This window comes from Cololabis saira, chromosome 12, assembly GCF_033807715.1.
Source record: "Cololabis saira isolate AMF1-May2022 chromosome 12, fColSai1.1, whole genome shotgun sequence".
Taxonomy (NCBI): Eukaryota; Metazoa; Chordata; class Actinopteri; order Beloniformes; family Belonidae; genus Cololabis; species Cololabis saira.
Window position 1 is genome coordinate 14,481,844 of NC_084598.1, and position 143,305 is coordinate 14,625,148.

Consider the following 143,305-nt stretch of genomic DNA (forward strand, 5'->3'; position numbering starts at 1 on the left):
GTTTACTAGGAGGAGATGCATGTACAAACACCCCCGTTAATACACTCATAGAAAGTGTACTTGAAGTTAACACTATTGTGGTTTGTCTGTAGGTACCCTGTAGGCTTAAAATAGCAGCTTATTTTGATGTGGGTTAAAAAAAATAGTCGTCATTTTGTTGACATAATCTCCTCTCCCTCGAGCCTACTTCCCTTTTTTAGTGTTAGTTTCAGTTGTTACTAAAATGTTCATTGTGGGATTGTAGGATGTCATTTTGCAGAATTGTAATGTTGATCATTTGTGCTAATATTTTATTTCATTTGATGTGTAGTGATGTAACTTCTGTTGTCGTACACATTATTGTGTAGTCCTAATAGAAAGCCAGGTATTTCAGTCGCCATTGGTACTTCCTTTTACTACTTTTTAGGATCACATACATATACAAACACCCATGTACAGACACATCATCATCAATGTATCTTGAAATACAGAAGCTAGGAACCTGCTAGTTTCCAACCTGCTAGATTTGTGGTTCCTCATCTAGGACCGCTATGTTTTTTCAGGTATTTTAGTCAATGGTCAAATCATTGGAGACAAGAAGATTCTTCCTAATGGAGTAATCAACACCTACTTTGGGCGTTTCGGCATCATCCACCAGATTTTGGGGTTCAGGATGGAGGTGAGCACTCAGGAAATTTCAGTGTTCCAGGACGACAAACAGGTCAAACTGTTATGGACCGACACGGCCTCTCTCAAGGGACCCAAGTGAGTCGCCCCATCAGCTTTCTTTCCACTGCAGGAACTACAGTGAGCTGCTCACAGGAACTTTAATCATGCCTTGAGCCTTTTTTCAATAATTGTGGGGGATACACTGTCGTCATAGGATGAAGTAATACTGTATCAGCCTCAACTGTCATGTTCTAAACGCAGAACAGCAACGTAGAAAAGGCTAACTATGGATTTGTGATCATAAAAAACTGATAACAATGGAGGGAACCAAATAACATTTCTCAAGCTTAAAGTAGGGAACAGTGGGGCCAATGCAGATGACATATTAACTTCTCAGTCTGATGATTTATTGTCATTTTCCACATTGAAACCAGCAATACACCACGTTTGGTGCAAATCCATGCAGCAGTTTGAAACACATTAAATAGACAGATGGGGTCCAGCTGTCAATCACAGCAGCTGGGTAAGGCAGCATGCTGCTCTGGAAGCTCTTAAACATATACAGAAGGGAAAAAGAGTGTGTATTCAGCTGAAGAAAGGAGAGAAACAATAAAATGTGATGTGAAGGATGAAGTTACAATTGGTAAATAAAATCAATACCACCTTAAATATCACATACTTTGTCCCATAAATAACAAATTTACGTTTTGATATTGATGTTTTAGGAAGCAACAGTTAGCTTGTTTCTTTTTTTAATATATTGTTTAATTGCCTTTTTTTTTTAGAGAGAGATTGCACCATCTGAGTTTTACCAATGACATTCGAACCTGGAATTTTGTTTTCCCCTCAAAAGTTTCTTCACCAACATAAAACAACACAAAGCCGCTCTGTAATTCCTGCAGTGGACAACAGCCTTTTACATGAGTGTTGTGAAAGTTCTAGATAAAAGTCAATGATTAACATGGTTGTTCCCTCCTTTCCGCTGTAGAGTAGATCTTCTGGTCACTAAGGATCGCAGCCTCACAGTAACACTGAAGGACTCAGTTAAGTTTGTGATCCTGCTACACAAAGTCTGGGCGAAGCACCCGTACCACCAGGACTACCTGGGTTTCTATACGCTGGACAGCCACCTCTTGTCACCGTCTGTTCACGGATTGCTGGGTAAAATAAAACACTCTCTGAAACAGCCTTTTAGTTTTCATATCTAAACTTATATAGGTTCCTCTCTGATGATTTTTTTAATTAAAATTGCCTTGATGGTGATTTTCAGTTTCAGTTTCTTTCATTATTGTAGCTTTATTCACAAAATGTAATTTACACATACCTAACAAAGTAAGGGTAATTTATCTCTCTGTTTTACTATTAATATCAATTTATTTTTAATGGATTTACTAACTGTATTTCAGGTCAGTTCTATCATGGTATTGCATATGAGGTGACAGACTTGCGTCCAGGCGAGACACCAGAGAAACCTGATGCCACCATGCATGTGAAAGGACATGACCTCAACGTAACCAGGTACATTAAAAGGCTCAGATATGCATGTCTACTCATAATAAACGTTTAGCTAGTTTATGTATGCACTTACAGTTTCATTCAGTCACCATGAAATGTCTCTCTTTGAACACAGAGGCTGGCAACGAGACTTCAGGACCAACGTGAAGGAAGGAGAACATGTTCCCTGCTGGTTCATTCACAACAATGGAACAGGCCTCATTGATGGAGACGTATCAGACTATGTTGTGTCAGGCCTTTTTAAGACTGTTTAAAAGCATCTGAAAGCACTGAAATCATCAGTTAAAAAAGATAAGTGAATTAAAGCTGCAAGCAGCGTCGGCCGGGCCCTCGCACCTATGCCCCCCCTGCTAACTTCAGTGAATGCTTTTTTCATTCAATAAAAAAAAAGTTCAATAAAACCAGTAACTTTGATCAATTATATTCCATTTTTGTAATAGTTTTAAACATTTTGTGTGTCCCTGAAACTGCTGTCTACCATGTTGTTATGGGGTAATTGACCATTAAACAGATCAACACCAATTTTGTCATCAATGTTTCCATGATGGTGGATACGCCTACATTTTTTTCAACATTGTGATATATTTACATATACTAGAACAGTTTTACAGATTTATAACATATTACAGAAAGTGTTTAACTAATCTGTAGCAGAAGTTTGCAATATCAACTTTTTAGGCGACTGAATAATGATGATGAACTGTATTTATATAGCACTTTTGTTACAAAGCACTTAACATAGTAGCAGAGATATAAAGCCAATAAACAACTTAAAACAGCTGGAGAAACATTGTAAAAGAAATAAATTCTACAGTGAAATTCTCTTCAAAGAATGTTTTGTCTATATAATACCCATCCCTGCAAGTTAAAAATTTGAGGGGGGGGGGGTCATTGATCACACACAGAAGGTTTCTGGGACAATGTAAAATGTAATACAAAGTATCTTTCCTGTTGCCAACAGGTGGCGCTACAGGTTTTCCTGAATATTACACTGCTGGTGTGTTCAGAGTTGGACTGAAAACATATGCACCAAATTTTTTCAATGTATGACTGAGTTACAGCCTTTGACAGTCTGGGCCCCAAAAATGCTATGTCCCCCCCATGTTTTTCTCTACTGATTGCAAACAGCAAATATACAACAGATATACAGCTATATCTCTACAAAGTTTGGTGACACTGACTAAAATATAACTATGTGTACAGGTTGACTGATGTGAATGAAACTTAAAGGGGACCTATTATGAAAAACACGTTTTTTCTTGCTTTAACATATATAAATTGGTCTCTCCTCAGCCTGCTAACTCAGAGAAGGAGGAAAGCAACCAAATTCTGCAGTGTCTGTACAGCCGCCCGGATGAGCCATCCAGTGTGATGTGGCTTCTACGAGCCGTTCAGATTCTCCTCCCGTCGTTACGTAACGAAAATGCGATTTACATAAGTTGGCCTCCGATGCGTGAAACCATGTCCACAACTAACTCCGCCGGCCGGAGCTTCCGCCATTTTTTCGTAGCGGTGTATCGCGTCATTCAGGCAGCCAATCAGCACAGAGCCTCATTATCATAGTCCCGCCTACTCAGAATCCCACATAGAGAAGGAGGTTAGAGAATGGGAAGCTGCAGACATGGCTCAGAGGCTGAATTTCTAATTTATTTAGCAAAAACAATCAGAAGCTTGTTTTTAAGACATTCAAGGTCTGTTTAAAATAGGTAATAGATGCCATAATAGGTCCCCTTTAATTTAATGAAATCTGCGTCAACAGTGAGAGTTTGAAGAGTTTGAAGTTGATCAGACAAAGTATGGCAGAGGTATGATCATCGGTTATGATTTCATATTTTCAAAAATATAGAGTGATGAAGTTCTTATTAGACCCTATGTTGCTATGTATGAAAAGCCTTCCTTTGTGAAAGGGATCTGATCCTTGAATCTCCCCTCTGAAAGACAAAGGGGTGATTTTCAACAATTTTTTTATACATGTGTGGCAAAACCATCAACTTCCTGTTTCATGGTGAATGACAAAGGTGCCGTTAGACATAAATCCATGAAACTTTGTGTTGCTTGAGGATGGTTTTGGGTACATTCGTTCCAAATCTCAGGCTGCTCTGATAAAGCACGGCGTAACTACAGGACTTAATGTGACAAAAACCATGTTCTTTGCATCAGAAGGTGGCGCTATGGAGTTCATCCAAGATTGTCATACCCTCTTGTTCAGCATGGAAGCTTTTTCAAAGTTACAACAAGTTTTCCACTCATGGCGAAGCATCAACATTTACTGCGTCGACATAGGAAGGTCCTCTGATGAAAACTCAATTTTATCTCATGATTTGCTTCATCAACCTCTTAAGCATGGATTTGACCAGGTTTGACATCTCTTTGACCATCACGCCAGAACGGTTAGATCTAAATGTTGAGTGAGTCAGTTCCTGTTGCCACTAGGGAGCGCTTTGAGTATGATTATATACTGTATGACCATATGGACCTGTTCGAAGCTGGACTCTGATCATACGCAGAACATCTGAGGCATCTGGTACAATGCAGGATTGAGTAAGAGCAATTCGAATTTTTATGGCGAAATGTCAAATTTCGCTGCAACGTCACGAACAAGTCCAGGGACGAAAACTCAAAAGCTTCGCAAATTTTCATGCATGTAGGCCAAACTTAGACAAGGGACTCAAGGTGGCGCTAGTGAACCATTTTTTCATGCCCATTTAGGGCATCCTTAAAATATCAAATTTTCCATCAGACCTTATGGGTGTACAAACTTTTTGGAGTATGGCAAAGCTCAGAAAAAAGCCAGTATTGTTGCGGAAAAAGAATAATAATAACTAGAAAATGAAGGGGCAATGTTGATATGTGCATACACGATTGCCGGACATTTGTTTCTTGCTGCTGCTAAATTAACTTAATGCTTGCTGCTGCTTGAAATGCGGGCGCGTCTGGTTGTATTTGGGGTGGTTCTGGTTCCGTCTGAGGCAGTTCTGGTTGTGTTCAGGGTGGTGAATGGTGGTCAATGAACAACACCCCCTGCTTTCTTTGGCTTTTCTTTGGCTTATGCATTTCAATGTGTGCTGCCACTGCCTTGCACATGCGCATAATAAACAGCACGATTTCAGTAGGGTCCTCGCATCCTCATGCTCAGGCCTAATAGAAAGTCTAATAGAAAAGTACAGAAAAGCGTGACATTTTCCTCAATATTAATAATAAATGGATAATCAAAGACTTTTCTTGCAAATACCACGAATTACGACTAGACCTTGTGGTATGTTGCACTGGAGCTGAAGCAACTGCTCACACTAGAGGGCGCTTTAACAACCAAACCAAGAGCGGTGATCAGCTGCTGCACATGGGGGTGTTTGTGTTTCATGAGAGGACACAGTCAAGCTGCAGTAGAGCTGCAGGACAGCACTGCTGAACAACACTCTGCATTTGCCTAACAAACACATGCACGCACACGCACACACGCACACGCACACGCACACGCACACACGCACACACGCACACACGCACAGATGATCTGCATCAGGGACCACTGGCAGAGTAAAGGGAAAAAATGAACAGATCAACAACAACAAGGGTAAGACAGAAGGATGATGGAGTAAGAAAAACCCCTGAATGGACGTTTCAACTAACTATGCCTTTCCACCAATCAGAGCCTCTGCCTCCCCTCCTCCTGCATCTGGGCTCTGTGATTGGCTGGTGGGAGCAAAGATGCAGACCAACACAGGGGAATAAAGAAGGAGAAGAAACTGTCTGATGAAGACGGCTGATCTTCACACCTCTGTCGCTCTCTCTCTCTGTCTCTCACTCTCTCTCTCCCCTCCAGTTTGCCAGTTGTTCCTCTGCATCGCTCACCCCTCTCTGTGTGCTCGTCTGCCCGTGTCCCTTCCTGAGGAGAGAGAGAGATGGGTTTCTGTAATGCGAAGGACCTGCAGCCCACCGACCGCAGCTGCTGTTTACCTCCCGGCATCATGGGAGCTGGAGTCTCTTAGGTGGTGCAGGAGGACAGCTGGACAGATGAGGATTGTGGGTCGGCAGAGTTCAGAGATGTAAGCTGGTGGGCGGATGAGGTTCAATTCAAACTCGCTCTCTTTCCTCTGCAGTTTCCTCCATTTGATCTCTCCTTCTTTGTTTTCCTCTCAGTCTCACGTTTCCCCCCCCTCCATCTCTCTGTTCCTCTGCTCCATCTCCCTCCTGGCTCGTACCTGTCTGAGGAAAAGCCAGCATGGGTTGTCGTCTCACCCGAACCAAGGTGAGTGAGTTTCTGCTGGTGTGTTTGTGATGGAATGAGAGGGTGAAAGAGTAGAGGAAGAGGAAGAGGAGAGGATGCATGGATGGGCTGTGATGCTTGCTTATATGACCTGCTTCTGCCGAAGCGTTACATGAGCCCAGACGTGTCCAGGCTGAGAAACACGCTCCGAGCTGAATGGGTTTGTGTTCGGGAAGAAAATCAGGAGACAGAAAGTATTCAGAAAGCTTTTTTGTCTCAGAAACGGCTTACAGCTGGTTTTCTGATGTATGGGGTATCAGGTCCTGTACAACTCTGGTTTGGGCTCATATTGGTGGCAGTAAGTCCAATCCAATAACTGTGGTTGTTGGACTCTTGTAGTGACTGCTCGGTACAGAATTTATTTTTGTTCACCCAGTAGGTAGAAGTTCTTATTTTCAGTTGGCTTTGGAGTCCATCTTTGCTTTATGCAGATGATGCGGCCCTCTTGGCTTTTTCTTGTCCACCTCCAGCGGCCACTTGAGCAGTTACAGCCAAGTGTAAAGCAGCTTGGGTGAGACTCAGGACCTTCACATCTAAGTCCAGGGTCCTTAGCTGGAAGAGGATGGATCGTCCACTCTGGATCGGGAATGACTCCTCAAATTTAGGAGTTCAAGATTTGGTTGAGGAGTGGAGGTGGAACAGGGTATGGGATTGGTGGGTGGATTGGTGCCGTGTAGACAGCACGCTTGTTGTTGGCATTTTGGCTGCTGAATCATTGTTTCACAAGTGAATATTTGTAGTTTGGAAAGGCTGATTGGGGTTTACCTCTACAAATACAATGCAAGACATATAGACAACGTGTACGATAGCTTACCTAGAAACTGCAAGAGGATGAGGAAATAAGTGCAGTCACGTCACAAAAATGATGACTGTGTATTTGGCTGCTGACATGTCTACCAAGTTAGCACGCAAAATAACTAGCTTTGGTCCGTCCAATCTCATATTACTAGGTTCTGCCATGTGTGGCGGTAGCGAGCAACATAGCAGCCTCAGTACAACATGATGACATGAACAAGTTTGTGGGCATACTTAAACTTGTCAGTCATGTAGGTACCGCGACCAATACCCCCAAGAAGTGAACTGCTGCATCAGTAACTGAAAATGTCTGAAGTTGAATGTGAGAATGCTTTCGGGTTGTAGCAGGTGATGTCGGTCGCAAAATGTGAATAAATTTGTTTCTGAGCAAAATATTGAAGGTAGAGAGTACTTTAACTTAATATACTACTCTTCATAAATACTTGTATTTCTATTTAATTTTATAATTTTATCAAATTATTGCATCAGTGGAGACCAGTAGAGACCAGTAAAGGCCAGTAGAGACCAGTGGAGAGCAGTGTAAGGTCAAATATCCACATTTGTTTGACTAGCCATAACAACACCTAGAGATATTTAGTTTCTTTGACCTCATCTTTCATCCAGATGTAGCATTAACTCCACCAGTCATCTGTTTAATCATCACTCAACAGCCACTCCGGGGACTTCCCGTCGTCCCGGGACCCCTCGGACTGTCTTCTTTTCCAGGGGGGTCTCAGCAGTTTGTTGTGGGTTGTTGTGCTGCTGAGAAGGTGAATCTTCCTAATCTTTGCAAAGATATCTGCACTTTGAGCACCTTGTCTTCAAGACCCTAACCTCGTGCTTGACCAGTCTGTATTTATGTACTACTGAGATATTTAAACCCTGTATCATGATGCTGCCTCTGCCGTGCTTCACTGCACATTTAGCACTTCCGAGTGGGAAACAAATTGTTTGGAGTTGTGTTGAAATAATTTTTTTGTGTCATTGCATTCTAAAAGCCCATTTAAGCCCCCTTACATACGTCAATAGGCACACCCATTCAAGTGTTGTAATTCGTCACTGCCCTCACACTTACAGGCGTCTTTTACGTTGCCTTGGTTTTTAGGTCGGTTCATCTACTAGTGGGCAATGCTGAGTCCAGATGCAGATTGTTCTGAGATTGCCTCAAACGGCTGAAAAAAACAGCTCAGTGCACTGCAAATATCTGCACGGACTGATTATTTTCCAAACCGATTGCAGTTATTGTCTTATTTTTCTGTTGTTTTTTAATATTTTGGTTCAATAAAATTCAACTCAGAAACATCAAATGTCTCGGTTGTCCTCCATTCACAGTGCAGAAAGTCAGCATTTAAGTAATCAGGGACTTTGGTCCACTGAGACCACAACCATAAATGTTCAAATCTGTTCATTTAATTTTATCCAAATTGATGACAAAACGTCTCGCTATTTTTGGATGTCCCACAGAACAACTGACATTCAGCTTCTTGTGAACCATCCCCTCAGTTGGAGAACACCTGCCAGTGAGGCTGACCAGCTTCATTTTCTTCTGTTTCTTTTCTTATGCTCAATACTGCCCCCAAAACCTCTGATGGCTCTGTTTAATCCGTAATATTAAGCATCGAGGCTCCGTACCGAAAGACGGATTAAATCAACGCAGGAAAAGGACGGAAGTCCGTCCGTCTCTGTATCTGAGTATAAATGGACCGTAAGTCTGAAGGATGACACGCTGCTGAAGCGGTCGTCTTTCAGACCTCTGTTAGAGGTACTCTCAGGCTTTCAGCTCAGTTACTGTTTTAGATCTACACCAGGAGAGGTGAATGAAGTAACTGATCTGAATCCGTGTTAGTTGTGTCCTTTAGCTGAAAGCATTAACCCTTTCCAACTATTGTTGGGTCTCAGAGGGTTTACAGCAAGTACAACTGCCCAGAGCTGCTCTCATCGTACTGATGTGAATAATTGAAATGACTTTGTTCTCATCATCTTTCTTGAACTTCCTTGGCAGCAGTCAAACACACTGTTAATGACAGATCAGACTGATTAGAAAGCGGCTGGCAGCGATCCGTTTTCACAAGCCGTCATGACCAAAGACCGCCTCGCGGAGGTGCTCGGTATGGTTTCCATCAATGTTCTTCACATCATGAAGCACTCATGGGCAAATGTACAATTTGTGATTTCAAGCAAGATAATATCTTTTTTGACTTTCAATTTCAGAGCAGCTCTTTGTTTCCAGCTGAAAACAAAACCAGAGATAACTGATTTACAGCAGAATGTCTCAAGTTTTTTCGGCTCAGCATGAGCAATGATGGGAAGTCGCTGAGTCAAGTCTGATCATAGCAGCCCATAAATATGCCCTCACATTTCAAACCACTGCACTCCAACTGTTAAGTAAGACTCGTAACCTTTGAATGATTGACACATGTCAATCAGACTCTTGTGTGGTCCTTTTAATCACGGCTGTCCCACTGCAGTCTTTGACTGTTTTTTTCTTCTTTTTCTTTGGAAAAAGAAGAAACTAGATCAACCTGGTCTAGTATAATGTCTTTTAGATGTTGCCCTGCTTCATCACACCTGGCTCCAATTAGAGGAGCACTCACAGCCCTGTGAAGACGTTGATGACAAGCTGATGGTGGTCCAATCAGGAGCGTTAGAGCAGGGCCGTGTGCCCTGAGGAACAGGCCTGGGAAACGCTGTACGAGATCACGAGGATGTACTGCATTTGCTGAAATGTTGTATGCAAACATTCATATAATCTGCAGTATGTAAAAAACATGGATACATCACTACTGTACGATATAATGTGCAACCCCACAAGAGTCACAAAACTGACAGTTAGCCACGAAAGTAGTAATTTTTGCAGCATCCCATCTGACCACTGTAGTACATACTGCCGACTCAGTGGTACCCACAAGGAAGGGCCGTTGGAGGAAATTAGCCGATTCAGCTACTTGGTACCCCTCCCATTCACAGTCATGTACCAAACTAAAAACACAAGCATGTACATTGTTGTCATTTGCAGGGTCAATGACTACAGATCCATCTCTTGCGCCACCTACAGGTGTCTAGATAAAAAAAATTCAGAGGGCATTAGGACAATGAAAATTAAACATAAAAACAGCTGCTTATTCATCATTTCAAACTTAGTTATGCAACTAACATTTAAAATGTTCATTCTTTTGATACTACAAAGGAGACATATTAGTTTTTATTCAGTCTGATGAAATATTTTATGACTTTTATGAAGCATCATCTAGCTCAGGCAGTCTCTGATCCCTGTTACAAGAAAGAACTGATCTTTGGCTGCAAAACAACCCCAAACCATCAACCCTCCGCCACCGTGCCCGACAGTAGATATGAGGTGCGTCTGCTTAAATGCTGCGTTTGGTTTTTCTCCAAACTTGGTGGCGGGCATTATGACCAAATCCCTCCACTCTGGTCTCATCTGTCCTCAGGACATTGTTCCAGAAGTGATTTGTTCAGATGTAGTTTTGTGAACTCATTTTGGTAACTTTTTCTTTTTCTTGCACCCCTTCCAGACAAATGGTACATGTTCAGTCGTGTTCTGATTATTTGGTCATGGACCTTTATACGTATTTAAAATGCTTGGCGAAGTCTGTAGAGATCTTAGGGTAAACTTGCTATAATGTCTACTCCTGGGAATGACGGTTGTGAATTGTGAATAATATTTAAAACTGCAGTTGTTTGTACTTGGTATTAGAATCCTCTCCAGAATGATTTGCAGTAATGCTTGTTTCTCTAAGACCATTGCTTATGTCTTTCCTTCTTGGCACAGTGTTAACACACACCTCAGAGGTCCAGATGAGGAAACTGCCAAAATGAGGATCAGTTCATCAAGTTGGGCTAATTAGCAACTCTCTTAAATCCTACAGAACCAGCAACGAGACTACTTATTATTGTCCACATGATCTTTTTTATTTTCTGGCTTCCTGTTGGTTAGAAAAATAATGACATGATGAAAAAAGTAATATGCTGCTCGTCTGAGGTTGTATTTGCTTGATACGTGTATCCAGCAGGATGAAGTGGTTTTTATTATGTTTACATTAAAAAACAACAACACTCAATAGAAAGAAGAGGTTCTAACTTTTGCACATGACTGTATTGATTCTGCAGAAGGTTCTTCAGATATTTTTAAACAAAATGCTGCCAGTACATTGTTTTTACAGCGGTGACTCATGCGGGTGGAGGGAGCAGGCCACGCTTATGAAAGCTTGCTTTAATGCTCAGCTGCTCCATTAAGTGGATGAAGAGCGCTCTGTCCATCACCAGGAGTTCTTCTTGGAAAGTGGTTGCTTGCTGCTCGTTTGTCCGTGCACTCCTGCTGCCTCCCTGCGCTTGTTGCAGCACGAAGCCACATCTCAGTAATTGCTGTCAGCCCTGTCTCGTTTTCATTTCATGCCACGTCTCCTGCCACGTCTCTGGGGGGGGGGGTTGCTGAGGCTTTCAAACATCAACAAACCTCAGTTACACCTCGTTCTTTAGCCTCGCAGAGCTGAAACGGTCTAAGGACGAGCAATTTCTGAAACATCATCGTCTCCAAACGTAGGCTGGTCCAGCGCGATGGTTTTTTCCTCAGCACATCAATGCTGTTAACGGGTGAAACACAGAGTTCAGGAGGCCAGTGAGTCTCTCAGAGAGCAAAGGGATGGAGGCTCATCCCTCCATCAGATGGCTGCTGAGCTATGTAAGACAACACAGAACAACTCACTTGGTTACAATTGTTTGTTTTTATTCTAATGTTTTAGGTGCAGCATACGTGTTGCTGACCTTACCTCGCACTTCAGATACTCATAAATGAGATGGGAACAAATCTAACATAGAAGATAAGATAGAAATGTCCACTTTAAATCATGTTGCCACACGTGAAAGGCGTTACGACGCTGTTCACATCCGGACCAGGACTGCCCTGTGATGCGAGTTTCTTGGCCAATGTTCAGGAATTTTCTCTTGCAGCTGCTAAAGCTGGGAGCAACTGTTTGATTCGTCTGGACGACAGCGCTGCTCTTCGATTCTTCAGCTAAGACGCGAAGAGCAGCGCGTTTTGTGAGGCTGTATGAAGATGGACAGTTTGACATAAATGTGTGCTGGTGCATGTTAATGGCTCCGCCGCGAGTGGTTGTGCAGCGCACCTCAATTATGTAAAGCTCTTGAGCACCGTTGCCACTGGAAACGGCAGAAACACTGAGACTTTTTCTTGTGATTGTTTGGTTCGCTCCCCGTAATCAAACTCAAGCGAACATTAACAGGCCGGGAGATTTCAGGGTTTCTTTCGTCCAATTATTTCACATAAGCTGACACTCTTTGTGCGCTCGGTACAAAAGAGAGTGTGACTCACTCTCACACAGCTCACAGTCTATTTTCCTCCTGAATCCATCAGGCTGAACAGTCAGAGTAAGAACGTCGTTTCAGCTGAAGATGAGATGTTGCTGACAGTCCGGACGAGCCCCTCACTTCGGCTGCAACAAGAAATGTGCTAACCTTTTCCTTCGAGCGAATGAGTTAACACTGACATCCATATGTATGTAACCATGTACTTCCAGTTGCGTGTTGCTGAGACGCTGAAATATACATCCTCTCCTGATTTGGTTGTCTGAATGTTTGGCAGAGCTGTGGTTTATGTGAAGTGAATCAGAATTCATCCCCACTGTCATTCGGGTTGGTCGTGTCAGTTCAGCTCCAAGAAGTCCTGATGGCTACACCCACCAGTGATGTCATAGCGTCCAGGAGAATGCTTGTATCACCGCAGACAGGCAGTCAGTATCTGGGAGTTACATAAGAGGCGGGATGTTAGAGGGAGTGAATGGTTCAATGTTGCTATGGTTTTGAGGAGGACGACAACAACAACAGTCCTGAAGTCACCCCCGGCTCCAGTTCCTGGTTAGGTTTAGCAGAAGACATCTGGACCAACCTTTCTGTGTTGTCCTGCCGTGGTTTTGAAGCCTGATTATGGGAACTCTGGTTGATACCATCTTGGAGGAGCTGGCCCCTCCCTAACCCCACCTAAGACCATGTCCACCTTGCATGATCACGCTGATCACATCTGTCCATCCTGAAATAAGACCCTAAGACCTAGCAGAGTCCAGATTAGGCGTCCCATTCACCGGATGTGCTAAGTTGTGCTAGGTTGTGCTAAAGTAGCAGTTAGCTGTTTGACGCCACAGACAGCCACTCAAAAAGCAAACAATGTTCTCAGTCCAATGATGTAATCATCGTTTTTCTTCTAGAGGTTGGTGTAGACGTCCGATAAACTTCAGCATCTAGACTTCCATCCTCCCCACGACACACATCACAGTCCAAAAATGGCAGCTTGTTGTTTTCTGCATCCTCGCTGATGAAATTGATGTTGCTGTCCAGAGTTGATGTGTTCAGTGACCTCTGCTTCTCCTACCCAGGCGTCGTCCACGCACCTGTATGTGGTGTCGTCCACACACCTGAACCAGGGCCTTGGATGCCTTGGAGGCATTGGAGGCCTTTGAGGCGTTCAGAGCTCTGCTTTCCACTTCCTCCGTGGAGATGTTGGCAACAACAGATGGCACTGGAGAACCCATGGCACATCCATGTTTTACAGATCCTGTCTGGACTGCAGGCAGAGGTTCAGCGGGGTACAGATCTGGTCTGGGCTCCAGGGTATAGATCTGCTCTGGTCTTGTCAGGTCCTGTTTTGAACCGGTCCTTTGCTGGTGGTCTTCTCTGCCTCAGATGTAATGAAATCAAATGGCTGAATGGAGCCAGTGTCAGATGTTAGATTGTGGGTTTTGTAAATGATATGCACCTTCCAACCAGAGGGGTTAGACGGTGGTGAGCTGTTGTATTCAAGATTCAAGATTCTTTATTGTCATTGTTTATACCAGCTGTTGGCATAACGATACTCTGTGCTGTGTTGAACACACATTCACATGCATATATTGTGGTTTGAATGAGCTTCTTCCGTTCTGCCTCAGTGCAGTGGGAGAACCACACCGGGATGGAGTAGATCAGAATGCTCTTAAAAGATGATCGGTAGAAGGTTGAACTGGTAGAAGGTTGCAGCGTTAATACTGCTAATGGGTCCGTGAGGTTCTCCTGCCTTATGTGTCTTTGGGAGTCAATGTATGCATGGACTGGCCTCCTCTGAGTAAAGTCTGTGGTAAAACTTTGGTTAAATAAAGAGTCTTGAATCTTAAATTCTTCTTCCTCTTCCAGTTTTTGTAGGTAGTCTGTGTCACTTATGGTTGTTCCTAACTGAGCCGTGTACTGTATGTCTCGTAGGTGATCCTAGCTCATTCTTCCATGACTAAAATGTTCCAGTTCACTCCAAGGCCTCTGGCCTTCAACTTCAAGCTACAGATTCTCCACAGGAGACTCCATCACTGGAAGACCCAGCAGTGACCCAAAGCTTGACTGGCAGCAGATTTCTTTACATTATTCCTCAGAGTAACAACATAATCCTCTTTTTTCATGTTCCCCCGAACCAAAACAAGGTTCTCTAAGCCTGAAGCGGCAAAACAAATCCACAGCACAGATCACAGCCTCTATGGGCGTCGTAACATTGAGGACTGTTTTACTATGTAAACTTCACAAGTAAAGCTCTCATTGGTCAGTATTTCAGGGAATTGTTCCATAGTTCCTCAGGGACCAGAAACCTTGACATGCATGCATGTTCATCAGATCACATTCGACCTCCTAACAAACTTCTTGCATTTCACCCTTTTTGCACGCTGAATGTGATTTGTGCTGAGGACGAAAAGTGTCACATTCTGTGGGTTTTGCAATTTGGGACTCAGTGAAAACTGAGTCAAAGCATCATAAACAACAGCGAGAGGGAGATGGAGACGGATGAAGAGGGGCGAGGCGGAGACATCAGTCCGCGTTAGCGTCAAAGTGCAGCCGAGCGCGACGCGCTTCTGCGGGCTGCAGCACATCCCTCTCCGCTCCGTGTGTATGCGCATACTCGCATGCTCGTGTCTCTGCATCTGTGCGTTGTGTGGGGCGAGCGTCCACGTGCGGGGGTGCACTTCTTTGTGCGTCCCTCTGTGCTTGTGTTCCAGAATGTGCATGTGCTTGTGCCCCCTCGGCCGTCCACTGGGTGGAAAGACTCCAGTGTGGTTTCCGGGGTTACGTAGGGGTGAATGCTGACCTACATCTCTGTAACTTGCATCCTAACTTTCACGTGTGATGCTCTGATACAAGCGGCCACCATTACACTGTGGACTCAGCAGACGTAGCGACTGACGGGCCTTCAGGGTGCGGGCTGTCCTTTTGTGTTCTCAGATGACAGAATGGAGACACGCTCGCTTGTTGGACTTGTCGTCCCTTTTTTTCTCCTGAATATGAAAGGATGCGCCAACATTTGTGCATCAGTTTATTGGCTGTCAAGAGGATAAATGCTCATCTCTCGTGGAGACGGCCATCTGACAGTGACGTCCACTTCACCAACTGCTCCTCTTCTCACACCTTCCACCTGACTATCTCCACGTCAGACGTAGTCTGTTCTCAGATTTACCTAAAAACAAACGCTACTTTCCCTTTCCTTCCCTTGTTCTGGTCTAATGCTTGGATAACGTCACAAAACTAAATGACTACTAAGTTCATGAAAGACATGATAGGAGTTCTTTAGGATGCAGTGAGAAGTGGGACGCTGAACATGCTGGAGGTTCAGAAGTGTCTTGACGAGTCATTTCTATCGCAGGTATTTGGGGTCAAATGTTGAAACGTGAACATGCTTCTGCTTTACAGCATTTCAGTGGGTGGATTATCTCACCAGAATGCCCTCTACCCACAAAACAATGACTTTTTCTTCTTTTTTGACTGCAAAGCTGCCCCTCAGTACTACTTTTCATCCGTCTGAGTGTGTAAGGGTTACAGCTCGCCAACACTTTTAAAATGGAGCTCAGGATGAGTCTCACAGCATCATCAAGGGTCTTTTAAGGGGAGACACAACAGCAGCTGTTTGCACTAATTAACCCACCAACAACCAGAGGAGGCGGTCGCTGGAGTCAGCCACCATTCAACCAGAACACAAATCGGCTTTCCTCTTTACCTCTTTCCTGGTGTCCAACCTGTGCTAAATGACTCAGTTTTTACCTCTTTACATAAAGGCCGTGTGAATCATACACCACATTATGTAACTCAAAAGTTGACGGGCGAGCCGAATGTGAGATCAAAAGAGCTGACTGACCTTGTATCATAGGCCAAACTCCTACTGTGAATTTATGCTGTTTTTATTTTTATCTGCATCACTGAAAATACGAGGCGGTTTCACAGCATCAACACTGGATACGACGTTCCCATTAAACCGACCTGTCACATTACTAAGAATAAACCAATGAACGTATGAAAACACACATCTGTCCATATCTGCAACATCTGCAGTAAAGCAGCTGTTAAGCCTTCCCTGTCCCCTGTCCTTAGGCCAAGACTCGTGAACCTGCTCGTCACCGACACCGGGAGCAGCTGCACTTCGTGGACGAGTATGGCCAGCCAATCACTGTGCAGGTGGAGGATAAACGGGGGCGGGGCCACAGGAGGCGGCGGCCTCGCTGTGCAATCGAGTGCAGCACCCCAACAGAAAGACACTGGGAGGCGCTGAGGGCCATGGGGCTGATGGAGGGAGAGGAAGGCCAGGGAGACGGCTACGGTGCAGGGTAGGTACTGCAGGGGTCGTGGGGTGGAGGGTAGTGCATGTAGGCCATGGATACAGAGACATGCATGCCACATTTTATGTGTCTGCAGGTGTGCGTCCTGTTTGGTCCAGCTGGAACGTACATTCACACCGCTGATGTTTTTCTTCCTGCATTTAAACTTATAAATGAGCCAAACAACAGACCCAGAATTCAGTTCTGCAACACCCGACCTCGCCCCATTTCAAATAGAAAAGAGGTGAGACACGTACAATGGGAATGAATCCTTCCCATCTTGGCTAAACTCACCAAAATTATGAGTCCCTCACACTCAACATACGCACCCCAGAGCTGGCCTCGAGCTCAAGTGTCTCCTCGCTTCCCTCACTCAAATCACTTCATCATGGCTGACGTCTTAGAAGCCAGAGTGTGTGCTATCTGTGGAGATGAGAGTTTACACTTCTTGATTAAAAAGTTACAGTCGAGCATTTACCTGTGGATTCATCACTGCGAGGTCTCGCGGACGCTCCCCTAGGTGACGGGCACATATGCACCTTCTCGGGGCTTCGTCCGTGACGCCGCTACAGCCCAGTGAGTAGAAGCACTAAAAAAGCAGAAAGTTGACACAGTGAGAAAATCAGTAGGATTAAAGGTTTGGTAAAAAGGTGAAATTCCCGGGCTGGACAAATCTTTTTTAAAATCTGATATAAATTAGATTTTGAGATCAGGATAGAAATTTGGAGCTTTATTCCTGGTTCAATAATACAGGACTGCTTGTATCATTTCCATAAAACAAGTCAAAAGCAAGCACTTGCCAAGGAGCTAGAACAGTCTCAATATTCACAAATGCACAGGCCAATTCACAAATGCACAGGGCAAGATTTACAAATGCACAGGACTATTCACACGTGCGTAGATACACAAATGTATTTCTGCTGCATACACAAATATACTACCTAATCCCCTTGTTTGCTATAAAAAATTTTTATTAATCTCAATCGCTTCAATACAAGCCACATATTATTGTAGTGGCAGCTATCCATGCTGAAGCACTGTCAGGGATGGCACAGAGACTCATGGGATGCCATATTCCTTTGGAGGTTTCCTTCACTAACTGGGGTTTTATGTGTTTTTTATATGTGTCGTTTTATCACGTTATGTTTTTATTATTGTTTGGTCTCCCAGTTGCGATAGTTTTCACAGGTGATTTTCTGGTTGCACCATGAGTGAGATGAGTGTAGCAGCTAATAATACCTCTCTGTGTTGCTGTTGTTTTAATTGTTAATAAAATCTGACTTGCAGAATTTTAATAAACAAGGAAGATATCTGATTGGTTGCAGATCATTCCATGTTTTAAAAAAGACATTTGTGGATTGAGGCAAGTCAGGGGAGTCTCAAAATTCACACACAAATGCAGGGAAGTCCACAGACCACAAACCGTTTGTAAATCAGGTTATATTTGTTTGTGCATCAGAAATACATTTGTGTATCTTGTCCTTCGCACATGTGAATAGTCCTGTGCATTTGCGAATCATCCCGTGCATTTGTGATTCGACCTGTACATTTGTGATTATTGAGACTGTTCCAGCTCCATACTTGGCAACTGTGGGCATACATATTTGTCTTATTATTTTCCAGAACACATGTTCTGACCTCCCCTTATCCTTGAATGCTGCAGCGCTCATCATTGTCCTATCCCACAGCCATGATCTTCAGTCTTTATTTGACAATTTTTGAGGTTTTTACAACGACTGTTTTGCCTCATGGCCAACATACATTCTGGTACCAGGTGCCGTACCAGACGTTGGTACGGTAGCTGTAGAAATATGCCAAATCTCTGGATAATCATGTTCAGGGTCTTTGGAGAAAAGCCTAGAGAAAACTTATGTTGTAACAGACGCTATATAACAAAATTGAATTGAATTAAATTGAATTTAAATAGACCAGTTCTCTTCATTACCTGGCAAAAGTAAGTCTGAGAGAGATAGAAAAGGTTTAATTCCTGTGAATTAGTTCTCATATCAAATGTGCAGTGACTGGAAACATGCCAGGCAGAAAACACAATCTATCTTATTTTGTAAAAACAGACATGCATGGATTCCCAGAATACGTGCTCACACGTCCTGGAAATCTGTCCAGGGAGGAAAAGGTTAAATGGTGTGTGATGGGAAAATGCTTCTGCCTGCAGTCAAAAAGTAAAAGAATAGAAATAAAAATACCCCAGTCAAGATTTGGGAATGGCCGGATAGATTATAAATAGTGTTCCATAGATGTAGAGACATTATAACAAGGGTTCATCTTTAGTACCATGGTGAAAGTTTGGGTCAAAGGTTAACAATCTGAAAAAGGCAAGAATGTTAGATCAGAGTCGAAGTCGTGTAGTGAAAATTAGCAAGTATGGGTAACTGCAGGCAGGGAGGGGGGGCGTGGTGCAGGGAAGGGGGCGTGGTGCGAGGGGAGTGGGGGCGTGGTGAGAACTGCAGTGGGTGTGCTGCGATCCAAGCCAATCAGTGGGTTTACAATGACATCTCAATTTTGTATTATATTTATCTAATTTATTATAACTATTTCCATTAGATAATTGCGGATTCATCCAAGTATGTGTTTATCTATAATATATAGGCTACTGCTAAATGCCTAAATTGTAAATTGTGTATATATATATATATATATATATATATATATATATATATATATATATATATATGTATACATATATATACATATATATATATATATATATATATATATATATATATATATATATATATATATATATATATATATATATATATATATATATATATATATATTTAGACGTTTAATTCAGAGCGATTTAGGCCTACTAAGCAAGAACAAAAAATACATCAGATATGCTAAGTAGTATAACAGTGTCAAATATTAATTATACGTAAGGGTTAGTGTATCACAAAGATCTGTAATGATACTAAGCATATAGTAAATAGTGCTGTGCCTATATAAAAGATAAAAGTTTACGTGAACTGTGTGTGTGTGTGTGTGTGTGTGTGTGTGTGTGTGTGTGTGTGTGTGTGTGTGTGTGTGTGTGTGTGTGTGTGTGTGTGTGTGTGTGTGTGTGTGTGTGTGTGTGTGTGTGTGTGTGTGTGTGTGTGTGTGTGTGTGTATTTGCCTACCATCACATATTCATGCATTATTAATAGTTCCATGCATTTTTAGTGGTGGTGTATATACATGGTTATTAAAAATGAGCTTATAAGAGGTGACCTTAAAGTAAAGTGTTACCCTTCTTTCTTTCTTTCTTTCTTTCTTTCTTTCTTTCTTTCTTTCTTTCTTTCTTTCTTTCTTTCTTTCTTTCTTTCTTTCTTTCTTTCTTTCTTTCTTTCTTTCTTTCTTTCTTTCTTCAACCAGAGTTTATACATTTGCGACATACTGGACATTCACTCGAGAGCAAATATATAATATATATATATAGGGATATATATATATAGGGAAATATATATATATAGGGAAATATATGTTCCCCGCGTTTGAATTTCATTGGGCGGCTTGGTTTGCGGTACGCCCAGTGCTTAGTTCGCAGCATGCCCCCCTGTGATGTCACTCGCTACTCCCTGCCTGCAGTTACTCATGACTCAAAATTAGACTTCTAAGGCCCCGTTTACACGTAGCAAAAACTTTGGTGTTTTTGTGCGTTTTGGCCGTTCGTTTACACGAAAACGAAGATCAAAGTCACCAAAAACGATCATTCCTGAAAACTCCGGCCAAAGTGGAGATTTGCAAAACCTCCGGCTTCACGTTTGCTTGTAAACGGAGGGAAACTGACACTTAGGCTTCAGAACATCACAGAAACGTCACCAGCTGGTGAAACGTCACCAGCGTCATGTGTGCGACCTGTGTTTACAATTTGTTTGGCCACCGTCAATATTTTCTTGTATTTTACCTGTTTTATATTCTAAAGTCACACTTAAAAGTAACTCCACTTCTCTGTCACTCCAAACGAAAGACCCGTTCCATCTTGGAAGTAACTGGAAGTTACAAGTGTCATTTGTTGACGTTTTTTTCCAGGATTCTGATTGGCTGGCATGACTTTATGCTTCTCGTTACACTGCCCCCTGTAGGTTTGGCATGCTCATAGTGCCCTTAACAGCGTATTTATGTGGGTTTGTGTAAATGATGGTATTTTTCCAAATGTAGAGTGGGAATTATCCGTTTTTGTGAATACCCGGCTATGTGTAAACGTGGCCTAAGAGTTACGACAAATCAAGAAACAATATCTTATGACACACTGAAGAGCCAGGATGCTTTATTGTGGAGGCTGGAAGCACGGCAGATTACAAGAGGAGACCCCTGACATGCTTGTTAACTCTAACGAGCAGAAGGTTGCTCCTCTGAAGCAGCTGTCAGGATAAACTGCTGTGATTATAAATGAAGATGAAGACTGTAACTATATATAGACACATTTCAATCAGTTACTGTAGATAGCGGCTTTATCGTGTCAGTTTCCATCTATGAATTATACATGACCTTCGAGATCTGAAGGCTGATGTCCTCGAGACAGGAAATTCTCTTGACAGAACCTCCTGATGTAGCCTGATGTCTCCCACCACCCAGGCCTTATTATGGACACATGACGGTGTCACCTGACCTGTACCCTGCAAGCAGTCACATGATGATGTCACCTGACGTCTATCCACCTAATGGGTATCTACCCACGTCATCAGGCGACCAACACCTAGGTAACAACTACCTGCCCAGTGTCTCCTACAGCCTGGACCACCTGGACCGACTGGAGTACCAGGTGATTTGTTTTTCTGTTCAGATCTTCTGATGTATTTTTTATGTACAAAAGAAAATTCTACATAGTCAAAAGATGTAGAGTTACTAACTGTGATTTCAAATCATGGACATTGCTTGTAGGAGAGTCCAGTTTACCGGAGTGAAAGGAACTGGTCAACTGGTCAGGAGTACTGCAGAGCTGTAGTCTTCGAGTCCAACTCGAGCCCTAATTTTAAGGACTTCAGCACTGTTGACTCAGACTTGGACTGGACTTGTGCATTAACTGCACTTAAACTTGTAAATCAGCAATGATTTACTATAAGATTGAATTTAAGATAATGTTTCCTATAAGTTCAATATTAGTTTCATGTGCACTTAGACTTGACTCAGATAGATAATGGACTTTACTCAGACTTGACTCAGATAGATTTGTTTTATGTCTTGTACGTCTGTATTGTAATGTTGTATGTTTTATGGGACCCCTTGAAAATGAGATGTTACATCTCAAGGGGCTATCCTTTAATAAATTCTACATAATAGATGATGATTTTGACTCAGACCTTAGTCAGATCAGTAATGGACTTGACTCGGATGGATAATGGACTTGACTCAGGGTGCTTTCACACCTGTGGCCCGTTTGTTTTGTTCCGTTTCAGGGGCTGAATCGATACAGTTGTTCCGTTTCTCGTTCGTGGAATTTGTGTTCACAAGGCAAACGTCTGTACCGTTTCAAAGCTGTTAACAAATTCCATGTGCTAACCAGCTGCTCTCTGATTGGTCAAATGAACGCGGAAGGAGTTTCCTCTTCTGTACGCCGGGAAAAACAACACGCCCCTTTCAGCGCAGCGCAGACTGCAGCCGTTGGCTTTAGGTTGATTTATGGTTCTGCGTTACACCAACGCAGAGCCTACGGCATAGAGTACGGCGTATGCTCTGTGTCGATTTAACGCGGAACCATAAATCAGGCTTTACCCATTCATATATGTGCTACCGGCGCAGAGCGGAGCCCGGGCAGCGGGCGAGAGGCCGCCTGCTGCAGCCGGGTTTGGGCTGCGCAAACCCTGCCCGAATTGAACATTGTTTAATTTCAAACAATGTTTAATTTGTGCCGTGCTGGGAAGACATCTCGCACGTCCAATAGGAGAGAAGGTGGTGGAGGCTGCACCGACTCTTCTCCTTGCGCCGCGGCAGCACACACACAATGAATGAATGGAGTTGTATCGGTTGCTGTGTGGATTATGTTCTCACTCCAAATAAAAAAAATGAACCGTTTCAGGTCTCGATTGGAATCGGGCCGAGACCACCTCTCAGGTGATCTCGGAACGCTTGTTTTGTACCGTTTCAGAGCGCAATTGCTGTGTTCACATATACCAAACGTTCCGATCTTGAGGGGGAAGCATTCCCTGTATCGGAACAACTGCTTGAAACGGTACAGGTGTGAAAGCACCCTCAGACTTGAATCAGACTTGACCCAAGTGAAGTCTTCAAGGGCCACTGCCCTGCATGTTTTTGATGTACACACCCGTTCCAGATGAATGGATCAGTATCAGCTTGTCACCGTGGTCCGCTCTGTTAATTCTGTTAATTAAACATTCATTTAAATCTGGTGTGTTGAAGCAGGGAAACATCTAACACATGCAGGGAAGCAGCCTTAAAGGACCGGAGCTGAGCATCCATGAGTTAGGATCACACTTCAACAAATATTAAACCTGAGATAATAATAATAAGATATTAATAATACATAATTGAAAATAAGATAATATCCCTAGATATCTGTAAACTGCTGCATCAGGGTTTCCCTGCCATTTGGTAACATTATATTTCTCAGCTGTCAGGGACAACGCTGAACAAATCACAAATCACAGCTGAACAAATTCAATCATATCATATGTTCTGAAAATAATTAACTTAAATAACCGCCAGTGAATAAATAAGAAGGGTAGGAACTCGCTGCCGTGCAGCAGTTTTAGTGCGGCAGGTATTGCTTGGACCTCTTGAAGCATCTATAAATCCACTTTCTAGTCTGATCTCTGTTTCTCTTCCAGGGTCAAGAGATGATGCCCTGTCAGCCAAATTCGGAGAGCTGTCTGATTGGTTGCTACAGCTCAGAAGAGGTGGAGCCTAAGAATTTCCCCAGACAGGTAGCTTGAATCAGCATTGTCCTCTTTGCTCCATCACTCATCTTTTTCTCTTATTTGCACTTCAGTCTCTGTTTTGCTGCTTTTGTGTTTTGATGTTTGTTTAGTTTCCTGAAATTATGGTTAAAAGTTGAGCATGTGTGCTTGGTTTGGGGCATTTACCGAAATTCTCTTTCATGGTTTGTTTAGTCTGACTATCTCCCTCCCTGGAGGTCTGAACATCCTCTCGGCTACCTTCCTCTCAGTGAGCTAGACAGTGGGTTAGGCTGTGGCCCGGACAGCCCCCACCACCGAGTGGCTCTCTCGGAGGCTGAGACGGATGCTATGTCGTCACTGCCAGGCCACACCCCTTCCTCCCAAGGCTCCTCCTCCTCCTCCGAGTCCCTGATCTCCTCTGAGCCCAGTGACTCTGGTTTCCACAGCGTCAGCACTGGGGAGCACAGACGGCTGCACAAGATTCACGGAAGCCACGCTAATCGCCAGGCTCACCACATCCGCACAGGTCACTCCCCTCGAGAGCAGAGAGGACGCTGGGATCTGGAGTCCATCCCTGAGACTACGCCGATGACCCACGGGGGAGCACCGCAGGCATCCCGCTGCTCTGTGGGCAACAGCACAACCACAGTGGTTCACTTCCACAGAGCTGAGAGGAGTCCCACGTTACCCCGTCACTGTTCACCGCCGTCATCTTCCAGCGGTGAGTTAACTGATTAAGAGAAGTTCTCCTAAAAATATCTATGCATATTTCTTAGAGGACCAGCAAGCCTGACCTGGTCCTAGCTCAACCAGACAGCACAAAGATCTCATGTTGGGATCCTTTTGCAGCTACAGACAACAATTCTTTTGTCTCTTGGTCTAAACCCTGAGATGTTTCCTAAGTCACCAAATAAAATGAGAATAAAAACTGTGGACCACAGTCTCTTTAATTTGAAAAGTAGTTTTGGTATATTTTTTGTTTCTGGTATTTCACAGGTGCATTTTAAAACGTTTCCAGTAAAACAGATTACGTTTGAAGTTTCTCAGATAAATAGTAAATCTGAAAAGCTCAGGGTTCGAGTCCACGATCGTGTCGTAAGGCTGGACCAAATGTATGACCAGGTGAAACCTGGTGGGACCACGGTCATAGGACTACAGTCCCAGGACCACAATTCCAGGACCACAGTCCCAGGACTCAAGTGTTTTGTGACAGCGCCACTTAGTTGTTGAGTCGTACAACAGTCCACTCAGGGGTCAAATGTCTTTCCCTGAAATACTATTTTCACTCCAAATACTAATAAATACACTTAAAAATGACTTTCAATTTATATTATTTAATTTTGTAATAAGTATAGATAAATAAGTCACTTACTTCTTGTGTCATGCATCTCAAGCTTAATAAATCACAGAAGCTGATAGAAAACTGAACAATCCACCAAAATCATTTTAATTGTAAATGTAACACCATAACTATTATCTACTTACAACCACAGGAACATAACACAATGGCACAATTAATTGAAATAATTTCAAATAAAAACAAAGCTATGAGACTTACAAACTACTAGTGACAATGAACAAAACGTTGAACGAAAACTTTTTTTTTTAACAATGACAAGTCAAGAAATCCATCCAGACATGTTCAAGCCAGAATCTGATCCAGAGAACAAAAGTGGTAAACCGCAGGAACTCCAGCAACTTTGATTACACTCCGACGTCTCCGTTTGGGGTGGCTACAAAAGCAAACCAGTTGAAGCTGTAAAAATGGGAACTACATCCTCACAATCAAGTCCAAAAAGGTTTGTTCAAAGTAGGAGCTGATCACTCCTTCCTTGGAGCTTGGCTTTGGTTTTTAAAATGACCATGGTGTCCGTGCATGTCTTACGACTAGACTAGGCTGTATCATTTTCCCATTGGCCGAGCTGGTGACATCATGACCTTTCTAATGAAGGCTATGGCCTCTTTGGTCTAGGGTTGAATGTGACCAATCAAAGCAACTCCCACTTTATAACACAGTAAGGTGAAGTCCCGTAATGAAGTCTCACACCGCAGAGTTTGTACAGAAACAGCTTGAGCATCTCCTTTTCATAGCTTATGATGACAATTGGAAAAAATACTTTAGTTTTAATCTGGACAGAGATGGAACAAACACATTAATCAATACTTGATCTGGGTGTGGTAATCCTGAGAGGAGTGTGGACGGCCAGAAAATCTGAACAACTACAACCTGCAAGTCCCTCCCTCTCTGCTGTGCTTCAGTTCTCCTGCCAAGGAGACTGGCGTCGACACAGGCCAGTAACCAGGGCATTGGTTCATGCATGTCAGGGTATGGTGCCATTTTTAGTCATGTTTTGTTCATAGTTACAAAGTTCATGTTTGAAATGTTGGTTTTCTCCATCTGCAGGTTGTCGTACTGAACCTTGCCAGAGGAGGGCGCTGTGGTTGGAGCAGCAGCAGCAGATGGGGCAAGGGAGGACGTTTGAAGCTCCAGGGAGGAGTCGGACGATAACGGACTTGAGTGAAGGTCATCATCGCCGCAGGGCGAGTCACCCCAACGTGACAGATCCAGACGCTCACGGAAATACACACCAGAAGAGCCATCCAGGAACAACCAGCAGTGCCATGGGGCCGAGGAGCAGGGCCAGCTATCCCAGTAACTGTCAGCCCACCAGCCACCTCAGCATAGACAGGCCCGGCATGACCAGTCACCAGAACGCGCTGAGAACCAGCCAGAGCTCCAACCGGAGTAGAGAGGAGGATTCCCTCTCTAAGAGTCCAGGATCTGGCTCCAGCGGGGTGTCAGACTGGCGGGGCTTTCAAACTCTCGGGAGTCATGGTGAGAAACCAAAAAGTCCCTGTATTCCTCACTACAGCACACTTGGAGCCCCGCAACATAGTTCTCGATCTCCACCTTCTCCCCGCTCCAGGCTATCCAATCAGAAATCGGTTAGGAATCAGCTGCTTAAAGCCCGAGCTTACAGACTGGCTCGGGAACGCAGTGAGGTCACGACTGATGAGGAAATACGAGGAGAGGGGACAAGAGAAGGGGAGGAGGAAGGGGAGGATGGTCGATTGGCGGGGCGGTACTGGAGTCGGACTGAAAGAAGACGCCATTTGGCACTTTCACGGCAACATAGAGAAAGACGGGGAGTGGAGGAGCTGATGGGAGGATGCCAGGGGGCGCTGTCATCTCACAGTCAGACAGTCCTGGAGCTGAGCCACATGAAGCAGAATCGTCTGAGGAACAGCAAACTGCTCGATGATTGGACGACGGTGGAGGAGCTGCTGACGCATGGGACGCGAGTGGAGAGCGATAGCCAGCTGTGTCCCAGCCCTCTGCTGTCAGTTACCACCGTCTGATGAGACTCAACCCAAACCCCACACCTGCCACCAACCCCGACCCAGCCCAGATTCATTCAAGGTGTGTATGCTGAAAACAGCCTCCAGCACAATGACTACCAACTAAAGGACGTAATCAGGACCTTCTTGTGGGCATAAACCGCTTAAATTGTGGCAATGACATGAAAGTCTGTCCCTCCATTACACAGAACATCAGACATGTTCCCATCAGCTGGTTTGGAGTGAACAAACCAGTCTCCCACTGTGGCGCTGATAACTGTGCACCCAAAATGAAACGGCCGTATCCTGTCACGATGCCGGGTGAATCCACCAACTCCGTGGAAAGATCAGGTTCAGATGTCTGGACCCAGGCAAGTCCACTTTTCAAAGGAAAACCTGAGCTATAATTTCCATCCATCCATCCATTTTCTGCGGTCTGATGAGACATCTGACAGCCACCTCCTCTACCTCCAGCGGGGGATATACCTTGGTTTTCCCAAACCAAATCCTAAAAGCATCTCCTGAGTCTGGCCAGGGCCTCCTTCCAATGGGACATGCCTGAAAACACCTCACCGGGAAGAGCGTTGAGTCGGTTGAGAAAAACTCTTTAACGAACGAATGAATGAACGAAGTGAGATGAATCAGTTACCCAACGATCGGTTCATTTCACGGTTGTGAACAAGCCAATGATTACGCTTGAGAAATTTGCAACTTCTAACTGCCCATCGTTTCAAACTTTCTCCATAAAAACAAAATGAAATTGTTAGGCTGACCCACATATACGCGATTGATACGGTCACTGATTCATTCACTGATCGTTCTGGTTCATAGTGAACTTGAGGCCCTAATGATAATCAGCAGCTGCATTTGAATCAGGCTGTGGACTAGTTAAAAATAAAGAACAAAATTTCCAACATTCAACTGGAAAACTAAAAAAAAAAAGGCGTGTGGTGTGTTTATGCAGGTCAAACAACTGCTGCATGCTGGGAATCGTGAGCAGGTCAGCCGAGTTTCAGTTTAGTGAGATGTACAGTCAGAGGAATCCCAAACCCTTTCTAGCGCTCCATCCTTAAAGTCCAGCCACGCATTGAAGAAAGCTAATTTTAGCAGTTTGTGTTCACTGCCTCCTTCTTCCAGTCACTGCTTACGGGTCGAGGCTGGAGGAGGAGCATAAATCCCAGCTGCCCCGGTGTGCCTGCAAATATCCCTCTCCATCACTGTTTAACTGGACTCCCCTTAATGAATCTGGACCTCAGCTGGGCCACGTACCGTCACACACGGACTGATTAGATCGTGGATCCGACTCGGAAGTGTGATTCTACAATAAAAACGGCGGGGGGCTGAAGAATCTGTCCAGCGCTCAAAGGGAAAGACATTTTCAGGTGTAGTGAGAAGAAATCTTGAACCTTGGAGAGACTTTCAGCGGAGCTGAGTTTAATCCAATGCTTCTGCGTGAAAATCTCCATAGCGGAGACTTTCAGCACGTTTGTAAAAGAACTCCCCAGAGCTGCGAGATGCTGTTGGAGATCCTCCATGCGACGCGTCACACTTTACAAGGTGGCCTTGTGGAAAAGTCTGCATCTCCTCTGATTGACTGCCTTTGTTTAAGTGTTTGTGCCATAAAATGTCAGTCGCCTCAATGAAACTAGAGACCTGTGGGCTCCACTCACGTTTTCAAGGACTTCTGCACTTTTACTATCAAACGGCCTCTTCTTCCTCTGGGATGCTGTCTCACCACGCTGTTGTCCATGTTTAGTCGTCACCGTCAGTAGTTTCTCACAAATGGTTTAACTTTCTGATCTCTGCACTCAGATGGTATAAGTTAAATGAGCCGCAAGCCAATCATGAGACTTATGTAACCTTCCAGCACTGCAGCAAGGTTTATCAACCGCGAGAAATTGTAACTAGATGTCTATTAATGAACATGTCAATCAAGCAAAAAAGACAAGTGTTTCCTGGTTTTAGCTTCATGGAACTGAGAAGTTCCATGAAGAAGCTTTCTTTATCTGATACAGCAAATTCAACATTTTTGGACTGTTGGTCAGTTAAACAGAGTCTCAGAGGTAACCAGGGTGACGAGTCCTGTTCCCAATGGTGGGGAGGACGCAGCTGGTGACTCTGACTGAAAAAGTAAAACTGTTACACTTGTGCTCCAGAAAAGTCAGGTTGGCGAAACATCGACCTTCTCCTGAACGTAACCAAGTGGTTTTGTGGCCAAAACCTAACCACACCAAACTATAATTAGAGGAACAATAAGAAAGATGTAAGAAAATGATCCCGAAAAAGGAAGTCATGCCTGAAAGAATTTCAGTTGTGCTTCTCTACTAGAAACACTTCCTTTCTTTTATCGTTTTTTAAAGTTCCTCAGATGAGCAAAGGACTTGCAGAGTGACTTTCCTTAGTTTAGTTTGTTGCTTTAACAACAGCGAGTCATTTTAACACATCGTGAGCACCCATCTAACGTATTAGCATCACCATGAAGATTAAAATCAGTAGGATCAATCAGTATTCAGTGTTTTTAAGTATAATCAAATAATCCAGTGGTTGACACGATAACGAGGCGGTTCTGCACCTCTGGTTGAAATCTGTCATGAAGCACGGTGTAAAATGAGAGGAAGAAGCTGTGAAACATCACCTTGCCATCTTTACTGCTCCGTAGTAGTGGGTGGATAGATAAAATCCAAACGTGACGCGCTATCCCTACCCAAGACAAAAACCAGACCGACCTACGTATTTGGGGGGGTTTGCTCGGGTGCTGTAGAAAAGCGTGTCGGGAGCCTGCAGGTGAAGTTGTCAACTCCAAACACGGGAACTTCAGAACTTTAGTGACGAATAGGAAAGTTCAACGTTACATTCATTTGTACACTGTCGTTCATTTATTAGACGTCTGGAAACCAGACACATCCGACGGAGGTTTTTGAGTCCCAGCCGTGGACAGATGTGGCAGTTGTTAGAAATACTGTCTCACTGCATTCCTTAAGCTGTCAACATAGAATCGGACCTGTTTTAAAGGAAAAGTCCACAGTTGAAAGGACCGTATTACTAGACGGTAATGAGTGTAAACTGTTGGCTGGCACAGCACCATACTGGAAGTACTGGCCCAAAGTAACGGTTTCATTATCTGATTTTGTTATTTTTATAAACAGATCTACCATTATTCTGTGTTGCTCTTAAAGCCAGTACAGGAAGTTGTGCAATGATGCGCTACAAGTCCCTATTTTGAGTCTCCAGGTGAAGACTCAGCAGCCCGTGCACTGTGCTGAGTGATCTGTCGCGCGTTAGTGTTTCGTTGATAAGGGGTGTTATTTTAGGTTGAAAGATTCCACCAGGAAACATGTGACGTGCTCATTATTAACACTGTGGTTTCCAGCGTGCCATGAATGCTCCTAAAAATAAAACAAGCAAGCCTTTTTAAGCATTTGAGGAGCCATCGCTTGATAAAGCGGGCGGTTCTCAAGTCAACTGCAGCAGCAAACTCGGGAGGTAGTTCAGAAATGTCAGAAATTCCCCCAAAACTGCCAGAAACAGAGCAACGATGGACAAAACTGCAGAGTTGGTCATCCTGAATCAGCAGCTCCTGTCAGGCGTGTGTTGTGATCCGATTTTCCTGTCAGATAAAAGACGTGCAGACAATCAGCTTTACAGCCATCATTTGGACCCCTTTTCTTTTCTTGGACATTTCTCTTGCAAATACATGACTTAACCACAAATCCGTTGTAGGAACCAGCTTCATTTTTAGTGAGGAAAAGGATCTGCCCATCTTCCAGGGGCGGACGCCATCATGGTGCAGGTAGAGTTAACGCATTGCTATGGTCCATCAATGTCTCTAAAAACTGAGTACAGAACTCCCTTCATGGGCCGGATGAAAAAACTTGGCGGGCCTGATTGGGCCTGGGAGGCCTGAGTTGGACACATCCGGGTCATCATGGCATGAGTTGATGCTACAGATGTGAGTTAGGTTTGGATGGTCAAATCAACTTGGAAAGTTTGGAAAAACATAACGATTCTTTATTTTTTTATCAGACCAGACTTCTCCATGTTGCGAACCCTTTTTTTCCGTCTTACTGTGCGACAGGTCCCGACTCGTGGAAGCAAACCTGCCAGGGATATGCATTATTTAAGACTCCTAAATGCACCCTTCAGGAACTTCAGGACAAACCTAATCACCTTTGTACTTGACCTACATTTTACTATGCAACTCAGTTGCACCGTTACATAACATGCAGTTAACGACGATATGGTGAAATAACTTTTATTTATTTATTTATCTATTGAGAATCAAAAGGGAATTGTTTACTTGCACTCACTTATTCAGATTTTTTTTACAGAGTTTTATTTTTTTACCCAGCTTAGTGGAAAGAAAGAACAGACTCAGCCCAAATCTTCATAAATAAAAATGCACAAAGGCACTTCGAACTCTCATGACACAATTCTGATCACCTAACCTGGAAGAAAACTGTAGTCTTCACAGCTGACCACCTGCGTCAGATCCCTGACCCTAACCCAACCCTAACCTAACCCAACTTTAACCCTAACCCAACCCTAACACAAATCAACCATAACCCAACCCTAACCTAACCCTGACCCACCCGTGAAATAACAGCTTTGACACGGATAGAACTCTGTACATATTTCAGTTACAAAGATGTCAGCAGCAATTCAACCAAATGATGGTATTTTTTTTAATCTGTAAATGAGCTTTGAAACTTTTATTCCTGTGTGTGAAAATATCAGCGATGGCATTGAGGTAGTTCAGCCCAGAGGGTGGATCCGTGTCCGATCGGATCGTTTCTGAAGATCAAACAGGTGACAAATGTCAGAGTTTCTCTGATCTGGTCACAAGGGCTGCTGTGGTGTGAGATCTGTGGGGGAAACTATCTGAGAAATGTCAATCAGGGTCAAATGTTATGATGTAATAATGTGTCCTGTCATGAAACTGTGCAATGCAATTTGTTAAATATAAGAAAATGTCTCTTTATTTTCATAGCTACTACTCAGCTACTGAGGAACTTGGGTCTGCAGACAAACTCCAACAGCCGTCACTGTACCATGTAAAAGTATATTTTATGATCACAGTAGTTCTTTATATATTTTGTATTTAATCTCGCTTCCAGCAGATTTCGTCCACGTTTCACCAACGACCTGCGTCTGTCGTTTGTGTGGACTCTGAACTCTGAAGTGCCAAAATGCAAAATGATCAAAACCAGGATCTGCGGATGTTGGCAAACCCGAACCTCTGATACGAGACAAGAACCCGTCTGGACCTGCCGGAGAAGCATGAGCTGTCGAGAAAAGACTTCTTTAACCTTCAACGGCTTTACGTCTGATTCCTTCGTCAAAGCGCCAATATCAACATTTAAACAAAAGTGTTCCTTCTTTCTTAATTAAGTGAAAAACACAAAAACCAAATGCATGTGGTTTTTACACACAAACCTCCCGCTTTGTCCAGAGGCCCAAACACGTGATGGTACTCGCACTTACCTGCATGTGGGTTTTCTCCACATCCCCTAGCTGCTCCCACAGTCGGAGAACATGCACGTGAGGCTGATCCTGAACCGACTGCGGGATCAGAATCAGGATCAGGAGGATTCACACCTGCTCTGGAGGCTGCTGTGGCTGAGTCATGAGCCACCTTAGAAGTGATCAGGAGAATCAGCTCCGTCTGGACGTCCGTACCTCCGTCCTGATCATTCCCACGCAGAACTGTGAAACTCAGTACAATCAGGTCGGGAGTATTTTCACGACTTTGCAGGATTAGTAAATATGGGATTGAAGGGTAGACTTTAAGCTTTGATTTAAGAGATTTTACAAAAATACACTGGTCACTCCCGTCAAACGGCAACCATGATCAATACCTGATATCAGCTCCGGGCCTTCCATCTGCCTCATTTGTCTTAGAAAAATACAAAGGATGTGTTTTTGTTGAACGTCTTGAATTAAAGCTGAAGTCAACAACTCGATCACATTTGGATTCTTTCATTTCAACGTCGTGTATAAAGAGAGAATCCTGAAAATTCTGGAAATAAATCAGGTCAACAGTTGCAGAGAAACCTTCAGAACCCCCGACGAGTCTTTTGTCATCTTATGTGCATCCAAACCATTTATTACCGTTCATTGTTTTATGTGCAGGCGAATCCTGAATTTCAGGTTCAGGAGTTGGCCAGGAGGTTTTCCCCTCCGTCAGACTCACATCTACGTCTTCATCAAGGACCCTCTCACACTTTACTTCTACGGGTCTGTGCACATGTTCATCTGGCACTAAACCTTGGGTTAGTAACTTGTGTACGTGCTCACTGTTTCTGTGCTGCAGCCAGAGAGCATCAGTTGCATCATGTGCATTAAAAAGCTGACCTTCATGACAACTGATGAGCTTAATGACGTCACATCCTGGGGATGTGTGTGGATGTGTGACCTCCAGTGCTGGTTTTGTGAAGCAGATGTCTCATTACCAACCTGCGGTCCGGTCGGCTCTGGAAGATTCAAGGATTTGTGATTTGTGTTTTCATGTAATGTAACCGACTCTGAATCCTGATGTCTGTGAAACTGGCTGGAGACGGAGACCACGGAAAGATGCTCGATGGCTCATTTCAATAAAATGTGCAGGTTGTAACGTTGGATTAAGTCTGGATTTCTGTGGGAATGTGAGAAGCGTTGTGGGTTAGGAGGACAGACCTTCACAGCTGTGGGCTTTCCTGAGGTCACTTTATCACCTGTTGTGGTTTATTTCATCTGCTGTGAACATGATCGGGTTGTGGACCAAAACCGCTGGACCGAAACCCGAAAAACAGAGGAAATCCCGATTGGATTTAGATTTTTCTCTGAACAGAAACCGGGTTTACGAACTCCTGCAGTGATTCAAACAAGAGCAACTAAATTCTGGGATTCACAGCCCCAACCGAAACCTCCTCAACTAAATCCTGGAAATGTGAATAGCATTTCAGCACCTGTCAGTGGTGACGATTTCAACGTCCCAGTCCAAAGACATCCCCTTAAATCTGGTTCAGGTGCAACACTGAGAATATGAGGACAACCCCAAGACCAAGTCTTTTATCTTCCAGGGACCAGGTTATTCTCATCGGCATATTCAGGTTCTTGTTAAAGAAAAATGTCGACAAACCTACAGGAAATGGAGCGACGCAGGACCAACAAAGTAATTGGACTGGTTAAAGATTATTGTCTCTATGGGCTGAAAACCTGGTCCTGCATGGGTTCGTCCGTGGGGTCCAGATTGCTCTCATGTCAATGAGCATGTTTTTTAATCATTTTGGGCCCAGTGGTGTTCCTAAGTGTTAGTCAACCCTGGCCTTGTTATGTCAGAGTCTTAATGTCCATCCCTGTTTCAGCGTCCTAAAAATTGGTTTCAGGAAACTGTCGACCTCAGGATAACCTGTCCATCCATTATCGAGTCAGCAGGTTCCGCTGCAGCGTCTCCCAGCTGTCTTTGGGTCAAAAGCCTGGGATGCAGCGGCAAGGAACACTGCAGTTCCTCTGCTGACCACTGGGGGCTGGATCCATCAGCCCCTTACCCCACGTTAAACTGTCCAACTTTGTGGCAGAAATAAACATATTTACTTTCGGTCTCTGGGGAGTTTAAATGTCTGAAACAGTCATTTCCAGAAGAATGGAGATCTTGTATGAGCTCTAAATAAAACTGTTATAAACCCATATTTGACTGACCGTGGGGGCATCCCCTTCCTCAGCTCCCCTGGTCTATCTGAGGAGGTGGAAGGTTGTGTCCCTGGACCGCTGGAGCGCAGAAGTAAAAATCAGCTTGTCCGAACTTTTATGCAATTCAAAAAGAGCTAATACTTAATGTGAGATAGTAAAACGTCTCATTTTCCGGTGTTGTCTGGGTTTATGAGGTTTGCAAATCACTGCTTTCTGTGTTTGTTTACATTTCAAATAACATCCAACAGCTTCTTGAAGCTGCGGTTTTAATCATGAAAAACAAACGTCTGGTGAATCCGCATCACTCCGTCTGATTCAAGCAGATGTTGTGCAGATGTTTTACTGCAGCTGACTTTCTCATCACAAACATTTGAGCCGAGTTCACTAAATGAAGACGGAATTAACTGTCATGTTAACGATTTTCTGTAATTAGCACCAAATAACATTCCTTCCCATGAGGCATCACTGAAGCAGACGAAGCTGCGTCTCGTCAGAGGGTTACCATGACAACACTGAATGACAGCACTCCGACTTCTGATGTCACACCTTCCACTGACAGCCACGCCGGCCGCTTCAGCCCTGATCCGTGACTGTTGCCATAGCAACTGGTGTTTCTGCAGCAGCTGATCTCTCACTTCTTGGTCTCGTCTCCATGGCGATGTGTTGTGGAGTACTTATTTCACGTAACACTCGTCATACTTGTGCAGGAGGCAGCAGCAGTAACGACTGAACCACCTGGACTGTATCTGTGTGCAGATCTGTTCCAAGATCTGGACTAGGAGCTGATGTCCCCCACGCCCCATCCGCCATCCCATCCCTAACCATCCCCACCACAGAGCGTCACAATGCTGATGAACAAAGGACACAGTACGTTTAACTCTGACTTCATGCTGGGAGAAACCCAACGTGTGGTTCATGTGCACATGAAGACCTGAAGGACCCTTAACGTGCATCATCACCCCAACATGAACTGACGGAGGGCGCCCTCTGCTGGTCAGAAGCTGCTGCTACTGCTCCTCTCAGCAAATCCATCCATTTACTATCCCAACTTAATCCAGGGGAGGATTCAGGTGCGTCACAGTTCTTCCAAAACACAGAAAATATATCTGACGAAGCGAGGAGAACAAACACACGGTCCGTGTCCTTGCTGACGTTTACTCATCAATCACTTCTGACAGAAATATAGAACCACCACTTTAAATAGCGGCTGAACTTTATATCCTTAAAGTTAGCGTTACTTTCTGGAGGTCAGGCAGAGGAGCATGGCATGTTGTGGCATCTCGTGACATGTTGAACCGTGTAGACGGCTTCAGTGATGAAACAGCTGTTTCACCAGCAGCTGACGGGTTAGTTAAGCTGGACGGAGTCGTGTCTGAACACTCCTGGTGATCTGGGTGTGACCGGGCCAATGCCTCCTTCCTGAAGAGACGTTAACAGTCTTTGCTCTGAGATGTTTTTGTCCTGCAAATGACGTCATCGTCATCAAACCTGCTGATGGAGTAAAAGTTACCTTCTGTGCGACTGTGGATTTTATCAGTTTATGACATTTGTCTGTCCTGATATCTGGAGGACAAAGACTCATCATCAGTGACGGATGAAATATGCTGCTTTTCTTCACTCTCTTCCTTGAATGTCTCTCTGGACCTGCACTAAAATAAACCTCCAGCATCATCCATCACTGAACATTACCTTCATCACTGATCTGGGGACCTTCGCTGCTTCCCCTCCCTCTGTTTACATGTAAATGATTATTATCATTATTTCTGGCTTTTCTCAACAAAAGTCCCACGTTCTTCAGCTGGCTTCTTACGGTTCAGTCAACATTGACTCTCATTTCTGCTCATTTTGCTTTTCACTGTTGAATTTCCTTTGTGCAGGAGGTTAAACCCCTTCCATCATCCCGGGTGCCGGCTCCCTGGTTGGGGACGTGTTCCCGGTCCCCCAGCCAGCTGACGCTTCTTTTTCTTTAAAATCAGATTTATTTGCTTATTTAGACTTGCACAGGTATTTCTTTTAGAAACCCTGAATACTCAGTTACTAAAGTTGTGTGTTTACGGCTGTGATTGGACGTTAATAAACCAGCGAGATGTCCGGAGTCATACACACACCACATTTCCCAGACAGAAAAGGTGACACGTTTAGTTCCAGGTCGTCTCTGCCATCATATGATGACCCACTCTTCAACGCTCAGTGTTTTTATGTAAAGATGGAAACACCATAAAGTGTGACGTATTTCACCACCAAACTCCTCAGAGGTCAGTTTTTGCCTTCAGGTCACAGCTTTGACGTCTGAACACAAGCCAAAACATCTGGACTTTTATGAGACTTTTATTCCATAAAACATGCTTGTGTACATCTCTGTGAAGCAGCATTGCTATGACAACCAAACCCACTTTTGAAATAATAATACACACGACAGACTGGACCTGCACAAGTGGAGCAGCTGCAAGCTTTCCCCGTCTCCACTTTCTCTTTTGGGTACAAATAATAAAAATAATTTGGGTACAACAATAATAATAATAATAATAATAATAATAATAATAATAATAATAATAATAAACAGAACAAACTCTTGTTTGCTGCAGCTGAATACAGACACTTCCATGTGTGATGAAGCTAAAGCTAACAAGTGAATATGATGAGAATATAACTGAATATAACTGAACTAGCACCATCTTAATAAATTCCCAATAAAAACATCCATGGCGCCCCCTGGTGGGTGACTCCAGCACAGGCTTTTAGCACCAGCCCCTCCGCAGGTGATATTTGCCCTCCCCCCTTAGTGTTAATGGAACAGGAGGCGGAGCTTTAACACATTTAAATACTTCGGCTTCACGGATGAACAGTGGTTCAAATGAGTCCATGATGCACATCAGACCAGCGCACCTGCCACCTGAGTCCTGCGCTGTGAAACAGACCTTTCAAATATACCGGACCCCAAGCTGCACCTACCAGCATCAGGCTTTCTCCAAATGAAAACCAGCTGCAGCTCAACATTACAGTTTCACACAAACACTGTTCCACGTAGGCACATGTCAGACACCACCAATCAAAACAATCTGGTTCCATAGTTCATTGTTTAGCAGCAGAGCTTTGTGGTTTTACATGATCCGGGGCTGTTTGTAAACCGACTCGAACCGAGGGTTCGGAGGGCACCACCAACCAAAGACAGATACTGAACAACCTGGTTTCAGCTTGGAGCCATTAGAACAGATGCAGTTCTTCGTTTCAATGAGAATCGGGCTGCTCGTGACGCTAAAACACTTGCTTCCGTGAGCAATGGGCTTCATGACAAAATAAACAAGAAAATTTGAAATGATATGCGTCTTCACGTCGTCCAAGCGACGCCACCTTCAGGGTCAACGCAGTGAAAGCTCAGACGCTCCACAGAGAAGGTCCAGATCTGCAGATCTGAATGAGCCCAAATTTCCCCATCAGGACTGATGTCTCCTCTCCTTCTGAGAAAACCAAAGCTACTTTGTCTTCACAAAGTCTCCTTTTTGGCCTAAAACATGAAACATGAGCATCCCTATACTTCTGCTTGAACGAGAGGAAGGCGAGCGTGACAGAGCTTTGACAGAACCGTCCATGCCAACACAGACGCTCCGACACCGGGAAGTGGGCCGGTCTGTGATCGGAAACGCTGTCAGACTGACCAGAGACACGGGAGAGTGCTGCATGTGTTCACAAACATGGAACAGCAGAGCTGCAGGTGTCTCTGCGTCGCTGCTCATCACCCAGAAACCTGAGAAATGACAGTCGGAAAGGCTTCAAATAACATCAGGACTCATGACACCAGTGCTCGTGCTCGTGTAGCCTCCTCCGGCCCACAATTTCAAGTCTGAGCTGGAGCTGGAGCAGCGCCAGCGCAGGATAAGTGCGTAGATCTGTGCGTGTGCAAAAGCGTGTGCAAATCATTTAAATCATCCATTCATGTTCCCTGGCCACCATATGGAGGCCGACGGTGTGGTTTCTTCCCTTATTCATCACTTCTTTTCATATAAAAATAAAACATCTCTGTGCTTCACGGCCCCCCCCCCCCATCTTTTTCTGTGCAATGACCAGTCATCACTCCAGGTCGCCATAGTAACCACATCCACATCATAGTGACGACTGTGAGCTGAAGTGATAGGAAATGTCAGATGACTGCAGGAGGAGAACGACAAGTTCAGTTCACACTTTCACTGAAATCTTCTCCGCAAAGTGAAACATCCAAGAAACAACTCCATCCCCAGTCTTCCCAGAACCGGTCCTCCTGTTGCTCTGCATGTTCTAGATGTTGCCGGCTCCAACAACCCCGGCTCAATGAGCGGGTCATGACAAGATTTATGCTGAACCCGCTGCACCGAGGGACACATCTAAAACATGCAGGACAATCCCGAGCAGCAGGACGGGGGACCGGTGGGACCGCTGGGACCGCTGGGACCGCTGGGACCACTGGGACCACTGGGACCGCTGGGACCGCTGGGACCGCTGGGACCACCAACCCACCACTCCAGGAGAGTCATCACATAAGCCACCGTGGGATTGGATCGGTACGCTCTGTACCAGTGGATGAGTCAGGCTGGCCAGGCTCTGTCTCCACCTCTCAGATGGTGTCATTTCAGTAAATATTAAAATAATCCAATATCTCACGCGAAATCAAAGATCAGAGAAAAGGAACAAACACTCCACATAAACAATACAGCTGACCGGCCACGGGTTCTGGTTAACAGTAACTTTACTTTACTCTGCCAGTCCTCTCACCGGTACAGAACATACCAGACCACAGCCGTACATTTGTAACATCATACTTACTCTCCATAAGAGAATATTTGGGTCTCTGGAGACCATCACCTGCAACTACTCTGTCACTTTCTTATAATTCGGTATAAAACATGCTGGAGTTGAAAACGTTTTTTACTTCAATACCTGAGTAAAAGTACGTTTTTTAGACCCTTACTTTTGATTTTGCATGACCAAACTGTTATTGTCACTGCTGCCGTTTCAGGACAGGTGTGGCAGCAAAACGTCGCCCTTTCTGACCCAAAGACTGAGAGCTGGCTGGACTCCAGCAGAACTCCGCGGAGCACCTGTCAGCCCTGTCCAGAACCTCACCACTGCTTCTAACAGCAGCAGACAAACCTGCTTCTCACTGACTTCTCTCAACAACCTCCCGGATGATCTACATCCTGTTTTAATGAAACATGTATGAGTCAGTCCGGAGGAACTGAACCTGCTCAGGAGCGTTCCTCCTCATGAACGTCGAGCGGCTCAGGAACTGGTTTCGTGGGCATATCAAAGTCGTCCGCGTGTTTTGCTGGAGCCCACCGCGAGATATGAACCTCAAACCCTTCCCCATCACTGCAGCTGAGCCAACAACAACAACAATAATAGATGCACCAACTGACAGGGTTCAGCACCTGGCAACCCTGTCAGCTCCTCTGTACCCTGTTGAGGTACAGAAGTGCAGCTTCATTTTCCTGCAGCGGAAGCTTTGTGGTGATTATCAGTTATTCATTTGAATTAAGGTGGATGTTCACTAAACACGTGGTTCATGACGGCTCTCAGGGAAGTGGAGCGGACTACGGCTCAGCTGAAGGGGCCGAGGAACACGGGTCGGTGCATCTAACCCGGAGCAACGAGTCCCTCTCCTGACTCGCGGCGCATATGATGAGCTCTGAATTCGTTTAAGGCTTTGAACGCATCACATGAACATTCACAGGTCGTCACGGTCACTACTGCGGGAAAAGAAAAGCATCCACATCACCAGACGTGGCCGTTTTCAGAGCGGAGATGTGTCCGGGGTCAAACACCTCAGTGTGCATACAAGAAGTCGTGTTTTCATCCCTTTGGAACAAATTAAAAGACAAATATTGCATATTTGGACTGACTTCTCTATTTTCCTCAAAATATTCTGACTTTATTTTGAAATTCTGTGCTGACTTCCTGCCCCGCCATAAGGCCACATCGTACCACCTTGAGAGCGTTAGCAGTTGCCGTCGTTCTCCTGCAGCTCGTGTTTGATCAGGAACTCCTTGATGCTTGGATGATTGTCGAGCTCTGCCTGCTGCTCCTCCAGCTGCTGCAGAAGCTCCTCCCACTGCCGCTTGTCTTTTCCCGTTTGCCACGACAGCCGAACCACGGTCCGTAACAGCGGCGGCAGCAGCGCGTGGAGCTTGTCTTTGTCCAAGGGGAAGGGCTTCATTTGAAGCCGGGGCGTCTCGTCTATAAGTGGGAGGGGCTTGTCCTCTGTGCTCGGCCGAGTCTCTGCAAGGGTCAGAACGCGCAGGGCGTGGTCGCAGTGGTCCCGAGCCTCCTCCAGCTGCTCCACCTCCTTGAAACAGCACGACAGTCCCACCAAGGTGAAGAACCAATGGGAGGAAGCCGGAGGCGGGGCCTGAGCCTGGTTGTCATAGTAACTTGCCCAGCCCAGTTTGTGTTGAAGTCTTTTGGCGTTGAGCAGCGGACCCAAGGCCTCCTGGAAGCGTCCCGCCCTCAAAGCAAGAAGAGAAACCCAGTTCTGAAAGTCTGGATCCAAATTACAGCCACAGTAACGTCACGTGATCACAACAGCGCCGCTGAGTTGGTGCCCAAAGTTTTTTCCACCACTTGGAATTTGAGAAATTTAAGCAAATAAACGCCCGGGTCTTTATTTCGTGTTTTACGGTAGCGGGGAGGCGTGTTGCAACCAACAAGATGAGCCGATAAGAAAATGAGAAAAAGCACTTTTCATTCTTTTAGAGACGGAATCAAAATAAACATTCAGTTTTTTTTCTTATAAACTTATTTTGTTCATTTTAAATCCATTTTTTGCATTTTAGGCCTGCAACACATTAAAAATATATTAAAGATTTGGGGTCGACGTTCTTCATCGTCTCATTTCGGCTTCTTTCTCATCTTCCTACTTTTTATGTTTTTATCAGCAAGTCGGTCATCTCCATCGGCGGTTATATAACAGTGCCGTTCAGGTTCGTGTAACTGCAGTATTTTATCTTCAGAAGCTTCCACATCATCTGATCTGAAGACTAAAAATCTGAGAACCAAAGTTATGTTTTGATTTTAAAAACTCCAGAAGTTACTGGTGGAAAATAGAAAAAACAATAAAAAAGACACATCGTGTTTGTCTCTTGTGGACTGCAGCTCGTTTTAGGAGCCACTGGAGAAGTCTGTATTCATCACGACTAAACGCTGCTGGACTCCCAACCTGAAACCAACTTCACACAGTCATGCAAACATCATGCAAACGTCATGCAAATGTCGTGCGAACGTCGTGCAATCGTCTTGCACGTGGAGTTGTATGAGGTTCACATTTTAATATGCTATGGCCGGGCCTGAAGTGATCGGATTTCCCTGGACTGGTGCTAATATGAGCTCCGAACGGCGGAGTCTCTGAACGGTGCCGTTGTCTACAGGGTTTTTTGTCGAACTCGATTCACGTACACGTTCTAAACTTCTCTTGCTGCAGCTACATGACGTTGGGTTTTTAGGTGCTTCACGTGGGTTACCTGATGAGCTGCTGTCCGGCCTGCAGGTCACCCAGGTAGAAGAACTGGCGAACACACAGCGCCCCCCGCAGGGCAGACAGGGAGCACAGGTGAGACAGGTACTGCTCGAAGGCCCGGCTGCGCTTGGCGATGGTCTCTGATGTGAAGTTCCTGTGCAGCTTTTTCCCTTCAGATTCAAACCAGAGAGTCACGTTTTACGTCCTTCCAGGTACGTCCAGGTGTTTCACAGCTGCTCGCAGTGAACAAAACGCACATCCATCACAGCAATACTTACGAGGAAAACAGATGCGCTCCATTTGTCCTCCGTATTTACGCCGCAGAGTGGCGTGGAGGCGCTGGAAGTCAGAGTAGCGGCGGGTGATGATGGCGGGGGTCTTGTCGCTGCCGCCGGACTGGATCACGTGGATCGTGTAGAGCTGGAGAGACACGGCCACAAACACAAGCTGAATGCACTTTGCACCATCACAAGTCAAGTGTGGACAGGTTTGAGGTCTGCCGGGGGCGGCAGCCATGGGAACATGGACCCACCACGTATTTGGAGGACCCGTCCTGCACCACGCTGGCGTCCGTCACCTCGAACAACAAGCCGTCCGCCTGACGCCTCGCGGAGGGAGCGGTACTTCCGCCCCCGAGTCCGCGCAGGCTTCTCCAGCTCTCCTGAAGCTGCCGGGTCAGAGCAGAGGAGGGGGAGGGGCCCGCAGGTGACACGCCCACTGGACTGGCATCTAAACAAACAAGAGAGACGAGGGTCAGGCGGCCGGCCCACGAGCACAGATTCTCTACAGCAGTGGTTCTCAAATGGGAATACGCGTACCCCTGGGGGTACGTGAAGGCACTCCAGGGGGTACGTGAGATTTTAAAATATACATACATTTAAAAAGTAGCATCCATGCAAAAATCCTTTAAAAATAAATATTTCATAAATAATTGAGGAAAATATAAGTCTAAATTCATAAAATGAATGTTATCTTCAGGAGTAGGCTATTCAACTTATTATCCTAAAACCGCAGAGTATCCCCCACACCAGGATGGTTCCACCTAATCTGTCAATCATCTGGCTTCACCTGTCAATCACTTGGGCCAACGATGGAGTCGTGGTTGAAGCATAGCAGCAATATTCTTATGTTTAATAAATCAGTTACTGATGGCACAGTGCTCGGTTTTAGGTCTTTTTTTTACAACCAAAAGGGCTTTGCGCTGGTTAGGGGGTACTTGGCTGAAAAAATATTTCACAGGGGGTACATCACTGAAAAAAGGTTGAGGACCACTGCTCCACAGAATGACGTCCTCACAGCTCCCTGAAGCATCGCCTCATGCACCTGCAGGCTTCGGTGCACGTTACAGGTTCATTACTGGATTCTCTTCGCTTAGACTAAATGAGTTATCAGCCATTCAGCTGATTTGAAGGGTAAAGAAGTCCCGCTGTGTAGTTTTAAAATCAGTGCGAGTCGTCTGAGGAGCTCAGAGAAGAAACTCTGGATCAGCATGCGGAAGTTAAAGGCTGTTTCCTGTGGGACCACAGCTGCTAACGTGCTTCAGCCGTGAGGTCCGTGGGAGCCGGTGACGTGGCTGTGGGAGGACACGACCCCAGCTGGCTCAGGACGCTGCAGACGGCAGGCGTCACCGTTTGATCACGCTGAATTCAGAACCATGAGAACCAGGACCGAGGAGGACTCAACTTTTAATATAAGACGGATAAATAAGCCCGTCTGGAATTCACTAAAACTCCCAGAGTCCGGGAGACGAAACTGAAGCGTTTACGAGTCCCATCAGCCCTGCAGTTGAGAGATGGAAAATCAAGCCTCTCAGAGAAAAGCACACCATTCCTGTGAAGCCTGGAGGGGGCTCGCTTGTGCTGGGGGTTCCTCCGAGGACTCTTCCTCTGAGGAGTTTGCAGAGCATCTGGAGATGGTCGAGGCCGACTGGACGAAACTCACGAAACCCGGCCGTGGGTCATGGGTCCTCCGACAGGCCGACACATGTATCCAAAAACTTGTGTTTAACATCTGGATACTTAAAACGTGAGAGCCCTCGCAGACAAACACCCCCCCAGCCACATGCAGAAGTCTCACCCAGCCTTACGGAGGAGTTTGTTGGCATTGATTGTCGCTCAAGACTGAAAAGAAATAAATATCACAGCAACTCTAGAAGTTTTTAGCTCTGAGGGCCCCCTACAGGCGGAGACGTGGAGGTCCAAGACTGGATCTCGCTATAGTTAGATTCCCTCATCTGTCTTCCCTGAGTGTGGGTCGGGTCTGCTATGAGTTCCACCGCACTGCCCTCATGGGAAAACCCATACACACATGTATAAACGTAAACATATCCTCTTTAAACGTGGAACAGATGATGACGGATGACTTTTGATTGAGAGAAAGTGCAGGTTAGAGTCTGTAGCAGGTCTTTGGAGGAACAAGTTATTTTTTCTTCCTCAGTGATACATCATGATTTCCCCTCCGTCTGCTCCAGAATGAATACGTATAAATCTTTTAGAATCTGGCTCTTCTGAAATCTGTGAAACGTGTTCTTTCATCACGTTAACACAAACGGTTTGTTTTAGGAGCGCTTGCTAGGTCCGGGGATCTGGGGATGAGACCTGAACAGACGGGGGTCACCTGTGCTGCTGGCACCCTCCTCCATGGACTCTCCCAGGAAGTCGGAGTCGCTGTCCAGCCCCGAACCCTCGCCCTCGGCTCCGTCCTCCAGACCTCCCTCCCCGCTGTCGAAGCACAGCGTCCCTCCGAGCCGGTCGGTCACGCACTCCTCTTCCTCCTCCAGCTCCGCCTCCCAACGGTCTTCTTCTTCTTCCGTTCCACCTCCAGCTTCCTGCTCCGACTCCACCCCCTGGCCGTCTTTAAACAGCGAGCGCTTCAGACGGTCCAGAAGCCGGGATGCCATGGCGCTGCCTAACGACCGCAGGGGGAGGGGACTAAATAAACGAGAAAAACAGAATCAACAACATCAGTTTTTATGTCATACAATTCTTTTTAAAGTTCCCTTGAAATCAAATTTTTTATATTTTTAATGCAATCTGCTTCATACTGGCACCAGGTCAACACCACAGCCCTCTCCTCTAGATGGCCACAGCCCCTTGTGCGGTGAATCTACTGGATGGTGCCAAACAGAGACGCTGTGTGGTCATCAAATGATTTAAAGAATAACGATAATACAAATCTCAGTCTGAAAGCATCAGCGCTACGCAGCTCATTTTTCTGTAGTAAAGCAAAAACCATTTAACAGCACCCAGTGAAGGACAGTTGGCATGTTTACCAGTCGTCCTCAGTGACAGAAACAAGGGTAGATCAAACAACAGCTGGTGTAATCCATGTTACTGTGAAGGAGCACCTCTGCACCCCAGATGTTGACTGCTGCCTGAGTTTCTGTCCCTGTTGTCGGATGAGAGTTCACATGTGTTACCTGCTGATGCTGCACGTGATTACATCAGCTCAGTTGTTGCCAGGCAACATAGCACCACACCTGGGTCTATAATGGGGCTCCCTGGAGACACTTCCAAACGCCTAACAGTTCGTCAGATGATTTTTAGTTTATTCTGAAACTTCAACAAGCAGGTCGCTGTGCAGGTTGAGGGTGGGGAGTCGACAGATGAGTTATTTCTGGTTGCCGTAGCAACAGATGAGACTTGAGAGACAGCAGCTTTGTCCCCCAGGGTGGTTGAGGAGGGGGCTCTCCTTAACTAGCTGGTCTAGTTGTGGGGCTCGGCCTGGTTCAGAGTTGAGTAGGGATTCATTCCTTTGCTTCCAAGTCCCACTTGAAATGTGCAGACACACAGATCCGTATCGGAGACGGCCGCCGGCTCAACTGGCTCCGGTTACAGAGCTGGCAGCTTCTCTGAATGGAAATCATGTCACACATTAATAATGCAGTGAACTGCTCAGTAGGCCGGCAGCAAGGAACCTCACGCCGCCGGGCCTCGGCCCACAGAACCTCGGCCTGCAGAACCTCGGCCCACAGAACCTCGGCCTGCAGAACCTCGGCCCACAGAACCTCGGCCTGCAGAAGCTCGGCCTGCAGAACCTCGGCCTGCAGAACCTCGGCCTGCAGAACCTCGGCCCACAGAACCTCGGCCCGCAGAACCTCGGCCTGCAGAAGCTCGGCCTGCAGAACCTCGGCCTGCAGAACCTCGGCCTGCAGAACCTCGGCCTGCAGAACCTCGACCTGCAGAACCTCCACCAGGTCGCCCCCTCTCCAAGACTCAGAACCTCCTCCAAGTCCCCCCCTCTCAGAGAGTCAGCACCAACAGCACATCCAAACGTAGAGCTGTCAGTAGCGCAGAAACACCTGAATCCTGACCCATCCACACCTGGACCATCAGAGCAGAACTGTCTGGTAAAAATGACCAAATACTAACCTGAAGCCTTTTTGTCTTAATCCCAAACTAAAACGGCTCCCTTGTCTAGAGAGCTGCATGAAACGGGGAGCAGCTCAAGGGCACAGGTCTGAAATCTGCAGCCTCTTGGTTTAATGACCTGAATTAGTGATGAGTCATTACATTTCCTCCGGTCTGATGAATGCTCAGCAGGTTGCAACAGATTTCAAAACTGCAGCAGAAGTTCAGCTCAGGATTAAACAACAACAACAACGACGACATTGAGTTGTTCCCACTCCATCTGTTGTTAAAGATCATGAAAATGACACTTCAGTGGAAGTTTTAGTTTTGGGGAAACTGCTGCAGTTTTTCTAGCAACAATTTTAAAACCATGAGCTAAAAGATTGTGTCTCTTCCTTTAATTCTTTACTTTATTGTAGAATACAAATCTAATAAAAATCACCTGGTCAGAGCGGGCCTGAACGTTGCCTGCATCATGAGAACTTCTGTTCCATTATTTATTTAATAAGATTTAAGCTTAAGGGGAAAGTATGTGAGCAATGCAAAGTACCCCCCTAACCCAGCAGCTTCTACGTCCAGCTAACTTCAATAAGTCGTTTCCTGCATCACTTCATCAGAGTCTCATGGTTTGGAGGAGTTCTGGTCCGATCTTCTTCCCAGCATTGCTTCAGGTCACTTCTAAAGAGCTTTCTGAAGGTCCACCACAGCATCTCAACCTGGTTCAGGTCTGGGCTTGGACCGGTTAATTCGCAACACTGCTGTGCTTCAGCTCGTCTGCAGTGGTAACGTTGTTGCTAGATGATTACACCGATAAAGCCCCCGAACATGAACAGCACACAACTTATACTTGTTTTAGCAGACAAAACTAAACTAAACGACCATGATGGCCCATAATACCAGAAGCAGCCTTGCTGGTGCAGCTGCATCAGGATCTGTGCTCCCCTCGCTCAGCGCAGTAAGATACCCTACAGAAATAACCAGCAGTGAGCGCAGAGGGATGATCCGATGCTGCAACTGCAGGGAATCAGCATGCATCGCCGTTATTCAGCACGGACATTTCTAACATGTAAAGATTACCAAGAAGTACCTGGTGTCTTTATTGGTGGCAACTGAGAGGAATCAAGTCAATCAAGTCATATGAGGGAAGCTAGTTCGAGGGGGAACGGAAACTTGACACAATATGACAAAGGACGAAACTAGTAAACGCTGAGAAGTTATCCAGAGGGCAACTGGGGTTAATCTCAAACTGAATCTGCCCTAAATATGACAATGAAACAAAGCATGATCTGCCTCCACGCAGCTCTGTCTGGCCACTCGGGAAACTTGCTGAGAGCTCCACACTTAAGATGATTAGCAGCTCTTTACCAATATTTACTCTCAGTGTGAATGTGAACAATGTGAAACAGATTATTCTGGGATGGTTTTACAACTCTTTCCAGATCGGTGTGAAGCAACACTTGCTTCTCCAAGACTGTTGCTTATTTCGTTTCCCTTTAGCATTACATTCAAAAATACCCAAATACCCCAGACCGGTTTGCTTTGTTTGATGGTCCAAGTCCTAAGGAAGCAGTGAGGGGGACCGTAGTACGAGTAGTAGTATGAGTAGTAGTAGTATGAGTAGTAGTACTGCCTGTGTAGCATTTAATATTTATTTTTACTATTGTTCATCAAATACTGGCGCCAGCTCTTACATCTAAATAGTTTTTTAACCTGGACCTGGTCTCGGTTCGGCAGCCGGACGGATCTGTGTCCCTTTAACCACAGGAGTCGGAAACCAACTTCAAAACAAACTTCCTGTAGACCTGAGGTCTGCTCCAACTGTCAGCTCCTTTAAATCAGGCCTAAAAACATTACTGTTTACTGAAGCATACTCTTAAATTAAATACTTACCTGCTGTACTCTACTGACCTTATTTTTTAACAACTTGTGCTTTGTATTATTTCACCTCTTTTCTCATAATTTTATTTCATTTTATTTGTTATTTAAGCGTACTCTTAAATTAAATACTTTTTGAAAACCGCGCGAAGTGATGCATAAGCCCTGAATGCAGGCATTGTAACGTAGAATTTTCAAATTGGTTTGATTCACCGCACGAATCGGCACAGATTACTTTTCAATACTGTATTTGACCCGGTTTTTGTACGTTTTTACCGTATATAAATGTAATTCTCGTTAGTTGTGTGAAATAAGACCTGGAAACAGGCATTGTGGCATAGAATTGTCAAATTGGTTTAATTCACCATTTGAATTGTTACAGATTACTTCTGTAATACTGTATTTGACCCGGTCTTTGTACGTTTTTACCGTATAGAAACGTAATTCTTGCCATTTTAAGAATGAGATGTGTACCTGGTGTACTCTACTGCCCTTGTTGTGCCAAAAAGTGATTGCCTTCAATCAATTTTTGGCAGGTGAAAATGCCTATTTTGTGTTGTAATGGTCCTTTAAAAGAGTTCAAAACAATCCTGTGAGCTCTAGTGTTTGTATTATGAAGCTCATGAATGAGATCAAGTCATATTTAGGTAGAAACAACCTTTCATTAACTGTATTTGACCTTCAATCAATTTTTGGCAGGTAAAAAGACCCATTTTCAGGGGAGAAATCAGATTCTGGCAGACAAACACTTTTTGGCACGACACCCTTACTTTTTAACAACTTGTGCTTTCTATTATTTTACCTCTTTTCTTATCATTTTATTTGTTAGTTATGTTTTAAGTGTGTCTTGCCGCTTTTAATGTTGATCTTAAGCACTTTGAATTACCTTGTGTTGAATTGTGCTCTACAAATAAACTCGCCTTGCCTTCAAAACCACACTAACACAGGAAATGATGATCATAATGAAATACAACGTGGCGGTGGTGTGGACAGCAGATTATCTCCGTGATTGTAAACAGGACTCCCTAGCAGAAGAGATATTGTATCTCCATGGGACTTTCCTGGATAATAGAGGATAATAACCAGCAGTAAGTGCAGCAGCGTGAAGGTGTGGGTGATCAGCTGTTGGGACGTAAACAATCCCGCTACCTGCGGCTGCTTCACGGCCGCTCCGGACATCTGAGCGCTCACACCGACTTTTGCTTGTTAATCCATATCTGGGTTTAAAACTTGTCTTTATTTTCTAATCGAGTGAAGCGGGTTCGGGGCTGCCGGCTAAGTCAAAGTTAGCAGCCGAGCTAATAAGTTAGTTTCTCCTCTTCCTCCTCCTCTTCCTCCCTCTCACCGACTCTCTAATCCCCCCAGACTCAGCAAACTCACCCCGGGCTCGGAGCGGACAGTCTCTCCGCTCTTGTTGGTCCATGTGGCAGCGGCTAGCGTGAAAGTGGGTTAAAGTTCTGGCACATGGACGGTCCGGTGCGGGTCTGCGGGTGGACCGACACCCGAAGCTGCTTTCATCCCGGTCCCTGAAGCCTGAATTATGGTTCTGCGTTAAATCGACGCAGAGCCTACGCCGAAGGGTACGGGCGACGCATACCGTACGGTGCTCGTCGCCGCATACCTTATGGCGTAGGCTCTGCGTCGATTTAACGCAGTACCATAAATCAGCCTGAAGCTTCCCCGGACCAGCGCCAGCGGGAGCAGGCGGTCCCAGCGGATGTCAGCCGTGACCATATAAGGACATGCAGTGTGCTACACTCTGGACAGTAGAGGGCGGAAAAACCCAACTGGAGCTCCATGGTGGAGATGTGAAAACCAGGCTTACCAGACATACAATTAGTAACATGCAATATGTCATTAACGTTTTCATTAGGTTTCCCCAAATGTTATCTTCAAAAAATTTAATATGGAAAAAAGTGAATTGTTATTTTATGCTTGTACATGCAGATCAGATCTTTCTTCCCCCAAGCTGTTGCTCTGATGAACTCTCAACACTCATATAGTCTCAGAGTAATCAATCACTCTCCAATAATAATAATAATAACCACAAGTTAAGTTGCGAATTCGGTACCAACTCCTCCTACTCACCTACAAATCCCTTCACACTCTGGCCCCCCAGTACCTGTCTGACCTCCTTCATCACCACACTCCCTCCCGGAACCTGCGGTCTTCAGACGCTGGTCTGCTCTCCATCCCCGGACCAGACTGAAGACCTTTGGGGACAGAGCCTTCAGTGTTGCTGCCCCCACCCTCTGGAACTCTCTCCCGGCCGTAATCCGTGAATTCCCTTCTCTGGACAGTTTCAAAACACAACTCAAAACCCACCTTTTCACCCTGGCTTTTCCCCATTAGTGCACCCCCCCTGTTGTTTTGTCCCGGTTGTGTTTTTGTTTTGTTTATTCTTTCCTGGTTTTCTGTAAAGCGACCTTGGGTTCGTGAAAGGCGCTATATAAGTGCAAGTCATTATTATTATTATTACAATCATAAGAATTGGACCACTCAGAAAGAGTGTTTGGTATTTGTAAGTCTTTTTTGGACAATGTAGTTTGAGTTTGTGACCCAAACAGAATCTGTCTCTGGTTGTCTGTGTCAGTGGTTCACGTGTATTCTTCCTTATTGGTGATTATTGGTCAATTAACTATACATTCACTTTAATTCTCTCCTTCCGACTAATAATAATAATAACCACAATCATATGCTGTAACAATGCACCTTTCACTTTTTTTAAAACTGTATATATGTTCGGAGCTCGGAGTCGAGCCGCTGCTCCTTCACATTAGGAGTCAGCTGAGGTGGCTTGGGCATCTGTACCGGATCCTCCTGGACGCCTCCCCAGGGAGGTGTTCCCACCGGGAGGAGACCCCGGGGAAGACCCAGGACACGCTGGAGAGACTATGTCTCTCGACTGGCCTGAGAACGTCTTGGACTCCCCTCGGAAGAGCTGGAGGAAGTGTCTGGGTGAAGGAAGTCTGGGCATCTCTGCTGAGACTGCTGCCCCCGCGACCCAGGAACGGATAAGCAGCGAATGATGGATGGATGGATGGATGGATGGATGGATGGATGGTATCTTTCCACTTGAAATGACTGTCATGTTCAGTGATGGTTTTGAGCTGTATAGATAAAATTAGTTTGAATTTCATTGTTTTATTTTCAGGGTAAGAAACATCTGTTGCTAGATTGTCTGATGGGTGAGGTAGCCCAGACTAAATGTAGCATTTTCTTTGTTCTGGAGCAATATTGCTGCAATAAAGCATTTGAAATACACTTTAAATATTCTTGTTTTGCTAGTATCATTCCGCTTGAAATTATGGGAAAATGCATAATTTAGTGTTGAATAACGTGCCAGGCATGTGCCCCCCCCTCTGATCTGAGATGCAGCCCTATAGTCATCATTTTCTATAGAACCGGCCCTGCGCCACATCCTGGTAAAACCGCACTGTCTGGTTCTTGTATCGCACTTCTCTTTTTGTTCTGGCTGCTCTTGTCACCAGTTCTTTATCCCTGAAGTCCAAAAACTTCATAATCAGCATAATCAGCGTGCGGGGTGAAGGATTATTGCGTGCGCTTGGTCCGATCCTGTGCGCCCTCTCCCCCGTCAGCTCCGTGCGCCCCAGTGGGAGTTCCAGCGCGTCCGGCATCCTCCCCCCGTCCGCTGAGTCCGCTCCCTCCGGTAAATTGACAAGCCTCAAATTTGAGCGCCTTGATCTCATCTCCAGGTCCAGTAATTTTGCTTCCAAGTCTTTATTTTTGTTTTCTAGGACTTGTGCTTTTGTTTGGAGCGAGGCAACATTATCTTCAGTTGTTGAAATCCTTGTTTCTGCCTCCGTGACCCGCTCTGTAGCTGCAGTCAGTGATGTCTTTCCTGACACTTTCAATAGCGGACAAAACGCCACCAAACCTGGTGGAAAACTCAGTTTTCATGTCTTTGATAGCAGTCAGAATGGCAGCCGACATGGGACAGGTGTTGTGCCAAAAAGTGATTGCCTGCCAGAATCTGATTTATTCTGATTTCTGGCCGCGGGGGCGCGCACAGCAGCCCGTTGAGCGACAGCGCTAAAACGTCAGATTTTCAGATTATGAAGCTCAAGAATGAGATCAAGTCATATTTAGGCAGAAACAACTTTTCATTAACTGTATTTGGCCTTCAATCAATTTTTGGCAGGTCAAAATGACTATTTTGTGTTGTAATGGTCCTTTAAAAGAGTTAAAAGCAATCCTGTGAGCTCTAGTGTTTATTATGAAGCTCAAAAATGAGATCAAATCATATTTAGGTAGAAACAACCTTTCATTAACTGTATTTGGCCTTCAATCAATTTTTGGCAGGTAAAAAGACCCATTTTCAGGGGGGAAATCAGATTCTGGCAGACAAACACTTTTTGGCACGACAACCTCTGGGTGTTTGTGTATGTTTATATGTGTTTTCATTGTTCATTGTGTCCATCATTCTGTGATGTTTTACAAGTACCACGTGACTTAAGTGACTTGTTAAATAAACGCACGGCTTGACCGATCACAACAAACACAGCTCCCATGATTCCCGCGGGAGTGGACTGATCGGTTTGTAGGGGGCGTGGCTTAGTGACAGCACCCGGAAGGTGAGTGGGGTGGGCGGGGCCAGAGGTTACACCTCAGCAGGTAGAGAGCAGCGCGGAGCCGCCACCCAGGTACAAGCTCTGGAGCAGCACAGATCACGTCTGCTCGACGTGCAGCGGACCTGAACAGGTAGGACAATCAGAACCAGTACCTGCCCTGGAATTGGATCACACTTGGCCCACTCAGAAAGAGTGTTTGATATTTGTAAGTGTTTTTTTGGACAATGTAGTTTGAGTTTGTGACCCAAACAGAATCTGTCTCTGGTTGTTTGTGTCAGTGTTTGTTTCACGTGTTTGTTCTTCCTTATTGGTGATTATTGGTCAATTAACTATACATTCACTTTAATTCTCTCCTTCCGACTCCTAAAATGAGTATATTCCTAATGGTTCTCAGCTGTTGTTTGTCAGGATTACAGTAGTGACTTGTTTACTCAGCGTGAGCTTTGGGTGGCCTGAGATTGACAAAATGACGTACTGTACTGCTCCTAAAATTCCTATTAATGCGCAGCAGTTTGTGCTTTCAGGGACTTGAGGCTGTCCACCACCACAAACTTATGTTTCCCTTTCCTTGTGGTTCTGCAAAGACTCAGTTAAGGTCTGGAAGGGACTCCAAAGGTGACTCTGAAGGTGCTGGTATCAGGACTAGGACCCGAATAAGTGTTTTTCCATTAACTTCAACATATTTCCTGTGTGCTGGTGGAGGACAACACGGTTAAAGAGTAACTACTGAATCAGTCACCAGTTGAAGCTTCAGAGCCGGTTAAGGAAGCTGAGCGCCGAGATCCTGATCCTAGTTAAAGCAGGATGTAAAGGGGGTACAAACGATGGCGGACTACGGTCTTTCTTTTTTTTTTAAAGATTTTTTTGTGGCACTAGGGGTCTTTATTCAAGGTGTAGATAGGAAGATGATAGAGAGAGAATGGGGATGACATGCAGCAAAGGGTGGCTGGCCAGGATTCGAACCTGCGACCGCTGTAGGAGGACTGTAGCCTCGGTACATGGGTCGCTTGCTTAAACGACTGTGCCACCCAGCAGCCCCCGTCATTTCTTTTTTTTGAACGAGGCACTTAAAAGCAGAAGCTGGTGAACTTGATGACCCCTCCCCTGTCCTCCCTCTCTGCTGTGCTTCAGCTTTGGGGACATGGTTGATGCACCCTCTTTCAGGTAAAATCTTTTACATAATCGCTTTATTTGGTGAGGCAGTACATTCAGACAAAGACCACAGAAGTCTGGCGTGTTTTGAAGGGTTACCAGGAAGAGGCGTTTTCTGCTCAAAGACAACATGAAGCCACCGAGCAACAAACCACAAGACTTCTGGAAAAATGACTTGGAATAGAGGAGACAAAAGTGGAGATGTTTGGTCTTGATGTCAACACAAACACCTCATAGCCATGGCAGCGGAGGGGTGATGGTCTGGGCCTGTTTTGTAGCTGCAGGACCTGAACAACTTGCAGTCCCTGAGTGGATGGTGAACTCCTCTGTATACCAGACTAAAGATTGGCTGAAACCAGGTCATGTGACAGCAAGTGATCCCAAACACAGCAGCAGAAATCAAGGTGTTTGGAGTGGTCCGATTGACATCTGGACGTCAGGCTTAAAATAATGTTTTAATGTAATTAAAGTAATCAAAATACAGCAAAAACGACGGGGAAAACATGCTCCAGAACATCCTCCCAACTTCAGAAGTAGAGTTTGAAAATGCAGCTTCACGGGGTGGTGGTTGAAGTTGTTGGTTTGAACCCCGGCGAGGCGTCTGTTTGGGTTGGAGGTACCGTGTGAGACGCTCTTTGAATGTCCAGGTAGAGTTGTGGTGGTTTGAGCCGGCGGGTAGAGCCGTTTTGAAAGAAGTCGCTCTACTGGTTGCACCACTTATTAGACCGTGAGTCGGACCCAGAGAGAGACACACCTGAAGCCAGCTGGCTGGCTGACCTCATAGTGGCTGCACCACAACTTCTGTAATCCCTGGAACAGCGAGTACCCCCCCCACACACACATACACACACACACACCGTTTGACAGCCGTTTTTAATGTGTGAAGACAAAAATGGCGAGGCGTTACTTTCACCTTAACGTGCCTCTGTAGCACTTATAAGTACACATGAATACTTTTTCATGGTCTTTTTTATCAACTGTTTCTTATGACGTTTGCTTCTGAATTCTACATGAAGATGAAGCCTGTAGTTTTGACTTGTAAATCCTTCATCTGGATACATTCTGTCTGGACTTGTGCCCCTCGTGTCCTCATGTTTTTTTTACCAAGAAAAGCTAAATTAAAATCTAAAAATTAGAAATAAAACACGCTCACCTCGGTAAAAGAGTCTGACAAACCGACAGATCATGGTGCAGAACATCTGTGCCGGGTCAAAGCTATGAGACGTTTATCTTGATATCAGCGCGGGAGTTCTGTTGGAGAGCTGAGTCTTGAATGATGCTGAGACGGAGGAATGTCTCAGTTAAAAGGACAATCTTCTTCACGGGTCTCATTTACATGTGCTTCTTAAACTTTTAAGTGGTAGATGTAAACAGGAAGTACATTTTTAGTTACATGTTGGTGATACCGTCCCACCAGTTGTCAAACTGCCATGAATGCGTCCCTACTGAAGAGAAACCATAGAGGACTGTCCGAAAACTAGAATATTGTGATAAAGGTCTTTATTTTCTGTAATGCAATTAAAAAAAACAAAAATGTCATACATTCTGGATTCATTACAAATCAACTGAAATATTGCAAGCCTTTTATTATTTTAATATTGCTGATTATGGCTCACAGTTTAAGATTCCCAGAATATTCAAATTTTTTGAGATAGGATATTTGAGTTTTCTTAAACTGTGAGCCATGATCAGCAATATTAAAATAATAAAAGGCTTGCAATATTTCAGTTGATTTGTAATGAATCCAGAATGTAGGACAGTTTTGTTTTTGTAATTGCATTACAGAAAATCACACTATTCTAATTTTCTGAGACAGTCCTGTATACTCAACAACAACCAGACTGGCTTCTGCTTTAGTAGCAAGAACACGAGAACCTCCTCAGGCTTTTCTCACTGGTTTAAAGGACTGAGCCAAGTCAAAGCAGGCTGAGCTTGTGGACAGACTCAGCCGCTCCGACGGTCTCAGTTTGACTGAAAAGGGAACGTGGACCGAGGCGTGTGAGTGTTTGTTTTGCTGCTGCTGTTTTGCAGTCACTCAGGTCTGAACATGTTTATTAGGTTAAACCAGCCCCTCCCCCTGGTCTGGCTCCTCCCTCTAAACTGGGTTAGACGTTTCCACTTCTGTTATTGCGAGTGGTGGTTCCTGTTGGAGTGGGACCGTTGGGTCTGTCCAAGGTTTCCAGAAGTGGGTTCCTCACCTCACAGGTCCTTTCTGTCTCGTCCCATTGGGTCACTTTGGTTTTATTTATCAACGGGTCTCGTCAGTGCCGTTCACTGCAGGAGAACTGGACCAACCTCCTGCAACATCCTCTGTGGGTTTTCTCACATGTGCAGGACGTGCAGGCCTAAGACAGATGGGACACGCCAACCTGTCAGTCACAGCCAATCATTTTAACTTGAGATGTTAACTTTGCATTCATTCTCATCTCAAGTGTCTTACTGGTTGTCCTGCTGGTTGTCCTGCTGGTTGTCCTGCTGGTTGTCCTGCTGGTTGTCCTGCCGGTTGTCCTGCCGGTTGTCCTGCCGGTTGTCCTGCCGGTTGTCCTGCCGGTTGTCCTGCCGGTTGTCAACAGCCTCCAGCTCCTTCAGCTGGTCCTCGCTGCAGGAGACGTGGATCAGCTGCTGAACAACAACATTACCTGTCGTTTCAGTGGTGAAACCAGAAATGACGGCTGCGTTTCGCCGATGCAGAAGTGAGCAGGTTACATGCTCTTAGCTGAGCTGCTGGTTCAGATCCTCCCACACCAGTCAGAGCAGAATCACAACGTGCTTTATTGATCCCAGACCGGGAAACTGCAGCGTGGTCAGGGTCGTCCTTGATGGACAGCGGTTTGTCTGCAGGCGTTCCTCTCCACCACGGCCTCAGACCTCTCCGGCCAGATTGCTGGTTCTGATGCTGCGCACTTTGAAGGGTCCGAGTTCCCTCGGGAAGCAGTCGGCTCATCGCCTTCTCGTGCGCAGCCAGCTGTTCTTCCAGTCCAGTCTACTGTCAACGTTCACACCCAGGATGCAATGGGGCAGTGGAGCTGTCCTCGTTCTCCTGGAGTCCATCACCAGCTCTCTGGTTACATCAACGTTCAGCATCGCCGTGCTCAGAGTAGCTGTGATGCTGTCAGAAGCCGGCTGTTCTGGCTGCCAAGCACAAGTCCATGCCTGAGTGACTAAACCAGTATGCATCTTTATTGTCAGCTGAAAAGGTTTACTCAGAAATATGCAAGTTTCTAAAGTCAGAATTTTTAAGTTTTTTTTATTTCTTCTTCAAGTCATTTTGGCCCCTTCGTACGTATTTTTTCTTTTCCCATCAGATGGCCCAAACATGACGTGTTATTTTAGCCTCGATAACATCCGTATCGGCTTGCTGGGTTTATTTGTGAGATTCCCTGCGCAACGATAACGTTCCCAACATATAACGAGCAACAAGGAGGAACAGGAATACATTTCTAGGTCGTTGCAAAGTCATGTTTGTGTAAAAGGTTCAAAACTATTAAAAGGCTTTCAAAAAATGGTGACAAACAATTTTGATATCTTATGCACAGTTCATTAATTAATACATTTAAAAAGAAGTTAAAATGGACCACCATCTTATTTTACATGTAATTTTTATTAAAAAGCGTGAGAGAATGCGCTCTCGCCATGCTGTTGCACAGGATCGCCACTAGGGGGCGCAGAGCCATCCCCTGTTATCAGAGATAATCTTCCAGGGTGTGAGCTCCTCCATCGCTCTGTAGTTTCACTAGATGCCCCTCCAAGAATCCTGCACAGGGCCCAGAGCGAGAGCCAGCCCTGCCCGCTGGGATACTTGTCTCCTACCGCCATCACGTTCCATCCAGACATCACACAAGTGTTTTTCTTGTTTCCACAGACTCAGCCATGAAAGACTTCTCCTCTCGTCGTTCCGTCCTCCTCCTTTTCTGTGTCTTCAGCCTCTCTGTCTGGACGCCGGCAGCGTCGGAGTTCAGGATCTGCTCGTACAACGTCCAGAACTTCAACTTGGATAAAGCCTCCAACTACAGAGTGTTGCACACGCTGACGCGGGTATGACGGGCTTGTTCTGTGTGGGGTTTGTTTGTGGCTCCTGCAGCTGTGACTTCATTCCAACTTTAATAAATATTTCAGATAGGAGTTTATTGTTTTTTTACATTGCCCGTCCCGGTTCAGGCCGCAGCGGCTGGGAGTAGGAAGTTAAAACTGTCCAAACGGTTGTTGGAGCAGCAGCCTGAACAGAGGTCCAGATTTTCTCCTAGCGGGCCTCCGGACCCCGTCTCTCCAGCGTGTCCTGGCTGTGCCACACGGCCTCTTCCCCGTTGGACGTGCCCAGAACACGTCCCCGGGACGGAGGCATCCTCACCTCCGCTGGTTCCTCTGGATGTGGAGCAGCAGCGGCTCTGAGCTTCCCCCGGTACCGGCGGGAGACTCAAACCACACCTCAGATAAAACTTGGCATCCTGATTACCTAGTATCTTTCTTTGTGTGTGTGCATGTGCAGATCGTGTCCCGCTGTGACATCTGCCTCTTGCAGCATGTGGTGGATCCGGACGGTAAAGCCATCGGCGCTCTGCTAGCTGCCCTCAACAGGTACGCTGGAGTCGTGTTAACTTTACATTCAGCAGCTTCAACACATAATTATTCTTTATGGTTATTTGTGTGTTGCTGAAACATTTGATCTTAATCGTGCCAGTAAAACCAGTAAATAAATTGACCTTTTAGCAGTTTTTTATTTTTTATTGAATCAAGGGTTTTATTTTATTTGAACTTTGTATTTTTGTATTTTTTCGTTGCATCATTGAGTTTTTGTCCTGAACCCAGAATCTGCCGGACAGTTTCTGCTGCTGTCTGCGAGACTTTGAAGGATCATTTCATCCTAGATTATTGTTTTTTTCAATATCTATCTAAGTCAATATTAATGTTTTTATTCAAAACTTGAATTACTGATTTACTTGATAATCCAATTAAAACTGAACTAATCAAACAAACTGGAAATAAGAAAATAAACCTATTGAAAATGTCAACAGTGAGGTTTATCACAACGTAGGTACAGGTGGAGAGATCATGTGATGCAAACGCCGCACAAATGACCATAACCGAACTAATTACACGACTCTTGAATGTAAACACACTCGTTTTCTTCTGTCAGTATGTCACGGTCATGTGACAACCTCTTTTTTTAACTGTGGTAAAATCCTGCAGAGAACGGTGTCAGGAATGTGTGAGGCAGCGATGAAAGTGCTCGGTTTTAGCACATGTTCTCCAGAAGGGTTTGTAGGATGTGCTGGTAACTGTGTGTCCACTGTCTGCCTCCAACAGGGAATCTGAAAGGTACAGTGGATTTCATCAGCATGTGAAACACTATCTAATCACAATCACTCACCTTAATCACCTCTGATTTTACCTCCTTCACAAACTCTTTATTCTGGGCAGCCAGCTGGGTTGTCGGGTCCAGCTCGTCCGAGAGTTTATCTCAGTTTATTCTGGACAAGGTTTTATAACATTACAACCAGCTGATGGGTGTCCAGAGGCTAACGCTAGAGGCTCTCCTGATCAGTAGACATGCTTAAAAGGGGACCTATTATGGCATCTAATACCTATTTTAAACAGGCTTTGAATGTCTTAAAAACAAACTTTTGATTGTTTTTGCTAAATAAATTAGAAATTCAGCCTCTGAGCCATGTCTGCAGCATCCCAGTCTCTAACCTCATTATCTATGCAGGATTCTGAGTGGGCGGGGCTATGATAATGAGGCTCTGTGCTGATTGGCTGCCTGAATGACGCGATACACCGCTATGAAAAAATGGCCGAAGCTCCAGCCGGTGGAGTTAGTTGTGGGCGTGGTTTCACGCATCGGAGGCCAACCTATGTAAACCGCACCCGTCGTTACGTAACGAAAGAGAGCAGAATCTGAACGGCTCGTAGATCCACATCACACTGTATGGATCATCCGGGCGGCTGTACAGACACTGCAGAATTTGGTTGCTTTCCTCCTTCTCTGAGTTGGCAGGCTGAGGGGAGACCACTTTATATATGTTAAAGCAAGAGAAAACCTGTTTTTCATAATAGGTCCCCTTTAAAGGAAGTCCTCTGGTCTTCACCGGGTCTTAAAATGAGGTCAGTCCAGGTGTGGAGCACGGTGTAGGAGGGGTCATGGTCTGGGGTCGTGTTGGAGTCTCAGTACCGGGCTGTAAATGCAAATGTGAAGCCAGCTGTCCAAATAGCTAAAACTTGGCCCAAACTGGGTGTTTACGGTCTCTGGACAACTGTTTCCAAACATGGCAACAAATCTACATCTGAATAACGGAAGAAGAGGAGGATCGAGACGCTGTAGTGGTCCAGTCCAAGTCCAGTCCTCAACCTGATAGAAATGGTGTGGTGAGAGCTGCGTCGAGGTAGACGTTGGTGAACCTCAACTAACCGACGCAACGTCGTGGAGACTTTCTCCCAAACCACACGAGAGAGTCCTGAAGTCAAAAACCTTTTCACGTGTAGATGGTTTTCACATTGTGCTTCTGCAAACTTTTTGGACTGGACGTGTTCCCTCATCTCCTCCTGTACCACTCCTGAAACGGTCCTTGAGAATAGTTTTGGGTTCAGACGGTCGCAGAAGATGCTGAACTTTCAGTTTGATTGTGTTTGCAGCAGCTGCGTGGACTCTTAACTGGACCACTGTTTATATAATTTAGTTAATATATAATTAAGACTTTATTCCCGACCCATTAGTGCTGCGGGTTGGATACGTCCACTCCCAAAGAGATCTGTAAATTCAAAGAAGTGATAGTTGTTGACACTTTACAGGTATTTGTAAAGTTTGTTTAGGTGCGGCTCTGAAACGGGCTGCTCAAGCAGAGTCCAAGTCTCTGCTTTAATTAGAATAAACGTTTATACCGCACATAAGGACCTGCAAAGTAAACGAAGGTCATTAACGACCCTTAAAATGACAGGGGAAACTCAAAATTTGCCAAACAAGTGGTCAAACAAAGTCTTTGACGTTGTGAGGACAAACTGTCCTGTCCTGACCCAGAACTGGACGAACCAGAAAAAGTCACACTACCGCCCATAAGATCCTCCAAAATAAACCGGTAGACTGCTGGGACGAGGTCTCGTGATGTCCGTCATCCGGTTCCTGTTCCTCCAATTGAGTCGGAGAACAGGTACTTTTAAAGTGTTGTGACGCTGGTACTGAAACCCAGAGCCTGAGAAGCGAAGCGCCTGTCTGGATGCTCGTCGGCTGCACCGTCTGTCTCTGCTGGTCCAGTTGGGTTTCATCCCTTAACCAGGCCTTCACCCGACAGCCAGCTACTTCTTCTCTGATGTCCGACTTTTTCTCCTCTTGATTACTGGTGAATGCTTGATTTATTTACGACGATTGGTGTGGGGACTGTGTTGTATGGGACTAGTCTTGAACCCATACACGCTAACTGAACCGTGCTAACGGTGTGTGTTCGGTGTTATTGAATGATAAACTCTGGATTTGCACCATTAATCCCTAACAAATGCATGTCCGTTGGTGTCTCAGCATGTGCACCGCCAACCCATGCTGGATGAAACGCTTGACACGTATGTGATTATTGTACGTCGTCACTCTAACAAGGTGTCTGTGGATCTGTGGAAAGACGTTTGAAGGGCTATGCTAACATGTGACCTTCCTAAGACCTGCCCCGGTGGTGGAAGAAGTGAAGTGTGACTTCACAAAAACCCTACGTCCAACAAAATTGAAGCTTTTAAAAGAACCAAAACTTCAATGTGTTGATTTGTTTGAGGTTTACTTGACAGACACAATACAGTTGAGTTGTACTGCTTGGTGAAGTTGGACTACAAGGAACTCCCAGGAGGTTATTGATCACAATCACATGCTGGTTTCCAGTTTCGGTATTTTACGTCTCAGACTCTGTCTCACAGTATTACGCACTAGTAGACACTTTTGAGCCTAATCCGGACTACTTTTGGCATTTGTGGCTTGGTTATGTCACTGGTCAGTGCTATGGTGGGCCAGATATGGGCCAAAGGTGGTGAACTGGACCAGACATGGGTTGTGGTATGTACTGTACGAGCCAGATCTGGCCCAAGTTTCGTAAGCTAACTTCAGCAAGTGTTGCGCGGTCCAGTTGTGGCCCAAAGGTCCAGAGAAAATGAAGCATTGGGACACATCTGGTGTTCAGGTATCCACACTCACCTAGGGTTGAAGCCAAGCAGTTAAAGCCAACTATGCACCAAAGAAAACTGCACATGTGGCGTACTCGGATATCAGGAAGATCTTAGCAGTTAGGGGATTTTTAGATATTTCTTAAGTAATCAGGTTATCTGGCAGACTTTGGCACAAAGAGGTGAGTCACAGGTCGTGTTTGTCTGAACGAATAAAAGCTTTTCGTGAAAGCTCCTTTGGTGCCGGTCACCCTCACGTCTCAGTAAATTATACTTTAGACATACTTTGTCTGACAAACTGTCATTCAGATATAGAAAATATATGAAAATAATACATCAACAAAACAGACTGATAAGGAATTAAAGTGACTCGTAATAATTAGCTAAGAATGACTAAACAAGTATCATTGAATAAAACTAGTGTGGATTAATATGAACAAAAAAGTGGTACCATAATGTGGTGTTGGTCCAAAAGTGAAGGGGCGTCTTGTGGTGATCGGGGACTGGTTCAGTTCAGTGTACTCTATGAACTTTATCCTTTTTATTTCTTGTTGCTCTCCATAGTCGGTCACTTTGTGTTGTGTCTGCTCAAAAAAGGCTCAAATGAATTGCAGGTTAAGGTTTTGTTGCGTTTCAGAACTCCCAACTCTTGGAGTTTTCCAGACTCTCAGGTTTGAGTGTTTTAATTCTCGCGGCCTGACAGAATCTAGACTTGTGCGCCTCCTCTGGGTTCTGATTTCAGGCTGGAGAAAACCTTCAGTTTGTCGGCCATCGTACACTAACACGCTCCTCCCCAGAGAACTGCAAACCCGTTCAACACAAACTCTACGTATGACACATCAGGACCTGACGTGACGTGTGAACACCGACGGCCAGCGTTTTGTAGGAATTACGACATTTGTCAAGTATAAAAGCCGACTGTGACGTAGGTCTTGCGTGTCAGCAGATCCCTGTTAAGATGCAGAAACACAGAAGAACTCAAAAGAAGTTCTGCATTTTAAATCTCTCACAAGTGTTTATCAGAAAATACAATGTGATCTTTAAAGTTGGCTAGAAGAATGAAACATGTAGCATTTGGAGCTGAAAATTGTAGATTGCACTAACTCTAAAATACAAATAAAAAAAAAAATGTTTTTTTTTTAACCAGATTTTCTTTATCTTTTTTGCTTTGACAGTTAAAACGACAGACCAGCGACACAAACCTTTCATGATGTAACATCTTTAGCATTTACACGTCTATGCTACAAAAAATTCAACTCATCCCTCTTAAATATAGAGACGTACGTAGTAAAGATTACTAATCAAAGCACCGCCAACTGCGTAACGCCGCCAGCGCTGCTGAGACAAACACTTAAACATCAACCTGCAACTACATATCGTGCATTAAAAGTTGTGTGTCAGTGGTAAATAAGAACTATTCTGTTACCAGTAGTTTTAGTTTTTAGTTCTAGAGTACTGACAGGCTCAGGCGATGAGGTGAAGTTACATTTATCGCCGCTGGTCATCATCCGTTTGATTTCATCTGGAGTCAGAACTAATTTAAAGACCTCAAACTCTGTGATTCTCTCCCAATGATTTAGTTCAGGATCTATTGAATCAGCTGTAAAAACTCCAACAATTCTCATGGGACCGTAGCCTTAGAGCAGGTTTTGGTGCGATTGGTTCCCGTTCGTCCGTCTGACCGCTAGATGATGCGTTGCTGCTCTGAAGACTGTTCCTCTGCTGTCTTTTAGTCGCTGTCTCTTTGTCTTTGTGTTGAGGTACAACGGACATCGCTATAAGTCAGTGACCAGTACGAGTCTGGGAAACTCTCCAGACGACATGGAGCAGTATGTTTTCATCTTCAGGTAAGACACTAAACATGCAGATCTGTTTGAAACTCTTCCTGTGGGGGGAAAAACTGCATAATAAAACTGAAAAATTACAAAGTTTGAGTCCAACCTGGATAATCTGAGTTTCTGATAAGAAACAAGGTTGGTGCAATTCCTCAGCAAGCAGACTTTTGATTTATGAATATATGAGGTAAAAGACGATGAGTTATTGCGACTTGCGCTTGAGGATCCTGCTGGGTCAGGAACCAACAAGTGCTTGATAACGGTGCACTGTGGAAACGTGCTAACGGGGTCAGCTCACCCGAAAGGCAACTGTTCGCTACCTCATAGGAACTGACCATGGTCCAGCCTCTCCGGACACCTGGAGTCACGCTAGAGTTCAGGGCTTTCCCGTGGTTTCCTGTGGAGCTGACGGTGTCAGATGTCCGGGTTCTGCTCCCTGTGGAACTGATGCTCAACAGCCATTGGCCCATCTGTGTTTGAGGAGCGGGGCTTAATTAAGAGCCAGGTGCTGCGAATAAAATCCACTTTGCTGGTCTGGAGAATTAGGTTGTCTGTTAGCAAAATACCAAGGAAAGACATCAGCAGTGATAGAGAAGCAGTTGTAGGTGTCGGTCCTCCCAGGAGTGAGCCTCCCGGCTGGTTCACCACGTTAGACAAAGCAATACTCATTAATACTGCCTACAGACTGAGGCACGGTGGTGGAGGGGTCTTGGTTTGGGCTCATTTCACTGCCAGAGGAGCTGGGCACATTCCGCCGGTCCAAAGTTCAGACTTTTTTTTTTTACTAAAGGTTTGCGTGTGTAAAAACGTGTGCAAACTTGACAGCACCCGCAAACCAAAGTGCCAGCTAATCTACTAACAGCGTGCAAAGAGGACTGCGTCTCTCAAATGAGCAAAATAGCACAGGCTATTCATTTAGTACTTTTGCCCTGATGAATAATCAATATGGGGCGTACCCGCCAGAAATCCTAAATACTGGGAGGGGAAAATGCAAATATCTCCATTTACCACACACAATGAGATTTACCAAGCCTGAAAGTTTTTGCGGGGATTGTGATTGCGTCTGTATTTAATACGTTTGAAAGGAAGGTGCTAATCTCCACATGCAAAAGGAGAAATATTTTATTTGAATGTTAAATCGAGTATTATTCAGCAAAAGCTTGCCACAGGAGGCACATTCATTTTTTTATTTGTGATAATAAATAAATCACGTGTTTTCATGGAGAAAAAAGTGTTTCTTATTGTGCGCCTGTTCTGCAGTTGTCATACCCCGGTGTTGTGCCGTATTCAGCACCCCTGCCGTGAAAAGCACCCCCTCGTCTGACAAAAATTATATTCTCATTCCGTGTCACGTTCTGTTTAGCGTCCAGTTTTGTGTTAATGATTCACGTTTAAATGCGTTCATGGATTCCACAATAGTCATACTTTCCCACAATCACAGTCACAGATAACAAAAATCGGGTAAATGGTTATTGATGTCATTAATTAATAGCCTGCTTACTGTGTTGTCTTCCATAATATTTGTAAATATATATAATATAAACTCCTAAGTATGTGTTTGTGTGAGTGTGTATATATAAATTTATTGAAGTGTCAGTGTGTTGTTTTTTTTCTTGGTCTACTTATCATTGAATATACGGGGGGTGCTTTTCACGGCAGGGGTGCTGAATACGGCACAACAATTTGCCTCGTCCACTAATATCTCTAACTCCAACTCGTCAAATTTCATTTTGCGCTTGCGACTATATCCTGCTTTCCATCCAGACTCTCCATGGCGCAAAGTTTGCACCGCAAACCGTAAGACACGCAACACCTCATTTAAATACTGCTGTTTGCACCTGTTATCAATTGCGCACGCAATCTTAGTTGATCACCCGCAAAACACACAACAACAGCACGTGCAAACTTTTTCAGTGCACACGCAATTTAGTACTCTTTATTTAGGATCTTAGTAAATCGGGCCCTAAGACTTGTTTTTTTTTTTTTTTTTTTTTTTTTTTTTTTTTTTTTTTTTTTTTTTTTTTTTACCTTGTCTGCACACATATTATTGATTGATACCATGACGGTAGAAACCAAAAGTGTATATATGTGCATTATTACTATATGTAATATATACATATATATACGCACACATATGCGTACACATACATAAATATACACATACAAACCCAGTGTTTTTTTTTTTTTTGTTTTTTTTGTTTTTTTTTTGTTTTTTGGGGGGGGGAGGGGGTGGGGGGGGGGGGTGACGACATCCACTGCCAATCCAGGAAGCAGGAACACACGGAGACACACGTCAAGCACTGGAAATCTGCAACAAAAAACCACAAACAAAGCACGAAACCGGCACGGAGCCAACCAAAACACGAACAGCAATCGACCTAAATCTTGAGATCTGATCGCAGTCTGAGCTAAGCTATCGCTACCGCTAACTAAGCCCAAAAACTAGAGAGCCAGCATGCAGGTGAACAAGCCAGTGTGTATGTCTATGTGTGTGTGTGTGTATGTATATGATCATGCGTGTGTGTGTGTGTGTGTGTGCATGTGACTAAATGACTATATGTGTGTATGTGTGTATGTGTGTGTGTGTGTGTGTGTGTGTGTGTGTGTGTGTGTGTGTGTGTGTGTGTGTGTGTGTGTGTGTGTGTGTAATAAACCAAACAAAGCTCCACCTGAAGTGTATCTATAGTGGGGGAGGGGGGGGAGCGACCCCGCCACCCGCGAGACCAGAGGCCGACAAGGAAGAGCCCGGAACCCAGGCCACCGGCAAACCCCACAGAGGGGAGAAGCAGGAGGGAGGCAACCCACCGCCTGCGAGGCCCCCCCCCCCGCCCGGCGGCGGCCGAGGGGGCCCGCGGGCGGGGCCCCCACGGCGCGGAAAGAAGCAGCCAGGGATCCCGCGGCGGCGGACCGCGACCCAGGCAATCCCCGGCCACCCGGTCCGGGCCGGACACGCGGCCAGGAGGCCCTCACCCTTCAGGCCAACGACCCCCACCCGGCAGGGGGCCAGCCTGCCCGGAGAGACAGAGCCGCCCCGGCCGCCGACGCGGGCAGGCGCACCCGTCCCCCACGAAAGTGGCCCTCCAAGACCAGAGGGGCGCCCCGCCGTAGAGGCAGCGGGGGGGACCGGAGACGGGCCCGGAGAGAGGGAACCCCCCAACAAGGCGACACCCGCGCAGGCCCGACAACGGAGGGCCCCAGACCCAGGCATCCCATTCATTCATCCATTCACCTATCCGATACCTATACTAATAATAATATAATATACTATACATAATAATAATAATAATAATACTAATAATAATAATACTAATAATAATAACCATCTTTGTATAATATAATATTGATAAATTATTAAGTTTTTGATGTCCTGCCAATGGAGGCTCAAATCCTCCATGGCAGGATCCTTCCATACCGCATTCTCACCGACACAGACATACAATCACGCACCGTTTCCCCCTCCCCGGGGGGGTCCAGCACCGCCAGAAGGCACCCCAGGCTGCACGGCGGGCCCCGCCAGGCCCGGGTAACCCGACCCACCCGTCCGAGGCCCAGGCCGGTGAGGGAACGCGGGTGATGTGGGACCCCCTCCCGCCCCTTGTGTTGAGTGCATGTGATTAATGCCATAAAAACAGGGAGGAGGGAGGGCCAAGTATCGATTGACACCGACCCCCCCCCCTCCCGAACTACGTGTCCTTGTCAAGTGTATTTATAAAGTGTTGAATGTGCAGTGTCTAGTTTGCTGTTAAAACCGTGAGGCGGGGAGTGCCGGGCCACGCGGGACAGTGCCCCCCACGACCCGGACCCCCCGCCTTTCGCCTATGTGCGTATGAATCGTGTAGGGGGGGCAAGAGGGGGAGCGGAGGCCGAAGCCAGGAGGCAGGACCAGCAAAGCTGGCCCTGATAAGACACCCGCGTCCCCCCACCGGCCATCCAGTAGACGGGGGCCGGCCCCCCGAGCCGGGCCAGGGCCCCACCGTACCTCCACGGGCGCCCCCGGAGCCGCCGGAGCCCCCAGACGGAGGGGGAAACGGTCCAACATCCTCCCATTCATACTGACAACATAAGACATAGATACCTGGGAATGGCGCCACCCCGCCGCCGCGCCCGCCCGTGCGCCCCCCGGTCAGGGGAGGCCCGATCTCCGGACCCGGCCCCACCCCCCCCCGAGGCCACCCCGGCGGACACCCCAAGGGTCACGGAGTCCCCACATCCGCAGGGGCACTCGGCCCCCGCCCAGCGACGGAGGACCAAGGCAGCAATGCCCCCCCAGCGCAGACAGCCACCCCCCACCCAGGCAGGACCGGGCCCTCCGGGTGGGACCCCCACGTCCACGGCCCAGCCCCCCCCAGGAGGCCCGGAGACGCCCAAGCCACCGCCCCCCGCCCGAGCCCTCCCCAGCCACCCCCCCCACCGCCATGAGGTACCCCCCCCCACAGGCCCCCCAAGGCCCCCACCGGCCAGGGACAGGACCCCGCGGCCCCACCCACCGCCCCCCAGGGGCCACCAGAGGCCCGCGCCCCAGACCCCCCAAGCCGACCCCCAACCCCAAGGGCTACGAGATCACCACCCCCCCGCCCCCACTAGGTAACGAAACCAATAATCGGGGACCACAGAGAGTGCAATTCAGCCGAGTGTTGTTCAGTGGAGGCAGACATTATCTCACTACTAATATGATCTGATAAAAGATTCCTAAAATGGTTAATACATAAACTGGATTTTTGTTTCCAATTTACTAGAATGGTTTTCTTTGCGATACATAAGGCAGTGAGAACCCGGTGTGTCCAATTAGGATCTATTTGAGTGTCTCCCAGGTGACCTAATATACACACCGTGGGGCACACTGGGATTCTGTGGTCGATCCATGTGGATAAATCCTCACAAATCTCCTTCCAGAACCTCTGTACCGGTGTACAGAACCATAAAGCATGCATATAATTATCTGGGGTGTTCTCTGTGCATTGTGAACAGATATTAGAGGTGACAAAGCCCATCTGGAACATCCTTTGTCCAGTATAATGTATTCTATGAAGAACTTTATACTGTATAAGTTGTAAGTTTGGGTTTTTAGTCATAGTAAACGTATTTAAGCATATTTGTGACCAAGAAAGCTGGTCGGTATTCAGAGAGAGATCCGCCTCCCACTTGGAGATCGGGAGAGAGACTGACTCGTCCAGTTTAGACACTAACCTGTAAAGTTTTGATAACAACTTTAAATTGCTTAGATTTAATAAATCTATTATCTTAGCGGGAAGTTGTAAGTCTAATTGTCTAATTTTGTATGTTTTATTTATTATGGCCTTGAGTTGTTGATACTCTAAAAATTTACTCCTGCTAACTCCGTATTGAACCATAAGTGTATTGAAAGGTACAAACTGTCCTCCTACAATTACGTGCTGTAAATACCGTATTCCTTGATCTCTCCATTGAACGAAGTTAACCATCTTTTTATCATTTTTCACGATGTCTGGGTTGTTCCATATGGGTGTACGGTCACATGGAAAAAGTGAAATTTTAGCTACTTTAAGAAATTCCCACCAAGCTGATAAAGTTGTGCTAATATTAATGCTTTTGAAACATTGATGACGTTTGATACTTTGACTAATAAATGGTAACTCTGAGATTTCTAGTTCGTTGCAAAACACTTGCTCTGAGTCCAGCCATTGACTATCTAAAGGATGATCCTTTGACCATTTTACAATATACTGTAATTTATTGGCAAGGAAGTAATACTGAAAATTAGGTAGCTCTAAACCTCCATATTCTTTAGATTTCTGCAATGTCTTTAAACTAATGCGTGGAGTTTTATTTTTCCACAGAAATTTTGAAACACCTGAGTCCAGCGATTTAAACCAGGAAAGAGGGGGTTTGAATGGTATCATTGAGAAAAAATAATTTACTTTTGGTAAAACCATCATTTTAATGGTGGCTATTCTACCCATGAGTGAAATGGGGAGAGAGCTCCATCTAGCAAGATCATCTTCTATTTTCTTTATAAGTTGAACATAATTTAATTTTATTAACTCTGACAGCCTAGGGGAGATGTTTATGCCTAAATATCTAATGTTCCCTGATTGTAATTGAGTATTGGATATATTCCTAAAATTGCAGTTCACGCACAAAACGGTGGATTTAGACCAATTAATAGAATAATCAGACAGAGATGAAAATCCCTCTATAAGTGCAATTGTCTGTGATAGTGAAGATCGTGAGTTCTGGAGGAAGAGGAGTACGTCATCCGCATAAAGACTTATTTTGTGCTCTACTATTTTGCATTGTATACCTTTAATATTTTGATTTTGTCTAATAGCTGCTGCTAAAGGTTCGATAAATATTGCAAATAATGAGGGAGATAGAGGGCAACCCTGTCTAGTGCCTCTTTGCAAGGTAAAACTTGTAGAGATTTGATCATTTGTCCTTACACGTGCCTTGGGAGAGCTGTATAATATTTTTACCCAGTCAAGGAAAGATTCACCAAATCCAAATTTATGTAAGGTTGCCAATAGAAACTTCCAATTTACCTTATCGAATGCTTTTTCCGCGTCTAAGGATATAATAGTAGTTTCCTGTTTATTGATACTGGAATAATCTATAATATTTAATAATCTGCGAATATTAGTAGAGGAATGTCTACCTTTAATAAAGCCTGTTTGATCCGGATGTATAATAGAAGGGGTGACTCTTTTCAGACGTTCAGTAAGGGCCTTGCTAATTATTTTAAGGTCTACATTTATTAATGAAATTGGGCGGTAGCTCGATGGGAGCAAGGGATCTTTATCCGGTTTTAATAAAAGACTAATATTAGCAGAGTTCATATTTAAGGGTAAGCTTTTATTTTCCCTAATATTTAGAATCATTTTATAAAACGTTGGTGCTAATATGCTCCAGAATTCCTTATAAAATTCAGCTGGGAAACCGTCTGGGCCCGGAGCTTTATTATTGGGCATATGTTGAAGAGCTTCATGGAGTTCTCCTATTGAGAGTGGTGAATCTAAATTCGTAACCTGTTCCTGATGTAACTTTGGCAGGTTGATTTCTCCAAGAAACTCATTAATGGATTGATCAGATGGTTCAATTTGTGACGAGTATAATTTGTAGTAAAAGTCTCTAAAGATTGAATTTATTAAACAGGGATCATGTGTAACTTCCCCTGACTGGTCCTTAATAGATGTTATGGTTGTTTTTTCTTTGTTTATTTTTAATTGATTGGCTAAATATTTTCCTGATCTGTTAGCATGTGCAAAGTTTTCCAGGCGAAGCCTTTGTACTAGAAACTGCGTTTTTGCGTCAATTATTTTATTTAATTCTATTTTAGTTTTCCTTATTTTGCTAAGGATACGTTCATCTGCAGAAGTCTGGAAGGCCTCCTCTAGTGTCTTTATTTCACCTTCTAATTCTTTTGTTTTTAAGTTGTCTTTTCTTTTTTTATTTGACGAAAAGGAAATTATTTTGCCTCGCATTACTGCTTTCCCAGCTTCCCATAGAACGCTTGCTGATATTTCCGGCTGGTCGTTAATTTGCAAAAAAATGTCCCATTCTTTCTTAAAAAAGTTAGTAAAGTCGGGGTCTTTGAGTAATGATGTATTAAATCTCCAAACTTTGGAGGATGATACGCTCCCCCTCTTCCCCAGAGTGAAAGAAACAGGTGCGTGATCGCTAATATTGATTGGGTGTATTTGTGATTCTGAGATATCTCTCATCAGAGAGCTACTGACTAGAAAATAATCTAACCTAGAGTATGAGTGATGAACGGCTGAGAAAAAAGTGTAGTTCCTAAGGGTTGGGTGTAAAGAGCGCCATGTATCGCAAAGACCCAGATCATTCATGTATTGCTTAACAATACTTGCTGACTGCCAACTCCTGTGTCCGCCTGCATTACTGAGCCTGTCCACTCCAGGGTCCAGAACCATGTTGAAGTCTCCTCCGATGATGACTGTGTTGTCTAGGTGAGCAGAGAGTGAGGTGAAAAAAGAGTGAAAAAACGAGGAGTCATCAACATTTGGACCATATACATTAGAAATACATAAATTCAAGCTTTGAATTTGCAAGACTAAAATTAAATATCTACCCTCTGAGTCAATGTGTGTGTCCTTTACAGTGAAATTTACTCTTTTATTAATGAGAATTGCTACCCCTCTTTGTCTGGAGTTGTAACAGGCGGAATAAGCGTGCGGAAATTCTGGCGTGGCCAATGCATCTGCTGAAGCTTTAACTAAGTGTGTTTCTTGTAGTAAAACAATGTCTGCTTGCAGAGTTTGAATTTGATTAAGAAGTTTTAATCTCTTTACCCTAGGGCCCTAAGACTTGTAAGTGTGTATGGAAAGTCTGGATATTGCTTCAGTTTAGACTTCCTTAAGAAGGAAGCTGGTGTTAGTGTGCTGGAGTGTGCTCATCTGTGAACTGTAAATTATTTTATTTATGGTAAATTTCCTAAATTCCTTCCTTCCCTACCTCCCTCCTCTCCAAACAGGCCACAGCAAGTGAAGGTGACGGGAGAGCATCAGTACAAGGGAAAGCTGTCCTTTGACAGACCACCGTTTGTCATCCGGTTTCAAAGCACTAAAACTGGTGAGTGGATATAAAACCCATCTGCTTTCTCCCCCTCCTCCTCTGATTAACCCTTCTGAACTCTGTCTTCCAGCTATCAATGAGTTTATTTTGGTTCCCCTCCACTCTAACCCCAAGAAGGCCGTCCAGGAGATCGACCAGCTCTACAACGTCTTTGAGGAAGTCAGCAGGAAGTGGAACAACAGCGTGAGAGGCCGATGCTTGAAACCAGTTTTTCTGCAATCCACACTGAAAGTGTTAATTACTAAATCCATTGGATTGGATTGGATTCAACTTTAATAATCCCCAAAGGGGAAACTTCATTGCCACCATGGCTACAACAATACAACATAAGACAGTCAACAATATACATTAACAATATCTCCACCTAGGGACAGCAGTGGATCAATACAACAGCAAAATAACCAGAAAATGACCCACCAAAAAAAATGCATGTAAAGAATACACATTTAAAGTGCACTGTACAAGCAATTATGGCAGCAAGTTATGACAGTCTAAAAGAGCAGCAGTTTAAAAAGCAGTTTAAAGTGCAATGTGCAGTGCAAGGATTAGTATAGCAGCAAGGCATGACATCAGCAGTCCAAGTTAAAAAGTCTGGTTGCTGCAGGAACAAAGGACTTCCTAAATCTCTCTGTGGAGCATCTGGGCAAAAGAAGCCGTCTACTTCTGCTACTTCTCGCAAAAAACTGTACAGGGGATGATCATCTTGGGACAGGATAACTCTGAGCTTCCTCCTAGTTCTCTGCTCTCTCTCAACCTTTTTTTCAATGTTTTAATGTTTGAAGTTAGTCTCTAAATAAGATCAATTTTGATAAACTAGTATTGAAAGTACTGACAACCTGACGACCTCATGATCCTGGTCCAGGTTTCTTCCCTCTGAAAGGGGAGTTTTCCATTGTTTATGTAATAATTGATCAGGGGTCATGTTCTGGTCTCTGGAAAGATCCTAGAGACAACTGTTGTTGTCGCTATATAAATAAAATGTAATTGAACTGAACTGATTTTCACCTGAAGAGAGATGGGATACGCTCCAGCAGACCCCCCTGACCCTGAATAAGAAGATGGAGGGATGGATGGAGGGATGGTATTGAAAACATGTTGATACCCAGCTCTATTTGCACCAGCCTCGTTTTGATTGGGTAATTCAATTCAATTCAATTTTATTTATATAGCGTCTAATACAACAAAAGTTGTCTCCAGACGCTTTCCAGAGACCCAGAACATGACCCCCGAGCAATTATTACTTTTTTCACTCATTAAATCACATTCTCATCTCAACCTCATGAGAGCTTATGGAAGGAAGGTGGTGGGTTCTGCTGGGTTCTCCACCCGTCCTTACAAAGAGCAGGCGTACGCTCAGATATGAAGCGATGGAGCGAGTCGTGCTATCAGAAGCTGTGACTGTGCCGTTTGTTTTAGGACGGGCTGGTCGCGGCGGTGAGCTGCTGTTCCAGACCCCCAAAAACCCTGCATGTCTTTGTGTGATCAGAACGTGATGTTCCTGGGCGACTTCCACGCCGGCTGCGCCTACGTGACCCGCAAAGACAGGAAGAGCATCAGGCTGTACAAGAACTCCAACTTCTCCTGGCTGATCGGAGACCGAGCAGACACCACCGTCACTGACTCCACCACCTGCCCGTACGACAGGTAGGTAGGTGTGTGTGTGTGTGTGTGTGTGTGTGTGTGTGCGTGTGTGTGTGTGTGTGTGTGTGGGGGGGGTCTCGGTCTGGTAAGCGAATGAGGAAATACAAAAAATAAAGAGACAAAGGTTTTTGCATGTTTTTTATTATCATTTTTGAACATCAGATGTCATTTCCTACCCTTTTCTTTCTGTGTGTGTTTGTCTTGGTGTGTGTGTGCACGTACGTAGGATCGTGGTCCACGGAGAACCTTTCCTGAAGGCGATCGTGCCGTTCTCCAGTCAAGTGTTTAAATTTGGGGAAGATTTTAAACTTGAAAAGAGGAAGGTAGGCCATCTGAACTGAAAACCATCCGCCATCTCACTTGTCGGTGTTTGCTGTGTTCTGTTTTGTGTTTTTAAAAGGACAACAACATCTGAAGCACTGCTCATGTTTAAATGACGGATCCACTTCTGTAATCAGCTCCAGTCATTTGGGCTGCGGCCGTTTCTTTGGAAGCTAAAGTTGAAAATAACCGTATTCTGCTCATTTCCAGTCATTCAGTTTGAATTTCACCCAAAAGCCCGTAATCAGTTAGAGAAACAAAAAACATCAATCACGAGGAGAGGCTCCTCCTGAGAACGAGCGGATGTGTCTGGTGTTTTCTGATTGGTTGAGCTTCTGGATGCTTGCTGATGGGTGGAGCTAAGGACCATGAATAACTCAAAATATGAAGGTGGACTTTGGCCAAATGTGTTTGGTACCAAACCCAGAATCTGAGAATCTAAACCCAGAATCTGGAACCAGGAAGTCAGAAGCTCTGAGACTGTTTCTGGGTTTCTTTTCTCAGCGTTGGTTGTAAAATCATGTTTTTGAACCTTCGCCCAGTGGAGCTTTTTCTTCATGATTCAATTCAGTTTTGATTATTTAGTGTCTGTTACAAGACAAACTGTCTCTAGGTGGTCTGCAGAGACCAGATCATGACCCCCGATCTTCTGGTTTATTACCACTCAGGTTTGTGCGCATGAGCGGTTAACACACTCTGGCTTGTGTTGCTTGTGTCTGCCAGGTGCTGGAGGTGAGCGACCACTACCCGCTGGAGGTGACGCTAAAGAGCTCCGCCCCCCTGCTTCAGGCCACACCCCTCCTCATCCTCCTAACTGTGATTGTGCGGTTCTTCATGCCCACTCTGTGATAGTTTGCTCGAGTCTTGGGCACCAAATTTGCCTGGATGTTTTTTTTTTTTTTTTTGTTTTGTTTTGTTGAAATCTACATGACCAGATTTTTTTGTTTTTTTTTTTGTTTTTTTTTTTTTATCAAACTTTACAAAAATAAAGCCAACCTCAGGAATGGGTCAGAGTAGTTTTTAAACTGTCCTTGTGTCTGTAAATACCCCAATAAATGATATTTAAAGACTATGAGCAAAAATTAGAGATTACTACAATGTGGGGCTTTATTATTATTATTAAGTATGTTGTTATTATAAGTGTGGTTTGTATTAATGAAGATTTCTGAATGATGTTTTTATTGTAAGATTTGTGACGCAGTCTTCGTTGCAGCTTCCGGATTCTTCGGGGTGTTAGGTGGACGTCTGTTTGCCAAAGAGCACATTCAGGGCAGGGAGTTGAACCACCGCCTCAGCAAGTGTTGGTGCCTTTTATAACTGTATTATTTGAATGGCATTGTTGGGCAATGCTGCTTAATTTTTCTCATGTTTTCTTTCATGTGTTTCACACGTTCTGTTCAGGAAATGATGTCAGTACTTCAGGAGATTTTAACATTTTATGTCATTTTCATAATCAGTAAAGTTGTCAATCTTCTAAAACTTGTGGCGCCATCATCGTGGTTTATTTGCTGACTTTTACAGTGCGAGAGCTTTTGTCAAGCTTGAATGTGTCGATAAAGATGTGCAAACAAAAACTCCACATAGGAACAGATGAAAGAGCCACGGCCGAGGATCGGGAGGCTTCTGGGGATGCAAATGAACGAGTACAATAACCATGACCAGATGCAAAAGGGGGGGAGGGTTCAATTTTCAGAAGTCCCCACGTTGCAAAATAACACCAATGTGAGAGGAAAAAAGAATTATAATAATAATAATTATATAATATAATAATTATAATAAGCAAAACTATGAATGGATAGAAAATGACCAAGCAGGGATGCTGAATAATGACGGATGTAAACAGAACTGCCTTAAAAACCAAGTCATCATTAAAGAGATGTGAAAATATCAAATAAAATGAGCACGATCACATGTAAAATTGCTTCCGAAAGGTAAAAGAATCCAAAAATCAGAAAAAAGGGTTTGAAATGTTAAAATGTTCAATATTTACAGTTACTCAAATTAATCAGAATGGGGTGAAAAATTAAGCAACATTGATACAAAAGCACTGTTGACAGTTTCATTCTGTGGATTCGTAAGGGTGATAATTAAACATTTTTTTACAGTAAATACAGTAAGTTATTTTCTTACTCACGAAGGTGTGAATAAGCAAGTAAATGTAAACTTTGTCAAACATTGTCATGATGATCTTGAGCTTTAAGAAATAAGTTTGTCATTTTAGCCTTCAAGCATCTTGAAAAACAGAACGGAAGTTCAGAGAGGTCACAATTCAAGCAATTGTTTTATTATCTAGGACAAGGCGTAAAGATGATGAGATAGACCCCTTTCCGTGTTTGTAAACAAGCAAGCTGCGCGCGCATTGTTGCGGCAGAAAGACGGAGTTCATCACAGTTTACACCAGCCGATTGACGGAAAAAGATCGTGGAAATTACGTTACTAAACTAACTTTGGCGGATGGAAAGCAACTTCCTTCCCGGAGGAAGATATCACAAAGTGGCCCGATCTCCAATGGCCGGATATTCATCCGTATTTGGTTGAGAAACCTAGTGTTTACACTCAGGAGAAGCTGCGACACTGTCAGCAGCTGTCACAGCTGAAGTTTGTAAAGAATTATGACAGTCAACTGAATGTATTTTATACACTAGACATTTTAAGTTATATTATTTCATATTTATTTATCTTATTATTTTTGTTAATTTACGGTGTCCCCTTTGTTTCTTAATGAGTTTCATTAAGCATTGCCTTTGAATGAAAGCCATGTCATGTGTACCTTTGTCTGTGCTGGCTGAATGAAGTTGATAGTTATTTAAAAAAATAAAAATAAATAAAAATTATATGAGCTTTATTGTCCATCCTGCATCTCACATTATCACCATTAATTTACAGAAACCTATTCCCACTAATATGATAAAAAGAAAAACATTAAAAGGCATATAATGCAAAATAGTTTTTTAAAACTTAGTTCATTATTTTTAGGTAAATTCATTATTTTTATTTGAGGGTTTGTGGGGATTAATATATCTATAATATACCTGAGTTTGATATACAACACATATAGTGAATATATGTATATTTGTGCAGCATATTTACAGCTGTGGAAGTTGGATGTTTGTAGCTTTAAAAAGAGAAAATCAATACATTTACACAATCAGTGAGGAAAAAACAAATAACTCCGGTAGTTTATTAGCAAAACTTTAATAGTCAAGTAAATCATTAATGGCTGATATTCAATTCATAGTCACAGCTCCAAATCACTGATGAGAAAATAAAAAAATGTCAAGACTTGATGTTATTATTCAGAACCCTTATTTCTTAGATTTTTTCGGAACAACACTTTTGCTAAGGTTTGTGAGACTAGCACACACAATAACAATATCATCTAAGGTCAGCCTGTGACAGTGGAATTCTTGTCTGCAAAATTCTGAAGTTCTTCCATCTCCCTATAACACGTTCGACATGTATCCTGACACGTGACAGTTGTCTTGATGTGTCGACCTCCTGTGCAGAAAGTTGCCGTTTGCCTTTGGTGAAAGCTGGAATGCGAAGGGTGGCACCATGAGCTGCAACCTTAATTTCATTAACACTATCAAAAGATGATCCTGTAGAGACAGCTTCTTGCTGAATATTTTTACACTTCCTGTAATTTTGGTGAACAACCAGTCAAAGAGCACAGATGTTATTCCAGTGATAAACAACAGTTGTACCATGTTGCACTTAATATTTGAGTATGAAAATGTAGACTTCTTCAGCTCCTCTTTAAGTCTCTCATTTTCATCTCGCAGCTGTTGATACTTTTCCTGCAGGTTGACGTAGTCACTCTTCAGCTCGGTGTACCTCAGGTTCAGGTCATTGTATTCTGTCCTCGTGACTGGGATGTCCTCTTCAGCTTTAGCAGAAAAGAGAACAGCTGAGAATTGAAGACGAGATGGATGGATGGATGGATGGATGGATGGAGAGGTGTATAGAGAACATAAGAGGGGCATTGGAATCAGTAGAGGACAGTTGTGAATAGGAGAGGAGAAAAGGACAGGGACAAGGAGATTTTATTTGTCACATACATAGACATAAGATTAATTGCAACTGTGTTAGTCTACACTGTGCATAAATATGGGTTGTAAAGAAAAGAATGGATGTGGAGATCAGCATAGGGGGAGAATACTCAACATGGTTGAACCATTATACAATGCAATGAGACATGAAATGACACAACAGTGGCTACACTTACTAGGACTGTGATCCATGCTGGTGATTCCTCTGGAGTTCCAGGAGCAGGAGCAGGTTGATTTGGTGGAGCAACCAGAAGTCTTTCACTCCATTTCTTTTTTCTTTGGTACCTTCACATAAAAAAACTCAAATGAACAAAAATACTGATCTCAAGCTGTAATACAATACATTCCCATCTTAATTATCGGTTATGGTTTGCTTAATACCAAAATAAGTAAACCCTTAATATTCATGAGTTAATCATGTCATTAGGTTAAGCTAAAAACACAAACAGCTAGGTCTCATTTATTGTATTTTACCTTTTGATCTTTGCATCAGGGTTTTGGTTTTGTTTAGTGTATGAAAAAATAGAGGGCACAAAATCAGGACTGTCGTGGTCCAGTGACATCTCACCTGTAAAAAGAAAGAAACACATTAGCCAAATAACACCAGATAACCACTTTTCAAGTTTCTTAAGTGTTCTGAGATGCTCAAATCAGAGAAAAGACAACCAGGGCACACATCCTAAACAACAATGATGCTAGAGCGCTAAAGCTGTTAAGTTACGTGGAGCTGCTGTACACCCATGGATCTATAATATTAATAATATTAATAATTATTATGTACACCACACTGAAGCTCTCAGCTGTATGAGTTAGCTACTAGCTAGCACCAGTAGTAAACTTACAGTCTATGGTAGCAAACACTTACAATACACTTACTCTACCTACAGCTACTCAATTAAAGGCATTCAAGTAAAGCTAAACCAGATAGCCACGATAACTCACCAGATATGAAATGAGCACTGCAAACGCGGGCATGCTTGATGATCCTCGGTCCAGTCGGTGCTTTTGAAATGGCCTGTTTCCTCTGGGAATTGCAAAAAAATTATGTTCCTCGGGATTTCGATTTGTACACCCGTACACACAACAGCTGGTGGGCATGTTGTTCTTCTATAACGTTACTGCAACTCCAAAAACGCAACTTAAGAAAAAAATCTTCCCTCGCTCTATTCAAACTCATGCAACTTCTTCAGCACTTCCGCCGCAACAATGCGCGCGCATCCTGTGATGACGTAGGCTGGAAAGGGGTCTATATTTTCCCGTTTTAACGATGATGTTCGCTGCAGCTGCTCGTAGTGTCTCCGTGTGCGGCCTGGAGGCGCTGCAGCGCTGTCACGACAACCGGTTCCACCAACGAAGAAGAAACGCCACTCTGGAGCAGAGATCGTGTATTTTGTGTTTTTGTTGAGATGTATCACGTGTGAAATAATGTTCTCAGCCTGTTGTTAAAGTGGCGGTTGGTAGTTTAAGCAGAGTACAAAGTATAATACTGTATTCTGCACCCAAATGAGCTTACTGTGTGCTTAGGATGGATAGCTCCTCCAGAATCTATCCATCCTAAGAGGCAAGTCATCAGTCCACCATATAATAACATATCTACATATAACATAATAGTACCTCCTGAGTTCAAAAGATAGGAAAAAAGATTGAGTTAAAGTGCGGTGGCATAATAAAGAACGGTTAGACTTCAGCCACAGTTACAATTTAGTAGCCTACTGAAATTAACCTTGTTTAAACCAAAATTCTGAATGGTTTTATAATTCAGTCAAAAGCTGCTGTAAACAAATTGGTTTTTAATCTTGATTTAAAGGAACTGCAGGTTTTCTGAAGTTGGTTCCAGATGTATTGGAGTAGAACCTGAATGCTGCTTCTCCATGTTTGGGACTGTGGACAGAACAGACTCTGACCAGACCCGAGAGGTCTGGATGGTTGACATGGCATCAACAAATCGATGATATATTTTGGTCCTAAAGTCATTTATAAATCAACAGCACTATTTTAATGTCTATTCTCTGAGATACAGGGAGCCTGTGTAAAGATCTCAGGCTGGAGTGATGTGCTCCACTTAACTTCTCACCCAGGTCTATACAAGTCTGTTAATGACACAGTCCTGACACAGTCCTTTTGTATCAGGGTGTGATGAAGCAGAGAAACATCTAAAACATGCAGGACTGCGGCTTACTAGGACCAGGGTTTCCTACCCCTGAAAACTGTAACAAATTCATGGATGGGCTCAGATAATTTTAAAGGATTTGAACTACCACACAACATTGGTGCATTGAGAGCACTGCTGGTCTACAAAGACCTGAATGGTCTTGGACCAAAATACATGCTTGATCTGTTAGTTCCCTATGAAGGTCCCAGACCCCTGAGGTTCATCTGGATCTGGTTTGTTGTGGTTCCCAAGAACCAATTCAATTCAATTCAATTTTATTTATATAGCGTCTAATACAACAGAGTTGTCTCTAGACGCTTTCCAGAGACCCATACCCAGAACATAAACCCCCGAGCAGTTATTACATAAACAATGGCAGGTAAAAACTCCCCTAGTGGGAGAAAAACCTTAAGCCAAACAGTGGCAAGGAAAAACTCCCCTTTAGGAGGGAAGAAACCTTGAGCAGGACCAGGCTCATAAGGGGGGACCCTCCTGCCGAGGGCCAGACTGGTGGGTCAGGGACGGCAACAGCACAGCAGGCAGGTGGAAGCAGCAACGGGATGACCAGGGGTGGGGACCGCAGGCCAGCACGCAGCTCCCGAAGCTCCGGCCCAATCAGCAAGTCCCAGGTTGGGGTGCAGGGTCAGGAAAAGACTTGTGCTCCGTAATGCAAGCTACAAGCCACCCACGACCACCTGCAGAGAGAGAAAAGGGAGGAGAAGGGGGGCCAGCAACGGGATGACCAGAACCAAGCAAGGTGAGGCAGCGTTCAGTTATTCTGCTCCTCACCGGTGGAACAAACTTCCTGTAGACCTGAGGTCTGCTCCAACTGTAGATCCTTTAAATCAGGCCTAAAAACATTACTGTTTACTGAAGCGTACTCCTAAATTAAATACTTACCTGCTGTACTCTACTGCCCTTACTTTTTTTAACAACTTGTGCTTTTTATTATTTTACTTCTTTTCATTTTATTTAATTTTATTTGTTATTTAAGCGTACTCTTAAATTAAATACTTTTTGAAAAACGTGTGAAGTGATGGATAAGCCCTGAATGCAGGCATTGTGACGTAGAATTGTCAAATTGGTTTGATTCACCGCAACGAATCGGCACAGATTACTTTGTAATACTGTATTTAAACCGTTTTTTGTACATTTTGACCGTATTGAAACGTAATTCTTGCCATTTTAAGAATCTGATGTGTACCTGCTGTAGTCTGAATGAATGAATGAATGAATGAATGAATGAATTTATTTGTAGAAATATTTTGTGCATGTGTAAAACATTTTTGTAGCTGTGGAATTAATTTGTCTGTGTGCAACATTGGATATACAAAGCTACAAACTTTTTTTTACAAAAGCTACAAACTTTTTTTACAACTACGAATTATGGCAAATTATGGCACTGTTTTGACGTGCCAATAATAAGAGCCAATCAGCGATCGTAGTACAAGTACAAATATTTTTTGCAAGTACAAATATTTTTTGCACACGCACAAAATATTTCTACAAGTACAAAGTTTATTTACAGATACAAAATATTTATGGCTTTAATTTGAGCCCATAGAATTTGCCTTGGCTTGCAATAGTAATCTGTTTCGCAGCTCTCGGATAAACAGAGGAGTGACACCTCTTCCTGTAGTTCGGTCTGTGCTCCTCTCTAAGGAAACGTGGCCTTACAGAGTGTGTGGTCGATGCATGAGCACCACAGCTGCAGCTTCCTCTTGCACCCGCTCACCGGTCTCCTCTGCAGCCTCAGCAGCCTCCCGGAGCCCTCTCTCTGAAGAACCATGTCTACGGCCGAGCCGATCCCGGCCGCGGGCCCCGAGGGGGCCGCGGGCCTGCTGGACGCCCTGAACGGCACGGACAGTAACGGCACGGAGGCGCTGAACGCCACGGCCAGGTTCGTGGCGACCCCGCAGGGCACGGCGCTGGCCTACGGCAGCCTGGTGCTCATGGCGCTGTTCCCCATCTTCTTCGGGGCGCTGCGCTCCGTCACCTGCTCCAAGGCCAAGGTAACCGCTACCCGGGAATAGCGCGGAAAGACTGATTTATGGTCCCGCGTTACATCGACGCAGACGCAGGTACGCGGCGACGCGCACCGTACGCAGTAGGCTCTGCGTTGGTGTGACGTGGAACCATAAATCAGCCTTGAGGGTTATGGGGACGTTTTCGGTGGTTTCCATTTTTTTCGTTTTAGACCCGCTTTTACACTTGTTGCCCAGTTTCTGTTGTGTTTTTCGGGCGACGGAGACAAACGCATCGCTTTTTGCTGGGGAATGGTCTGTTCGGTCTCTGTTGTTGTGGTCAGGCGGTCCTCGGGGTTTGTTTGTTTACACGCCTTCCGTCACCGGGTCAAACCGGTCCTCGAACGCACCGCGGGGCCGACCTGGGGCCCGTGAACGCAACACCGCGGATGACTGGCAGACGTGTACCTTTTCTCTTTTGGGGTTTTTTTCTTCGCACATGCGCAGTCGGTCTAAACGAGCGTCGCAACCTCCGTGCAGCAGCTGGAGGTGATGGCTGGCTGTCACCATGGTAACCACACAGCTCCCCCGGCCTGCTCGGGAGCAGGTTCAATAGCAAGAGGTAACAATTAAACTGTCTACAGCTGCAGTCAAAAGTTGGGGCGATGTGTAAAATGTAAATTAAAATCAGAATACAATGATTTAAAAAAAACAAAATTAAATCTCAAAACAAAAAACACAAATTTATAAAATGTTTGAAGTGATTATATTTTACCGTGAATACTGGATGGCAGCAGCACAAGTGCAGATCAGTAGTGAAACATGGGTCTCAGTACTGAGACCCACGCGGACTCACGGAGCGTGGGTCTCAGTACAGAGGGGGCGGAGCATTCTCCATGGGCCCTTATGATAGTCATTTTAACGTTCAACAACATCTCATCCTACCCATCTAACAACATTTATTCTCACTTTTATTGAGCCAAGCAAGCCGAAAGCAGAGTAAAGTCACAAACTTGTTCAGAAGAACACACACACACACACACACACACACACACACACACACACACACACAGGCCTGACAGCTGTCAATCACATGGCGCTGAAAACTCAGATAGTCACGGACTGACTCAGTTCCATCTTTGATACAGCTTAAATACAAAAAAACATAACTGGCCTAAAATTACACAATCTATTTAGATAGATATAGACACAGCGGTCTATAACATAATTTCTGAGCTCTATAACAGAGAATAGACTCGGCGGTCTAGTTGACAACAACACAAACTCATTCAAATAGGCAGGTGGTCAAGGGTACCACAACATTCTGATAAAGAAATTATTTATGAAGGTTACACTGACTCACAAATGGCAGCTGACTCCTCCATAACCCTTGGCCTGAACAAAATAATCCAGGTAACGTGGAAAACAGGGTAACATTCAAAACGTTGTACATGCTTAGTCCTCTTTTAAAGTTTAGCGCTCATCTCCTTCATGGCAGCAAACTTGCAGTGTCGGCAAATTGGCTGTAACTGTTACAACCAATCAGCGTTGGCTCACAGCCCCGATGCGTTCAGGACAGTTGTAAAGTAAGAATTAGCCTACACTGGCCGCACAATGCACATTTTATCGTTATTATAGCCTACAATTTACGATTATAGATGAACGTATCACACAAAACGGGGCCCTATCATTGGGCCCTATGAGCTTGTGGGCCCCGTGGCGACCGCCCCCTCGCCCCCCCCTCTGGCTCCGCTACTGCCAGCAGAGGTTCACCATATCTAATCTACAGCACATAATATTAATGTCTGAGTATCTGGAGGAATCTCTGTGCGCTGGGAAGAAGGCCAAACATCAACGTCAGTGTAAATCTTTCTGGAACATCATTTAAACATCATCAGTTAGAAGTCTTGATTATGTGAATATTTCCCACTGGGACGAAAAAAAGGTGTTTAATTGGAGAACGACAAGAATTCAAGCCCCATCTCGCCACCGTGGTCCCAAGTGTCTCGTATTTCTGCTTCAGTTCTTCTCCAGCTGGCTTTGGTGAATCTCACCCGTCTCCACGGATCCGGTTATACGCTAACACGTCAGCTTGAGTGTAAAATGGTTCAATGGGTTTAACACCTAAACCTGATGTTTCAGGTTTAAACTGGAGCTAAACTCCAAGATGACCCTCCCTTCAACCTGAAGGAGGAGCGGCTCTGCTGAAACCTAACAACGCTAAAGTATCAGAAGTGGAGCTGATGGGACGGTTATGTCGAAACATCTAATCTAGAAGCTCTGGATGGACTCGAGTCGTAACTACTGACACGAACAGACTCTTTAAATCAGTACGGACTGACAGGACGTGAATAAAGGACCAATACGCCCACGTGAGAATACGCCCGACGTCCTGTCTGACGGACCTGTTCAACATTGCGAGCACAAATCCAGCGTCTGCGAGTCTGGACTGTCGTCTGGGAGCGTGTGGAGGCGCCACATTAGACGCTGATGCAGGAAACGTGTTTCTGTTGGTCGCTATTTCAGAGGCTTAAATGTCAGCAAGAATGAGATTCATATCTCCCTGTGTGAAGAAACGACTTGTGAAATATAACCCGGGCTTAAGCAACGCCGCCGTTGTGTCACGCAGGAGTTTAACTGGGATTAAACCTCAAACTCCAGGATCATTACATTAGACAGATGAAACTGAGCTCATGTCTGGAAAATACACCAACAATTACCTCAAAATCTTTTTTATTCATTATTAAAAGTTTTTATAAAAAATACTATCTGAGGATGTTAATCTGATATTTTATAGACCAAGTATTTTAGTTACAGTAATTAACAGCTGGACTTTCAGGAACTAGGAAATGTCTTGTAGGGATGTGGAGGTGTTTATTTCTGTTAGTCAGGAGGTGACGTGCTGGAAGTTGCAGGCGTCGTCGCCATAACGATCACTAAGATATCCATCTGCATCCATCGATGCAGAGCTGCATGAGTGTGACCGGCGCCGTCCCGTCCCTCGTCAGCCGAACTAACACAGCGTTGGAAAGTTCTGGGGCGGATTTTAAATGAGACTCCGCCTACTCACCAAATTGTCAAAGTAAAAGTTGTGTAGGTCACCAACCGTCTCGCGTGTTATCACTTTCCAAGTGTTTTTACAAATGTTTCCTGATCTAAAAGGAAGATAACTTGAGTCTGAGCTAGGGCTGCACGATTAATCGTTAAAAAATCGCGATCTCGATTCATGCTTGAACGCGATCTCACTTCCAAATGACGACGATTTAAAAAAAAAAATAATTTAAAGATGGCTGCATAAAAAAAGGACTAGGCCTATGTTCTAGGTTGTTGTAGTCCTGTCATGGTCAACTATCATGTTGTCATGTTTGTTATATTTTGTTAATGATTGTGGATTACATTTGGAGAAACATCTACCTTTCTCATCACCTGACACATATATCACATAAATATTGTTAAAATTGTTATTGTTAAAATTATTTAAAGACAAGAGAGATGTTTATTGTTTTTATGTTCAATGTCAGCTGTTACAGCAAAAAGCAGCCAGAGGAATAATTTGTTGCCTCAGAACTACAGGATCTGTTACAAGTCCCCTTTCTGAAAGGGTGTTCAACTCAGGGAGGAACAAATATTGTTAAATTGTTATTATTGTTTAAATTATTTAAAGACAAGAGAGATGTTTATTGTTTTTATGTTCAATGTCAGCTGTTACAAATGATGCCAGTCTTTTATCAGGCACCATCATATTTTTTGTAACGTTTACCTTTTGTATCGGCAGCTTCTTAATAGCAGCAAAAGGCAATGGGGGGTTCATCCCAGCCAGAGGAATAATTTGTTGCCTCAGAACTACAGGATCTGTTACAAGTCCCCTTTCTGAAAGGGTGTTCAACTCAGGGAGGAACAAATATTGTTCAAAATTGTTATTATTGTTTAAATTATTCAAAGGTTTGTGTAAAGAAGACAAGAGATGTTTATTGTTATTATATTTTTGTTCAGCTGTTGTAAAGTTAAAGTAATAAGTGCAATAAATTTTATATTGGAAAAAAATCGTGAGAGAATCGTGATCTCAATTCTAAGCAAAAAAATCGTGATTCTCATTTTGTCCAGAATCGTGCAGCCCTAGTCTGAGCATTCATATAGATGTTGACAGCAATAATCTTAAATTAGCTTTTAATTCTCTTCTAGGATCAATGGACTTCTCACAAAAAGTAAACAAACTGACGCACTGTTTTAATCATACCCTCGTTCTCGTCCTCGCCTACGGTGTCGAACCCGATAATCAGTTAGCGTCGCCGGTAAACTCCTTCCTATCCGACCACTATTTAATAACGTTTGAATTTAATATTGTTGACGTTGAAGTACAAAATAGGAAGTATTACTTTAGCAGATGTTTGTCCGATCAGGTTTGTAAAACTGAATTTTCCTTCTCCGTAATATCGCAAAGATTAGGAACATCGTCTCGCAGAGTGATGCGGAAAAACTAATTCACGCGCTTGTATCTTCTGGGCTAGATTACTGTAATGTGTTTATTAGCAGGATGTAATAGTAATTATCTGAATATCCTCCAGCTGATCCAAAATGCAGCAGCACGAATGCTGACAGGAATAAACAAGACCAAGTCTCTCCAGTGTTAGCTTGGCTCCAGTGGCTCCCTGCAAAACTCAGAATCCATTTCAAAATTTTATTACTTGCATAAAAAGCCCAACACGGCTTAGCTCTGCAATATTTGCAAGACCTGATAGTACCTTATGTTCCTAACAGAGCTCTCTGTTCTCAGAGTGCAGGTTTGCTCGTAGTTCCTAGAGTATCTAAATGTAGATCTGGAGGACGGGCCTTCTGCTATCAGGAACCGTTACTATGGAACCAACTTCCAATCTGGGTTAAGGAGGCTGACTCTACCTCCACCTTTAAAACCAAACTAAAACCTTGCTGTTTAGTAAAGCTCTAGTTAGTGTAAACTCTAGTGTGTCAGGGCCAGTAGTCATAGCTGCAGCTATATATAGAACAAGAATAAAACAGTTTGTCTTAAAGATAGCTTGATTGTAGATATGCTGCTATAGACCTACACTGCAGGGGGACTCCAACGTGATCCACTTAGAGGTGCCCATCACCCCTCCTTCTCTTTCCTTTCTCAGTTATTAATTATAAGTAAACTATCATTGTTCTCCATTGTTCTTGTAGTTTGTTGTGCTGGTTTGCCCCCTCCTTTTTCTCTTCTGTCCATGTTTGCAGGCCAGAGCTTCAGGAGCTGCATGCTGACCTGCAGCCCCCCCCTCTGATCATGCTGCTGCTTGCTCCCACCTGTCTGTGTGGATGTCTGCTAGATGCCTGCTGACATCCTAACCTGCAGTCCGTCCCTCGCTCCCTTCCTCCCTCCTTTTATTCTGTCTTTACCTCCTGCACTCGCCTGCAATTAAACACCTGGGAGTCGGGACGATGTTGATGATGAGTGTGATGGTGGAGGGGTGGGGATTTCCTACTTTCAGTTGTCCTCTTTCTCGCCAATCTGATCCCTTTCTCTCCCTGTCTGTCTGTGCACATCTGTCTGTCCACCCATCCTGTCCGTCTGTCTGTCCATCTGTAGGAGCTCGGAGAAAATGATTTCGATTCTGGGTTCAGAGTGAGTATTAGAGCCGCCCACTTCCTGTCTACCGCATGAACACATCACAAACACTGGAGGCGCCGCACGAGCCGACTTCAGCTTTGTGCCGCATGTTTGCATCGGCGTTTGTGCGTAAGCGATCACAGGAACACCACAGAAGCGACTCGCCGCCGGCTTCTCACAGCAAACGCTCACCCTGTCCGCTCGTCATGAAGCTAGCACACGCACTAGTTTAGCGGTTTCCCATGAACATGTTTGACTTCATGTGTTGCATATTCCCCCGCCTGCAGTCTGGAGACACAAGGACGACCTCATGGTGGGTTTTTTTAATTTAACTTCCACGGATACCGTCTGCTTTTTTTTTTTGAAAGGAAGAACAGAAGTTGAGTTTTCTGAACAAACGTTTAAAAACAAAAGCAAAAATAATTTCCCAGGATTGTCCCGTTATGCTTGTCCAGACTTTTGAAAGTTCAGAATGAACTAAAACTGTAAGATGCCCAGTTTTCAGGTGTCCTGCTCTCATTTTAAGAGTTGAGCTCCAGATGCAGGTTCTGAAACGGGCAGGCGCACCAGCAGCGATAAAACAACTCAACGCAGACTTACTTATGTATATGCAGTAGCCCCGAAACTTGTAGTGCAAGTTCAGCCCTGCCAACATTATCCATCTCCATGTGTGGCTTAGCCCCGCCCCGCTTAGATGAGATGGAGGGATGATTCAGTTAAAAAAAGAAACATCCTCCAAATGGCTCTGTTGCCAGGGCAACGTGACTGGCAGCAGCGCGTCTGATTGGTTCACAAAGGTAACTGACAACAACAGAGTGATGGGGGAGGGGCCAGAACAGTGGAGGATTTAGGCTAAACAACTAAACCTTTTAAATATTGAAACATAAAAAGCTCTGCAGAGTTCTACAGCATTGCGTTGCCACGAGTCTTCTGGCGTCAGCTGTCCCATAAAACACATGCAGATCCATATTATAGCTGGTACGTTGAAAACCCAAGCTTCTGTGAAAGAAACCTGTCTGATCTGGAAAACCGTCAATAACTGTTATAAATCAATAACTTTGTGTAAAATTTGACATGAAGCTGTAACGACAGACTTCTGAAACACAAATGCTGAAGTTTCAAAGGGATGATGATGAGTTCATGAGACGTGTCCTGTGTATTTGTTGTGAACAGCTAACACACTAACCAGGTGTGAGGTGTGTGTGTGTGCTGGTCTAGTTCTGAACAACACAGCTGAGTCTGAAAATCACGTTTTTGTGAAATATCTCCCATAACAAGCTAGCCCTAAACGATGGTCCCCACATCAGTCCCCTAGCGGTCTGGAGGGGCTCCTGTAGAGGTCTGTGTTGCAGCAGACCTAAAGAAACCTGAGAGAAGACTCTGTTGCTGAATCACTGTGTTGTGAAGAGGATGTTCAGGGTTGTCCATGTTCTTCTTCATTTTATCCTCCTTCAATCACCTCCAGAGGGTCCAGAATAGTCCCCAGACCAGAACCAGTCTTCTTTATCAGGTTGTTCAGTATCTTTATGTATCTGGTTCTGATGCTGCTCCCCAACAGACTTATAGAAGATAGTCAACATCTTGCTGCAAACTCTGAAGGACCTAATCTTCCTCTAGAACTAAAGTCTGCTCTGTCCTTCCTCGTAAACGGGATCAGTGTTGCATCTCCAGTAGAGTCTGCTGTCCAGGTGAACATCCAGGTGTTCATACTCCTCCACTACTTCTCCATGATGGAAAAACTATATGACTTAACCCTGGATCTCCTAAAATCCAGTTTTCTCCTTTGTCTTGTTCACATCCAAGATGAGATGATTGTTCCCACCATGCCACAGAACGGTCCACCAGTTCTCTTGTCCATCACTAATGCACCCCACACCTGCAGAGTAATCTGAGTATTTCTGCATCTGAGTAAGTCTGAGGTGTACAGCGTGAAGAGGAGGGGGGAGAGAACGGTCCCCTGTGGTGCTCCTGTGCTGCTGACCTGTTGGGTAGTCAATAATCCAGGTGATTGTGGAGGCATCAACCTGTGTCTTCTGGAGTTTAATGCACGTAGTAATGCAGACTGGATAGTGTTAAATGCAGTGTAGAAATCAAACAACGTGATCCTCCCAGTGCTGCTGCTTTGTGCTGAAGACTGTTGGTTGAAGCAGGTGCGTGATGGCGTCTTCAACTCCACCTCCATCATAAGTAAATGCTGTGGGTCCTCGAAGGTACATGTTGAAGCTTGTTGTCATGGAGATGGAGCTCTTAGGCTCCATCTTAATCCAACTGAGATAATATCGTAAAATAGTGTAACCCCCCCACCCCTCCCCCTTTGGGGATTGGGAAAAAGTGGTGGATTACAATCCTACTGGGTGTGACAGCTCAGATGGAAGGAGGAGGTGGAGGTTGGTTCTGCTACAAGACCAGCTAACTCGGTTCTGCCCTGGGATTTTTTTGTCTTTTTTTTTAAATTGTTGACAAACTGACGTTCAGCTCCATCATAAGTCTGAAAACGAACACGAACCATCAAAGATGAGCTGAAGCAAGAACCAACCTAATTTAATTTAATATCAACTTCAGCTGCTTCCTCCTCCTCTGACCCAGTTTGTGTCTCGGGGGAGGAGTCGGAGGAGGAAAATAGATGGAGGTGACTGCTGTCGGTCATCAGCAGGACACATTCAATTCAATTTTATTTATATAGCGTCAAATACAACAAAAGTTGTCTCTAGACGCTTTCCAGAGACCCAGAACATGACCCCTGAGCAGTTATTACATAAACAATGGCAGGTAAAAACTCCCATAGTGGGAGAAAAACCTTAAGCCAAACAGTAGCAAGGAAAAACTCCCCTTTAGGAGGGAACACATGATGGAGACGGGCCCTGTGTCCAACGAAAGGGTGTAAAGTTTGTTTTCTACCTACATTACTAAACAACGAACCGATTTAAGAAATAACAGCAGGAGACGGGTCTGTGGCTAGACGTCGTCAGATGTTTCATGAGAGAAAAGGGGCCGTTTCAACTGCTGTCGGCAAATTGCTGAATGAAGATGATGACGCAGGCGCCGTGGGTCCTGACGTGTCCGTCAGGTTTGGCTGCAGGTGGAGGACTCTGGTCCAGGGAAGCTTGAGTGTGCCTACAGGTTGACAGGTGTTTCAGAGCGTTTGCTTGTGACAGACCCGAGCAGGCGACGGTGTCTCTGAGGACGTTCCTGGCTCCGAGTCGGCCCTCATCCTCTCCTCCGTCTGCTCCCACCCCTCCCAGAACTCTGCCGACATGCCGGAGACCATCACCAGCCGGGACGCCGCCCGCTTCCCCATCATCGCCAGCTGCACTCTGTTTGGTCTCTACCTCTTCTTCAAGGTGAGTGGGGGGGGGTCTCCCTGTTGTCTCGGCGTCGGGCAGCGCTCCACAAGTCTGAGTGTGGGTCCTCTCTGTCCTGCAGGTGTTTTCTCAGGAGTACATCAACCTGCTGCTGTCCATGTACTTCTTTGTGCTGGGCGTCCTGGCTCTGTCACACACCATGAGGTACGTGAGCACACGCCAGCGCACACCGTGACCCCAGACACCAGTGTATGAGTCTGACGTGTTCTGGTCCCTCAGCCCCGTCGTGGCCAGGATGGTTCCCGCCTCCTTCCCCAACAAGCAGTACCAGCTGCTCTTCACTCAGGGCTCCGGAGAGTCCAAGGAAGGTGAGTCGTAGGGCTGTTCGATTAATCGATTTTAAATCGTAATCGCGATTATGTAATTTAGAACGATGTTAAAACGTAAAATCGATTTTTTTTATTTTATTTTTACTTTTTTTTTTTTACCTTGTCTGCACACATACTGTATTAATGATTGCTGGAAATACCTCTCAATACCTGCGACAAGTGCCCCATCGGAGAGGCTCTTTAGTGTAGGAGGGGGCGTTGTAACATGCCACCAGGCATCCCTCGTGTTCCTTGCAAAACACTTGCAAATGTGAATAGCAAATGTAATGACTGACATTACACACCTCTACCTCCTCATGGGTTGCATTATTATTTAGCATGCAAAGACCCAGTTTAGTTTAATTAGAAAATGTCTTGTTTTATTTAATTGGAAATATAACTTACTGTATGTTTGCAAGTGCTGATTTGCAGATTTTTTTTTCAGAGATAAAACTTTATATTTTATTATATTTTTTAAAACTTTTTTTCAACTTATTTTACAGAGTTTTGCACTTTATTCATTCATTTTTGGTTTAATAAGAGCAAAGTTTGCACTTAAAGCCCAATGGGGCAAATGTTCAATAAAAAAACAGCATATTTGAAATAATTTCTTTGCCTTTTGTCAATTCACAAAATAATCGTAATCGGATTTTGAGAGAAAAAAATCGAGATTTTATTTTTGGGCAAAATCGAACAGCCCTAGTGAGTCGTAGAGTCACCTCCTGAACCAGGTTCGGGTTTCTCTCCTGAATCTCAGACGTCCGTCTCGCCTCTTCACAGAAATCGTCAACTATGAGTTTGACAGCAAGAACCTGGTGTGTCTAGTGGTCAGCAGCGTGGTGGGAGTCTGGTACGTGCTCAAGAAGGTAACATCCGGCAGCTCAGGAAGGCTGCTTCACTGTCCTCACAGCATCAGAGCCCCGTAGACGTTGCAGCGGACGAATCACGCGCTGAAAAACCTTTTGTGTTATGTGACATCACAGCACTGGATAGCCAACAACCTGTTCGGGCTGGCGTTCGCCCTGAACGGCGTGGAGCTGCTCCACCTCAACAACGTCAGTACCGGCTGCATCCTGCTGGGGGGGCTCTTCGTCTACGATGTGTTCTGGGTGAGAGCAAAACACACACACACACACACACACACACACACACACACACACATCCTTCTCTACAGGACGCTGCAGTTGTGGTTCTGTCCTGGTTGGGAACTATCATAAGATTTGACCCCAACTTTCATTCAACTAACTGCAATATATATTATTATTTAACGGCAGAGGAGCGTGGGAATCAACCGTCGCTTTTTGTGAGGATGAGGGGCGACACAATGACCTGCTTTACTAACCTCACTTAATGTTAATTTTAAAAGATCTGAGGTGCAGATCAGAATCCGGCGTGACCTCTACCAGAACCGCAGACTGGAAATACTGATGAAGACCGTCGCTACCGGTTACGGTAGTTAATGTCTCCGCGGCGGACGACGCATGTAGTTGAAGACTTTGGTTATGTGCTTGAAATTATGAGAGGATTCTGATAATCTGGCGAAATCTCTGTGTGCCGGGGACAAGGAAAGTGGGGGCTATAATCGGTCGTTACTTCGGCTCTCGGGCGGCGCTGCAGTAAAACGAGACGTGAAGCTAATCAACCTAATCAACAAGTCATCTGTCTCTGCAGGTGTTCGGCACCAACGTCATGGTAACGGTTGCTAAGTCATTTGAAGCGCCAATCAAATGTAAGTGCAGCCGCTCTGAGGGATGTTTTCATCTTCATGACTGATGATGGTGATGATGATGATGATGGTGATGTCCTCTCCTCCTCCAGTGGTGTTTCCTCAGGACCTGCTGGAGAGAGGCCTTGGAGCCAGTAACTTTGCTATGCTGGGACTGGGAGACATCGTCATCCCCGGCATCTTCATCGCCCTGCTGCTGCGCTTCGATGTCAGGTGACAGCCCGCCCCCTTCCCCTGACGATGCATCATGGCTGTTCTCCTCTTTGTTGATGTGTGTTGACGTGAACGTGTCTGTCGCAGCCTGAAGAAGAACAGCAGGACGTACTTCTACTCCAGCTTCCTGGCCTACATCTTCGGCCTGGGCCTCACCATCTTCGTCATGCACACGTTTAAACACGCACAGGTACGGGGTCAGAGGTCAGGGTGACTGTTAGAGAGAGAGAGAGAGAGATCACACTCCTCCACACGTGTGCATGTTTAGACTTCAGTTCAGAGCATGATGGGAAGTTTGTTGGATGAAAATCTGAACACCCCTCTCTGCCTGCAGCCTGCTCTGCTGTATCTGGTCCCCGCCTGCGTCGGCTTCCCCGTCGTCGTGGCGCTGGTCAAGGGAGAACTCACAGAGATGTTCAGGTGAGTAACCACGACAACCGTTCAGATGACGCGGTAGAACGGCACCAGCTGAGTTTCTGCAGCAGCTCGGCTCGTCAGCATCTGCGAGACATCTTCTCGTTTTGTTTTAGTTCTTCTTTGTGATCCAGCTTCTCGCACGTTGTCCAGAACACCTTCACTGCTGCTGTCTTCATGTACTTCCTGTAGCTGCAGGACTCCTCGTTGTGGCCTCAGATGGGTCTTTGTAGCCTCCTGTTTCGTTTGGTCTCGGGTATGAGAACTGGACCAAAGCTACACCACCTCCTTTGATCCTGATTTTCTTTTTTCTAAAATAATGTAACTTAATATCGGGCAAATAAAACCTCACTGAGAATTTCCATATCCCATTATTTAACGTTACTGATGCCAAAATGAAAAGTAGAGGATATCTGGAGACAGATGGGTAATGCCAAGTACCCCTTCACTGCCTCGGTAGGATTCAAGAGGGTGAGTAGACAGGTGCTCATCAGCCTTTGATGAATGGATCAGGAGGTGTGTAGGCCTCCACCTGGGTGCGTCATAAGCCACTGCCAAGAGGGAAAGATATAAGACATTGTCCTAGAGAAGTGATTTGTGTAGCAAACTGTCAGAAAGATGCATCCTGCGGTAAGACCATCAGCGCCTGACTGTTTTGTTAAGTGATCAAGGTTCTGATGCTCCATAATCACAGGGGTTTTCACCCAAAACAAGGATTAAAAGAGGGGGTGGTACCTTTTGGCCGTCCGTACCACGTGCTGTCTGATTGATGGGCGCTCGTCTTTCCATTTCCCACCAATCAGTTCTTCCTCTGCAACGGCATCACTCCTCCTTTCTTGTTTTCCCTCATACTTACTCCATCTCCTGCTCAGCATCCAGCTCTCGTCTCTGACGTAGCCGCTGATTCTGTAGTTGAACTTTAGAGTTTAAGATTTAAAAAGAAAAACTGACCGCCTTCTTTCTCTCTCTTCCTCATTTCATTTCCTGTTTTTCTGACTTTTCTCACCTTCACTTGGGCATTTCTTTCATCTCTTCTCCTTCCGTCTGCGTCCCTCCTCTTCTCTCCATCTCTCTCCACTTTCCTGCTCCGTCTCCTCCTGGTCGTAGCTTTGAGTCGTCGGAGGAAGTACTTCCTGCCTCTCCCAGGCTCACTTCCTTCCCGACCGTGAGCGGCTCTCCCTCAAGCCTGGCTAGCTCCATGGACACTGTCCATATGGCCTCAGGCTCCTCGCCACATCGCCGTCGGTTACAGCCCACCTCCATGTAGAAGCCCCGCCCCCCGCCTTTACTGTCCCCTCCCTGTCTCACCTGGGCAGGTAAAAGGCCCAAAGAGCACCATCCCCACCCACCCATCACATCCACGTCAAAACACCGACTTCACCACTGTTTGATTTGAGCACCAGATGTCTTTAAAGGGGACCTATTATGAAAAACAGGTTTTCTCTTGTTTTAACATATATAAAGTGGTCTCCCCTCAGCCTGCCAACTCAGAGAAGGAGGAAAGCAATCAAATTCTGGAAACTGCCTGGAAACGGTTAAGTTGTCCTGGAAAATGATCCTCCCCCTGCCTTGTTAATGAATGTAAACGGGTTAAAAGTTCTGTGTATGTACATCTGTCGTCACCTGATCAGGGCAACATTAAGGCTGTTCCATGGAGGAGAAGGCTCAGCACTTCTAGCTGGCACAGCTGCCCCACGTGACGCTACCAGCCAATCAGATCTCCTCTTCTGCTTAGAGCAGTTCTCCAACCCAGTGCTTCCAGTTGACTGTAGCTGGATTTAGCGACTTTTCAGACGCCGTTAAGGACTAAACGCTTAGAGACAAAACTTGCGACTGAAAGTTGAAAATTGTTATTGGTCTGCGGTGTGAGGTTTTTCTCTCCCACGGGCACAAGCTCCTCCCTGTCCTGTGTTGAGTGACAGGCAGAGGAGAGCGGTAGTGGGCGTGTCGTTTACTGAATTGGCTGTTGGCAGTGGATGCGACTCTGATTTCAGCAGAGCGGGAGCTAATTACAGTTAACAGGTCAGGTGATCCTGAATAGGCTACGGTTTATCCAGTATTTCATACTTGTTTTATTGTCAGACAATGGAAAGTAAGTGGGGAAAAAAACTTTAGGAATTCTGATGTATTAAAATACTGTGTATGTGCAGAGATAGATGGGAGAAGAAACTAGAGATTAATGACTTTTCATGAAGACTTAACCTAATTAATTTCCAATAAAAGTAGTTGTCAGCAGAGTGAATTGCTCACAGAGACCACAGGGGAGAGGAGCACCCTTCATTAAAATGTTCTGGAAAATAATTCTAGGGAAAGAGTGAGAGCCCTGTGCGTGTGTCACGTGGCCGCCCAGACCGCCCAGATTCGTGGCGTTGGCGCTGCTGGTCACCGACATTTGGTTCCCTGTCTGGGAGACTTGAGATGCATCCCGGTTCAAGTGGTTCTGATGGCGACACCGGGGATGTGTCGCCATCAGAACACCGGCGGTCGTTACACTGAAAACAAGGGTGACGGCGAGTACTGCCTGCACCTCTGACATCCCATCATTTATGGAAGCTGAACATCTGGAGGGCTGCAGAACATGTTCCCAGGTCAGAAATTCAACTCTGAAACATGTTTGTGAGGTCTAAAAGCTTCAGCTTCATGGCCCACATTTGGACCTCGGGTTCAGTTACACATCAAACTATAGATGCCTTTTTATTTGAAACAGATGTGGCGAGCTCGAGCAGTTGGCGTTCAGTTGCCGTGACCCGGTTGCGTGTGGACAGCTTTGACTACGGCTCAATCTGCACATGCTCAGATTGGATGGGGGGTCGTTGTCATGCGGGATGTTTTCTAGCTTGAATGTGACAGAAATATCTGATCAGGAAGATTTATTCTCTGTTTCCCCAACAAAAACACCATCAACGCGCAGCACCCCCTATCTGCTTCGCGGCGGTTTGTCGCCGCATCTTCGTTGTCACGTCTTTGAAAGTCTGCGGCGGGTTTCTCTCCCTCGCTATCACCTCCTCACCCATTGGCTGCTGTGTGGACGGGGACTCGGACCATCTCATGCTGCTTACTTGCAGAATTGACTCTGATTGGTATGTTTTCAGTCTATGACCTCAGTGACCTCAGTCTTGAAGAAAGAAGGTGACGCTGATCAACTTTGGTGCAAATTCAGAGTAAAACATTAACGGCTGCTCAGAAAATAGCGCATGTGATGTTTAGGATGATGAAGGTGATGATGATGTGTCTCTGGTGTTGAACTATGGTGGTGTGATGTAGCAGGTGGGCGGATGCGGGCTGTGGTGGATGATGGGATGTTCCCTGCAGCGTCTGGTGAAGGCAGACATTTTTAATCTTGTGAGACAGCAGGTCATGTGACGGTCCTGAAACCTCTTCTTCTCTGCAGGTACGAGGAGACTCCTGAGGAAGGAGCGGATAAAGAGGAATCATCAGAGCCGGAGAAGAAGGACCAATAACAGCCATCGCCCACCCCCCTTCCCCACCCCCACCCGTCACTGCTACATTTCACTGAATCCCCTCCCACTCTCACATTTGTCCAGCCCCTTGTTTGTCGCTGGGGGAAACGGGGCGGATGATGCCGACGTTGGGGACGGCAGCTGATCTCCGTGGTCAAGGTGGCGGCGCTTCGTTGAGATCCGCGCCTGGCGCGGCGATTCTTTATCTGACAGCTGCTCGCACACATGAACATGGAGGAGGGGGTGTGGGGGGGGGGGGTGTAGAAACCGCCGCCGTGTCACAACGCGATGTTCATGTCTGTCTGCGGCTCAGATGCACCAGGAAGCTGTTCAGTGCATTTCTTTCCGAACCCTCAAAGAGCCACAGCTGGTCCTGGCGGTTCCTCGGAGGGGCCTGCGTGACATCCTCCAGCTGTGGCTCCTTGTGTCCGGCCGCCTCTGCTTCCTGGTTTATTTGCTGCCTTCCGCTTTGTCACATCAGCATTTTCTGTTGCTCCGTTTTTACTTTTGTTCTTAAGGCCAGAATTTTAAGGAGGGAAAGGCCCCGGCGGGGTTCCGTCTTCATTTGCGAGGGTCGGTCGTTCATTTGTGTCGGGCGCAGCTGTTTCCGCGGCCGACGTTAGTCCTGTCAGGGCTGCTGAAGGCGTCACGGTTCACCCGGAGGGGTCCGACTGGTCCACAGTATTGTCCTGGCGTCGCCTCAGAATAAACGTTTAGTCTTCAGGACGGTTCAGTTCCCCGAACTGGACGTCCTCTGAGAACCTCCGTTTACATCCCTGTCAGACGTCCAGCTGTCTGTCCCTTTCCTGTACAGGTGAGCGCTCACCTGCTGCGACGCGTTCAGGAACATTTACGTCCTAAAGTTCTGGCCTGTGATGGGAGGGGCAAAGAAGGGAGGAGGAGTCACGCTGAACCTCGTCCACACAGCCCTGTCCTCATTCCTGCACCTTATTGGTGGATATGTGAACCAGCCACGTGGCTGTCGTCCAATAAGCTGCAAGCATGGGTGGAGGAGGGGGAAGGGGAGGAGACGGAGCATTTTACTGAAGCATCCTGAACCCGACCCGATCCGTTTAAATCGGTTCAACAATACTTGATGTCAGATTAAAGTAATGAACCAGTTCTTTATATTCTGCAACATTTTTGTTCGGGGAAAAAAACCCAACTCCACAGAAAAACCTGTTTTAAAGTTAAAATTTAGTTTTGAAAGAAAGTGGTGTGATGGGACCGGCAGACTGCAGCTGTCCACACACCTGGGACTGAAGGACAGACGTCCACAAGAGCCCGGGCTGGACGGGAGCCTGAAAGGTCCGATTAAAGACTGTAATCTTGAGTTTCATCACAGAATGGAGCTGACTTGAGGTGACGGATCGGGAGGTTCTGGATGCTTGAGTAAACTGGACTTGTTCAGCCTCTAACATGTACGACGTTTATGATGTGGATGCTTTATAAACTGCACAGTTTTGTATTTTGATGTAAAAACAAATGAATAAAATGATTGTGCTCATTCAACCCCGTGGCGTTCAGTAGCTCCTCGTCAGTTCAAATATGGCGTATCTGAAATATTTCTCTTCTTCTCTGGTCGTGTTTGTGAAGGTTTTTCACATCTCCAAAATGTATCTTTTTCTTTTTTAATTTTCAATAAACCTTCTGGTGTTTTGATCACGGTGTAGAAGAGCAGAACTGAGTCTGGGTCTGATTGTTTGCTGGTCTGTCGTTGTCCTGTACAGTTGGTCATCATCATCATCAGCTATGCGCTGAAACCAAACATGTTTCATCTCGGCCTGATACGTCGGGTCACACAAGTTCCCAGGTCCATGTCTTAGAATGTACAACTCAAGCAAAAACGCATCCTCTGCTGGAGGATGTACGTTCGGCCTCTTTTATTTTGTAGGGGACAAAAATGTACCATGTAAAAGATGCATTTAATGATGAAGCTTTTCTTTCTTAAGAGAAAATTCTTGCACAACCCTAAACATCTCCTGCAGGAATAACTTGCAGACTACATGCAGTCACACAAGTTACGATTGTGAACTTTGTCCTCCCTTCTCATCTATGCACAATGCAGTATGGGACTCTTCACGGTCTGAAAACTACAGTCAGCATCAAGGTAGGCAGTCGGACCAGACTTTGTGCCGGACATGATGAGCTGCGACTAACAGGTACAAAGACAGTACACTGAGAACAAGGCTGGATTATCCATATACTGACCCGGGCGAGCGCACAGGGGCACCAGCCAATGAGGGAGCACTAAATCAAATTACTAACTGGACCATATATGTCATATTTTGTTATTTTCTCTATATATTTGGTGGAAGAGGAGCAAACAGGTACAGCAGTAACCAATGATATAATAAAAATACATGAAAATAACAATAAAATAAAAAGAATTGCATTTGAGTGAGTGCCTTAACAATTTATCAACCTTAAATCTAACAGCCTACACATTGCTATTTTATTAATGTGCTGCTCCCTACCTACACATCAGCTTATTCAGTAGGCCTGTTTGGTTGTTATTAGTCATATGCTGTAATAGTTTTGCATGTAGTCCTCAGACATATATATGATGGAAATGATGATAGTTAACATGTGGTGTTACATTGGCATGTGAGTTCATTCTGATTGGAGCATCAGTGTAGTTTGTAGTTTGTGGCGTTTGTAGACTCATCTCTATCTGTGGTGTTACTCTTAGTTGGTTGCTTGTCTTACATTTATTTGTAGTATGAGTGTTGAGCATGTACTTCAGCAATACGTTCATGTAAATTTATGGTCTTTATAACCATAATAAATTTCTCTTTTTATTCCATAAAATGTGGGAGGAGGGGAGCATTTCAAGTGTGGTCCCCCTGGGGCACCACACCAGGGATCCTACGGGTGCTTGAATCCTTGAATTTAAATGTTGTGTTTTCAAGGCCTGAAAAGTGCTTGAATTTTAGTTTAAGTGCTTGAAAGTGCTTGAAATTATAACTCTGTGTCTTTCACAAATTTGGGATCAGACTGTATAGTTTAGTTATTACAAGGAGAAATAAAATCAATAAAATAAAACAACTAGATATTTACAGCACGATACAATGTACATAATTGTGATAAAAAGTGGAACATTTTTTAATTTTGAGTATATATTTTCCTGTAGATATTTTCCCCTAGCAATAAGGTGCTTGAAGATTTTGAAAGTGCTTGAAAAGTGCTTGAATTTGACCTTGAAAAATGTGTAGGAACCCTGCACACTGAGTTAATCCGGGTCTGACTGAGAAACATCCAAAATGTTGTCAGATCGCAGCGGGCTGCTGGGATTTTGTTTTGAAAAAATTCCTCTGTATTAGGTCGATGCCAAATCTCAAATTTCTTTGCTTTCATCTGTATAATCTCGTTTTACTTACTGAATAAATTGTACATAATAAAATCTGTACAAGTGGAACTTTTATTTTGAAAGGCCGCACGTGGAAGTGACGAGCTTCCGGTGTGGGAGCAGACTGCCCCGGTTTTGGCTGCGCTTCTTTTGTTTTTCCAGTTTCTCCTTCGTTTCCAGGGATGGGGGAGGCAGACATGACGCTGAGCCAGACCGACGAGAAGCCGCCGGACTCGGCCCTGCCCTCCGTGGAGGACCCGGTGGTCTGGAGCCACGAGGTGGAGGTGTGTTTGTTCCACGCGATGATCGGACACAAGCCCGTAGGTGGGTACGAGCTAGGCGGCTAATGCTAGCCTGGCCGCGGCCGGTGTTCTGCCGATCCTCGCTCCCTGTAAGAAATAACACTTGGTGGTTCTGCGCATGCGCTGGACCCCGGGACCCGGGGCAGGGGTTCATCTCCCGCAGTCTCCAAACGGTACAGCGGCTTGAGTGGAGTCTGAAGTGCTCATGTGAGTGAGTGTCAGTGAGTGTCAGTGAGTGGAGCCCGACCTGCAGAGGTGTCAAAAGTATTCACATTCATTACTCAGGTAAAAGTATAGATACTAGAGTTTAAAAATACTCCTGTAGAAGTATCAACTCAAGTTTTTTACTCAAGTAAAAGTACTGGTTTCAAAACTACTTAAGTATAAAAGTAAAAGTAATGTAAGGGGGAAAAAGCCATTAAGGACAAAAGCCATTGAAAATGAATACATCTTAGTATAATGCAAATATATTAAAGAAGCATATATGTGTACTATTGAGCATTAACATGTGTTTCAGAGAGCAGGAGATATGATGACTAGTTGCCTATAAGTATTGTAATGGTGCAAAAAGTCAAACTTCAGAGGCATGTTATCATTTATCCTAACCTTTATTGGAATGTACATCCAAGTTTAGTTGCAGGAATCTGAGGGAACGGATGTAAGAACAAAACTGGACAAGAACATCTGAAACAACCACAACCAAATTCACTCTATCCGGATGGAGCAATTTAAGTGGATAGTTTTTTTTAAAGGCCGAAATGAAATAGAATAACGAGGCTGTTTTTAAAATGTAAGGAGTAAAAAGTACAGATAATTGCGTGAAAATGTAAGGAGTAAAAGTAAAAAGTCATCTGAAAAATAATTACTCCAGTGAAGTATAGATAACCAAAATTTCTACTTAAGTAAGGTAACAAAGTATTTGTACTTTATTACTTGACACTTCTGCCTACCTGTGCAGGTGTACACCTGGTTGCCACCTTTCAGAAATAGAAATAAGCAGCGCAGGCGCCAAGAAAAGGGACATCCCCAAAACTTCTAAACTACATAGAAATTATTTTATATGAAAAAAACAAAATGCTTTGATTTAAAGTTTAAAGTGCTTTAATAGCATTGAACTTGCACGACTGTACAGACAGACAACCATACTAGCAACTGAAATAGCCTATATATGTATGTCCATCAGCCCAGATGTAGAATATAGCCTACAGGTGAATAATATGGTGTAAAAGTTAATTTATTTCAATAATTCAACTTAAAAGGTGAAACTAATACATTACATGCAAAGCAAGATGTGTTAAACCTTTATTTGTTATAATTTTGATGATTGAATTGTTTATTGATTTCATAATATAGAGATTTTTTATTTGGGGTTTTCATAAACTGTGAGCCATAATCACCAAAGTTATAACAAATAAAGGCTTGAAATATCTCACTTTGAATGTAGTGGGAAATTATATATGTGTTTCACCTTTAGTTGAATTTACTACGAATGAAGTTTTGCAATATATTCAAATTTTCCTACCTTCCCCTGTATATTATGACATCAATAAATAAGAGCATAATATATGTCCGTATTGGTTCAATACGGAACGCGACTTTTAATTCCCAATTACGTAATAATTCCGTATTTCAAGGGACGGGTGGCAACCCTAACACCTGCCCACCCGGGGCGGGAGGTGCTGGGCTCCGGCGGACCCCTGTGGTAGTCAGACCGGGTTTACTCAGTCTGGTTCCCCAGGGTGACCACGCTTGCAGTGCCCTCCTCCTCCCACATTTTACAGTGTAAAAAAAAAAAGGGAAATTTACTATAGTTATAAAGACATGCTCGACACTCGTACTACAAATAAATGTAAGACAAGCAAGGCAAGGCAAGTTTATTTATATAGCACAATTTAACACAAGGTAATTCAAAGTGCTTTACATCAACATTAAAAGCAGCAAGACACAATTAAAACATATAAATAACAAATAGAATGATAAGAAAAGAGGTAAAATAATAGAACGCACAAGTTGTTAAAAAGTGAGGAAAGTAGAGTACAGAAGGCACACATCTCATTCTTACAATGGCAAGAATTACGTTTCTATACGGTCAAAACGTACAAATACCGGGTCAAATACAGTGTTACAAAGTAATCTGTGCCGATTTGTGCGGTGAATCAGACCAATTTAACAATTCTACGTCACAATGCCTGCATTCTGGGCTTATCCATCATTTTGCGCAGTTTTCAAAAAGTATTTAATTTATAATAAAATGATGAGAAAAGAGGTAAAATAATAAAAATCACAAGTTATTAAAAAGTAAGGGCAGTAGAGTACAGCAGGTAAGTATTTAATTTAAGAGTAAGCTTCAGTAAACAGTAATGTTTTTATCCTGATTTAAAGGATCTACAGTTGGAGCAGACCTCAGGTCTACAGGAAGTTTGTTCCACCGGTGAGGAGCAGAATAACTGAACGCTGCCTCACCTTGCTTGGTTCTGGTTCTTGGGAACCACAACAAACCAGATCCAGATGAACCTCAGGGGTCTGGGAGCTTCATAGGAACTAACAGATCAAGCATGTATTTTGGTCCAAGACCATTCAGGTCTTTGTAGACCAGCAGTAAGATTTTAAACTCTATCCTTTAACTCACTGGAAGCCAGTGTAGTGATTTCATGACCGGTGTAATGTGGTCCAGTTTCCTGGTGTTTGTCAGGACTCTGATCCAGTGTTCTGGATCAGCTGCAGTTGCCTGATTGATTTCTTGTTAAGGCCTGTAAAGATGCCATTGCAATAATCCAACCTACTGAAAATGAATGCATGAATACATTTTTCCATGTCTTGTTTAGACAGAATCCCCTTAATTCTGGCAATGTTTTTTAGGTGGTAATAGGCCGATTTAGTGATAAACCTTAGATGGCTGTTGAAGTTCAGGTCAAGCAACCAACTAAGAGTAACACCACAGATAGACATGAGTCTACAAACGCCAAACTACACTGATGCTCCAATCAGAATGCACCTCACATGCCAATGTAACACCACATGTTAACTATCATCATTTCCATCATATATGGCCTGTCTGAGGACTACATGCAAAACTATTACAGTATATGACTAAACAATCAAACAGGCCTGAATGAGCTGATGTGAAGGTAGGGAACAGCACACTCACTCAAACACAATTATTTTTATTTTATTATTTTTATTATATCATTGGTTACTGCTGTACCTGTTTGCTCCTCTTCCAGCAAATATATAGAGAAAATAACAAAATATGACACATGTGGTCTAGTTAGTCATTTGATTTGGTGCCCCCTCATTGGCTGGTGGCCCTGGGCCCTCGCCCGGTTCAGTATATGGATAATCCGGCCGGGGTGATAGTAACTGAGGTCTTCAGTTCAGGTCAGGTGGGTCTACCTCACTGAGGGCTGGAAAAAGGGACTGAGAGTAAATGCTCAGTTGTTTCATTTTTCGTGATAATATAAATAATGATATTAAGGTTGTATCAAAGAGCCGATCACAGTTGATCCATCCAGCTTCCCCATCTGCATCCAGGTGTTGGATGAAGATGAGGAAGCTGGACCTCAGAAGTGGGCGGGGCAAAGCTGCAGCAGGGGGTGGAGTCAAGTATCTGACTGAACTGGCCACAAATGTCTGATCCTTCTGCCTCCCATCTTCATCTAATTTTTTTTCTTTTCTTTTCTTTGAGCTCAGTGTTTTGCTACTGTTGTTGCTGCAGTGCAGGTAAATGACGGTGAAAAGCAGAAAACCGTTTACACGTGCTGAAACCTGCAACCGTCTGACTGGAGGGACGGAAATCATAACACATGACTCACTCTTTCACTTCTCAATCTGACACCTGCTGCTGTGTGGTTGGGGGGACAGCCGGGGGGTTGGGGGGACAGCCGGGGGGCTGGGGGGACAGCTGTGTGGTTGGGAGACAGTTGGGGAACGGCTGCTGTAACGGCATCTGTCTGCAGGGGTGAACCGGCACTTCCACATGATCTGCATCAGAGACAAGTTCAGTCAGAACATCGGCCGGCAGGTCTCCTCCTCCGTCATCTGGGACCACCTGGGAACGATGTACGACATGCAGGCTCTGGTGAGGGAGGACACACACACACGCACACACACACTCACCATCTGCTGGTGTCTGACGGAGATGTTTGTGTGTGGCGCAGCACGAGTCGGAGATCCTGCCATTTCCTAACACGGAGAAGAGCTTCTCTCTGCCGGACGACATCATCCAGGAAGTTAAAGAAGGTGAGAGTGCCACCTGCGAGGGAGCTGCTGGAGTCTCGGGGACCACGTTGACTCTGGTTGGCTGAGAGGTCCACCTGAACCTTTCAGCTTGTCTCGTCATATTTAAACAAACGTGACACGTTTAAACTGCAGCTGGCGACAGATAAGAGATTAAATCAGGGGTAGGCAACGCTGGTCCTAGAGAGCCGCAGTCCTGCATGTTTTAGATGTTTCTCTGCTTTATAACAGCCTGATACAAAGGACTGGGTCATTGGCCACGGTTACATGATGTTTTTTATTTCAGAATTAATTATTCAGAATTAAATAATTCAGAATTAAACTATTTTCCTTCAAGTTTACATGGAAATAATAATTCCGAATTGAGGTTTACATGGGAAAGGCGTTTGACCGGCTTTATTCAATTCTGCTTAAGGTCTGGGGGTTGAGAAGGTTCTGATTGGATAGGGGGGCGGAAATTACGTCTTCCGGAAGAAAAACTAACTTAGCCGCTACAACTTTGAAAAGCTCACAATTTTTATGTTTCCTGCCATCTGTTCTTTTAATTATTTCCAGGTCCTCTAAACTATTTATTAAATAAATGGTCTCTGCTCTTGACCACCGTTTACTGCGTGCTGCCATCTTGAAACTTTGTTTGGAAAACAAGCCCAGCGCGGAATATAAGCGTCATTGAGACAGACGGGCGAGGGAACAAGCAGCGCAGAAAGACCAGAATTAATTTAAAGTGGAATGAGTGTATACATGATCGTGGAATTATTCTATTCGGATTTAAAATCAGAATAAACCAGCCACTTCGGAAATAAGTTTAATTCGGAATGGCCATTTTCATTCGGAATTAGGTGTTTACATGGTAATTTGTAATCATTTTAAATCGGATCTAATTTAAATTCTGAATTAAAGAGGAATTAAACGCACTGATTAACAGAGTTGTACAGACCTGGATGAGAAGCTGATGGTGACTGTTAATAAGAATCTTGTGTGATGATGCAAGGAGACATCTAAAACATGCAGGACTGCGGCTCTTTAAGACCAGGGTTGCCTACCACTGGATTAAATCCACAAAATCTTAGTGAAGGTTTGATTTAAATGTGACTTCTGGAGGTTTGAGTCAGCCAGGATGATGTGGAGCACCAACAAGGAAGACCTCAGTCTGCAGGAGAAAGGACAAATGTCCAAACCTGTCTGAGAATGAACATAAAAAGAGACAAGTACATTTGCCGGCGTTATAAAACTCTTTAACGTCACAGCTCCTTTCTGTTTAGATAAGATAAGATAAGATAAGATAATCCTTGATTTTCTCCCTCAGTGGGGAAACTTACTTTGTTGGCAGCAGTACACTTAGCACACACATGCAGGGGAGGGGTAAAAGAGACTAAAAAAGTAAAAAAAAAAATATATATATATATATATATAATTATAAAATATGAGCAGTATATACAGTAGATTGAAAGAAAAGAAACAGTGCAAAAAAAGCAGGTGTGTGAGGTAGACAGGAAGATATGGCACATATGATATTACACATCTTGTTGTGTTATTGCACAAGTTATTGTCCGTTGGCTACTGAGAGCAGGCCTGGTTGTAGAGTCTGATAGCAGCGGGGAGGAAGGACCTGCGATGCCTCTGTGCTGCATCGCGGGTGACGAAGCCGGTCGCTGATGGGACAAGATTGATGTTGCCTAGCAACGGAGACTGGCCTGTCCTGTGGCAGGACGGCGAGGTCCCAGCCAGGTGTTTCTGTAAACCGTGTCCTGTTTGCAGGGAAGCTGGGCTCGGAGGAGGAGACCAGAGAGGAGTTCAGGATGGAGCGGGATCCTCCAGCGACGCATGAAGAAGGTACCTGTCCACCTGTCCACCCGTCTGTCCCTCCTGTGCTCGCCTGTATTCCTCTTCCTCTTTCCAAAGCTGTCTTCGTCAGGCCTCTCGTCTCCTCTTGTCTCTTCAGGGAGCAACTCCTCTGTGAAGATGGCAGAGCGAACCAGCAGCAGTCGGGACAAAGAGAGGGAGCGCGATAAGGAAAAGGGAGGGAGTGACGGAGGCGCCGCAGCAGGAGCAGCAGCAGGAGGAACAGGAGGAGGCGGAGGCGGGGCGAAGGAGGCAGAGAAGAGGAAGAGGAGTCGAGCGGCGGAGAAGCTGCTGTCATCCACCAATCCAGCAAGTCCGGGAGGAGCAAAGAGGAGGCGCACCTGAGAGGCAGAGGGAGGCGGGCCAACGGCCGCCAGGTCACATGATCACCGCCTTGTGTTCCTGTCACTCTGCAGCCTTACAGCAGTCGGCCATCATGTGATCACTGCAGAAGGAGGCGTTCTCCTACTGGTCACAGTGTGACGACTCATTTATACATTTTGATTTGTTCAACAGTCTGATTGGTTTTGGGGATTAAAGCCCTGAGTTTGGTCTCTCAGGCGGCCTACGGCGTCTCCTGCTGAAGAATCCTGGGAACTTGAGAGCATCGTTTTTCGGCCTCTTCTGACCTCTGACTGCCTGTTGAGACTGATAAGGAGCTCAGAAAACTGGAGAACACTGTGCTTCCTTCGGTTCTGTTGTAGTTTTGTGTTACAAAAACCGGTTTCAGACATTTGACTTCCAGATCAGATACTTATTCTCACGGATGGAGCTCCTCAGTAACACAGGACCTTCGTCTCAGTTCAGGTGTTGGTCCAAATGATTCATCCAGACCTGAATCTTTTATTTATAAGTTGTCATTCCCAGCGAGTAAGTTTACTACAACTCCCAGCATGCATGTCAGCAGCAAACAAGTCATGAAGGTGCATCAGATAAAAGTGGAGTTGGTGGAGCAGTCTGCATGGGTCCGCTTTACCATCTGGAAACAAGCAGAGCCGAGCTGATCTAACAGAGACTGGTAAAGTCACGCAGCTTCCTTCTTGGCTGCTGATTCGTCCACGTCGTCGTTTCAGAGAAGGTCTTCAGACCTTCGACCCGCTTCTCTGAAAAAACTGGAAATATTCAACTTTTTACTTTGATTGTAAATTATCTTAATGAATAATTGTTGTCTCTGTGAGTGTTAAATAATTAACTGCTGTTTGAAAGTGTGTTTTTAGTTTTTTTTTTTTAATTCTTCGTCCAGCAAACGGAACTGGATTTTGCAGCATCTCATCGCAGATGTCTTGCAGCGCTCACAGGTCATGTGACGCCACTCAGTGGCCACAGATGAGCTGCTGATCGTCCAACCGTGAGCAGTAACCGTGACGATCAGCTGATCACAGCTGGGCCTCCTTAGATCCTCGTGTGTCGGACCTGCGGAGGCGAAACCTGATGGACAACGTAGACCTGAATCTTTCAGAAGATTTGGGCTACACGCAGAGCCGGTAGCTGGAGCTGAAACGCCTGCAGCAGACTTCCTGCTGACACGTGCAGCGTCACGCCGAGACCCGGCTCACATGCCGGTCCGAGCTGCAGCTGGATGGTGGATCAGCCTCCAGAGGTGCTGGTGGTCATGTGACCTGCTGCAGTTTGGTTCAAAGCTTGTTTATTTAGGTCTTAATGAGTTAAGCTGACGTCTGTCCAACGTTAAATAAAACCTCACATTTGCATCATCTCTGTTCTTCATCCTGAAGCCCACAAATGTGACAGCGCCGGTTTCATCAGTAGCCACAAACCAACGCCGATCATCGTCATGACGACCCACAAAAAATTATCCATATCATTTAATACAGAGTCCAGACTAAGCCGGTGCTTTAATTTCTAACGAGTTAAATATTAATGTCGGTTATCAGCGTTGTATGTGATTATGGGCTGCGGGCACCTCGGGACAGATTATAGCCTCATTTAACCCCTTTAATGAGGTTTATTCATGAGACTCCTGCTCAAAACTGCCAGAACCTATTTAAAATAAGGTCCCGGAATAAAGGTACGACGCAGGATATTTCAGGAGTGTAGAACTGAGGCAGCGGGATGAAAATGTAGCCAAGCAAACTGAGGCTCTCACAGGACACATTTATCTTTGGGAAAACAGAAACTTCACTGTGTTGATGCAGATATATGAACCATGAGACGATAGTCTAACTCCTCTCATGTTTCAGACATGCGTGTTTTAATGGGCCGGTGCTGGATGGGGTCCAGTCGCAGCTCTCTACGGCCTGACCGGAGGAAACTCCTGCTGGAACAGAGAAGCTCTGGGTCTCCACCGGCTCAAAGGAAATATAAAAACCTTCTCCTCTCTGACTTTAACGTTGATGAACCTCCAACATCAGTGTTGAAGTTCCATAAAGAGAATCTGTCATGTCTCTGTGCACCGCTGATACACAGAAGGACAAGTTTGCAGAAACAGAAGCTGTGGGACTCATTTATTAAGCAATTATTAACTAACTGTATGAACAATTATGCACCAAATACAAGTTTAAAAAATCCCAAATCAGAACTGAGCTTCGGCGTTGCAGCTCCAGTCCAGTTAGTTGCAGGTGAACACATTTTTATGTTCCACACCTCCAGGTCTTCTCCTTAAGATTGTTTGACTCCAGTTCCTTCTAGGGTGGGGGTTCTGGGGGCCCGGGGCCCAATGTTCAGCTCCAGCTCTTCCTTAGAAAGAAGTAGGAGCCGGCCTTCATCAGCCAGCTACAGCTGATCCAGAACGCTTGTGCACCGGTTTTCACCAGAACTAAGAAAGTGGACCACATCACTCCAGTTCTGAGGTCTTTACACTGGCACCCTGAACCTCAGAGAACACACCCATCCAGACCTCTCAGGCGTTCTGCTCCAGGTATGCTCTGTGTCCCGAGAACCAGAACCAAACATGGAGAAGCAGCATTCAGCTTTTATGCTCCACAGATCCGAACAAACGTCCAGAAACCTGCAGGAAAGCTGCATCGTGCAAACCTGCCGTACAGGCCCCCAGGGGCCCCCCTTGGATAAAGGTGTGGACGTGGACTCTTAGCTGGAGGAGGGAACAGATGATGTCATAGTGGCTTTTATTTCCTGAAGGACCTGACGGGAACGCCACACCAAAAAGGAGCCCTGTTGACTGTGAAGACCAAAACAAATTCATCAGGGTCCTTGAGCAGATGTTAGAAGTTAATCCAAGGACTTGGACCATGCCAACTGAAGCTCTTGGTCATGATGTCATAAGTATGAAACCCCCTCCTCCTGCTACTGGCCCTGATGTGATATCAGCTTCATGATGGTGAGCACCTTTCCCATGCAAACTGGATTCCTAATTGTTGCTGAGACAAAAGCACTAGAAGGTCTGGAAGCGATGGCAGCAGCAACCACAAGCAACCACCAACAGCCATCCTGACCGATGAAGATGATGAGCCTGACAAGGTCTCTGCTCCCCAGAGAGAAGGAAACACCAGACCTCCCGGGACCTCTGAAAACCTTCCTATGAGAAAGAAAAGACTTCAGCCGATGTAAAGAAGAAGTAACATCTGTACCTTGAAATAAGACGAAACCCCCGTTGGACACCTGTAGATCGCTGGCTGTCCCAGAGAGAAGAATACGATGGAAACCAGCTTCGCTCCTCGCTGACGGTGAAATGAAACACGCCAGGGGACGGTTTAAGAGGATCTGAAAGTTCAAAACAAGGGTGGAGGAAGACATTCAACTCCATCAGCCCCACACCGAGAAGACGTGCTTCTGCTCAAGCAGGATCTTAAAAAATGGGGGGGGGGGGGGGTGGTCATTATGACCTCTGTTGGTAATCCTATTAAAGGTGTATTAAAGGTTCAACACATTCCACCTTAAAAACAGCTGCTGTACCTGCGCAGTGATTTCAGTTTTACAGTAGATATTAAAAAAATCAAGTCATTTTTCTAGATTATTGAAAACACCAACAAGGTTGAATCACAGAATTTGTATGAAACTGACATCAAAGCGTGGGTGTAACCCTCCTGTTGTCCTCGGGTCAAAATGACCCGCCACTGTGTTAAAAACCAAAAAAAAATCCCCTAAACAATATTTTTTTACCTTTAAATTTTATGACTTTTCCTAGATTGGCCCCAACAGTAGAAAAAATTTAATGTTTTTAGTCACATTTCCATGTAAGCTGTACAAAAAAAAGTACAAAGGTGGTCTTCGGGTCAAAATGACCCAAAAGGCAAATAGAGTTGAAATCAATGTCACAGAGTTATTTCCACAACACAGAATGATACAATGTTTTAGTTGTGTCTCAGATCAATCAGTAGCAGAAGTAAACAAGACAAATCAGGTGGTCTTCTCGCAGATTGCTGTGCCTTTGATCAGTCTCAGATCAATTAGTAGTAAACGTGAACAAGACAGTAGCAGACAAACAACACAAGACAGGTGGCATTCTCTCAGCCTGCAGAGCTCTTTTTTGTGGAATTCAAGGGGTTATAAAGGTGCTGCAGATGACAGGACCCCGAATTGTCTCTGTGCTGACGCCATGAGTGTGCGTTATAACGCTGAAGAGGCTCTAGAGCTGATTTTTGCAGATGTCCAGCAAGATAACTCTGATGCGGAAGAGGAAATGGAGGATGTCTCAGAAGAAGAAGATTAGGAAGAATATAACCCGGAGCATGATCAATCATCTTCAGAAGAAGAAGAAAACTCTGAAGCTGAAAGAGAGACTTTCCTTTCAAAAAATGGCAAAATAACATGGTCCTCAGCAGCATATAACCAACACGGCAGGCATGCAGCACAAAACGTCATAATTTTTTTTTCTTTTTCTTTTTCTTAAGCTATAGAAATACAAGTGAAGAGGGAAAACTCAGGTATTCACACATATTGTGGTGAAGGACAAGGTGTTTCTTCAAGCAAATGAAATTTGGTGTTTATAATTCAATTAAGCTGCTTATATTAGAGGGTTTAGTGAAGACGGGTCATTTTGACCCGGAGGACACAGGGTGTATACAGAAAATGAAGAAAACAGGAGGGTTGTCGTCCACCTGTGCGCTCATCTGCCACAGGGCAGATGAGCAACCATACATGTAAATACTAAACACTCATCTTCCAGCCTGATCCAAGACATCAAAACAGCATTGATCACTCAGTGGTGTTCCTCAGAGGCGCTGATCAAGACAACTGGAGTTCCTGTTTTGAAGACATCAGTTTCTTCTGGATGGACGGTGAAGCGTCATCAAGGACCATGAAAAAGGAAGTCCAGATGTCTTGATTCAAGTCTTTGTGGAACACCAAGACTGGACGGTAGCCTCGCCAACTGCGTACTCAGTAGCATTGTAGTATTATTAAACAACCACCAGTTGTTAGGACGACTACTTTCACACTAGCAGCTTGACGCTTCAGTACGTCATGTCTTGGTAAATCGTCCACAGACTGAGACAGGTGACCAGGTGGAGTCCATGTGGACATGGTGGCCAGAAGTGAGTCAGAGGAAAGACAACTGACGGTCTGTGGCGTGCACCAGTGTGGCCTCTGCTGCAGGGGGTGAGCCCATAAGAACCCATGTCGCTCACCGGGGCTGAACCGAGCCAGACCCCATGGGTGAAGCCCGTCCCCCAGGTCCGGTTCAGGCAGGGAACGTAAAGCTCTTGGTGGGAGATCAGCAGGAGCTAGTTGAGGTGGTTTGGACGTCTGCTTAGGATTACTGCTGGACTCGTATTTGGGAGATGTCCAACTATCCAGAACCAGGACATGCAGGACGGTCTTTTAATGTCTGTAGCAGGCTGCTGCGGCTATTTTATCAGACCGTCGTTGCCAGTGCCCTCTTTTTTGCGGTGGCATGCTGAGGGGGCAGCGTCAGCGCGGCAGGGGCAGCCAAGATTAATAAGCTGGTGAAGAAGGCTGGCTCTGTAGTGGGAGCCAGCCTGGACAGTCTGGAGGTGGTGGCAGAACAAAGGACAAGGAGGAAGCTGCATGCCATCATGGACAATCCCACCCACCCCCTATATGGTGAACTGATGGGGATGAGGAGCACCTTGACCAGACACCAGACCAGGTCGGCGCCAGAACAAATATTCAGAGGGGGCACGAGGCTTATTAGGGCGGGCACCAAATCAGTCGTGTAGGAAAAAAGTGCATTCTCACTGCTTTCCTATTAATAATCTGTCTAAAACATGTGGAGAAATCAAATCACTAAGGTGTAAATAATGCAAGGAAGCGCACATTTTATTTTGACTGAAAACGTTTTACTCGTAACACACAACGAGGTCTCTCTCTAGACGAGCCGTCCATCGTTGTCTCCAGTCATCCCGATTTTCCATACATCTTTCCAGTTCGCTGGTACTCTGGGCCCCTGCTTCTTGAGTATGTCCACATATGTTGGTGTAGGACGTCGTCTTGACCGCCGCCCGCGTGTTGGCTCCCACAGCACCAGCTTGCAGCTAGCAGGTCACATACATGTTTTCAAGAACAACTATGCATTGATTTATATTTACATTTTGAGTCGCACTGAAGAAAGTGCGCTTAGAAAAGCTGCAGTCTGCAGCTTGAGGTGCTGAATTTGCGCAGCACAAGACCTGTCCTTCCACTCATCTCTCAGCCTCCTCGTCAGGTCTCGTTCAAAAGCCAGCTGTATGAGCTGAGCCTTGCGAGCGTGCGTCATTGTCCGCCGGTGGTCAGTAAAAATATTCTTGAGAGCTGAGAACGAGTTCCCGCACATGGCGGTGGAAGCACCCAGTGTCAGTGAGAGTTTGAGGGCAAGCAAAACCGCGGGCATTTTGCAATCTCTCCTTCGCAATAGTTAGTTTTCGGGAAATTTGTTTACTGCCAAAGAAGAAAAGTGAGGGGGCACAGTGACTGAACTAAGCGGGCACTGCCCCCTGGTGCCCGCCCATGGCGCCGACACTGCACCAGACTTGTCGCCCCCCGCTAGAGCACCAAGCGTTTTGGGCAGTCATTTGTGCCTGTGGCCATTAGACTCCACAACCAGGCGTTGCCAACGGACCACCGCAGAATGGGGGTGGGGATCTGAGGACTTGTGTTTTTGCACACTTGCACTTTTTGCACACTACTTGCTCTTGCACATATACTGGACTTTTATTATCTTAAACTGTTTTTATTGCTAACTAATCTACTCTGCTTTTTAACTTAACTCTTTTTAACTTATTTTAACTGTTCTGTTGCTGGCTGACAAACTGAATCTACCTACGGGGACAATAAATGTATTCATTCATTCATTCATTCATTCATTCATTCATTCATTCATTCATTCATTCATTCATTCATTCATTCATTCATTATGTTTCCTAACTGGCCTGAGAATGTCTTGGTGTCCTCCAGGAAGAGCTGGAGGAGTCTTCGATTCTCTTCCCGTCCTCTGCTGTCGCTCCTGTTCTGCAGCGCTGCAGCGGTAGCGTCTCCTTCTGACCACATGGTGGCAGCATCCTCCTGCAGAGGGAGGACACCACAGGGGAGGATGAGCAGGAGCAAACTGATCGTCAGTGAAATTAAAGTGATGGTCAAGAAGCTAAAGTAAGAGAAGAGTGTTTAATGTGAATCAGTCAAATGTTCCTGTGATTGGTATCCCCCTGTATCTGACGGGTTGTCAGTAATAAATACATCAGAGCTTCAGCAGCAACTTGGAACCTTAACCTTTTATCTTATTTGATTTGTTGCAGTGAAGACTACAATATTCACCCTGTGGGACTGAAGTGAAAGAGGAGGAGAGGGAAGTCAGACCTTTATGAGCTCCATGAGTTCTGCAAAGGTCTGGCTGAGTGTCGGTTCACCGCAAATTAGAGACACAAACAGCGTGGCGGCTTTGAAAGGTCTGAGAGACGAGCAAAGGTCAGAAAAAGGTCTCGGACCAACAAACGCTTCACAAAGGTCTGGACGCTGCAAGAGCTCTCGTCTAAACGGTCCACTCCTCCACAAGAAGCTGCTTCCTACTGACCTTTAAGGTGGAATTATCTCTGAGTATCGTTTACTTTAATCGTCTGTTGTACTTGTTACTGCGTGACGTGCTGTTGAGGGTGTGTGTGTCTTTGTAAACATTGAAAGGTATGTATGAAAGGTAGTAAAAAACCTTAAAGGTGGGTAAGTGATTTCAGGTTATTGATATTTGAACGAATCAACCAGACAGCTTACACCAGTCCCCCTGATCCCCCCCCACATGCCACATTCACACCGTTTTCATGTCAGCGAGGAGCTCCATCAGTTGCCATGTCTGAGTTCCGTAAAGGAAGTAAACCCTCAGATGAGGTTGCTCTGGAGCTCTGTCGGCGAGGAGTGTCAGTGAAGGAGGCAGAGAGGCGAAGGAGGCTGAGGAAGACGAGTGTCCGTCCTGAGTGGAGACGCAACAACTGAGTGTGAGAACGGTGACAGGACTGCAGCATGAATATTCAGGAACTTCCCAGCAGAGCGTATATGTGTGTGTGTGTGTGTGATCACAGCTTCGTACATGTTTATTCATAAATCATCTCATGTTTATTCATGCTGGATTATGTAAACAAGTAGGCGTCTTCACACTCACACTCTCACCGGTCCTGCTGGTCAGCAGTTCAACACACACACTGTGTGTGTGCGTGCGTGCGTGCGACCTGATCGAGCGCTCACTCATGAAAGCCAGCAGGAATCACCTGATGTGTGAGTCCAACCTGCCTCGACGGAGCTCCTCCCCCCTCAGCATCCGCCCCAGAAGAGTGTGGCCTTCCTGCTTTAAGAAGAAGCATCTAAATATTCAGGAGGAAATAATAGTCCACAAGCTTTTCCGTGGAAAGTTTCAGTGAAAAAAAAATGATGATCTCTTAATTTGGTTCACCGTAAAAATGGCTGGCATCAAACCGCAACGACTGGACAGTGATGGATTTAAGCGCTTGTGTTTTAACCACAGCCAGATCTCCTGGATTCTCTGTAATTTAATGAACCTTGGATGCATCCAGCCAGTTTGCAGAATGAAAACGCTCAGGACTGCTGCCAAGCCTCGGATGAAACGACTGTATCCCTGCTCAGCAGTCTGTGGGGATTGAGTTTGATTTAAATATTTTCATCTGACGGAGCCCTGGACAGTTCAGAAGAAAGAGGCTATTGCCCTCGTGAGCCCTGGTACCGTCTCCAAACTGAAGGCCAAGTGCCTTATAACTGGGGATGTAAGAGAAAGGCTGCGAAGTTGGCGTCCTAAGAAGATGACACCCCAGGAAGACCATTTCCTCACCCTGTCAACACTTAGGTACCGTAGGCTGTCTTCTATAGATCTGCAGTCAAGGTTTGCAGGACGATACGGCCGACTGCTCTCCGCTGTATCTCTGCAATCTCTGGTCTCATTGGGCTGCCATGACTGCCCTTCATCGTCAAGCTTGTTGGCCCTAACGTAACCAACACGTGCACTGGCACCTGTGGAGGAGCGTTATGTTCAGCGATGAGTCCAGATTCTCCCTACAGCAGTTGGGTCGTTGGGTCAAGGTGTCGGGAAGACGCGGAGGACGCTATGCTCATTGCTGCACCAATAGAGTAACACCTTTTGGTGGGGGGTGTGTGTGTGGGCGCAATCTCAATGCAGAGACACATGCAGGTGAGATTCTGCTACCGTTGGCAATTCCACATCCTCACAGTGTGGGGCTGAATTCCATCCTCCAAGATGGCAACGCTCGCCCCCACAGAGCGGGTTTATCGGAGACTACTGTACCTCCAGAATCTGGGAGAGGAGAGGATGACCTGCCAGCAGTCCTCACCTCAACCCCACTGAACACTTGTGGGATCAGCTTGAAAGGCTGTACGTGCCAGAGGGACCAACACAACTACGCTGGCTTACTTGCAATAAATGCCGGTTGTAGAATGGCACGTCAGACCGTGCAAATATCAGTCGACGTGACATCCTCCAGAAATCCCTCACTCTACCACCTCCCGCTTCGAATGTTCTGGTTGATTGTTGTTCACTTCTGTTGTGACTGTAACAATAAATTGAAATATTCTTTTTTGTGCTTTTTCTTCAGTTGGGTGCGCTGTCTAACGTGAGAGATGCCTTTTTGTTTGGTTCTGTGGCTCACTCACTGACATTAATACTGGGGAAAGTCCTGCTCCTGAGCTACAGTCACAAGTTTGCTGCCTGAGGAGAATGTTGGCAGTTTGGTTAAGAGATGTTTAACAAAACAAATGGTCCTTTTTTTTGCAGATAGCGTCTCCTGCACTCATTGAACTTGCAGGAATCTTCATGTGGCAGGTGTGAGGTCATGCTTTTAGACACTGTGGTTACGACACATCCCACCATGCTCGCCGTGGAGAGGCTTTACAGAGAGTTACAGTCTGAGTGCAGCCATGTGTTCAGGACCTGAGTCATGCTGATGGTGTTCACCGTGACGGGTCATTGGACTCATCACAGAAAAGACTGAAGCTCTTATTTTGACAGGACTTCAGATGTGTTTTTACCAGAAACCTGCAGAGTCTGGTCCAGAAATGTGGTCTGAATACAATGCGTTGCGAAGGCTGCACTGTAATGATTACACTGCAGCTGATGTTGAGACTGGATCACTGTTGTTTTTTAACTGCTCTGTTGAAAATCCCAGCATACAAATCTAGATTTGCATCTCTGACGTGAGTGTGTTGAAGCCCATCACAACAGCTTCATAAACTGGAGAAACTGAATGCAACCAGAAACCACAACACAGTTATGTGGTGTGGAAAATACAGATAAAAAACCCCAGAGTTGCTTCTTATTACTATGATTTCTTTGCAGATAGCAAGAACGCAAGATATTTCAGTACTTTTTCTCATCATCTTATTAGTTATTATGCAACCGCTTTTGCACTCCAGGCCTGTAACACAGACTAATTATGGAGAAGCAGTTTAGCACTGATGTAGTTCTTGTATCTAAGAGTGAAAAAAGATGCAACGTCAGGGAGATGATGTCAACAGGAGATAGGTACAAAAGCAGAATCCGTGACAGTTCAAGTCTCCAAGGAGCAAAAATGGACAGGAGATCTGTGTTGTCAGCAAATGTGAGAAAAACCTTGTAATGTTTAAAAAGAAAAAATCCTCAAAGAAAGATTGGAAGGGTTTTGTATGTTTTTTCTTCTAGAGTGCAAAATATGATGAAACCATCCCAGAATCTGGAGGAATTTCAGCGTCACTTGAAGGTCAAGTAGGTAAGTCTAAACTGAACCCCTGGACCAATCAAAAACCATCATTCATCAACAGCTGATAGGACCACTTGGACAAAGGTTGCCATGGAAACCTTCCTCAACACTACGCCTTGTGTTGACCGTATTCTGAAGTTGCGTCAACATCTCTGGACTCGGAGGCATCTGGGATGTGAGGATGTGTATTGTGGTCAGATGAAACATTATTCCAGACCTTTGGAAGAAATGAGCATCTTGAGCAAACCATGAGCAAACCAGAGTAAAAGGATGATCCAGTCGGTTACCAGCCTCCAAATGTCCGGCTCTGTGATGGTCTGGGGTTGTATCGTCTTTGGCAACGCTCATTTCCTCATCTGTGATTCTGTCTGTGTGACTCTAACATCTTTTCCAGAGATAACCAGGTGTATTTTAAAAATGTAAGACCAAACTGTGGACGCAGTAAAAAGACATGAGTGAAGAAGAATACGGATACTGGAGTGTCCTCCAGTCCTGACCTGTCCCCCAGCAGAGGCCGTTGGGGAAAAGAAAAATGCGATGTCAGCATCCTACTGTTACACGTTGGTAAGAATGGGACAAAACACCTTCACTGCTTTGTATCTTCAAAGCCAAAACCACCCGAGGTGATGTCAGAGGATAGAAGTCCTCCTTAAACAAGCCTTTGTGGTGGTGTTTCCACACTTCTATCGGTTTGTTTAAAAAACAACAAACACAAGGCTGGAATTTAAATGACGGGAGGATTTATCTCTGAGAAAGGTTTGGACCTTGGCCCCCATGCTGGACCTGCTCTTCAGCTTTCACGGTGACATCACAGTTGGAATCTGTGGTAAGCTGACATGAGGAGTGATGTCATGAATGCTTCCTGTCGCCGACATGATGGGATTTCTTCTTCAAGTGTTTGTGTAGCTGCAAAGTCTGAGAGCTGAGAACGATTTAGACGTTCCTCTGTCAGCTAGTTCACACACACACACACACACACACACACACACACACACACACACACACACACACACACACACACACACACACACACACACACACACACACACACACACACACATAGACTCACACACAAAGTGCTCATTAGCCATGTATGGTATATGTTTGCCAGAAGTCATTTGTTTGTTTTTAAGCAGCTAAACTCGCTTTTATCCAGCTGATAATACAAAGATTAGCATCTCAAAACCACAAAAGAGCCTTTTAATCAAACCTCAGACTGTCTCTCACACACACACATTGGGGGTCCAGGGCCTCCTGTTGTGTAGCGTGTGATTATCACAAAGACAATTGTGTGTGTGTGTGTGTGTGTGTGTATGTGAGTGTGTGTGTGAGTGTGAGTGTGTGAGTGTGTGCTAGCACAGAAGCTATTGAGCAGAACAGCTTTTAAAGCTGAGAACTCAATCTGAACTTCTGATGAGTTTCATTTTATCATCTCCTTGTCTCTGCTGTCAGAACCTTTCATAGGGTCAACCTGCTGACCCGTCCGCCAGCAGGTCAGGAGGATGATCACATCAGTTTCACTCAGTACGTTTACATGCACCAAGGGAAAGTCCAATTAATGCTTTAATCTGACTGATATTGAAGTTTTAAAAGCCATGTATACCCCTTAGTCAGGCTATAGTCCAACCCAACTGGAGTTCATGAAATTGAGCTATTAGATACAGATAATGCAGTTCTAATTCCAGTTATTCTGGCATGTACAGTATACACAAACCACGGTTAGCCGAGCTATTGACTAGCCTGGGACTCCCCCTCCCGGAAGTAACAAGATCACAGAAGCGGGAATACCAACAGCCACAGCACAGCATGGCAAAAACGCAGTAGCAGAAGAAGAAGAAGAAGAGGGCAAGGAAGAAATCCAGAGCATAGGGTCCATGAAAGTCACTACTTAATGCAAAATATGTATGAATCCGAATGGCCGTTTAATTCTTTTCTGTAGTGATGATGAGAGTGGGGCACATCTTTATACACAAAACACCAAGATTTCCGGATGCTTCGTTCTGGAGTTGTTCTTTCAGTTTTCTATGACATCATGGGAGGGAGGCGCCTTTATGTCTGATGTGCGTGTTGTGTTGAAGACCAACGTCCCTGTGCTTTAGTGTAAACGATGAGTCTCGCACTTTTAAGCACACGATCAAGAAAACAAAAATCTAACCCCTTTAATGATACCCAGCTATGGCGCTTAAAGCCGCAACATTTAGACGCCTCCCACATCCACGCCTGTACAGGGGCGACTTACTGAAAGATAACATAATCTGCAATGTGTGTGTGTGTGTGTGTGTGTGTGTGTGTGTGTGTGTGTGTGTGTGTGTGTGTGTGTGTGTGTGTGTGTGTGTGTGTGTGTGTGTGTGTGTGTGTGTGTGTGTGTGTGTGTGTGTGTGTGAGGGGCACTTCATGTGTGATCTATTGCTACAGTATATGTTACATGTCCTTGAATAATGTTTGATGTTTTTTATCTGTGCTGTATTTATTTGTACCAAGGGACTGCAGATGCAAATTAGCCTACGGTTAACTCTGGTGCAATGCATCAAATGTTTACATTTATGTTTTTAATTGCACATGGTCCCTCTCAAATAAAATTTAACAAAGAAAGAAAGAACGTTAGACCAGGGTTTTTCACAGCGCATTTTTAGGATTAAATGACAATCCCGCAGCACGCCACCACCCAAAAAGGAATGGTTTGTCACTGCTAACTCTTCCACTGTTTGTATGACACACTTATTTCATTGCCAAGCTTGTGGGTAAACTTTAGCCACAGACACTAAACAATGGCACATTATTTGTAGTACATAAACTATATATAAATACAGTACAATACAATACAATATTTTTGACTAATTAAGTGAGAGGCACAAACCAGGTTAATCACTTCATGCTTTTATTTGCCGTTGAGTTCCTTTAGTTGGTTTGGTCACCATCCGAGTTTTCCCTTCATGCACATCTTTGCTCCACTTACTAAAAGAGGAACAGTCTTTAATCCTGGAAAACCGTGTAAAGAGCTACGGATCCCTGGTCTTCACCTGGACAACAGACTGGACTGCAAACACAGCACCAACAGGACTCCCAGAGGTCTCCCAGAGGAGGGACAGAGCCCCGTAAAGCGGCTCTATCTTCCTGGGGGAAGGTGGCTTACCGCTGGATGACCAACCACGGCTGAGCGAGTAAACAAATGTGCTCGTTAACAGGCTGCATCTTATTCACAGGTGACTTGAATGTTCCAGCAGCAGCTTATGAATCTGAAAACAACACAACTGTCCGTATCGACCCAAAACCAGTAACGGAGGAAGTCTATCCATTACTGAGCAGCTGTAAATGATTCTCCAGCACTCTTGTTTAAAAATTCAAGCTCCCAGGACCAGTCCGGCATTTTTCAGGAGACTTGAGATGTGCATCATTCACAGACTGCATCTGAAGAGCAGTTGGGCCACGGCGGCCAACGGTGGCCTAAAGTGTTCTACAAATGTCTCCTTTTCTAGGCGAAGGAGGTCTGCCTCAGGTGTTTCCTAGCATATCCCATGATTCATTGTGCTCAAAAGTGTTTTTTGTGATCATAATGACACCTTCCTTCATAGGCCCCCTCTTCCAAAGGATGCAGCCCCTGTAAAGGAACATGGGTAGAGATTGTGACTCTAATGAAGCCAACAGAAGCAGGTCATCAAGGATCCGGGGAGCAGTTCTGGGCACATTCACTCTGCCTTGCACCACCGTCAGAGGATTCAGTCACAGCTCTGGCTCTTCTGAAGCGTCACATTTAAAGCGAAACGCTCCTCTAAACAGCCTGCCATCATCAACTGCGGTCCAGTGTTCGGTAAACACAAGTAGTACTAAATACATGAAACATTAACGTGTCTGCAGAAAATTGGACTCCTTTGTTGGTTTCAACAGTGAAGTGGAGGGAAACAAAGACACCAATTATCTCGGCCGGCACTGACGACCCAGACACGGTGCAAGAGGCACAGGAGTGTTGCATCCTTCGTCGGGTTTTCATTTTACTGCCACTGAAGAAGAATTATTTCCATTAATTAAAAAGCCGAAGCTTAGGAGCTGTTTGAGTGTGTGTGTGTGTCTCTTAGACTAATTGGGACACACATTCAGCGGCCGCCGCGCGTTTGTTTCCTCTGATAGATGCTCGAACGCTGAAGTCTTTATCTCCTGAACCGCATCAGAGACTAATGGTGTTGCAGCAAAACACACGCTGGGGCACGTTCCTTCAGAGATATTGCAGCTGTGCATCACTGAAACGAGTGTTTTACTGTGTACGTGTATGTGTACGTGAGTGTGTGTGTGTTTGTGTGTGTGTGTGTGTGTGTGTATGTGTGTGTGTGTATGTGTGGTGACTATAGTGGTCCAACAACTCATTGATTATTCAGAACAAACACCCACTATCTCGGCTAAACTTCCTCCCTCTCATTCCTCATTTATTGGATCGGCGGTTGTCAAAATTCCTCAGAAAAACGAATAACTCAGATGGCTTCATAACTTATTGATCATCTGAAAAGGTCACACATGAGGCACGATGCGTGTTAGCGCATCCATGAGTGGAGTTGTCTCAGTAGCCCCTTTCACACAGCCAGTTCGAGGCGGGAACGTTGCGCCTTTAAGCCGCCTCGCTGTTCTGTGTGAAAGTCACGGAGGCGGAATGGGGGGGCCAAGTGGCCCCACCAATAAGCCGGCAGCGGAGGTAGTCACAGAGCCGAAACGGGGTCTGTGTGAATGACACAGCCGGCATGCCGGCATGCCACTAGACGCTGACGCTGTCGTCACGCCTCTGATTGCGGAACGCCGGCATGCTGTGTGAATTTACAGACGGGAGCGGCGTTATGCCGGCGTTGTATGGTTCTGTGTGAACCAACAAAGGCGGCGTATTGGCAGGACTTCTTTACACCAATATTGCGGAATCTCTGTGTGAAAGGGGCTAGAGTCACTTCACCTAATTGGATTACCTGAACTTGTCCTGGTTTGTGCAGTAATTAAGTCTTCAGATGAGTTGTCAGCTCCCCCCCCGAGCGACAGTCCAGAAATCTCACAGGTTAACGAGGTAACCCCACTCCTTTGGGGACTTGCTCCTGTGTATGCTAGTCTCATCCGTCCGGGGATTTCTCGCTCCGCCGCTGGTGACCGTCGGCATTCGCCAGCGTTTCTTTTTCGGTGAAGTTTATTAAGAATAAACCTGCAAATGAAAGAACTCACCAGAAAGTGTGCACGTCTCTCTGTGGACAGCTGTTCCCTGTGTTGCTTTGTTTTTCACAGATATTGGATGTCTTGAGCATATTTAAAGTTCATTATATTCTATTTCATTGATGTTACTCTTTGCAGCCCAAATGACTCACTTCATTGATTGTTCTCAGACTTTTAATCGCTGCTATAAGTCTTTCTTCTCCGGGGTCTCCCCTCCATCGTCCTGGGGCACGTGAAATTAGTGGCAAATTAAAACAATGAGCAAAAATTTTTCAGGAAAAGGTAAACACATTTAATTTACTTAACAAGCTCCGATCAAAGCGCAGTAGTGACACAACACGACTTTCTCCCATGAACCAACACTGGCACGAAGAAAAACAGCAGTGCAACGTAAAACTGAAGAAAATCTCAAATAGTATCTCAAAGTGATGCTCCGACTGCTCCGGCTACTCTGACTGCTCCGACTGCCTCATGCGCAGCTGTACTCCAGCTCCAGGTCCCCGGCGTCGGTCAGCGAGTGCCTCTGATGTCTCTTTGAGTTGTTCACATACCACATCTGAGTCACTGATCTACCGCAGATTACACTGCATTGTACAAGCTTGCAACTGACTTCAAACGACCTCGACAGGGGTTAGCGCCGCGCCTGAGTGAGCGGTGGCCTTGTTAGCCGCTGCAGACCAATGCAGGCCTGGTCTACAGCTGCCATCAGGAGGGACACGCTGTCTAAAACAAGTCCTCCACCACAGACCGAGAGCTGGGACTGAAGGCTGCGAGAGGAATCGGGTGCTGTAAGCTAACGTGCTGTGGAGCTCCTCCGTCCTTGACACTGCAGTAAATCGACTTCTAGAAACCAAAATCGTAAGTTAGAGGCCTGTGAGGGCAGTAATACAACCCCTGGCTGAAAAGACCTGAACCATGAATATTTATGGGGCTCGGCTCATTGGTTGAACGCTCTGACTACTCGCTGGATGCTTGACAGAAGCCCTCCAGCATCACCTGGAGCTTCTAGCAAATCTCTGTTTCCCAGAGCTCTGCTAGTCCACAGAGGAGACCTCATTTAGCCAACAGGTTGTAACTGGACCTTGCTAGCAGAGTACGCCTTCAAGTAATCAAACACCAGACTTGCTAAGAGAGCAAATCAATCGTCTTGTGGCCACAGCTTTTTCGCTGCGGTTTCTCCCCCCTGCAGCTCTTCCAGAAATTGTTGGTTGACTTAAAACATATTAATAATGGTTCACCGGGTCAGGAATCATTGACTAAATGTCTTCATGCTGACATGAAAACTTTTATTTGCCATTGATAGTATTGATCCAGGGGGACTTTTGTCTGTCACCCATTTTCTACCCCACGTTCTCCCTTCCTGTGCTTTTCCTGGGATGTCTTTATATCCTCGTGGTTCAGTCTGTCCCCAGATGACTTAACAGGGAAGACCTTTACATGTAATCTATAAATCAGACCTCACTGTTTCCTCAGTCTTCGGTTTCCTGAACATTCTCATTTGGTCCAATTAGTTTCATTAGTAGCTGCTGAAAAGAGCTCATGATCCTCTTAAAACTAAACCGACGTAGAAAGCCACGGCGGGGCTCGGCCTGCAGGGTACCAGACTCCGTCTCACCCTGCATTGAGTCATCAGCGGGTTTCTTTGTTGTCATGGTGACCCTGTCCATCAGCCCACCAATCGCAGCATTGTTCCTGCCACAGTGATTGACAGGATGTGATGGTAACTCATGGCAACAGGTTGTCAGAGCGCGGGACGATGTTATTTCGAGGTAGGGGGAGGTGTGCCGCTGTTATTGTGTGTGTTTTTTAATACATGCAGCGTTTTGTTCTCTGTCCTTTTGACTTGTGACCAGGACAAGAAAGTGCTAATCTGTTCCCTGTTGGCACGTCGCACGTTCAGCAGGTTCTCATGCTCATTAACGCGTGTTTATCCTACAGAAAACATTAATTCTCAAATTTCATCCTGTTTTTCACGGCAGGATTGTTGCGGCCGGTCAAACTTCGGTCGGGCAACGTGACAAAACCCTGAATAAAGCCAAACATTGTCAACAACATTGTTTGCTTATTTTGGGGGAGAATGGGGGCGTCGGGGGGCCTTTGCTTTTCACAACGACATGAGAGGACTATGCAATGACGCTTTTGACTTTGTTGGGAATTCATGCGCGCTGTCGCCAAGACTTCTCAAAGGAAAGTGTCAACACGGTCCCACGGAGGGTCAGATACTTGGGGCAAGTCGTTCATCAGATTCTGCCCTGGGACACAGCTTTCACTTTTAGTTCCAATACACTTAGAAAACTTGAAAATACCAGCATAAGGGATCATCATCTCGGGACACATACATTTGCCACTATTAGCAGATATAACAGTCCAAACTGAGACCATATCATGAGTTTTCCCATGCGTCCACATTGTGATGGGCGGCCTGTCTGTCGTGTGGGCTACCAATTCTACACCAAGCTAACCTCGAAGAGGGAGTGAACACGAAAGATTACCACCCGGACTCAGTGAAACAACCCGGCTCCTGCTAGGTGAAGCTCACGCACACATTGCTTCAGTTCCCTCAGGCTTGCAGACGCTAGTTTATGCACAGCTCTCTCAAGGTCCCAGAAGAACAGTTCAATCTGGACCTTGACTTTTGCAACACCGTGATTCTTTTCCGTTCTGTTGCTAATTTAACGGTGTGTTGGGAACCAGTCTCGTTACTTGACCCAGTTCCAGCCAGGCTGTAGCCTACAGAGGAGTTTACGGGCCCCTCAGTGGGTCCGAGATGGAGCCATGGCCGCAAAACAAACCCGAATCATCAACCCTCTACCGCCGTGCTTCACGTGTTGACGTGCTGCGTCTGCACCAGACAACTTCTTTCTGGTCTCATCTGTGCAAAATAAATAACTCCAAAGGTCTTGTTGTTTGTTCCAGTGTGACTGTTCTTTTTAGAGAGAAAATGCTCCTGGAACTTTTCCCAAGTCAATAATAGTGTTTCAGTTGTTTTCTAACTGTACTGTCATGGAGATAAAGATCTTTCCGGACCTTTGAGGGGGACTTTCTGGGATGTCCACTTCTGGGCAGATTGGAAACGGTCTTGAATCTTTTCCACTTGTGAATAATTGTTTTCGCTGTATAATGATGAACCATACAATGGCCTTATAACTCTTCACTGATTGGCAGCAGCAAGTGGTTTGTTGATGTCTTTCCTTCTTGGCATTGTATTAAAACAACTAGACCAGTAAACCGACTAAAATGATGCTGCGATTATAGAAATGCTCATGTGTTAATGAGCAACTGTTTTGTAGTTTTGGAGTCTTTGATAATAAGAACGTGGGACCGATGGTTCATGTTCAGACTCGTGAGCATCAGAGGGTTTATTTTTATATCTTTTTTGGTTGATGTTTGAATTTAGCCGAGGAATGAGCTGAAGTGTACTTTCTCCTTCACATGACTGAACTTTCTTTTCCCGAAGTTGTTTCACATGAAAGCACGAGTCCAGGTCGAGCTTGCGCTACAGTCCCCGAGCGCGCACGTCCACATGACAAACCCACAGCTGCTTCCTGCTTTTGATCAGACAACCTGGATGCGACGACACCCACAGAACTGCTCTCTTTATGCAGAACTGTGAGCAGTAGCAACTGAAGGTTCATTAAGATTCATGAAAACACTGTCCCAGGCGAACCCCCTGACATCAAACTGCAGCCTCTCGGAGAAGCCACGCTCTGGGGGAAGACACCGTCCTCGGGACGTTAATTACCCACCGTCGCTGAATGCATTTCATCTGACGGTGAGTCATGTTGTTCATTTATTCCTGCTCACGTGTATTTGCCTGTGTAGCCACCTGGGAGTCTGTGGTACCCACGCGCCTCCATCAGTCTCCTGGGTCTTCTGTAATTTCACAGCTGTCTGCATCCTCTGTGATGATGCTTTTGGGGGGGGGGGTGTTTTTATAACCTACCACCGTGTTAATGATGTTGCTGTAAAAGGACAATTATATCAGTGAAGTGTAACTCTTTAGGAAAATAACTGGAGGGTGGGAATGCAGCGGACATGCACGCAGGTAAGGCAGGTGAGCTCTGAACATTGCCAGAAACTCCCGACCAACAGTCCAACATCAGGGTGCAGAGACGTTCCTTCACAGCAACGTGTCCAGGATTACACCACGAGTACAAACCCTGCAGTCCGTACTCTGGTTTCCCCTTTCACGAGGTCGATGATGTCACCATAAACGCCCAGGAAGGAGCGAGCTTGAACTTCCAGCTTCTTGCTCTCCGTTCCTGTCCCTTACATCTCCCATTCAGCTCGTTGATAGCTGCGTTCGTCATATAAACCTCTGCAAGGGCGTGTAACCTCTACTTTCACTAAAGGTCAGACATCTGAGCAGATTCTGTAAAGGCTACTTTCATGTGTTAATTGTTGTTGAGAGAAAGAAGTAAATAAAATCTAAAAAAAATGTCCTGCAACACTATAATTGTCAAAAGCGGGAAAAGGACTTCAGGAGAATTAAGTTTCAGACGTTTTATTTGTGTTTCCTCTGGTGTGTCGGGGGTCCTCGCTTGTGCTTGGCTGTTCTAGTCCTCCTGTTTGGTCGGGGGGGAGGGGGGTTCCGGGAGGCTTTGAAGGATCACGTGACGCGGTCTATTGGTGGCTGTACCCACTCACACCCGCTCTCATCTCCTGCCCTTTGCTTTTGTTTTTTCCCAGCGTAGCTTTTACCGCTCTATACGCCCCCTTTTATTTCAAAATAAAAGTCTGTGGACAAAGTTATAGTGCACCCTGTGTTCAACTGTTATCCTCCAGTTTTATCTTCAGTGTTTGGTTAACCGGCTGTTTTACTCTCAGAGACTTAGTGCTTGTGTGTTTAGTTCAGGTTTGACTTCCTGTTTTCTTTTTGTTAGTTCATCCAAGTAGGTGGATGTTCTTCATTACCAAGAGAGCTGTGTGTGTGCGCACGTGCCGTGTCTGTGCACGTGCCACTACATGCTTGCTGGAGATGACAGCGCTGAGCTCTTCTGTGGCTGATTCCCTCGAGGTCCAGAAACACAACAACCTCAGTTTCCTTGTTATACATGAGGTTACAGCTGAGCTGTGATTGGCACTGAACACGGACTGCCGTCCCCTTTTTAACTGAAAACGGGTTTCCACCTGGGCCGTGTCAACACCAAGGCCACCGCCAGGTTTTCTGAGCGTCTCGAGCGGGTACTGCTTTGTGCTCCGTTATCACTCCTGCACTTTAGTCTGTCGCTTCTCCGCTCACGGCGGTTTAATTAGAAGAACATGGGTCTTTTTTATCATTCCCTGAACAATAATTGCCTCTTTCTGGCCCAAAACAAGGAGCAGAGTCATAAAGTTAAGGTGCTGAGTGGAGGAAATCAAAGTCTTCATCGGCTCCTCTGGAGATTTTATGACTGACGTTTCAGAGAGAACGAGCACCTGCTTCAGCGTGGGGTGAAGCTGCTGAAGGAGGCGCCAGCATTTTCTGTGGAAGAGGATAAACGGCGCTGCCGCCGCACGCTCATGAAGCTGTTGTGTGCATGCTGCCGTGCATCAGCGCTGTTATGAGTCAGAGGTATTGATTACGCTGCGAGTTGGCTGCTGCGATGATTAATATTTAGGGCCGACTTCTGACGGAGGCCTTTGAAGCTGAACGGTTTGATGATCTGACTCACGGCTGAATCTCAGTCTGGACCAGAAATGCAGAAAAACTGTTCACCCGCATTTATTTTGTATAAGAAAATACATCCAATAAAAACAGAGCAGCAGCCAGTGGCTGTTTGGAGGAAAATCAGATCAGCGTGACGTTTCCAGCTGGACTGCTGGTCCTCCTGGGGCCCAGTTTGGAGCTGAACCCTTGACTGCGTCTGGTGGACGGAACAATACGATCAGATTTCACGACTGAGGCGCTGCATTTACAGTTTCTTTGTTTTTACAGACTTGTTTCATTTCAAACCAACATTTCCACAAGTAAACGTGAGAGCAAACACTGAAGATGCCACGTGATGAAGCTCTAGGTTTTCTGTTCTGCCCCGTCCACGGGTCAGGACTGCAGGACGGTCCAGCGCCTGGACCTTCTTGGTCGAACCTGAACCCTCCGTCAATCACAGACTCCTTCAAGGTTTCGTTTTTTTGTTTTTCTTTCCCACGGTAGGGTTTAAGTGTTGAATGCAGCTCTGTCTTGTTGTGCTTGACAAAGATTGTCACGCTACTCGTCCATGTGGGTCCTTGAGATACAGATTAATGATCGCGACTTCTGATGGTCCAGTTAACACCGCACTGAAATACACCCTTCATAAATCTGTATAAGACAAAGTACCACCAGCGCTCAAAGCTAACAGGTACAGCTGTAAATGGATGTGTTGGTGCTCCGACACCAGCCGACAGCTCAGGATCAATAATGTTTACAGCCGGCCGCACTGGTGGACCACCGTCTCACTGCAGTCTGACTGATGGGAGTTGATTTCTCACGTTTCCTTCTCAAACCAATTGACTCTTCTTAGGTAGGAGCACTGGGTGATAAAATGGGGAAAAAATATTTAAAAAACAAAAAAAAAACAAATGGACTCTTGGACGGACTGCACGGATGGACAGAAGCGCCTGGAAATCTTCTCTGCAGGAGGGAAAGTACACAACTGGATTTGAAATGACCTAAAACGAGAGTTGGAGACGCTGTCGCGTTGCCGGTAAGTCATGTGATCAGTTCTACCTGCTTCTGCGAAGCGTCTGACCTGCACGGCAGCGCTCCGTCTTCGGGGCTTTGACTGGTGTTGCTTCACAGCTAAAACAATCACTCACAGTATTATTGAGCTGAACTGTGGTGCGACCACTGTGATTGGCTAGAGTACCCATGATTCACAGCGGTTGGTGTGGGATTTTGCTGAGGATGCAGGAAACGCCCCCAGCCTCCGCCCACTTTCCTCTGAGCCACGGAGGTCCGGGACAGTGGTTCCCATCGAAACCAGGAGTATAACTTTTTCTTTTCAACTTTTATCGCATAATAACTTCTTTCTCGATTTTTTTTCACATCATACTCTGCATTAAGTTTTTTAAATTTTTTATGTAGTTCTGTTTTCACCTCCAGGCCTTTAAACTCCGGTGTACAGCATCTAATATTAGCGGGGCTGAGTTTTCCTTTTGAGCAACTCTCAGGTGGGGGGTTGCTCCAGGTGTGGGTCACGGCCAGCTGCCGGGTCTCATCTGAGCTGACGTGAGTTCGTCTGCAGAATAAACTCTGACAGACGCTCCAGCTTCTGTTTGGTGTTTGAACCGTGGTTATAATTGTTCAACCTCTGATCCTCCGTCTCCTGCATCCTCGAGGATATTGATGAGGTTGTTCCCTGAGGGAGCCATTACTGCTGACTGTGAGGAGGTTGTGTGTGCGTGTGTGTGCGCCCGTGTGTGCGTGTGTGTGTGCATGTGTGTGTGCGTGTGTGTGTGTGTGTGTGTGTGTGTGTGTGCGTGTGTGTACGCCCGTGTGTGCGTCTGTGTGTGCGTCTGTGTGTGCGTGTGTGTGTAAACAGCGGTGTTGGTCTACTTCTGCCTTTTTCTTAGGTTCTGGCTGCAGAAGTGAAGACTTTCATCTATTATTGAATGTCTCATGGTAAGAATGTGCGCAGGTATACAAACTCAGAGGAAAGCAGCAGGAGAGAAAGATGCTGCACACGGAGGGAAATCAGAGTTTGTACTGTTTGCCTCTGGTTCTGATGGTGATCTGGCTCTCAGTGACACCATGTGTACAACAAGGGTTTGAGTTTACTGAGAGCTCCAGATGCTGCTGCTTTCTTTAGTTTTAATAAGGAGCTTTGTTGATCCTCAGATTGTGCATATAATTGGATGCACATCACGTCAGGGATTCCAACTCTGACTTCAAAACTGCTCTAAAGTGAAAAAATGAGGCTGGCTTGTTATGCATCTATTTGAGCCCTGAGTCGCAACCTTCAATGGATCTTACATGACTCCAGGCAACAAAACCAGCTGGGATCAGAATAATACAGGTGAACAAACCTGATGAGATGAAGGATGTTTTCACATTGGCCGAGGTGCACAACGCTGCATCATTTGATCATGGTCACAAATGTCTTAGCTTCACCCAACCACCACATCGCAAAGCCAAGTGGCAATGTGTGGTCAGTATCTGTCATTGCTGAGCGTCACGCTTCCATGACAACTGCCCCGACGAAGAGATGGAAAGCAAGTTGAGACGGTACCAAGGACTGGAGGTTGGGGCGCTTTCTCAGCACAAATGGGCCACATCCAAGTTTGATGTTCTCTTCAGAGAGGTGTTCACACCGACCCAAACAACGTGCACTCAGGCTAGGAGTTCCTACAGGCCTAAGTAAAAGGTTGCAGTGTGAAAACATCTTGAGGGTGTCTTCTACTTGATACTATTTGCCACTGTCAACACACCCACTGTAAGCACACCCACTCTGAACACACCCTAAGAGTGCACAAGTGCCCAGTTTGAGACAGAGCCTATAACTGTTGATGACAGTTATATCATTTCCAGCTGAAATCTCATCTAGGCCCCATTTCTTTCCTCCACTGGTTATGAGGTAATGTGGAAGTACAAGTCATGCTCATTGTATTATAGGTTTATTCTATTCTGGGTTCTAGTCCTGTGTCAGACTTCCTGTCAGCTCAATCTGCCCAGTGAAAACTGATGCATCTTAACTCCGGATGATCGCCAAAACACACTTGTGGGTGATTCTAGCTGTGGGTGATTCAGGTACTTCACTAAAACCACGCTGTGGTTTCTGGTCGGACCACTCTCGCTGGCTCGATTCAGCGTTTGGCGCGGTGTGACTTTGAGATCAGGTTTGTCAGGACACCCTGATCTCAGCCTTTAAAACAGTGAAAGTTCACATTTTTTCCACAAGTTCTTACATGTTTCTTCTCTTTCTGTGAGATTTTGTTTTAAAAGTGAGTCAGCAGTGTCGGGGAGTGCCACGAACCTGGCCATAACCACCCACCTTCACACCAGTTCACCCTGTTACCTGTGGAGACACGTCCCAGTCTCATCGATACAGATGCTCTGCTCTCAAACCTGTTTGCTCCTGGCAGAGAATGAGCCAAACATAACTGACAACCTCATTCATCTCAAGAAGCTAAATTGTGATGAAGAAAATCAGTTTTCAAGCGTGAAACTTGTTTCCAGCAGAACTCACCTGTGTTTGGTTTGAACGTACAAGGTGCAGTTTGGTACCTCCTCTCTGATCCTGCCGTGTTTCTTAAAGAAGCTTTTAAACGCGACACAAATCTGTTCAGTTATACAAAGTATTCATCCGATTCCTCCACTTAGGCCTTAGGACTTCTCTAGTTTTCCAAAGTCTGCCTCGGGGCAGCACTTCCCAGATGAAAGCAGCGTTGTGTTTCTGAACATCTGCAGAGTCAGAAGAACGTGGTGCAGGTGCACGGTGGACAGGCAGGAAAAGGCCCTGCCTTTACCTGCTCGCCTTCTGCTCATTTCTGACCACAACTGAAACATTAACACACCCAAGAACAGAAACAAGAAGCCACAAACACTTAAAATTAATACAATTGTGATGTTATGGTTGTTTTCACCCGTGATAGTCCCGTAGACGTCCTTCCTTCTGTCAGACTGCATTTTTCCCCTCCTCGCCTGTGTTGGCGCTGCATCAAAGAGTGCTGAAAGAGAAGACTGTGAACTAGAAACCTCACTCAGCTATTGGTTAATGCAAACGTTATTATTCTTGTGAGTGTTTACCAGCAGTTGTAACATATTTTTTATCCGACTATCAGAGCTTTTACCTCGTCCTCGCACCACGTCTGACGGCAAGACGTTTCTCCTGGCTATCGTGCTACATGCGCTTGTTTAGGTTCTTTTTACCCACAGCGCCCTGTGCTTTAGTCTGCTTCCTGCATTTGGGTCCCTTGAAGCAGACTGAGACCTACGCTTTTAGGCGTACCGGGGTTCGCTTCTTTGATCCGCATCAGAGTTCAGTTGTGCATTCACACCTCCACAAATGAACCGGACTTTCCGAGCAAACAAACTCTGTTTAAAGTGGGCCAAACAGGGCTGGTGAGAGTGCACCCTTGGAACACTTTTATATTCCCCGTTTGGTATCTTGCGATGAGTTTGTTAGCCTTCTGGTTTGTAGCATCTGTGCTTAATGTTACGGCGAAACGCAGCAATACCACCAGAAGTCGTGGGGGGAGTGTTACGCATAGGGAGTCAATCAATAACCAAATATGAGAAAACAAAAGAGAGCACCGCAGACAGCACAAATAAATCATGGAACATGTTGGCCTCTACAGCCTCCTGGGGCCTCATGTATAAAGAGTGCGTGGATTTCAACTTGAATCCGTGCGTGGAAATTTTGCGTACGCAAAAAAAAATTCAGATGTACAAAACTGTGCGTACGCCCAAATCCACGCAGGTTTCTTATATCAGTGTGGATTTGAGCGCACATTCGGGAGCACAACACTCCGCCCTGTCTCCTCCCTCAAATACATACATTTGAATATGATAATGAAGATAATTAACCATTAAAAAACGCTCATCCTAAAAAGGAACTTGCAAAAACAAGTAAAACAAATTCAAATTCTGCTGTGAGCTGGAGACACTCCTGTCAAAAGTTGAGGCCTGGAAAAAATAATTTATTTGGGGGCATTTCTTCCGATTTAAGCTGCAATGCATTACGGGTATTGTTATTCTTTGCTTTGTGTTGCGTTCCGTGAAGAGTTTTGGTTTTAGTATGATCGTAAGGATTTGTGAACTCTTATGGGCAGCGTTAGTGCATCATTACACTCTCCTTTTCTTGTTTGTATTTTAAGAACCGACACCAGAACTTAAATTGGTGGATGAAAAACGGCTCCTCGTTCCACTTTACTGTCACGCGTATTATATACTGACGGATTAAGGCTTAATCCCAATGTAGACGTTTATTGAGTTTTACACATTGTGGATGTCCGCGATCACCACTCTCATAAGCAATATGAACAATATAAACTTATATTTAAAACATGAACATGACGATCATATTAGGCGACGTTCATCTTCCACTGATAAAAATCTTATCAAAAGCATAAACCTAACTCAGATAATAAACGAACCCACCAGAATGGATGCCAGATCTAAATCATTACTTGACTGGATCCTTGTCACCAACCCTGATAGAATTATTAGATCTGGCGTTCTCTCAGACTGTTTTAGTGATCATTCAGCAATTTACTGTGTGTGGAAAATTAAATCTCCGAAGCTTCCTCCAAAACTCATAAGAGTTAGGCAATGTAAGAACATTGGTACTGATAATTTAATATATGGTTTAACTACAATTAACTGGGACAGATTCCAACTCATACTTCATACTAAAGATGCCTGGAATTATTTTTACTCTGAAGTTACAAATGTAATTGATAAACACGAACCCCTGGAGGGAAATTAAATTTAAAGGTAAACATCTTAGCAATACAGGGAAACTAAAGATGCTGCTGACTGGGAAAAATATAGACTTTTAAGAAACTTATGTAAGACAAAAACATGCAACGCTAAATCAGATTACTATAAAAAATCAACTCTCTGAAAACATGCACAACCCTAAACAGTTCTGGAAAAAACATTAATAATGTCCTTAACAAATCCAATAAAAATATTAGCACCAAGATGTGCTACAATAATGAAATCATCCAGGATCCGCTAACTATCTCCAACATTTTTAATCAGCATTTCTCCTCTGTAGGTAACTCCCTTGTGTTTGGTCCATCTGCAGCTTCCATCTCCTCATCTGGCTCTCCATGTAGAAGCTCATGTTTTTCTTTCCAAAAGATACATCCTATTGAAGTTCAAAATGTAATCAATGAATTGAAGAATGACTGTAATTCTGGTCCAGACGGCATGGAGACAAAATGTATTAAATTAGCAGCCCATATTTTAATGTATCCCCTCTGTGACTTATACAACCTTTCTTCATTAACTTGCTCCCTCCCTTCTGCTTGTAAAAGTACCATGTGATATTGACTTCGTAGGTGATCCAAACGAAGTCAATAATTACCGCCCAATCTCCATTATCATCTCCATCGCAAATATTTTTGAAAAATTAATATTCAATCAAATATCACAATATATTACTGAAAACAATATTTTGTCTCCATGCCAGTCCGGTTTCAGATCAAATTTTTCAACAACCACAGCTCTTCTAAAATTCACAAATGACACATTTACAGCTTCTGAAAATGGTAAACTCACTGGTGCAATATTTCTGGATCTCACTAAAGCTTTTGACATTGTTGATCACTACCTTCTACTGGACACACTTTACTCAATTGGTATCTCTAGAAACTCTCTTCTTTGGTTCAACTCATATCTCCATAACAGACGTCAGTGCGTTAACCTGAATGGAATCCGATCCAAATACGCAATTGTTGAGAAGGGAGTACCACAAGGCTCACCCCTTGGACCACTCCTTTTCCTCATTTTTATTAATGACCTCCCAAAAACCTGTTCCAACTGTCAAATACATTTATACGCAGACGACACAGGAATATATACATCCGGTAATAATACATCAGTAATTGAAAGATCCTTACAAAGTGAATTTTCTACTGTTCAGAATCATCAAATAAACTCTTGTTAAACAAAAATAAATCATGTACAATGTTGTTTGGTACCAGATTAGGCCTTGGAAATAACGCAGATCTCAATATTCTTTTTAACGATGGCTCACCCCTTGAACAGGTGACCTCATTCAAACACCTCGGCCTCTGGATTGACCCATTACTTACTTTCAAACATCATATCGAGTCCATCACAACTAAATTACATCGCAACCTAGGCATCCTTTACCGTTCAATACACTGTTTCACTTTACAAACAAGGAATATAATTGTCACACAACTGTTATTACCCATTTTAGATTATGCTGATGTTGTCTACCAGAACACCTATGAATCACACCTTCAACCTCTCAATGTCATTTACAACAGTCTCTGTAGATTTGTCTTGAGGTGCCCATACCGAACTAACCACTGCTCCATGTATCATTCATTAAACTGGTTCCCCCTCAGCTCAAGAAGACAATACCACTGGCTCCAACTCATATTCAAATGTATCCACTTTAGTTATCCATCTTACTTAAAACAATATTTGATTCCATATACATCCTCATATTCTCTTAGAAACACTCAGCAACCCTTCTTTTTTGTTCCTTTGACGTTTAAAGAAAATGGCAGACGTGCTTTTAAGTTCAAAGCCCCATCAGATTGGATCAACCTACCCATCAATATAAGAAAACTTAATTCATTACATCTCAAACTCACTATTTTCAACCTCAATAAACCATGTAGTTGCCTCTAGTGGTATTGCCTATATATAATGTATCTATTTCTTCATATATTGTATAATAATGATGATGATGACAATGACTATTATTAATATTGTTGTTCTTGCTGTTATTACTGTGTTATATGCAGTGTTTACTTGTGTTCTTCAGGTGTGGTAGGTCTTGGGGACTGGTGTGTGGGCGGGTTTGTGTGTGAGAGCCTTATGTATTATGTATGTTGTATGTAACTGTTTTGTACTGTGTTGTATGTTTTATGTTGGACCCCCTCGAAAACGAGATGATTCATCTCAATGGGCTATCCGTTAATACATTTATTTATAATCAAACCAAAACATTATAAAAAATAGAAACAACTATATACACAATACATGAACGTACTTGTGTTTTTCATTTCAATATATAATGGACACTTAAAAGAAAAAAAAAGATTTCTGGGAGATGTTATTTCACATGTCCTGCATTCAAGGGTTAAATATAGCCATAAGTGAGATGAGTTAGTTGTGATAAACCAGTGTAGCCCTGTGGCTCTTATTTCATCCTTTATTTAGAGGATTAAATATTTGAAGTAATAATAAATAATAGTTCATAAGGTGTAACTGTGTTTAAAAATGCTGTAGTATAACATGTTAAAAATTCATTCTATTTACAGTTAAAAAGTCAGAGTAAGGGGTTTTGTTGGTGTTAATTTTGGGTACAGTGGAGCATCCTCTCATGATCTCATCTTGGGCCACCAGCCCTGAGCCAATCCTGTCCTCACCTTGTTCAGGTAGGAGGTGCTTAGCGTCATCTCGGGCGCATCAATGATATATCGGCAGAGCCGTTTTCGCTGCGTCGAGCAGGAGAGCTGTATGCTGAAGCCTATAGTAAAATTAAAGTAAGAACATTCTAAACTCCCAAGACTGACGGAGAGTCGTCGTGTAGTGGATGTGTGTGTACTCTGAGAAGCTGCCAGAGGTAAATTAATGTGTTTTATGTACTTACTGTTTTTGACATGTGTAAAAACGAGCTAAAATGCTAAGCGCTGCTAGCCGTTGGTTTAACATGCTCATAGACTTTTATATTGTGATTTTGCATTGCGGCTAGCAATTGCTAATGGTGTTTACTGTGAGTCTTTGCCACGAGTCAGCCTGTGGTGTTAAAATTAAAAGGAGTTATTTGGTTCAGGACTGCACATTTGCCGTATGGGAGAGAGTGAGGACCGGGAGAGCCCTGGACCGTGAGAGACTGAAGCTGCTGTACTTGAGAGCACGTGTTCCTGCCTGGTGAAGCTGCCCGCTTCATCCTGACCGCCGAAACCACGTCGTGCCTTCCTGCCTTTTCCCCCATCCCCACATCTCTGACTGTTGGGTTCGTGAGTACCTTTGCACGTGCTGTTTTATTTTATGCTGGTAACCCAGTGAACCAGCCTTTCGTTTTTGGCCTCACCGCTCACGAGCATCGACTGGGCCTGCAACGCTTTATTTTATTTTTCATTTTATTTAACAGCCCGGTGTGAGTGTGTGTGTGAGTGTGGGCTGTGGGTATCGTGACTTACGGTCATTTTCATTCATTCACTGATTTAACGTGGATCAAAACTGTGGGTTCCTTATTGGGTTTTTGAACTTTGTTACCAATACATCTTTAATGGTCAGCAGTGAACCTGTTAACTAATTTGACTACCTTTCATATTGTTTCATAAAATACCTGTTTGCTAAAAATAAATCTGTGTTTTGATTATAAAGTCAATACTCTGTGGTTATTTGAAATAGAAGTCAGTCAAGACATTTTAAAGGGGAAGTACCTAATTTGTGCTACTTCTTAGATATCATTGGAGGCACCGCCATATTATTTCTATTGTTATTCAGGTCCTTACCGGTATGTTGCGCCAAAACTAGACGAACTCAGGCCCCGTTCCAGTGTACTACAACACCCCATCATTATTAATTAGCTACCTGGGAAAGGGGTTACACCAGGCAGAGGTTTGAATGAGCCTAAATCCCAGCCTGAACTTGGTCCAAGAAGTCTTGTGGTCAGATTCCTGATTATAGAAGTGGTCATAACTGACGACACAAGTGGGTATGGGTTAGCCCTAACCACTTCTCCTGGGTTAGGGTTATGGTTATGGTTAACCCTAACCCAGGACAAGTGGCAGGAAGTATCGAATCATTAAGCATCTTTGCTAAAAATGTGATTTGTACTGTCGCTAGAGCTCAGCTTCTCCCAGTCTGGCTTCCTCCATCTCCCTCCATAATGCTCAGCATGTGTTAGTCGTTATGTCGTTAGCGCCCGCGGTCATTGAACCCACAGCCCTCCGCGTCGGAGGACCGCAGGAGCCCGACCGCAGACGGAGACCAGCGTCGATCTGGGCTGCTTAAGCAGAAAGCCTCAGCAGTAGGAGAAGTCCGGCCAGTTTGCAGTCCTGCAGTATTTAACCCTGCACTTGCTGGAGCAGCAGACATGACGGCCGAGCCGATGACAGTCGCTGTCGCTTCTCCAGCTGCCTTCTGCGCTCGGGTCGGAGAACACTTCTTATGAGCCCACTGGACCTCGCATGTGCTTTGCAGTATAATTAAACATGTACAGACAAACAAACATTTCTTTCTTTCTTCTTTCTTGATCCCAACCGTCAGGCAGGATCACCTGTCAATCAACAGTCGACGCGGACATCAAAGATGTCTGCACTCCTTCAGATCTTTTTAATGATGGCTAATTTCCAAAAATGACCAGCAGCACGCTCATTAGAGAAACCAATTTACTGACTCTGATTAGCATCAGTTGATAAAAAAGCGCCTTCAGTCTGAAGCCACGACAGTTTCACACGTTTTAATAAGTTCATCCCAGATGCCTGACAGCGTTCATGTCAGGGGAGAAAAAACAGCTGTGTGTTGTAGCGGTGATGGTTCAAGACCACCACCGGGGAAACGCTCTGTTGGCGGTGTGGCTGAACGCCTCCACCTGGGAGCCTCTCCACGCACATCTGCATCCACATTGTTGGGCCATAGTACTATGTGAACATGAGAAACCTAAATTTCAACTTTAAGGCCCAGCTCTGAGGCCTAACTCTGAGACCAGCCTTGATTTCTTACAACTGACAAAGGAAAAACTCCAAAGCCCAGCGGGCTTTGGAGTTTATTGCCCTTAGAGGTGATACAAATGGTACAAAGGCTACATGCTCCTCAACATGGAGACAAGGAGAGTGAGGAAAAGAGCCGCTCTTTACCGGGACCCCCTGCGGAACGTAACCATCCAGCTGTTCACCAAGGAAAGCTGGTCTGCTTCCCAAATCTCTCTCTCTCCAACTTTCTTGATCGCAAGGGAAACGTCTACTGTCCCTACGTACACCTCATCTCCTATCAGCGTGACTAGCATCAACCAAGGAGCCATCCCGCCAGCTGAGGCTCGTGAAAGCCCACTCTTCCACCCACATTACAACGGAGTGACGTGCAAATGTTCCGACGATTCAACGAGCAGGTGCAAGGAGACGAAGTACCCAGGCTACGATGACCAGGAAAGGGGGGCCGCCCGGCTGCCAGTGACACTGCATCATCTGTCTCCGAGAGACAGAGAGAGGGGAAAAGGGAGCCGCTCACAGCTGAACCACCAGTGGGAGAAAAAAAAAATCAGCAACCTGTGGACCGGGACCAGAACCAGGAGTTCCACAAACCCCAGGACGCCGCAGACCACCTCCAGAACAGCTCAAAGTAAGAGGCTTGTGTCTGGGCAGAGTTAGTTTAAAGCAATTGGCATTGAGTATGTTTGCTGTTGTTTTGTTTCGCTTATTACTGTGTAACGCACCAACGGTCTCTCAGGCAGACCAACGATCGTTACATTTGTGTGTTTTATTGTCACGGGCCCTGTAAGTGACCCATGTGCTCCCTCACTACCAAAGCGGTTCGTGCTCCTGTTTCCCTCTCAAACGCTTAGAGCGAGTGTGGTGGATTTAGCTCCACACATTGGCTCCTGAGTGGGAAACAGCAGAACGATAAAGGTACCGGAGGTGAGAGATCACGCCAGCTTTCCTCCCCTCCTTACTAACCCAGACGGATAAGTTAGTATCCCGGCCATATGGCTTCCGATACTTTCAGTTACCACTGGGTGAAACCTTCCCTCGCAGTTTTGAAAAGCACGCGTCCGCTATCTCTCTTTGAGGTCTTACGTGACATGATTTTGTTCGCCATTTTGTTTTGGGTCCACGTTACGTAACGTTGTCCTGACACACGCGCACGCACACACACACACATACTGACGCACACACACACACACACACGTGTAGATGATCTGAAGTTTGTGTTTAGTTAGATGTTGTTTATGTGTAGTTTTAGCCATCGGAATTTATCTCAAGTGTTGTTTCATAATATTCGAACACTTGTGTAAATTCTGATTCATTTGAATGAGAGAAGTTGTTTGTGTTTATTTTATACATTTTTGTCACAGCTGCTGGTTGCAAAGGTCTGTGCTCGGACTCATTCCTTCACTGTTATTCTGTAACGCCACCCCTGGCAACAGGCTGGCACGTGGGAACGCGTGGGAACGTAACAGTTACCTTGTAACCTCTCAGTTACCTTGAGACTGATTTTGCTGTCCAGGTAGTATTTTACTGATAAGTCAGGTGGTGCCCTGTTTTGATCGTAAGACAATTATTAATACCTCTTTAATAACTGAACCAGCAACCCCTTTGTGGCACAACAACATGACCCGTCTGGTGACGGGTTCAGGATAGTTAAACACTCACATCAGGTTTTTGGTGAGTTGCATGTTAATGTGGTTGAATGACTCCTGCTCCGACAGGCCAAGTTACGGTTAAAGCGCTTTAATGCCGACAAGTTTCCACACACACCAACGCAGACTCAGGTACCGGCATCATGTCCTTATTTGCAGCCCGCCGTCTCATGGAATGGCAGACAACAAACCCACTGCACAACAGTGAACATCATTTACTCAGTGGGAGGTTATGTTTCAGGCTTTTGTAGGTGGAAGAAGGAAAGACACTTGTAGATGTTAAGCGAACTCTGGCGTCCTGACTGACAGTCATGCGGGTATCTCCGTCTTTGACCACCTCCAGAGGCTTTTTCACCTTTTTAGTGAAATACCTTTCAACTCTATTTTGATTATTCTGGGGTTGGATTGAGTTGTTAGAATAAAATAAAATAAAATAAAACAGGATGCTCTTTATTGTGCCGGAGAACCAGCCTCTCGAAGCAGCTGCAGGTGTTAGGGCAACAGGGCAATAGAGCAACAGGGCGATACTCATTAAGGCTAGTTGTGGGTGACTCTTTTGGTACTGGGATGATCGCTTAAAAATCCTGCAGAAGTTCTATGTAGATGTTGATATCATCTGTTAAAATCAATGTACACTAAACATTACGCTGCTGGACACTATTGTACTGGTCCTATTTGTGTCATAGGTCTACGTTGGGGCGTCCTTCTAGTTCGACATGCCCGAAACCGTCCTCAAGAACATTTCCATGAAGTGTCCACTTACCGTGGTTGTCAGTGGGACCTGACTCCCTTCACCAGCAGACCGGCCTCACAGACCTGGCTCTGATCCTCTTGTGGATCTCCCACTCCATTTTTTCCCCACGTGTGGGTAAGATACTAAAACTCCACTTAGATCAAAACATTCGTGGAGGCAGTTATGCAACAAGCTTCTTAATATTTCATTTTAAACATTTAAACATTTAGTTTCAGGGATTCAGCAGTCAGCAGTTAACGAGATGGCATGAGATGGCAAAGACGAGGCCTGTCCCACAGAGGGGACAAAGATCACCATTTGAGTAGATTCATACAGCATTTTTCTCCCAGAAGATTTTTACTTGAATGATTGAATTTGGTTGTCCGGGAAAACATTTCCTCCTCAATGGTTGGCGCTCTGTTACCTAGATATGAGATACTGAGTGTTGGTTTACAAGGGTCCTGTGATGGAAGATGCACAAAATGTTGGGCCTCCATCAGCAGGACAAAAAAAAAAATAATTTATTATTATTATTAGGGCCCGAGCACTTACAGTGCCATGGCCGAAACCGAACAGGAAGTCGGCAATTTTGAATTAATCGTGTGATTTTGGCACAATTTATGCTCCACCCCCTCCCCCACTATAGGTACACTTCAGGTGGAGCTTTGTTTGGTTT

General features: G+C 44.9%; 6 protein-coding genes across 11 annotated transcripts in view; 5 read left to right on the plus strand and 1 right to left on the minus strand.

Annotated features, from left to right (window-relative positions):
- Positions 1-2,685, plus strand: part of itih3a.1 (inter-alpha-trypsin inhibitor heavy chain 3a, tandem duplicate 1) — an 11,900-nt gene extending 9,215 nt beyond the window's left edge. Inside the window, exons 19-22 of the mRNA XM_061735640.1 lie at positions 543-744; positions 1,637-1,809; positions 2,055-2,166; positions 2,279-2,685. Of these exons, the coding sequence (XP_061591624.1) occupies positions 543-744; positions 1,637-1,809; positions 2,055-2,166; positions 2,279-2,417 (626 nt within the window). The 3' untranslated portion in view covers positions 2,418-2,685. The remainder of the gene's footprint in view (positions 1-542; positions 745-1,636; positions 1,810-2,054; positions 2,167-2,278) is intronic.
- A 3,186-nt stretch (positions 2,686-5,871) lies between these two features.
- Positions 5,872-33,675, plus strand: LOC133456928 (uncharacterized). Of its 2 annotated transcripts, XM_061735641.1 has the most exons (7): positions 5,872-6,206; positions 6,301-6,409; positions 16,628-16,860; positions 21,427-21,613; positions 23,637-23,732; positions 23,919-24,426; positions 26,110-33,675. In XM_061735641.1, exons 2-7 carry the CDS (start codon positions 6,383-6,385, stop codon positions 27,063-27,065), a joined length of 2,007 nt encoding a protein of 668 aa, XP_061591625.1. In that variant the 5' UTR covers positions 5,872-6,206; positions 6,301-6,382; the 3' UTR covers positions 27,066-33,675. The 2 variants fall into 2 exon arrangements, with proteins under 2 accessions (XP_061591625.1, XP_061591626.1); XM_061735642.1 differs by lacking the exon at positions 5,872-6,206 and having other exon boundaries at positions 6,226-6,409.
- Positions 33,676-37,028: 3,353 nt separating this feature from the next.
- snx21 (sorting nexin family member 21) lies at positions 37,029-50,004 on the minus strand. Its single transcript, XM_061735643.1, has 6 exons — positions 49,800-50,004; positions 44,812-45,125; positions 42,728-42,924; positions 42,474-42,615; positions 42,200-42,365; positions 37,029-41,188 (listed from the first exon to the last, which is right to left on the minus strand). The coding sequence occupies exons 2-6, from the start codon at positions 45,092-45,094 to the stop codon at positions 40,681-40,683; spliced, it is 1,296 nt and encodes a 431-aa protein (XP_061591627.1). The 5' UTR covers positions 45,095-45,125; positions 49,800-50,004; the 3' UTR covers positions 37,029-40,680.
- Positions 50,005-51,861: 1,857 nt separating this feature from the next.
- Positions 51,862-76,144, plus strand: LOC133456930 (deoxyribonuclease-1-like). 4 transcript variants are annotated; one of them, XM_061735644.1, is made up of 10 exons: positions 51,862-52,089; positions 58,026-58,198; positions 58,650-58,738; positions 59,468-59,479; positions 64,057-64,143; positions 72,599-72,696; positions 72,770-72,882; positions 74,186-74,343; positions 74,567-74,663; positions 75,385-76,144. In XM_061735644.1, exons 2-10 carry the CDS (start codon positions 58,034-58,036, stop codon positions 75,508-75,510), a joined length of 945 nt encoding a protein of 314 aa, XP_061591628.1. In that variant the 5' UTR covers positions 51,862-52,089; positions 58,026-58,033; the 3' UTR covers positions 75,511-76,144. The 4 variants fall into 4 exon arrangements, with proteins under 4 accessions (XP_061591628.1, XP_061591632.1, XP_061591629.1 ...); XM_061735645.1 differs by lacking the exon at positions 51,862-52,089 and adding an exon at positions 53,044-53,141; XM_061735646.1 differs by lacking the exon at positions 51,862-52,089 and adding an exon at positions 53,088-53,216.
- Positions 76,145-82,514: 6,370 nt separating this feature from the next.
- hm13 (histocompatibility (minor) 13) lies at positions 82,515-99,424 on the plus strand. 2 transcript variants are annotated; one of them, XM_061735649.1, is made up of 12 exons: positions 82,515-82,874; positions 88,408-88,443; positions 91,671-91,769; positions 91,852-91,934; positions 92,010-92,098; positions 92,879-92,964; positions 93,082-93,207; positions 93,770-93,827; positions 93,917-94,037; positions 94,125-94,227; positions 94,372-94,457; positions 97,843-99,424. In XM_061735649.1, exons 1-12 carry the CDS (start codon positions 82,650-82,652, stop codon positions 97,910-97,912), a joined length of 1,182 nt encoding a protein of 393 aa, XP_061591633.1. In that variant the 5' UTR covers positions 82,515-82,649; the 3' UTR covers positions 97,913-99,424. The 2 variants fall into 2 exon arrangements, with proteins under 2 accessions (XP_061591633.1, XP_061591634.1); XM_061735650.1 differs by lacking the exon at positions 88,408-88,443.
- Positions 99,425-101,368: 1,944 nt separating this feature from the next.
- mrgbp (MRG/MORF4L binding protein) lies at positions 101,369-109,348 on the plus strand. The gene is made up of 5 exons (XM_061735651.1): positions 101,369-101,585; positions 105,520-105,641; positions 105,721-105,802; positions 107,558-107,632; positions 107,742-109,348. Exons 1-5 carry the CDS (start codon positions 101,444-101,446, stop codon positions 107,984-107,986), a joined length of 666 nt encoding a protein of 221 aa, XP_061591635.1. The 5' UTR covers positions 101,369-101,443; the 3' UTR covers positions 107,987-109,348.
- Positions 109,349-143,305: the final 33,957 nt, after the last annotated feature.

Coding starts and splice junctions, on each gene's coding strand:
- LOC133456930 (XM_061735644.1), top strand. CDS start 58,034: ATGAAAGACTTCTCCTCTCGTCGTTCCGTCCTCCTCCTTTTCTGTGTC. Junction 72,697..72,769: donor GTTTCAAAGCACTAAAACTG/GTGAGTGGATAT, acceptor TCTGTCTTCCAG/CTATCAATGAGTTTATTTTG. Junction 72,883..74,185: donor GCAGGAAGTGGAACAACAGC/GTGAGAGGCCGA, acceptor TTGTGTGATCAG/AACGTGATGTTCCTGGGCGA.
- LOC133456928 (XM_061735641.1), top strand. CDS start 6,383: ATGGGTTGTCGTCTCACCCGAACCAAG. Junction 21,614..23,636: donor TGGACCGACTGGAGTACCAG/GTGATTTGTTTT, acceptor TTTCTCTTCCAG/GGTCAAGAGATGATGCCCTG. Junction 23,733..23,918: donor CTAAGAATTTCCCCAGACAG/GTAGCTTGAATC, acceptor TGGTTTGTTTAG/TCTGACTATCTCCCTCCCTG.
- snx21 (XM_061735643.1), bottom strand. CDS start 45,094: ATGGCATCCCGGCTTCTGGACCGTCTGAAGCGCTCGCTGTTTAAAGAC. Junction 42,925..44,811: donor GGAGGGTGCCAGCAGCACAG/GTGACCCCCGTC, acceptor TTGTTTGTTTAG/ATGCCAGTCCAGTGGGCGTG. Junction 42,366..42,473: donor GGAGCGCATCTGTTTTCCTC/GTAAGTATTGCT, acceptor TTGAATCTGAAG/GGAAAAAGCTGCACAGGAAC.
- mrgbp (XM_061735651.1), top strand. CDS start 101,444: ATGGGGGAGGCAGACATGACGCTGAGCCAGACCGACGAGAAGCCGCCG. Junction 101,586..105,519: donor GATCGGACACAAGCCCGTAG/GTGGGTACGAGC, acceptor ATCTGTCTGCAG/GGGTGAACCGGCACTTCCAC. Junction 105,642..105,720: donor TGTACGACATGCAGGCTCTG/GTGAGGGAGGAC, acceptor TGTGTGGCGCAG/CACGAGTCGGAGATCCTGCC.
- hm13 (XM_061735649.1), top strand. CDS start 82,650: ATGTCTACGGCCGAGCCGATCCCGGCCGCGGGCCCCGAGGGGGCCGCG. Junction 82,875..88,407: donor TCACCTGCTCCAAGGCCAAG/GTAACCGCTACC, acceptor GTCCATCTGTAG/GAGCTCGGAGAAAATGATTT. Junction 94,038..94,124: donor CTGCTGCGCTTCGATGTCAG/GTGACAGCCCGC, acceptor TGTCTGTCGCAG/CCTGAAGAAGAACAGCAGGA.